Here is a 144179-nt window from a genome sequence, read left to right as displayed (position 1 = left end):
TGGAAGGCTGGGCTGGATTATTTTATGGGTCTGGAGAGGCCGATCTTTGAAGCGAGGGGATGCCCGCGCAAACACTACAAAATCTGGAAGCGTTGGGCCGACTACCGTGGTCTGTCCTTGGACCCCCCGGCGGAGCTGGAGGAAGACATTTGATCGCAGAGACAATCTTGGCCTGAAGACGCAAAGCCCTGGTGGCATTACACCCGCCTGTTTTTATTTTCTTCTTTTTTGTTCTCTATGTTGCTTTCTATACACGTGTGGTAGGGAGGGTTGGGGGGGGGTGTTTAGAGCGGGAGGGGGGTAGTGTTGCGGGTTAGGGTAGGGTGCGGGGGAATTTCTATACTGAGCCTATTCTGAGTCTGCTCTATCACTTGCTGCCTATGTAATTACTATATTGATATTGTGGTGGTGTTTTTGGTGTATGGAGATGCCACATTCGTGATGATCATTTGCTCAATAAAATTGGTTGTGAAAAAAAAAAAAGGAACCGTTAGTCAATCATTAAACAGCCGACGCGTTTCGTCCGGTGGCGGACATCATCAGGGCTGTTGAAAATAAATAAAAAAAAAGAGAAATACATTACAGAATCATAATAACGTACTCTGTATTTACACTATTAAGAATACCTCTATAATGCTTTTAACATTACAAATCTAATGATTATTCATTACACCTGCCTTCCCGCTATTAGAATTTGAAGATTTTGAATCAGGTAAGAGGGAGTAAATGAGGAGATTACAGTTTTATTTATCTTTTCGAATAGCCTTTTAGAACGGGAAGTGACAAGGGTACTTTTTCTGTTTTTCTTTTGACAGAACAGGATTGGATGCGCTGGAATTGTTTGGATCAGGTGAGGATAGCATGATAATGTTGGAGAGCATTTGTAGGAATCGGTGGGATTACAAGCACGTCTTTTGACTAAAGATTTTGTATGCATGCTTTTTTTCAGAAACGTAAGAGTGGAATTCTTGAAGTACTAATTGTGATGTTAAGCTATGTATGGAATTACGGAAAGTAGAGTGGTAAGCAGTTCGTCGTGGTTGTTACACGGTGGGATATAAAATGAGTCAGGACGTTGAGTGTGCAGTATTGGATGATCTATAGACCTTTTTTTATTTTTCTAGAGAACTGAACAGAGGCCACATAACGTGGAAAGGGAAGTTGAGGTCTGACTACTGATTGAATTATACATATAGGTGAGAATACCTTTATTAACTTTGAAACTGGCAGGTACTTACATCCCCATTTGATGGAGTTGAAGGGATACAGACATGTTCATAATAGAGATTATACTGAACTGTGTACATAAGGGAAGAACATCTCTTCACAATATTAACCTTTTTAATGGTTTATTGATTCTCATATGACAGATTTTGAGGCATTTAGACTTGTCCTTAAACAGGGAAAATTTCTGGTTAGAGGGATTTTGGAATCTTACCACTTTACAATAGGGGTTTTTGAGACCTAATATGAGAAATATTTGTATTTATTATGCATAGTAATTTGACGTTTTCATTTTCAGATTGTCAATTGCTGTCAGAGATATTTTTGATAAACACTGTGAAGGAGAAAATCTGTTTCTGTGAATAGTCATTACTGAGAGGTAGGCATGTTACTTTTGGGATTCTTTGTGAGTTCTGTAACTGTGAACGCATTGGTCTGTTCGTTAAAGTATACATTGTTCAACATGAGATTGTGAATTAGGCAGGTGTAAGTGAATAATCATTAGATTTGTAATGTTAAAAGCATTATAGGGGTATTCTTAATAGTGTAAATACAGAGTACGTTATTATGGTTATGTAATGTATTTCTCTTTTTTTCGATTTATTTTCAACAGCCCTGATGATGTCCGCCACCGGACGAAACGCGTCGGCTGTTTAATGATTGACTAACGGTTGCTTTTTGATTTGCTAAAAACATTGGAATTGAATGAAGAATCCGTCGTCATCTTTTGTTGGATATATGAATAAAGAAAAACTTTGGGAATCAACAACGTTGACCCTGTGATACTTTTGTGAAGTTGAAGTCGCTCCCTCAAGTCATTGGAGGTTACATTGGACAGTTTGGGATCTTCAAACGGTGGATCCATTTGAGGTGTTGAGCGGACTGTGGACCAAGAAGGGAATATTCACTTTGAACTTATCGAGAAATTTGGTTTATTTTCTGTGCTTTAGTGCTCTCCCCTCACCGTTGTTCTTGTGATTAGTATATTTCAACAAGAATGAGTACTCGCGCACTGCAGCAATGGCGGTTTGCAGCAAATGTCAAAACCCTGTCCGAATAGCAAAGAGCTCAGGGTGACTTTCCACATGGATACCTCTTACCGGAGATGAGGCAGTTGTCTGTCCACAATACCAACAGGAACGAAGGCAGAAATCCTCCGGCACCACAGGAACGAGATGTATGCAAAGACAAATCGTTGGCGGAAAGATTTTACACGTGTGGAAGTCCTGTTGACTGGCAACCCGTCGCCAGTGTAAAGAAGTGCAAACGCAGGAATGAAGATTTCAAGTGTTTATTTGGTTGTCAACAAGACAGAAGAAAACGATCTGTCTTCAAGTAAAACTCCTTTCAACTGTCCCCCAAACCCTGGCACCACAACGTTCCTTCCATTCTCTTCAGGTACAGAAATTCCAGACGTCCAGAGAATGGAAGGAGAACCCAACATCACCTGGGGAGGTGGTGTGATGAACGGAATGCCCGCATAGCACTGCCTGCTAATATGAGTCCTAATACTTTGTTTTAGGGGACCCCCAACCCTGGCTCATAACCTTGGCCTCAGCGCTTATGCCACCCTTATGACTGAGCTGCCCAATCCCAAGGACAAACAAACAGGGCAGTGATAATTCATTCTTCACCAGCTCACTGCAGGTGCTCCCCTGCTATTGCCAGCCACCCAGCATCCCCATCTCAGGTTGCACATGCCCAAAGTGTACTTGGGTGCCACGTCTACAGTTTCAAAGCTCCACAGCATAGGAGTCGGAACAACATCTCTTTCTCCTTTTTGAATACCTCACAATGTCCTCCATCCCTGCCTTGGAGCCTTTCACAGTCACTGGGCCCCCATGGTCGCAGGCCACCCGCTGGAAAGCTTGGGTGGAACACCCAGAGAAGTTCTTTGAGGTAGTGAAGATCAATGCTGACAGGAAATGAGCCATTCTTCTCCACCTGGGTGGAGCTGCAGTTCAAAACCTGCTGTCGAAGCTGGGTCCCTTGCAATTACACCATTCTAAAGAATGCCATCGCAGGGCATTTTGAGCCCTACGCCAATCCTGATTATGAATGCTTTTGTCTCTTCAAGCACAGTGAAAACTAGACAAGTCCGTTGATGTGTTCTTCAACCTGACTGAAGGGGTTTCCTGATGAAGGGGATCAAAATTGAAAGCACAGTTCATGCCAGGGTGCTTTTACTCCAAACTCCAGGAGAGAATCCTACAGGAGCTCAACATGTCCATGCGGGACATCCTAAATCTTGGGCTCTCCAAAGATCTCTCCAAGCCTGTTCTGCCTCTATGGATCTGAACCAACCTGCACCCATCAAAAAGGAAACGGTGAATGCACTTCGTAAAGAGACCCGTAAATCAAAGTCGAAGTCTGCCAAGTAGAAGAAACCTGGCCGCACATGTGTGTGATGCGCGCCTCCTAGCCCCACTCAGGCTATTGCCCTGCCAAAGGGACATCCTGCAGTTCTTGTAGCAAGCTCAACCACTTCTCTAAGGTGTGTTGTTCCTCTTTGAATTGATGTTCACTGCCCCCAAAGAAGCCAGTCAGTGCTGTTGAATTGCACCCAGCTACACTGACAGAAAGCGATATGGAAGATGATGATGTTACTCAAACTGTCCACGTAGTGAGGGCGATCAACGCGCTCCAACCCACACACCGGGAGGCCCTTAAATGTATCATCAGCATGCACAGTCAACCGGTCTCTGCCTTTATAGAAACCAGCACCTCTATAAACGTGTTGGCCCCAGAAGTGTACAGTAACCTGGATGACCTTCCTACTGTGTGCCGCGCTAGAGTACAAGTGTATCCTTCGGTGGCCGATCACCATTGCAGCTTGAAGGCGTGTGCCAGGCTGACCTCACCAATGACTCCACCTGTCAACGAGCCACAGTATATGTGTCCTGTGAAGGGACTGGATTCCTCCTCATCTGTCAGACAGCCCAATAACTCAATTTGGTACAATTCACTTTCAGCGTATGTATGAAGCTGGGTTTCTTTTGCAGTAACACCCCCCACCCACTTTTTGCCAGACTACTGATGCACTTTGACTTGATATGCCCTGGGTCCCTGCCAATCAGGTTCCCAGGGTCTGTGTTCTTTCCCAAAAACTGCACCTTGTAACCCCAATTGGCACCTTTCTGACCACATGTCAGTCCCTTGTAAAAGGTACCATGGGTACCAAGGGCTCTGTGGCCAGGGAAGGCCTCTAAGGGCTGCAGCACTTATTGTGCCACCCTTAGAAGCCCTGTTCCTTTACACACACACACACTCCATTGCAGGCTATGTGTTTTGGTGCAGAACAAAGTGAAGAGTCGACATAGCAAACATCCCTATGTTATGAAAATGAGGTACGGAAAATCCTATGTGTCATGCCTACAACCCACTGCCCTGGCATAGTCAGTCACCCTTCTAGCTCGGTGCACTATACCAGTGGTGAGGATGAAGGTGCATGAACCCTGTACTCCAACCGTGTCTAAGCCATTTCTTAGATATTGTAAGTGCAGTACTGCCACTAAGAGTATATGGTGCTGGGAGTTTGTCATTACAAACTCCACAGCACCATAATGGCTTTACTGAAAACTGGGAAGTTTGGTATCAAACTTCTCAGCACATTAAACCCACTCTGATGCCTGTGTGGGATTTAATGAAAAATGCACTCAGAGGGCGTCTTAGAGATGCCCCCTAAAAAATGACCAGCATCTGGGGGTTCCCTGACTGGTACACACCAGCCTGCCACCACGAGACATGTTTCTGGACCCCTGGGGTTGGAGTCTTCCCTCCCTGAGCCCAGTAACAAAATCTTTCCTGGGCAGAGGTGTTCACACCTCCCATCGGCTAGGAAGAGCCATCTGTGGTAGGGGAGCTTCAAAGGCCTTACAACCTTTGTAATGCAACCCCCAGCCTCACCTGCTATCAGGAGCAGGCCCCCTCAGGATTTGGGGATTTTGCTCACTCCCCCACATGGGCTGAGCCTGCAGCTAAAAACTAAAACTGAAAATCCTGATTGAAAACTACAGGGCACCCAATGCCAAAACAGCACCCTGCACCCAGCCACCCCTGTGCCGCCCCTGCGCCGCTGCAGGTGTACTTTGTGTGCTAAACCGGGCCCCCCTTTGCCCTGAGCCTAACACCAGGAGCTTTGCTCTCACTACCTTGTGGCCTGCTCATGAGCAGCCACCAACTGGAGGCCCCCATTGTATAACATTAAGCCTCACCATTCTGCACCCGGCCACCCTAGTGCCACTAAGGGTGCTTTGAGAGTGCCTCCTCGACCCTGGGGGAACCCTTGTTCTAACCCCAGAAACTCAACTGCAAAGACAGAGTACTTACCTGTAAACAGATAACTTAATTTCACTTGATATGAATATGTTGACTGTTTTTCCTTGAAAAATGTTCCAAGTGTGGAGTTGATTTGTATGAAAACCTAAAAAACTACTACTGTACAAAACAGATTTTACTTACCTTTTCTCTACAAAATTTCCCAGTGTGATATCAAGGCATATCACACTCAGTAGAAAAAGCTTAAAAAATGGATTCGAGGCACAAAAGAGGCTAATGTTGAGCTACTTGTAGAAAGGTGTGAGAGAGACCTAAAACCACCCAGCAACCTGCAGAATGTAAATGAGATGACAGATCACTACATAACCTCAGTCGGGAACATCGTCAATTACGCCATGTCACTAAAACTGAAAAGAGTCACGGAGAAGGTAAAAAATCCATGGTTTAATGAATTGTTGAATGAAGACAGGCGCAAATTGAGAATGGCCGAAAGAAAATGGAGACAACACCCATCATCCCCGAAGCTGAAAGCCCTCAGAAAAATCAGAAACCAATATAACAAAAAGAACATCAATTCAAAAAGGGAATATATAAGATCCGAACTGGACAATGCTAAAAACAGACCACGGAAACTCTTTGAGATCCTAAAGCTCCAATCAAATAAATTAGCCAAAACCGCACATGAGAACTCAAAAACACCTCTAAGCTGCGAGGAATTCTCGACATTTTTCACGGAGAAGGCCAAAGTGCTGGAATTGGAGCTCACAAGCGCAGCGGCGAACCTTCCCATCCAACCATTGACTACGTACGATTCCGACTCGACAATAGAGCGTAGCAAGACATAAAACAAAGCATACTGGGACACTTTCGAATTATATGACCAGGAGAAGGTCGCCAAAACGCTCTCGGAAATCAAGCCTAACAACCACTGTCACGACCCCCTACCTGCGAAGTGCTGGAGAGAAATCAACCATATTGTGGTCCCAATCTGGACCAAAATAATAAATGCATCATTATCACAAGGGATCCTCCCTGACTGTCTAAAAATAGGGCAAGTTGTTCCCATAATCAAAAAACCTACTGCAGATGCAACAGATCCAAATAACTTTCGCCCAGTGACCAACATCCCTTTACTGGCCAAACTAATTGAGAAATGCGTGCAGTGCCAATTGAGCCAACACATCACCAAGTTCTCCCTACTAGAAGAATGCCAATCAGGATTCAGATCAGGGCATAGCACGGAAACAGCGATCCTCCATATTGTTGATGATGCGTTACAGGCCCTAGACCAAAATCAAGCATGCCTACTAATTCTCCTGGACCTGTCATCGGCATTTGACACAGTAAATCACGAAGCATTACTGACCAGGCTGCAAGACAGGATGGGACTGGCGGGAAATGTTCTGAAATGGTTCGAGTCTTTCCTACGAAACAGAACACAACGATTCTTGGTCAACCAATCAATTTCACCTATATGCCCTAACTCAATTGGAGTTCCACAAGGATCTACATTATCACCTGACCTGTTTAACTTGTATGTCGAACCTCTTACAGAAATTCTCCAAAACTCACCGATATCCTACCACATGTATGCGGATGACACGCAGATATACATAAAGATCGCCTCCCTTGGAGACATTGAGCAAATGAATGAGACTTTAAAAATGGCATTGCAATGGTTATCTACCAATCATTTGAAGCTAAATGCCCACAAAACAGAGTTCCTACTAATCTCACCAACAAGGAGCCAGGCAGAAATAAAGGAATGGACCAAGTTAGTGACGGCGCTAAACTGCACCCCAACCCTAGTCTACTAGTACATGTATCACCCATAAAGCGCTCCACTACAACACGCCAACACGCCAAGATACCTAGCCAAGAAAATTGAGCTATCAGGAGGTAACAGACCAGCTAGGAGTGCGAAGGAGTTGCTGTTGAGGCCAGCCTTTTTCCGAAAGAAAAAAACCTATGACAGAGCGTTCTCAGGAGCCGCCCCCAAAATCTGGAACTCACTCCCTCCAAGCATTAGGAAGATTCAGAATATTGCAAAATGTAAGCAGGAAGTGAAGAGCTTCATGATGAGTAAATTCCCTACATAGACTTATTTGATCACAACTACGAGCAAGTACTGCCCTACTACTGAACATTTGAGACGATATGAGACCGGCGACTCTACTGAGATTAAGCTTTATACAAAATGCTACCTCATGTAAATGTGAATTTATATATTTATCTCACTTCCTAAAGCCATATAATCTTCTACCTCTTACCTGTCTGCGTAAATAGAATATGATATAAGTTAAGCCTTAACCTACCTCTTAATGCATAATGCACATTCGGAAAGGATATATATCTATATGGACCCAAAGCCTTGTAATCATCTACCTCATATATGTGTGTTGTTATTAATGTGACTATATTGTTAATCTGTAACCTGCTCGTTATGTGAAGCGCTCTGATACCCTCTGGTCTTGTTTGCGCTATACAAAACTTTATAATAAATAAATAAATAAATAAAATAAACAGTAATTTCAACATATTGACTTACTTGTGTTTCATATTGACTTACCTGTGTTTCCATTGCATTTGAACTGGCATCTAATTGCAAAACATTGTATAAGATTTTGCAAAACATTTATTTAACTTAACTGTGCCAGGCTTGGCTTGGTTCTAGAACTAAAATAACTTAAAAAATGTTTTATACTAACAAAATTGGTCTGAGTTCAGTCTTTAAGTGTGTGACATATTTTGCTGAGTGAGTGAATGCTCAACACTACCCTCTGATAAGGCCTTATTGCTCGCCCACACTACCACAAATTGGGAGTAAAGTGCTATCTACTTTTACCTCTGCCTACCTTTGGGGTTCCCCTGGACTCTGTGCACACTAAACCTCGTTTTGGTAAAGTATATACAGAGTCAGCTTCCTACAGCGTACATGCAATGGCCTTGACCAGCTACTAACTGACTTCATTCCCCTCTTTAATTTAATGGCATTGGCTGCCTGGAAGGACGAACACTCCACATGTACATTGACGACACAGTAGCTCCAATGGCACTCTGCACAGCACAATTGCTTTCCGCCTCCGCCTTGAGGTGGAAAAAGAACTGAAACTGTTAAAAAAGGAAGGCATCATCAAGAAAGGGAGAGGCCACCTCATGGGTCTCCCCAACGTGATAATGAAACAAGCATTTACAATGCAATAGTCTCGGCATTATTAAAGGTAAAGCTATTGGCATTGCTCATGATATTTTTCTTCATTTTTTAAAACATAAATAAATGGTATTGTTATTTACAATGGCAATAGGTGAGCATCAGAGAGTAGTAGAGAGTATTTGCGGACACAAAGCCACACACACAGACAGAGCCGCACACACACACACAGACAGAGCTGCGCACACACACACAGAGTCACACACACACACACAGACAGAGCCACGCACACACGCACAGACAGAGCCGCACACACACATACATAGATAGAGCCATGCACACACACACACACACAGAGAGCCACGCACACACATAGACAGAGCCAAGAACACACACAGACAGAGCCACGCACACACACAGACAGAGCCACGCACACACACAGACAGAGCCACGTACACACACACAGACAGAGCCATGCACACACACACACAGAGCCACGCACACACACACACAGAGCCACGCACACACACAGACAGAGCCACACACACACACACAGATTGCCACGCACACACACAGACAGAGCCACGCACACACACAGACAGAGCCACTCACACACACAGACAAAGCCACGCACACACACAGACAGAGCCACTCACACACAGGCACAAAAAAAACGGGATGACAATCAGGGAATAGAGGCACAGAAAAACCGGGGGAACAGAGGCACAGAAAAACCGGGGGAACAGAGGCACAGAAAAACCGGGATGACAAGCCGGGAACAGGAGTAAGAAGCAGACTAGAGAGCTTCATGGAAGAAGTAAGACAAAGGCAGTGGGCACACCAGGAGTAAGATGCAGACTAGAGAGCTCTCTACTAACTGACAGCACAAGGCTGATTATTGCATCTTTTCTGTACTTCATCTGCTTTTCAAGTTTGAAAGCTAGCATATTTTTGTATGATCCTATAGTGACTACCAAACCTCAAACAACGAGAGCTTCAGATTAGTCCATGGTATGCATGTAACATCACCTAAGACACTCTGGTCTAAGAAAAACTATACTCAAATGCCACAGAGGCCTGACTGCCAGTCGAGAATCCTTCAATAGTGGCACATGACATTTTCTGGACCTTGTCGTCATTATAATTGACCTACTCTTTTTTTACTCGAGGACATACCTTCCGGGAAGGATATACTATTCTGTTCCTTATTGGTCTCAGAAACACAAGAATATCTTACAGGAAAAAACGTATTATATCAAACTACCATAACTGGAAATGTAAATTTCACATCACCCTGAATGAAAATGGGACAGCGGATATCCAATCTTCAGATTTGCACCTCCTTATCTTCACCCGATTGATACCCTGAAGGCCCTAAAAGCTTACACAATGGCTAGAACAATTGACACTGATACTGTATCTACCATCCTGACTGCTCATGGTGCCACAAGCTCACCTCCCTCCACACCCCCATTTCCCATTTCTCAGCCACACTCATGGAGTGAGACCAGAGGCAATAATGGTAGCATCAAGGGCCAAACCCACAGTCCTCCACGAACCCACATCTACCTTTTGGTGGTGTTTGTGTCAACAAAAGTCCAGGTCCAATTGCAGTGCACCAAAAAATGCAGCACGCAAACGTAATCTACACAGATTACTCAACTCTCATAGGAAATAAATACTTGACTTGACTGCTCCCGGGAAACCGGACACATTTGCTCTGCTCTTTACTGCAGCTGTTCTTACTTCTTCAGATAACCACATTATTTCATGAGTCTTGGACACCAGTTAGTGTCATTCAGGAACAATCTATTCAACCTTATGAATCAGTGTACATTAATCTTAAATCAGTATTATGGGTCGCTATTCTCGCAGTTGTCTTTTAAATGCTCACATTCTCAACTGCCTCTCGTTCTCTAACTCTTATTTTTTGTCTGTCACATTCTTTCTATCCCTCAGTTAACCATTGCCAGCCTATCTGGCACACTCGTTTCTTTTTTGCTCTATCTCTTTCGTCCTCTTTACCCATCTATCCTTGACTTTCACAAGTTATTTTTTCTCTCTCTCCAACCAGTCACCCCCCTCCCTTTCTGTCTCCCCCCTTTGCCCACCCCCTTGTTCTCTTTCCCTCTTTGTCGATATTTGTTATGCATATCATAATCTACAGCGAAATCTCCTGGTAAACAAGAGGAATCTGTTATTCTTGGAACCTGCTATACTTGGAAACTTCCCAACAATTCTGGCTGGGCAAGCATTCTGAATGAATATTGATTATCTTTTATTGGCATGAGGTCTTCAGCAGATACACTTCCCTGCCACAAGAAGACAATCCTCCACCCATGTTAACAGCAACCTTTTGGCTACAGTTAATGCATATCTTTGGAAAGGCGTGATATAACTCAAAAAAGCAACTGGTGCATAGTACCTGAAAACAGCGATCTAGTACCACCAAAATAATGATACAATTAGTGCTGTGTTACTATTAAAGTATATTCCACGGGTAAACAAACATAAGGGAAGGGACAAAATAAAAACTAATGCTCACTTTCTGAGGCAAGTAAAGGGCCTCTTTCCGGTCCTCCATCACTAACCATCACCATACAAGAGTCACTCTGGAAGGTTCTTTTGTATGATGACATCTGCTCGGGTGTTGAGACATACTGTATCATTCACCTGATGGAGACTTTAACATTAAGGTCGCATTTTCGGCGAGGCTGTAAATTTGGAATAGCACCTTTTCCTGGTGCGTACGACATTCGGGAAAGTCGGGGGCACTTACCCAGCTGAAGTGCAGACTGCAGGAAGCACATGAAAAGTGAAAACAGTAAGGCCTTCATGATAGCTGTTTCATAAATTAGTTCCCATAAATACAGAAATGTATGTTCACTAGACCGGCTTCAGGACTAGTCCCGGCTAAACCACCTCTGCAGCCACCCGCCTTGCCTCGCTTTTGAAGGTTTATGGGAATCTTTGGGAAGATGTGGCCTCTTGGTGATAAGAAAATATCCTGTCACATGGGGTCTGCCAAACAACAGGAATTCACGAGTCAAGCGGTGCTTACGGCGCTGATTTTACGGAGGAGGAAACACTGTCCTCTGAAGTTAGGGACAATCGGGGATGGCGGCAGACAGCTCGGGCCTGCCTTCTGCAGGTCTGTGTTATAGGGCAGCGGGAACAGATACCAGATAGCGTACTTGCTGAGCTCGCACAGTACTTAAAACACGAAAACGGCAAATGACATGAATCCTGCCGGCTCAAAAGACAATGGACACTTATTGTATCCGCACCAGGATTTTGATGTAAGCCCCGTCCTTTTCAGACTGGGGCTTAAAAAAAAACTAAGCGGATTGATGCAAAGGCCGGATGCGGTCGGGCAGAAATGGCTGCCGCAAAGCTCCGAAATTTTCCGAATCGGTGCGTGTTTTTTGGTGAGTGACGAATGACGTCACAAATAGAAAGAACCTAAAAAACACGCCCCTGAATCAGAAAAAGACGGGGCTTAAAGGGAGTGACGCCCCTCTCCTCCAATGGCTGGCCAGCATATACGAGGCCAGCCAATGGAGAAGAGGGTCGGGTTCAAGCCCCCTAACCTAAAAACATTAAATCTTCGGACCGAACTGCGCAAGCGCAGCCTACGGTCCTCGACCTAAAAACCTAAGCAGCAGATATGAGAATACCCAATATGGCAATCAAACTGGAGCGCCATCAAACACCGACCATTGATGATATTATAGGTGAACTTTTAGGGTCAAAATGTTTTTTTCAAAATGGATCTTGGATCCGGTTATCACCAGATACCATTGCACTCAGACTCATGTCCAATCACCAGGTTCCCCACGCATGCTGTCCTCTGGAAATATACATGTCTGAACTTCGGGATCTCGAGCACAGCCGAGGTCTTTCAGCACATCATCAAGGAGGTTTTGCATGGCCTCCGAGGAGTACTAAATGTGATTAATGGCATGCTGGGACTTGCTTCAACCGTTGAAGAACACCTCACTCGCCTCAAAGCTGTGTTCACCAGGCACACAGAACGCGACCTAACCCTTCTGACCAAGGGATCGACACCGACAAAGTGAGAGACATTCAGAATGTACCGGCCCCCTCCCCGGTGACAGATATCCACAGTTTTCTTGGTATGGTCACATACTGCAAACGCTTCATGCGGAATCTCTCTGACATCACTGGGCCACTCACCGAAAATCCATCAACCCGTGGGTCTGGGGTGAAGAGGAAGAAGAAGTATTCAAACAAACCACAGCTGCTCTATCCGCTGACACAACACTGGCATATTTTGATCACAAGTAAGACACCCAATTGGTTCTGGATGACATCCCCATTAGGCTAGGAGCTGTGCTAGCCCAGCGTCACAAGTGTGGTGAGTAGGCGCCCATCACTTACGCCAGTTGGACACGCACGCCAACTGAGCAGTGCTACTCCCAGATCAAGCAAGAGGTAATCACTATCCTGTGGAGATGATGGCACTTCTATATCTACTTATTTGGGCACCCCTTCACCGTGATCATGGATCACAAGCCCCTGAGTCCTCTATTCTGAGGGATCCGCATCCAAGCCCCTGCCATGAATAGAGAAGTGGATACTGCAACTACAGAAGTTCATTTTCAAGTGAAGTACTCGCCAGGCACTCGCCATCCTGTGGATTTACTGTACCACCATGCATGCCGCACCACACCATTGGAGTCAGCAGTAGCCCTGGAAACTGATGAGTATGTTCGCCCATTGGAAGAGCATTTCAGACCATTTCCCATGCAGCTGAAGAAGTAGTTGAAGCCACTAGACAGGACGAGTGTTTACAACTTGCTATCCAGGCAACCCTGTCAGGGGATTGGCAACCCCTTTAATGTCCAGCACCATACCGCACCGCAGAAGCAAAGTCAACACTGCTATCACTGCATAACATTCACTGATGAAGGCTGCCTGATGAGAGGTTTCGTAGGAAACTGGAGAACGTCCCACAGGTTTACCGCAAGATGGGTAGGAAATGGAGTAGTAAACTGAAATGCGTTTTGCAATACCTAGCAATACCATCAATATGCTTCTATTAGTTGTCAAAACATAGAATACAAAATATACGCTCAAACTTATACTTATTATACCACCAAAAATTGTAAATGTAATTGTATTCATGCACACAGACCATCAAATGTAAAAAAAACAAATCGGAGAATAATGTTTTAGAAAAATATATATATATATTTGTCAAGTTATTCATAAAGGGTACATTGTCAAACACAATTATAACAAATCATTAAAAAACATACATATTGCATGTTATTACATTTATTAAAAAAAAATTTAAAAAAAGGAAGCAACACATAAGCATTCAGGTTAAAAAGTTCAAAAGAACAGGGGTCGACGCGGCGTTTCGGTTACAGTGAGATAGACAACCTTCTTCAGGACCAAGTTCTAGAAAGAAACATATAATTACTCATCATATCAAACCCAGTTTTTTACAGAATCATTTTCTAAAACAACAAATTTTCTTCCGCTATAACATTTGACAACAGGTGCTGTTATTGTACATAGCGATTGCTAAAACAGGTGGTTTAGTAAGGTATTGCTAAAGTGCATAGCGCATTTGTACTATTACCATTTCGTGGGTCACTATGTTAATTATCATAGTGATATAGAAAATCTATTGTGTGGGTCGGATTGCCCACTCTAAAATTACTATACATGGGTGGAATTAATGGAAGTGTCTAAGTACTTATATAGGACACTTGCTGGTGGGTTGCCGTTATGCAAAGCGATAGATTTTAAGATTGTTCTACCCACATCAGAAATTACCTTGATGGTTCAAGTAACCTCCAAATAAATCCAGGAGGGCACTTTGGCGGTTGTATAATCCGGTATAGGTACTGAAAATAGTTCCTCTTGTAGTTCTATATTTCCTCACGATATCTGTAAATAGCAGTAAGGTTGTGTTTTGAATTTGAGCTATATGTATATAGAAACTAAAAGTGGAAAAAGGTTATAATTGTAAATAGAAGAAAACTACCTTAAGATTTTATGGGGATAAATCTTATTCTGGTAGTAGGAGCCACCGATAAATATTTCTTGTATTGCTGAAAAATGAAAGCTCCTATTAGTTTATTGCAAATAGGGAGTGATAGCCATTGGTCTACTGGTCTACTTAAATAAATTGACCACATGTTTGTACTTACCCAGGTGTAAATTACTGGCAGTAGTATGTGATGCACTTGCTTTTCACTATGCTGATGTAGCAGCTATTTAACATTCAATTCGTGGTGGGCATTGTCCTGTCACTGGTTCTTTGGAAAAAGGATAAGATAAATATCTGTTTTAGGATTCCAACCTAGGTTCATATTTGAAAAACAGCCTTATCCAATAAAATTAGATAGTCAGACCTCAGGTGTCTAGCTGTATCAGTAATGCGTTGTTGATAATCTGATTTCACTATATAGCAGGAGTTTATAGTTGTATTATCTATTTGGCGCCTAGAGCATTAACTACAAGTATCTGCCTGGAGAATGCGGTCTTACACTATTTATTCATCTTGCCACTGTGTGTTTTAAGGCAAAACGAAACAAGCCCCCTGTGATGCTGGATGTCTTCCAACATTATACAACATATGTTTTAAATTGTTGTAGTGTTATTTAGTAAATAAAGAATTTGTCAAGTTACAACAATTATGGGACAAAATACTGGGTAACTAGTCCACCTCTTGGCTATGCTGAGACATATTGCTTATAAAGAGTAATTTAGATTTGGATTAGCGCCGTTTAACAGTAAGGGTCTAATTACCCCGAGCGTTTCCAAAGGAGGATTTTAACATAAAGGGAAACGTCTTCTTACCTGGAGCGTTTAATTCGGCCTCCCTGCTCCCACTACCGTCGTCGTTGATCTTCTCTTTACCGTGTAAGCGAAAGTATCTTCGCTGGCAGAGGGAATCCCTATTTATGTTAAGGGCAATCTCATTGGGCGGTAAGGATTAACCGTCCTGGTTGGTCGACGGGATGTCACGTGGCGTGACGTATTTGAGTCGTATGTTTACCTTTTAGGACGCTGTATGTGGCGGTGCTGTAAAATCGGGATCGTCTCTCGATTGCATCTGAGTATTGACATAGTGTGTGACGAATATGCTTAACATAAATAAATTAATGCAGTTAGAGAAATATTAGAATTTTATCCCGCCACAATTAAAATTAAATTGTGAAAAATTGGCTCAGTACATTACGCGTGTCCATTAATTGACATACTATACCGCGATTTGGAAATATCGGATATTTTTTATTACTAATGCTGAACATTGTGGAGCAAATGTGTTCAGATATCATAGACTCGAGGTAAGAATTAACCGTCCTGATTGGTCGGCGGGCTGTCACGTGACCTCGCCTGATGTGTTGGCCTCGTTTGTTTACCTTTTAAGACACTGTATGGAACGGTACTGTAAAGTCGGACTCAGCTCTCGATTGCGTTTGAATATTGACCTAGTGTGTGAAGAATGTACTTAACATCAATAAATTAATGCAGTGAGGAAAATAGAGTCACACCATGATTAAAATTGAATAGTGAAGAATTGGCTCAGTACAATTCGCGTATCCATTGGTTGACATACTATTATGCGGTTTGGAAATATCAGATATTTATTATTATTAATATTATACGTTATGAAACAAATATGCTCAAGTATCATAGCCACGAGTTACTCGAATGGACAAGAGTTTTACGATACAAACATCTCCACTTTGGAGAGTATAATTCGTTGTGCCGTACGGTTTTAGATAAGGGCAAACCTAATCGTTCATGAACATGAAAAAAATTTATTTTGACAATAAGTAGGGGAAAGTGTACACGGAACAATGATATTAATAGATGGTAAATGGCAAAAATTGGTATTAATAGAAGGTAAATGGCAAAAATTGGTATTACCTTGATAACTTATTAACTGCGTCTAGGAAGGGCATATTTAAAAGTAAGAGTGAGCCACATTAGGAGAAGATCATCAAGAACACAAACGGACTATTGAGCGTAGAATTATTTACCAAACCAACCGACAAAAACACAATGCTCCACCACAAAAGTAATCACCCACCCAGTCAGGTCAATAATATACCGTTTGGACAATTCTTGAGACTCAAGAGAAATTGTACAACATCTCAAGATTTTGAAAAACACGCCAACATCCTTAAAACAAAATTTTTAGAACGAGGTTACCCCAAACGCCTAATCAGACATTCATATAAACGCGCCAAATATTATAACAGGGAAAAAAATTTTCAACCAAAGGAAAAGAATGAGCAAACAAATCAACCTATCATCTTTGTAACAAATTACAACCCGATTAGTAATAAACTTAAGAACATAATTAATAGGAATTGGCATCTTGTGACAGATAAACATAACAATAAACTCCCTAAACCAATGTTTTCCTATAGAAGGAACAGAACCATTAAAAACAGCCTGGTTCACACCTATAGGGAACCCAAAGCAACCAAACAACCATGTATTGATAATGCCCCGATGCCAACGGGTACTTTTCCCTGTTCAGGCTGTATCAATTGTAAAAATATAATCCGCGGGAATATAATTACAATAAAAAACACTGTTCTTAGACCAACGAGCTTTATGAATTGCAGAACGACCAGTGTTATTTACCTAATAAGTTGTCCCTGCGATTTAATTTACATCGGAGAAACCTCAAGAGAAGTTCGTACCAGGCTAAATGAGCATAGATCTGCCTTGCGTACGAACAAGACAGGTGCCCCCCTAACAGAACACTGGAAATCAGCTAAACATGAAATAAAAGATCTGCGATGGTGTTGCCTGGAACATGTTACTCTTGGCACCAGAGGTGGTAACCTCACTCAAAAGAGGAAAAGACGAGAGCAATTTTTTATGTCTAGGTGTAACAGTGTCCGTGCCGGCCTCAACAGTAGAGAAGACTGGGAAAAAATAATATAAGAATTCAACAATCCAGCAATATTAATAGATCTCTTTAGTTTTCTTGATAGGATTTTCCTATCTATAATGATCACTGTATCTTGTCAGACCTGCCTTTTTGATATGTGGATAATAGAAAAATTCTCTTCTCCTAATGTGGCTCACTCTTACTTTTAAATATGCCCTTCCTAGACGCAGTTAATAAGTTATCAAGGTAATACCAATTTTTGCCATTTACCTTCTATTAATACCAATTTTTGCCATTTACCATCTATTAATATCATTGTTCCGTGTACACTTTCCCCTACTTATTGTCAAAATAAATTTTTTTCATGTTCATGAACGATTAGGTTTGCCCTTATCTAAAACCGTACGACACAACGAATTATACTCTCCAAAGTGGAGATGTTTGTATTGTAAAACTCTTGTTCCATTCGAGTAACTCGTGGCTATGATACTTGAGCATATTTGTTTCATAACGTATAATATTAATAATAATAAATATCTGATATTTCCAAACCGCATAATAGTATGTCAACCAATGGATACGCGAATTGTACTGAGCCAATTCTTCACTATTCAATTTTAATCATGGTGTGACTCTATTTTCCTCACTGCATTAATTTATTGATGTTAAGTACATTCTTCACACACTAGGTCAATATTCAAACGCAATCGAGAGCTGAGTCCGACTTTACAGTACCGTTCCATACAGTGTCTTAAAAGGTAAACAAACGAGGCCAACACATCAGGCGAGGTCACGTGACAGCCCGCCGACCAATCAGGACGGTTAATTCTTACCTCGAGTCTATGATATCTGAACACATTTGCTCCACAATGTTCAGCATTAGTAATAAAAAATATCCGATATTTCCAAATCGCGGTATAGTATGTCAATTAATGGACACGCGTAATGTACTGAGCCAATTTTTCACAATTTAATTTTAATTGTGGCGGGATAAAATTCTAATATTTCTCTAACTGCATTAATTTATTTATGTTAAGCATATTCGTCACACACTATGTCAATACTCAGATGCAATCGAGAGACGATCCCGATTTTACAGCACCGCCACATACAGCGTCCTAAAAGGTAAACATACGACGCAAATACGTCACGCCACGTGACATCCCGTCGACCAACCAGGACGGTTAATCCTTACCGCCCAATGAGATTGCCCTTAACATAAATAGGGATTCCCTCTGCCAGCGAAGATACTTTCGCTTACACGGTAAAGAGAAGATCAACGACGACGGTAGTGGGAGCAGGGAGGCCGAATTAAACGCTCCAGGTAAGATGATCTAGCCCAAATGCCTGCAACCCGTTTCCCTTTATGTTAAAATCCTCCTTTGGAAACGCTCGGGGTAATTAGACCCTTACTGTTAAACGGCGCTAATCCAAATCTAAATTACTCTTTATAAGCAATATGTCTCAGCATAGCCAAGAGGTGGACTAGTTACCCAGTATTTTGTCCCATAATTGTTGTAACTTGACAAATTCTTTATTTACTAAATAACACTACAACAATTTAAAACATATGTTGTATAATGTTGGAAGACATCCAGCATCACAGGGGGCTTGTTTCGTTTTGCCTTAAAACACACAGTGGCAAGATGAATAAATAGTGTAAGACCGCATTCTCCAGGCAGATACTTGTAGTTAATGCTCTAGGCGCCAAATAGATAATACAACTATAAACTCCTGCTATATAGTGAAATCAGATTATCAACAACGCATTACTGATACAGCTAGACACCTGAGGTCTGACTATCTAATTTTATTGGATAAGGCTGTTTTTCAAATATGAACCTAGGTTGGAATCCTAAAACAGATATTTATCTTATCCTTTTTCCAAAGAACCAGTGGCAGGACAATGCCCACCACGAATTGAATGTTAAATAGCTGCTACATCAGCATAGTGAAAAGCAAGTGCATCACATACTACTGCCAGTAATTTACACCTGGGTAAGTACAAACATGTGGTCAATTTATTTAAGTAGACCAGTAGACCAATGGCTATCACTCCCTATTTGCAATAAACTAATAGGAGCTTTCATTTTTCAGCAATACAAGAAATATTTATCGGTGGCTCCTACTACCAGAATAAGATTTATCCCCATAAAATCTTAAGGTAGTTTTCTTCTATTTACAATTATAACCTTTTTCCACTTTTAGTTTCTATATACATATAGCTCAAATTCAAAACACAACCTTACTGCTATTTACAGATATCGTGAGGAAATATAGAACTACAAGAGGAACTATTTTCAGTACCTATACCGGATTATACAACCGCCAAAGTGCCCTCCTGGATTTATTTGGAGGTTACTTGAACCATCAAGGTAATTTCTGATGTGGGTAGAACAATCTTAAAATCTATCGCTTTGCATAACGGCAACCCACCAGCAAGTGTCCTATATAAGTACTTAGACACTTCCATTAATTCCACCCATGTATAGTAATTTTAGAGTGGGCAATCCGACCCACACAATAGATTTTCTATATCACTATGATTATTAACATAGTGACCCACGAAATGGTAATAGTACAAATGCGCTATGCACTTTAGCAATACCTTACTAAACCACCTGTTTTAGCAATCGCTATGTACAATAACAGCACCTGTTGTCAAATGTTATAGCGGAAGAAAATTTGTTGTTTTAGAAAATGATTCTGTAAAAAACTGGGTTTGATATGATGAGTAATTATATGTTTCTTTCTAGAACTTGGTCCTGAAGAAGGTTGTCTATCTCACTGTAACCGAAACGCCGCGTCGACCCCTGTTCTTTTGAACTTTTTAACCTGAATGCTTATGTGTTGCTTCCTTTTTAAAAAATTTTTTTTAATAAATGTAATAACATGCAATATGTATGTTTTTTAATGATTTGTTATAATTGTGTTTGACAATGTACCCTTTATGAATAACTTGACAAATATATATATATATTTTTCTAAAACATTATTCTCCGATTTGTTTTTTTTACATTTGATGGTCTGTGTGCATGAATACAATTACATTTACAATTTTTGGTGGTATAATAAGTATAAGTTCGAGCGTATATTTTGTATTCTATGTTCTGACAACTAATAGAAGCATATTGATGGTATTGCTAGGTATTGCAAAACGCATTTCAGTTTACTACTCCATTTCCTACCCATCTTGCGGTAAACCTGTGGGACGTTCTCCAGTTTCCTACGCTACCTCCCCTGTCCCAAATTTGACAGTTAAGGGGGCCTCCTTTACTTTATTGATTATTGCCTGATGAGAGGCCCACAGCTAGTGCCCCCCGACAGCCTATGACAATGGTCTGCACTTATAGCTCATGGGGCGCACTTAGGCATTGTCAAGTCAAAGAACAGGCTGCAGAGCAGGGTCCGGTTTCCAGGTCAAGACCTTAAAAGTGGAAGAGGTCGTACGGCAATGTCAAGCCTGCCAGGCCACCAGCCAACCCGATCCCTCTGCTCCTGTCATCACGGAGGAAGGTCCGACCGCTCCTTGGCAGCGTGTCAGTGCAGACTTCAGGAGACTCCCTGATGACTCTCACATGCTTATTGTTGTGGATGACTATTCCAGGTATCTTGAAAAGAAGATTGTTTCAACTACAGCTGCCTCATAAGTCATCCCTAAAATGGAGACGCTCATGGCCACCCATGGTTTGTTTGGTGAGCTCCGCACAGGTAACAGTCTCCCCCTGCAGTGGCTGTGACTGAGCTGAATACCTTCAGTCCAGAGCCACCTTTGTATTACGTCCCGGTGGCCCCAGGCAAATGGAGAGGTAGAGGGCCTAGTGAATACCCTAACAAAGGTAATTCGCATTGCAGTGGCTGAGAACACCAACACTGAGTGATCCATATATTCCTACAGGAATACCGTCTCACACCACACTGTAATACTGGCATCGCCCCAAGTAAGCTGTGCTTCGGGCAGACATTAACAGATACTATTCCCCATCATCCTGCATGAGCAAATCAACCAAATTCTCCCAAATCGCTCTGAGTCCACACAAGCTCACAACAATCCGTACGCTTCACGAAAACTGCATGTCAAACGAACCACCTTTCAACTTGGAGAAAAAGTCCTAGTGAGAGACCTCCATCTGGGGGGCAAGTTCCGCCTACCCTACGAGATGGACCCTTGGACTGTCACCGAGATCAAGGGCACTATGGTGAGTGCCCTGAGCGGAGCAGAAGTATGTCTCAGTTTTAAAGGGCCTCTCCATCTCCAGTGTCAGGACTGTATGAGAATGATCCACTGGAGGGAGGATCAGCGGATGGCAGGACCAACACTGAGGAAGAGTTTGGTTGTGCCCCTTGAGAATGTGTCAGTCCACCAAGTTCACCTCTGCCTCCACTGACCACTTCTTCCCCAAGTATTGTCCCGGCCTCTGGTGTGCCATGCCAAACAGCATTAAGTATTCTGGACACAGGGAGTTACTCTCCGGCGGCCTCCGCCCGGATTGGTAGAGGTTGACATCACCTGCGGCCCAACCCTGAGCCATCCCAGCGGTATGCTGAATTGCTGACTGATTGATGTGGTACAGACCCTTGACTTTGGACGGTGAACAGTTCTGATAGCCCCAATGAATATTATTTTGTTGATATTATTAATGACACAATGTTTACACTATTTGATAACTGTATTTTCAAGTCCATGGTAAAGGAGGAATGTAGTGTTGCGATGTTCTAGACAAAACAATGAGGAGTGCCCGAGGGATGGGATTTTGGGATTCCACCCAGAGGGCGTAATTGTTGTTGGTTTGTTTCAACACTTGCATCAAACTGAAAATAAATAGACAGTGATAAACTGGTGTGGTCAGATTGGAGACCACGAGCAGATAACCTCTGTGTGTGTCTTCGTTGATTAAAGTTGTTGCGCTTCTGCTCCACTACACTGGCCTTCTGGCATTACCTAATTGCTATGTAGGCCAGTGGCTCAGCACACCTTACAACTGCTGCATGCTGCTATAGCCTGTGGCCCTCCAGTCCAGATGGCTAAAGAACAAACAGCTCACGTAGTGAAGCGCTGACTGGGCAAGTTAAAATAGATGGGAAATAAATTATTTTATATTAATGTTATAAAACCTTCAGTTGATAAATACAATCATTAAATTGCGTCCTAGTCTACGCAGTGGTGGATAGTGACTTCTGTATTGTACTGCTACAAGGTCCATTTGCTACTGAAAGCACTAGAATATGCACGTTGAATTATAATTGTATCACGCACAGTATAACATAGGCTGCAGCAAAATGCAGTGGGGGTCGGCACGGATCGGAGGTGGCAGGGGTCGTTAGGGAAGAGTCAGTCAGTCAGTCAGTAAGAAAACTTTATTTGGTTAGTTACAACCATAAAAGTGTACCTTATACATAAAATTACTATTAAAACATAGCCTAGGTCATATTAAAAACATGGTTTAATACATATCATAAAATACACATTTCCTTCATACAAGATACAAATGTCCACCTACGAATCATTTGGTCGGGCAGTTCTTTCATCTCCCTCCCAATCCTTCCAAGTATTTTTATTCTGTACACCTGAGGAACACCCTGGCCTTATTCATAAATTTCCCAATAGCACAAGCAATATCTAGATTCGTCATTTCAACAAGAAGGCTAACAGCTTGTATCCTATTTCTAATCATATATTTTTTAAATATCGGACATAAAAACTCTTTCCGTAAGTCTAAAAACTTCATACAATCTACTAAAATATGAACAATATCGCAATGATTACCTAACGCACAAGTACAGGTACCATTGCTATTCAACATAACATTTTTTATCTCAGTATTCCCATAGCAGGGGTTTATCCCTATTTGCACTTTTAGTACCTCCCGTCTTAAGTGAAAGCTCGGCAATCTATCTAGATAGGGTTACTGATTGTTAGATTCCCAAGCCAAAGTCAAATGTGACACCAAAACTTTCCGCAAGAGGTACTCTCTATCATTTGTGCGGGAAGTCTTAGCTCCCAGTGTTCTTAATTCTTTCTTACTATGCTTGGGTGACTTAGTTGTGGACATAATTTTAAACCCAATTCTCCATATGCTTCACTTAGTGCAGCTCTTGTCTGTTTCGCCCAGGACAGTTCACTTGTGACAGTTTCACTTTTACACCACTGGGAAATTTTTTGGTGCTCTTCAGACCCTAGGCGCTGCCAAAAGCGGATTAATGCCATACAGGCAGTTACCGCCCAAGAGGTAATTCCCAACTCAAGTCTTGCAGCTTGTAACATAGAGGATTTTGGCAATGAGAATAAATTTTTTAGAATATTTCCTTCTTCTTTATCCCAGCCTTGTTTCTCACTTAAGTAAAGCACTTCTGCCCCGTACAAAAATTGGGGGGGGGGGGGGCAACATTGCTAAATAGGCTTTTATGACCAGCCTATCTGAGTTTTCACCATAAACCCTGTTAAATCTCTTTAGTCCCTTCACCGAGGCAGATGCCCTCATTTTAAGTGCCTCCAGATGGGTATACCATTTGAGGTTACTCATAAACCAGATTCCTAGGTATCTATATTCATTCACCCTCTCAAGCAAATTTGTACCTAGACGCCAAGAGAACCAGGATTTATTCTTACCGAAGCATAACATTTTGGTCTTCTCCATGTTCACTATTAACTTTTTATTTAGGCAATATTCATTGAACATGTTTAGTTTTCTCTGGAGACCTATCTGCGTCAGGTCCATAATCACTAAATCGTCTGCATATAGAAGACACGAGACATGATTACCACCCACTTTTGGGCTAGCCCCTTTTACTTCTCTTAGTTTTGCTGGTAAGTTGGCCAAAAACAGGGGAAAAAGCAGAGGGGCAAGTACGCACCCCTGCCTCAAGCCATTTCCGATCTGGATTCTCCCAGATAGTCTACCCTCCTCGTCCAAGATTAACTGGGCCCAGTTTTCCATGTGTAAGGCTTTTATAATCGCCGGTGAACAACCTTTACAACGAAACTTTTACAACGCACTACCATTACAACGCGGTCATTACAACGCAAACCATTACAACGCATTGCGCTGGGGGGCGCTCTAGGATAGGGAATAAGTTTAATTTACTATCCAACACCTTCCCTAGTGTCCACGGGGACTGGTGTTGGAATAGTAAATTAAACTTTTCACTATCCAGCACCCCAAAGCGCTATGCGTTGTAATGGATTGCGATGTAAAAACCGCGTTGTAAAGGCAGGCGTTGTAATAGCCTGCGTTGTAACGTCATACATCCATAATCACCAGTAGATCTCCATTTAGATTGTATCCTTCCAGAGTTGACCATAGCTGTTCCCTGCTCACAAGATCGAAAGCCGCGCGGAAGTCCACAAAACAGCAGAATAAATTGCCCCTCTGTTCTATCGACTTCCGCGCGATGGCCCAAAGAGAAAAACAGTGGTCCACCGTTGAGTGCCCTTCTTTGAACTCCCCCTGTTCTGGGGGTACTATCTGGTTATCCTCTGCCCAGTCCTTTAGTAGGCCTAGAATTACTTTTGAGAATACCTTTTCCCCAATGTCGAGGAGATTTATTAGGCGGTAATTTGGGGAATTTACATCTCCTTTTTTGTGTATAGGTCTAATAATAGCCCCTTTCCAACTTTCTGGTATTAATCCTGTCTTTAGTATCCCGTGAAACATATTTGAGAAGAACTCAGCCCACCAGTCTGGATTCGTTTTTATAATAATTGCTGGTAGGTTGTCTGGGCCGGCAGCTCGAGTTAAGTTTAGACCAGATACTACTCTCCTAATATGACCTGGGGTGAAATGTACTAGTATATCCTCCCTAACTTCAGGCCAGCATGTCGGTATTAATTCCCCTTTACTAGGCCATTTGCCTTATAGTACCTCCAGATAGGCTGCCCACTTATCCTCTGGAACGGAGCACTGCAGGGATCCCACAACTTCCCCCGTGCATTCTTCAATCAATTTCCAGAATCCTTTGACATTTTTTTCTTCAATGGCCTCGAGTAAGTTAACCCAACATCTTTCCTTTAAGGACCTTTTTTTTTCTCTAATTATTGACTTGTATTTTAACCTTGCTTTCTTTAATTCTAGTGATGATATGTCATTATAGCTACGCCTAAGAGCTCTTTCATGCTTCTTAATAGCGGCCTTAGCATTCCGACATTCATCATCAAACCAGGGTTTATTGGCTGGAGGTGCGCTGGCTTTACTTTTTCGCCCACGGTAGGGAAGAGGATGTAAAAAAAAATTTTTTTTAAATAAGTGGGGGTCGGCACGGATCGGAGGTGGCAGAGGTCGGTAGGAAAGTGGATGTAAAAAAATTCATTTTTTAAATAAAGAAAAACCTAACTTCTTGCCGCAATTCCCCTCCATAGTCTTTCGCTCCAGCCGGAACAGGAAGCACACTTAGGCTCCCCATAGCCAATAGCAACGCTGCAGTGTTGTGTTTGGTCTGAGCGCAGTGGTGTGCTCAGACAGGCAGCGGGAACCTAGGCATGTTCTCCACCCAGGCTGTAACATGCAAAGTTTGCATAAATGTTTGGCCGGCCGAGACGGCCAGCCAAACATTCATGTACATTATTTACAGTATGCCCACCACTCCTTCCCGTGCTCTGAGAGTAGAGTAGCCCAGCCCCGCATAGACGTCTCAGCAGGAAGAAATAAATTGATAATAACCTCGAATTATTATCATTTTATTTTTCCATTATGTCACTGCTAAAAAGCATAGAGCGACGCTGCCACTGGCAAAATGTGCAGAGATTTAGTGTTCCTTATAAAGCAAGGGTTAACCTTCCATTTCAGGCAATTTCAAAATATTGTTAGAGCTTCTCAGGAGTCAAAATGGTGTAATTTTTTTATATTTAGTTCGTTTCCGTGCACCTTATTGCTTACATTTATTCGCGAGAAAGTGTCACACATTTGGCTGTTCAATGTCACACTTCCGTGCACTGAAACCAAGGAAATGTCACACATACGCAATCTGAAAACTTGTCAGTTATGTAAGATGAAAACAACCCCCAATTCAATCTTCCATCGGCGCGGGGCGTTCGTTCCTTAGTTTACTTTAACGGCGACAGGACGTCGCCGCGGCACCGGATGCTCAAAATATCCGGTGGCTTGTCCGTCTTTAGTTTCGCACTGTCCCCTCACAAGCATGGCGCCTGACCTGGCAAAAATACGGCTGAATGGGCTACGTGTCACGTGACCCTTGGAGGCGGGGTTAAAGTAGTGGCAGCGCTGACGTGTACGGCAGGATAGTCCTGATGACAAGATCTTCCTGCGCATGCGCGAGTCTACCGGCTCAGTGTCCGGGTCTGAGGGAGCTGTCATAACAGCTGAGATCATCACTGGGGCTGGGGACCGGAAGTAGTGTTGACGAGGTCCCCCAAGGAGCGTTTAGGAGGGAACACTAACTCAGTCATGAGACCAAGGATGGGGCGCGGCAGGAGTCAGGGGATTAGGGGCCGGGGAGAGGACAGGCGGTCGCTGTCAAGGATCTGAGCTTGTTGTTGTGCTGTCTGTGGAGTACGTGGCCACCGGTGCACTCTACCGGGGCGATAACAGTGAAGGGGCTCCGGGGCAGCATTGGGCGCACCGAGAGTTGCTGTACTGGGGCAGCATATGGTGTACTGAGAGTTGCTGTACTGGGGCAGCATAGGGTGTACTGAGAGTTGCTGTACTGGGGCAGCATTGGTACTGGGGCAGCATAGGGTGTACTGAGAGTTGCTGTACTGGAGTATGTGTGTGCCACTGTACTGGTGAGACCGTGCCAGCTCTGGGTTGCCTCTTTTCCTAATCTGGGGGTGACTGCCTGTGTTTGTAAGTACTTTTTACTCCTGTGAATGTTAACTGTGCTTTTGATAGGCTGTGGTAAGCTGACCTTTATGGTAGGAGGCCTTACTGGAGTTACAACTTGCCCCAGTATTGTAGCTTGAGAGCTGCTGCACATATTTTCTGGGGTAATATATACCATAAACCTTCGCCTTGGTGGGAAGTGACTGATTAGGTGATTGTGACCCATTACCTGTGAGATTTTGCAGCTGCACTAGGGTGAATAGTGCGAGTGGACATCTAAAACAGGTTGACTGCTGCCTGAAATGGCAGCAGTTTTGTCCAGATACACCTCTGCCCGTGTCCAGATTGCTTGGCCGTTTGGTATTCAGTAAATCAGTTTTGGAAGGTTCACTAGCTCATCATCTGCTGGTAGCCCCTTCTGTAAATGTAGCAGTACTCGTGGAAGAACAGTTTATTTTCTGGTCCTGTGACAGGAAGCAGTGGCCAAGAAGACATAATGGGGCGCCGCAGCCATCCAGATTTTTACCGGGCTCCTTTCCCTTTGTACACCATTCAGATAGACCCCGAAAGTGGCCTGGTTATCACAGCCGGCGGAGGAGGAGCTGCTCGGACAGGTGTAAAGAATGGAGTGGTAAGTGAGCCTGGTACATCTGAGGGCTGTGGTAAAAGGGGAAGTGAAGCTAGATCCAGCATGCCTGTCTGACGAGTAGAACGCATTGCTGTGGAATAACAATTGTGTATTCTGGTCTTAGTGTTAATGTGTTGGTTGGTATATTGATTCCTGTGTTGGTAACTATGTATGCGAAGTAGTACACATGTTCTCTTTCGTCATGATAATTCTCCCTGCTTTCAAGTTCACCACTGCATGCCCAAGTTGAAGCCTGCAGTTACGCAAACTGTGTAAGAACAAACTCTTTCAAAGTTTGTTCCATATTTAAAGCCTTAGTTTGGTGAGTTTTTGATTCTTTTAGAGCTGTGTAGTCTGTTTTAAAGAGCACGTTTGAAAACTTAAATGTTTTTTTCTACTCCTTCCGTAAGTTAACCAAGAGCTATCCTGCCGAAATGGCCTGCAGTGGTCTTGCCTTGGAAACAGTCATGCAGACCAGTTATGCGTCACCAGGGCTTACGTTGCCATGTGGTATCTCTCCACTTACAGCACAGAAAGTCCTATAATTGGCCACTGAAACAGTCTGGCTGTGCACAAATTGAGTAGTTGTTAAATTATGTGAAATTAAGAGTTGTAACAGAACATTACGCCTATGTAGTTACATTTTTTTGGTTGACAAATTTGCTCACAGTGTGGTTGATGTTTCTGGGCATTTAAGAGTCGGGAAAGCTGCACAATGTGGTGAACATGCAGAAACTCACAATTTTTGGGAGTATTCACAAATAGATTCCCATCCTGTAGGAGAGTTACCCTGTTAAGAACAGGTGGTCATTTGTTTTCAAGATGGGAACGGGAATCAAAACCTTTAAAATTGATGAGAGAGTAGTGGAAGCTGTTTTTTCACTGAAAATGTGTCATGTGCGTGGCTCGTCTATATAGTGTTAGTGCATTACAGGCCTTGATGCTTTTTAACATAGTCCGTATTTGTAAATTGAAATCCATATTAAGTGGGTTCCCTTAGACTAAGTACACCATGCCTTTAAAACAATACCTCAAAAGAAATGTATTTGTCTTGTTTTATTTTGTGTAAGCTGACAGAACGTTTTGCGTACATAAAATTCCTACGTGTTTTCTTCTGCGTTGCTCCTGTTGAAGGGGAGTGTTCCTTTGTCCATTTTTGTAGCATTTTAGCCTGATTGATGAATTCTAAGCTTGCAGCCAGCCCTGTGAAAAAGATCCCTTTGACATGGGAAAACCTTCCTTTTAAATATAAATAAGTCCCCACTATGCAGACCTTGTAGCCCATTAGGGAGGGCACATGGTATTTAAAAGTGGGACATGGAGACATTTTGTGTTACAATGTCCCTGCAGTGACACACCCCCATAAGCTATTTTCACAGTATAAGGCACTGACTGGCCTATGAGAAAACAAGAGTAGAGATTAACATATTAATTCTGCTTTATGAGGTTCGTGGCTAGTTAGAAACACCATTCAACCACTATTTTTAATATGTATTAACATTCCAATTTAATGATAAAGTTAGATTTTTAATGCCTTAACCGCAGCGGTTTTTCCGCCGCGGTGCGGGCGTTCTAAAGGGTGGGCGGGGCGCCGTTGGCCGACAGCAGCACCATCAAGATAGTGCTGGCCGACGGGAGCATGGAAGGGGTTAATGCATATTAAAAATATTTGGCAAAAGTAAATTGTAGAAAGTTACCATTTCCTTGCCAGAAGCACATGAGGGCTAATGTACATCAGTTCTCTAGCACCTGCCCAGTCAGTACTTTACCTTAATCATGTGTGGAAACTGATCATAGAGCAGAAGCGGTGGCCTGGGTGTGGTGGGCGTGTTTCTCTTCCACTTGGGCGAAGGCCATTTAGGATGAACATAGGAACATCATTAACTTTTAAGGCCTGACCTTTCACAAGTAAATGTAAGGTGAGACCTTGGTAAGGAAAACCTTTGTTCTTCAGCCAGGCTGGTCCAACCCCCATGAGAGGAAGCTACCCCGGGCCGTCTCGTGTGACAATAAAGGAGGGATCTACTCATTACCCTGAGCACACCTAAGAGTGGGCACAAAGGGTCTTGACAAGAGAGAAGGGTTTTCCCTGTCTTTAATTTTAGGAGCCAGGTGCACTGTAAGATTGTTTACATTAGGTAAACAGGAACTGCTGAAGAAGTTGGTAAGGGTGCTCATGGGAACTTTTACCCCATTTGTTAGAGAGAAGCTAGATATCTACCCACCCACTAGTTTGTGCCAACCATAAATGTGGCATCACCAAGGCACCCTCTCCACAGAAAGTAAATTATTAATTGGGGTGGATAGCCTAGGTTCAGGGTGGTTGTACATATTGGGGTGGATAGCCTAGGTTCGGGGTGGTTGTACATATACAGGCCAGGGGTGGACAGGTGTCTTGGAAGGAAGAATGAAGGTACACAGCCAAGCACCATGTTCGGCGGGGGGAGGGGTGCCGAGAACGCACAACCGGAGCCCTCACTTGGCCAGGCGGAATGCAGGGGTCTCGGGCTGCGCAAGGTCCTATGTTGTATAAGCTGTTCCATGGATCAATGAGTTGAATGGAGAAACAACAATATTGCTAAACTTGAGTTCAGTGGTTTTCCCAGCTCAGACTCTGGTCAGTGGAATAAGTAACTATGAGCTGCTTCTGTTAGGTTTGCTATGTCAATGGTTATTCAAAAGGTAAGTGGATGGGAGCAGCTTACCCATATCACAGACAGGTCACTTGTATGGTTCAAACCCATCCCCTCGTGGAAACTGCTTAAAATAAATAAATGAAAACTGTACAATTCATACCCTAAGAAACTCGCGTTAAATGACCGGAACTCTCCATTCATGGCCTGCCTATCTACCAAATGAAAGTTTCTGGAGACTCAGAAACACTGCCATATGTCTCCTCTGTGACCTGGGCAAAACCCGTCTCTGTACCCATCATCACCGAAACCTCCACTTATTTACAGGGTCACCTTTTGAAACTCTCACACATTTAATCTCCTTGCAGGCCTAAAAAGAGACGGACACTATTCATTGTCAGGATGACACTCTGGTATTCAGAAAACAATGCATGTTTTTCTATCCTAATCCCACCACTCTTTGGCACATCATCCTCTCTTTCTCCCGCTAGGGCTTAGAAGTAATTGTTATGCAGTGTGCACTCTAGAAATATGTATGATCACTTTTCCAAGCTGTTTAGATACAGAGTTCAGTACAAACAAATGTCTCTAATGTTCAAAACCATACTTGGTACGTAGATCTGCTTGTGACCTTTTTAGGGACTGGCATGCTTGCTATTCGCCACCTGTAGAACATACTTAAAAAAAAAAAAGTCACCTCAAGTTGTTTTGGTCCTTAGAACTCCCTAAACACCACGCATGTGCAGTTCCCTACCTGGCTGGCTTATGCAGCCCCTCAAAATTGTCAGAATGCATCAGAACGCCGCTCCTTCCCCTCGTGCCTGCTGCAACCTCCACTTCCCATCCTGCCCCACTATCTTCACACTGAAATGTGGCCCCCAATGGAAGTGCGTACATTTTGGAACAGTACTCTATGCGTTCTGTTTAATCTCGTCAGGCGTGATGCTCTGGCACCAGGGACCACAAAATTCTTAATGTAACCCTCCCTTTTGCTTATTCCCACATAACACGTGGTTCGTCCGTGTAGCTTATTGGGGCTTCCAACTCTGCACATGCAAATTAATATTAAACGAGAAAATCAGCAAACCGGCGTGGCGTAGTCCAACTCACCCACCCGTTTTATTACAAAAACGCCACAAACAATTGTATTAGAAGTATGGAGCGCAAAATATTGGGCTTATATTCGGGCTGTGAATACCCCTTTTCTTAGCGCAATTGGCTCCATGGGATGGGAGTTACCTTAAGACAGCTGTGAGGCATTGCTGCTTAGCCGCTAGCAACCCATGATTCTCAATACAAGCCTTTTCCTGACCTGCTAACGGGGCTTCTGTCGTGAGGGTGCAGACACTACGAGAATTGGCTTTGCCGTTGAAAGGAAGGGGGAGGTTTTTAAATTTGCATTTCCAAGGCCCTCCCTTCTTTGTCTGTGGAAGGGTCTTTATAGCTATATTACTGCTCTTCTGGCGGGAAGAATGGGGTGAGGCCTGGGAGGGGGTATGGGGTGACAGAGGCGAAGACCTCATTTGCTGTCACATTACCAAGGATTAATGCAAGCCTATGGGAACAAAGGGCAGTGTTTTAGCCGATTTGTACGTGAGGGAGCGGTAAGCGTCGATGAAGAGAATGGGAGAGAAGTAAGGTGGAACTAAACGTAAATAAATAAACAACGTCGGGTAAGGGCAAGAAGCTGCCAAATGTGGAAATGCAAGCAGCAAAGGAAACAAGAGCTGCCGGGAAACTGAAAGTACGGCCGAGCCATGAATAATTAGGGGAGGAGTAGCCGCACAGCACACGCTGGTAGAAGCCCTTTGATGTGCTGTGCGGCGGTGAAAAAATGCAATTAGGAGGGACTGAGGGAGGCTGATGCGCGTGCTTGTTTGGTCACGTGATTCACGTGAACTCAAAGAAAACCGCACGAACGAAACCCTTGGTTTCACGAGTTTTTTGTGCACTTGAATTCTCGCTCCGCTCAATGCGCTTGCGCGCATTGATAGGTCGCGAGACCTAAAAACCAATGGTAAAATGCTGTTACCTTCCTATTTATTTTTTACACAGTTATATTTACAGGCAAATAACCATGTCCCAACATTCCAAAAATCCAACTGGGTTTTCAGAATAACCACCAAAACCTACTCTGCTTCAAATTTCTTTAGTTCAATCAATCAGGATTTATAAAGTGCAGCTACTCAACCGATAGGGTATCCAGGCGCTAATGTACATTTTTCTCATGCATATTTCTCCTAGCCTGAAAATCTGAATACATTTCCTGTTTGTGTAGATGATCAGTATCTTGAAAAGTGAACTTTGCATTATTTCCTTGAAAATGCTGCTAACCTATTTAATTAAAGTTATGACTGGAAAACGTTACTTATTTTTCTAATAGAAAGACACACTCACACAGGCATACACATTTCATTGATGTGATCCTTTCCCCATTATTTGAATAAATATTGTATAACTTTATTATGTTTAGTTCTGTTCTATGGTTTATTTCTTATTTGTAGTGTTATCATTCAGCTGTTGTTCAGTTCACAGCTTATACATTGATATTTCTACGTGTACAAATCAGAAAACTATTATTATAAATCTTAAAGCTTGTTTTCACATCTCTTCTTTTGAGACCTTACTTTCTCTTCTCCGTGTAGGCTGAATAATTCCGCAGTCAGCCCTCACAAAAAGCTTTCATTTAAAAATTTCTATAAATCACGGTCACATTTTTTTAAAACTCATTACCTGTCCGTTTAGGATACTGATTTATCCATTCCACTGCAGTCCTTAACAAGAATGACGCTCATTGCAGTCATTCAGAAAATGTAGAGATATAGGGCCCTTTGTATTGCCTTAGTGATAAATTGAGCCTGAAGGAAAAGATTGCTGAATGTGATATTAGTGAAAAACAAATTCATCATGCGTATCTGCAGACCATCCCTCTAGCCTGTCTAAATCAACCAACTTGGATATTTTGTTTCACAGGTCTCTTGCAAATAGTTTGAAATGTGTGCCATTTCCAATGAATCTTCCTTATAAGGAGAGGCTTTTGACCAGACTGCCCCAGATTTTCCTTTAATATATGTAGTCCCCTAAACTGGTGGCCATTCTTGTATTAGTCTTACTGTGCTTTGAGCGCACCCTAATTTTCAGGTTGGCTAAACTGTCTCTATGATGAGAGCTTCGTTGTCTGTTGTAACCTGTTCTTGCGAGGTTGGGTTCCTTCTTTATGATAGAGCAGGCGTAACCAACGAGTAGCTCTCTTGAAGTAACTCTCAAAGGTGAAGCCAAGCACAGTACTTTATTCAGAGGTTCTGTGCATATTAAAGAAGGCAGTACTAATCAGCTCTTGAACCTTAGAGTGACAGCCATCCAAACTAAAGGTAGGGGCTCATAACACTCTAACACAGACTATCAGCCAGTTGGGTATACTGCATGACCATCTGTTGCCACTCTTCATCTTGCCAAGTCACAAGGAGGGTAGCCATGCAGTAGGACCTACTCTTTCGTTCACACCTTGTGTGTGAACAGTGAGAAGCGAAAGAATGCCAGCAGTAGTTTGCATTGTAAGCTGTGCTGATTTACTGAAGTGTGGGGCTGCAGGAACCAGGGTGGAAAAGTTAGTTGGATGCATGATTAGATCAAAAGCTGAGGCAAGGAAGGTATGGATCCAGAACAGAGGCAATTAAGAGCCTCATGTGCATTCGTCTATTTATGCATGTGTGCACATTATGTATATCTGTGATATTGTGTAGCTCTCTAATAAATAGTGTCACTCCCTGGAAGGTGTACCTGGTGCCTAGGAGCACAGAAAGTATATGCTACCCTCATCACAACATGTTCATCTTTGGCTCACTTGTGTACGCTCATGGCATAATGTGGCAGTGGTACACTAATTGCTATCCATAAGATATTTTGGGCATTCTTGATCTAGTTATGGCATTCCAGCAGCCAACACTGACATATTTAAAGCATTACTCAACTACTTTTAACTATCCTTGACGTAATGGTGGCTGCCCCTCAGGTAATAATGACCATGATTAACATATCGTTTACATCCTGGCCATTGTGGTGTCTAGCCTTGTCATAGCGATGATTCTGATGTACTGGTGGACATCATTGGCATTTTAAAGGCATCTTTGGTGCTCTGGTGGGCATCAATGGCCTATGAGCATTTTACCTGGTATTTGAAGCAAAACATGTCCATGTGAGGTATTTGTACATGGGCATGTATGAAGGTGATGTTTGGGGACTGTGCATGTCCTAGAAATGAAAACGAACATTTTGAAGGCAAAAATGACCCCCCCCCCCCCCCCCCCCAATTTTTTTCTGAAAAATTGTATCTGGTAACAATAAATGTTTTAAGAGTACTGATGGGAGACAAGGTTGCAATTCCACACTACATTTAAAGTTGATAATTGAATGATAACTCAAGCTCAGTTGGGGAGATTTATGTCCTTTTTACCTGATGTCACATGATGCTCTGGGTGGCATTTAATTCTTCAGATGGACGCATTTAATATTGATAATCCTTTTCCTGGCATTTCTGCTGGTAACCTCGTCTGAGATGCTTGGGTGGTAACTATTTAAACTCCTGCTAAGGGTGGTCTTAGTGTAAAGTTAATATATGTGGTCACTATTCTAAATTGATAACATTTGGTAGTAGCTCGGGAGGACTTTCCTTGGGTTCAAATAGTCATTGCTGCAAAAAACATTGAAGACCCCTGAGGTAGAGCCACATTGAAAATTGTGTTTGTACTCTGATCAAGCCTTCTTTGAGACAGACCAAGAACAGGCTACTGTAATTTGTGGGGTTGCCTCGGTTTTTATGGTGTCTTCTCTTTCTCCTCAGCACTTCCTGCGTTTGGAGCAGATTAATGGCAAACTTAGTGCCTCCCTTCTCCACTCGCATGACACAGAGACTCGGGCTCCCATGAACATGTCACTGGCTGATAATGTCATGGCAGTAGGACAGGACGCCAGCTGTCACCTCCTCAAGTTCACGATTCAGAAGGCGGAGGAGAAAAAAGTTCAAAACGGGCCAGAAAAGGCTGGTAAGACTGATTTTATCTTTTGATTTGCAACTCTCCGAATTGGAAGCTGTCAACAGTATCGAGTCTTATTATAAAAAATTCTTTGAATATGAGAAGTCGTCAAATGGATCTTATTTTCCAAATCGTTAATGTCAATGATTTCTTTGTTTTGCTGACTCTTGCTGTCCATTGTCACGAGAATGTCTCAGGTCAAATTAGAGCCCATTTAATCTGCAGCTACGATACCCATACTTCTGACTTGATCACCAGTGTTGTTTTCTTTTTTTTGTCACAGTTTGCACCATCACACTGTGTGTTTGCCCTTTTTCAGATTCGGGAAACTAACTGTCATTTCCACCCTTTTAAGTTATGTTCCACACTGTGCGTGAATTCCAAAGCCCTTTTAAGTGAGATCTATGTTATGTGCAACACTGATGCACATCAAAACTTTGCTTTGGCCTTCAGAGTGGTAATTTTCAAACAATAAAATGTTAACTTTCATAGGTATAGGGACTTCAAAGCCTCGACACAAAAACATACACTGAGAAGTGTATGTGTTTTTGTTTTGCTTTGTTCATCTAGGAAAGGCGTCCGCCAAAAGGCACCCATTTTTAGGTCTCGCCTGGCGTTAACTGCGCGCATGTGCTGCTCTCGCCATGGCGAGGGCCTTTTGGAAACAATACGGATTCCAAGCGTGCACGCAGTGGGACAGAAGATGTGCACACGGGGACTGGATGCTTTACTGGCGGTGTGACACTCTGGGGACTTTTTTTTTTGTGCGCGGCTCCTGACGGCGGACTCGGCAAAAACGTACGTTTTTATGCATCAGGACTCGGCTTCAAAGGTAAGCTTTTGATGTGTCTGGGCTGAGGCTTGGTTGCGCGTGAGATGTGCGGTCAGCGGCATGCACCTATTTGTATCGGCCCAGTAGTGACCGCGTGCTCTGTGCAGTGTATGCGTTACACGGACCGGGAGATACCACCTAGCAGGATGTTGCACCTCTTCGCAGTTAGTCGCTGCTGCTGCATTAACTGAAGCGCTTCTCCTTGGCTTCGGAAGAGGCCTTACAAAGGAAGGTAGCCCCTGTAGAGGGGCTGTAGCGGCCTGGGCAAAAAGCAGGCCTTGCAGATGTGGAAGCGGGCGGGGGGGTTGCAGCAGTCTCTAGGTGTGGTGTAGGGCGTGCAGCTGTCCCTAGGTGTAGTGCATAGGGTGCTGCGTCCCTAGGTATGGTGTAGGGGGTGCTGCGTCCCTAGGTGTGGTGCAGGGAGTGCTGCAGTCCCTAGGTGTGGTGCACAACAGGCCATTCCATCACTGTCGCACCCAGCTATATATACACAACAACCAACATACACCTAAAACCGGCCATGACTATTGGCTTTATCAATAATCGTTAGGTGTTTAGGATAAAGCATTGTACAAGAGTAACATGCCACACTGGGGAAAAAAAAGAACCATCATCCTAAAAAAAAAAGCTAATATTTTTAGGGAATGCAAAATTAAATAAAACAAGTGAAATATTTACTAAATCACCGACGTCGATTACATTAACAGTTTTTGCATTAATTGTTCATAAATCGATCAGTGTTTTTACTGGTTAGGGACAGGACAATGGTATAGGGGCCAATAGGGACTTTTTCAATGTTTATTTTTAATTTCTACCGATCTGGAGTCCTGGATAGAACTGGCCCATTTAAAGCCCTGCTACTCTCTATGCCTGTCTGTAGGGAAACAGCCATAGGTGGTGATAGCATTCAGCATAACAAAGTCCATTATTTACCAATATACAAATGCGATTAATTGACTCACTCCTCTCTCCCAACAATCCCCTCTCCATGTGTGTTTTTTGGTTTTATTTTGATTTATAAAAATAAGGCAGGAAGGGAATCCTAATACTCTTCCATGTATCTCTGATGCTGTCTTGCTCCCAGCATTACATTGCAACTGCCTGAGAATCTAGCTCGGCAAGAGACATGGGGATGGCTTCTCCCAGTGCTGTCTACAGACATTAACCACTGCTACACTACAAGGTATTTCTAGCGCACTCTTCTTTCTCTTACACCATGCAGCAGCAATTGAACTCTAAAGTGCTTTAAATAATTTTACAAATCTGCGTGAACTACACTCCAGGTAGGCCGATTGTTGCTCCACCCACTTCCCCCGTTACTCTCTCCCACATCCCACTATACACGCTCTACTCCCAATACCACCATCCTCTCTCCCCCCCCCCTCCCTCCACACCTCTCTCCTCTCTATACTTCCTACTCATACAAACTACCTTTCTTTACCTCCTTACACTGCATTACTTCAACTCTCACCTCCCCCTGCCACCCCCCAAATTGTAAAGGGTGTGAATGTCTGATTGTGTAGTCGCACACGTTAATTTTGGGTGATGCTGTCTGCGATGTACATTGTGTGGCCTTGGACTGTGCACACATTGTGAATGGTGCTGCCAGTGCTCTGGTTGCATGGTGCTGCTGGCCCACGTTGTGGAGTGTGTTCACTGCCTCAGATTGCAGGAGTGCTCAAGTTGTGTGGTGCTGGAGGTGCACACATGTTTGCGTGACACTGACCCTGTCATCAATAAGGCCGCACCGGAAGCCTTGCAGGACAGCTGTCCGTTACAAATTGTCTGCCACACGTGTTGCAGGTGCACAGCAGCAGTGCGACCGCCTTCAAAAATAAGCATTTGCAATGCAATAGGTCTCGCATTTACACAAGTTTCTGCTATTAGCATTGTAAATGACAATGACTTTTATTTATGTTTAAAAAAACAAAAATAAAAGGCATTGTCGTTTGCAATGTCAGTAGCTCAAACTAGCGTAAATGCGAGACCTATTGCATTACATAGACAAGCAATGTCATATGGAGAATTTTCAGGAAAAAGCCGTGGCCCGATGTAGCATTCAGTAAACAAACTTTCCCAAAACTAGGCAACAGGCAAGCCCAAATTTAAATATACTTTGGCAAAATTCACCATAAATTAAACAGGCAATACGGACACTCTTTAGGAGGTGACTGATTCAACCCTTACATGCATTATCACTTAAATGTGATGGAAATCATTCAAATATCCAGTGATCCTATAGTTGGCATATAATATGCGTCGGCTCTCGAAAGCATGCTCTTGATGCAAACTATCCTGGAATCTGTACATTCAAGAAAAAAGTCACGTCTCAAAACCTGAAATTTCTTTGAACAGATAGCGAGTATCATCACCAACTAGTAGCACGTTTGATGTCTCTTTTAAACCTGTTAGTGACAGAAGGCCGGAAGAATTTGGACTCCAATTAAAGTAAAAATTTTACATCTAAAAGTAAAGATATTGACCAGCGTAGTTTTACTTTATGTTCAAACAACATTTCAAAGGACATTCCTAAATAGAACTAAATTTTGATTCCCCATTTCTAAGAATTTCTCCACTTTAAGTTAAAAAACGTGAACAGGTAAAACGCATAGCTTATAAAGCTGTACAATCAGACAATCCACTTTTAGATACTCGAAACACTTGTCAAGGAAAACTGGGCCTTGTTTTTCAAAGCTCAAAACATTCCAGCTTGGATCACAAAAACAAGAGCCGCAGAAACCGGCTTAGTTAGCCAAATCTCTTTAGACGAAACTGTGCATAGGAAAATCAAATTAGAAGCCACAGAGTGGCATACATCTAGCAGGATTGGGAGGCTCTCCCCTTTAACGGGCAAATGACATGCTATTTTGAAGAAGCTATGGCGGTGCAGCAATATGGGTAGTCGCAAGGATAGTGATGGGCATCCCCCTGATCTTACTTTAAATATATATTTATGGGCTAAATCAGTGAGTTTGCATACTTGAAAGGGCAGTGACTTGCTATTATTCACAATAACAATGTGCAAAACATGGCGGTCTCACTGCGGGGACGTTCCGTCTATGTCTAAATCACAAGCTGGCTTGGAGTGATAATGCTTATTTGTCCAAGAGTATTTCCTGGTTTACAACCTCGTGTTATGCCATCTTTTTTCTGTATAGTGCTTTTTGCCACCGTAAGAAACCCTGAAAGCACTGAGGGAGAAGAAAGGATTACAGAGGAACATGTTTTTGAAAAAGTTGCGCGCGTGAGAGAGAGGGGGACTGGGAGGTGAGCCCGGGAGTGATGTGTGTACGTGCAGTCTGCTCATTTTCAAGCACTGCACTCGTGGTGCGCCCCTGCTTGCTCCCGCAAGGTGGATGCTGCCACAAGCACAAGTGTGTGCTTTAAAATAAGAAGAGCGATGGCTAAAGGCCCTCCTATGCAGCGAATGCGCGCTGCGTAGGCGAGACCTCGAAATGCACTAGGTTCTCGCCTTTCATTAAGTTAAAGCCATTTGCTTTGCTATACAATACCATTAACAAAACAAATGGGTTTAACTTAATCAATAGCTAGACCTGTTGCATTTTCTTTTTAAAATTTTTGAAAACCTTTATTTGTGCAATCATAAAAGTACAAATACGGGCCCACAACCCTCAGGCCGGCAACGAATACTGTTTAAGCACCAGTGCATGCAATACGGCGACGCAATAGCACATCAACATCAATAAGCGAGCATTCAACAGTTACACTGTAAAGCACGTGCTACCACGTCTCAGGAGCATTGAAGGTTAATTTTAAAAGTTTTCTGTAGCAACCATTAAAGTCCAACTGTTCCATTTCAAGTGAAAAGAGAAACTATAAACTAAGAAAGCAGGGTCCATGTAGGCGTGATATAACAGTAGCGACAGAGTCACACATAGATCAGCAACCCAAATGTCAAATCCCCCCAGGCGGCATGGCGGCCCATAAAGTGTGCAACAAGGTATCAGAGTCAACATCCTAACAAGTGTCTACCGCCACCCGCCCACCAGCAACACCGACACGGACCCAAGGTTGAAAAGAAAAGAGGAAATAAAATAAGGAAGAAAAACAAGGCACCATAGAAACAGAAAAAAGAACTAAAAACCCATCCCCAACCCCCACCCTACACGCATGCAGAGGCTATGGCCTAACCCCCCCCCCCCCCCCCCCCCAGCAGTGTGTCTGTCGCCCAATAAACCTGAAATATAGAAGAAGAAAGTGAAAGAAGAAAAAAAGGTAATATCATAACGCCTAAGATATAGGGAGCAAGAAAAGAGTAGCCTAATCTAAGACTCCCAGAAAACACGTCGGGAGGAGGTCAGTTCCACATACTCCCGGACACCACCGGCCCCATAAGCATCTTCCACCCCAAGTATCATCAGCACAACAGAAATAGCAAACAGTACTGCAGATGGGGAGAGTTATTTCTAAATGTGCAAGCAAATCAGACAAAAAGCAGTCCCAACCTAGTCCCCGCCCGTCAGTGCGTCCATTCCACTAAAGAAATCGCCTAGCCCTGGCCTGATCTCGGATGTCCCCACGTACCCATCCCTCATGAAAAGCCACCACCTTCGGAGAGAAAGAGAAAACCCGCCCCAATGAGAACAAAGAGGCAAAATGGCCGCACTTGGTAAGGAAGAGATGTCCAAGGACAAGATGGACGTTGCCAGTCCCAAACAGAGCCAACACATAAAAGGAGCTGCATTTTCAAAGCAGTAATACTGTGCAGTGTAGAAGATATCAATGTCTCTATTGAATAGGCACAGTCAAACAGGATAGTCAGGTATTGCAGCAGCGGCTCCATGGACGCCGTGGGCGAGGTTGTGTGCTGCACCAGGGAGAGAGACATTGTAGCAGCGCTAGGGCGAACGGACCGCAGCCCACACTCTGTATCATCGCCAAGCAGCTTTTCCGTCACACACTCCCGCGGCAACAATGTTTCACAGCCAGGGATCAGCGGATGCTGATCAACATAGCAAGGAGAGCGGACTGGCAAAGTATAGCCCGATCTAATCGCAAATCCGTCCAGCTTCTCTCCCAACAGTCTCGAGCTCTCACGCCACTCGTCTTTCAGTTGAGTAAGAGCAATAATAACAGAAGCGCGGGTTAATGGCGGCTGATCATCCATTACCTCCGTGGTACGTGGCGCAGTAGACAGGTCCACTTCCCATTCGGGTACGAGCTGGGCACACCGGGCAGGAGCCGAGGCGCCGTCCGCCATTACTGCTGAGGAGCCAGCCATCATGTCCCTGCCGTCAGGGACAACAAAGGATTACAGGCGAGGTCAGCGCTATGGTGCGACTAGCAATCCCCTCGGGACAGGACAAGTCCGCGATCGTGAACGGCATATAGCGATGAGTCCCTCTCCGCCCGGCCCAGGCAGAGGCGAGGCAAGGAAAGAGCCCCGGCAGCCGGAGCACCTCCGACACTGGAGGAAACAAAGCGCGGCTCACCTTCAGCGTCCCGCAGATGAAAGCGGTAAATTAGTCTCCCAGCTGGCCAGCACTACCCTCCACAACAGCGCCCGGTGCAAACGACCGCAGATCCCATCGATCAACACAGGATGTCAGCGCCGCTCCAGCACGATCGGCCCCCGCAGCTGAAGCAGTCACAGGCGGCGCGCTGTATCGCAGGTCCCGGGTCCAGGGCTAGGGTAGGCGTCGGCAGACATCTCGACGAAACCTCAGGTTAGCAGACAGGTAGGGACACCGGAGGAACACCAACAGCACCAGAAAACTTTCCTAAACATCCCGCTGGTACGCAACAACAGGATAGTGGACAGGACAGCTGTGCGGGACACAAAGGCTCGGGGAGCCGGGAGACTACACGTCCGTCTCCGCGGCCATCTTGGCTCCTCCCCGAGACCTGTTGCATTTTCAATGCTTGTTTTTGAATTCAGTGCTCTTGTGCTGTACTTCCAACAGTGGACATGGTTACAGGTGAATGGCATGCACATTAAGTTATTAAAGTGAAAGTTGCAAAACTGTTGTTCCTTACGACATAATGTTAAATAAAAAGCATGTATCTTTCTGCAATTTACCACGCCCTCTACTGTAGACAACTCATTAGCATCTGGAAAAAGATAGATACTTCAGTTTGTAACCAGACTTGGGGAAAAAAAAAGGACTAGTGAAGTATTTTGTGTTGTTTGCACATTATAGACTTGCTGTAAGAGGCATCTCTACATTGTCAATAAAAGCATATTATATTTTGTGTGATCATTCCAAAATCCAATTCTTCCATATCGCCTAAACCTCTCTGAATGAAGGTGCAACCATTGAATTTTATCGGGTAGCTATAGTGTCATATCATGTCTAACTTCAGAATGCTGTTGGGTGGCCAGTTGTCTGTGTAGTGGAGCACACACTTCTAGGTGGTTGGTATTTCCCTATCAGCTTCTAAAGTTAAGGGTGGCCTGTCTCCTATACAATTTGTGTCACAGAAGCAATCTGTAAATACTCATTCTTATACACGAAGTCCTTTAAGGACGCACATAGACGGTACATCATGATCCCTTGCAGTTGACCCTGACTTCTTGGCTATGGCCCATTTACAGATCTATCATCAGATGCCCTCAAAGCTGCTGTGTTGTCAATTGCCTTCGACCATCCTTCTTAACAAAAGTGCAGGGACTGTGTTGTGACGAAGGGCTGACCTGGGAGTTAGTACAGAAAAAAAAACGTGGCATCTGTACTAGGACTATCCGAACAGGCCAGATAAAGGGGATTTCTTTAGTATTGTTGCAGTCTACGTTTAGTATCAGTCTTGGCTCCATTTAATGTTATATCTCTAACCTCCATTTAATGAAAAAAGTCCATAACAACGGCTGTAGATTGTGAACCACCAAAACTGTCTGAAAAGCACTGTTTTTTGTGACTAGTACAAACATTTAAATTTTTCTTTACTTAGTTCTTGATATAGTTCGATCCTTTCCACAGAAAGGTTGTTGTAGTGCTTTAAAGAGACAGTGGGGATAATTGTAATGCAATTTGATGAAGTGATACTTCAAACATAGTTCCTCATTCAATGTGCCCCTGGGATTCCGATGAGGCTCGTTGCCAGCAGTTTCAGTATTAAAGGTGTCATCCTAAATCTACAGATCCTGTGCATTTCAACCGGGACATTTACAGCCAGATTCATCATCGGCATGTTTTGCGAGTCTGTAATAGCGATTTATAAGGAATCGCTATTACAGACTCGCAAAACTGGATTCATGTAGGAATCGCAATATTTATTGCGATTCCTACAGCTTCCTTATTTGCGATTAGCTAATTGCTAATCGCAAATAAGGAATAACTCCCCATTCATTCCTATGGGCCTAAAGGCCCATAGGAATGAATGGGAAGACATATCAATGTGCGAATCGCTATTAGCGATTCGCATTTTGATTTTGCGATTTCAAGGGTGCAGGGGTGCCCAATGGACACCCTGTTGCACCCCTGAAATGTACATGTAGCCTGATGTTTCGCACACACATGTCCAAAGGACATGTGTGTGTGTGTGTGTGTGTGTAACATACCAGTTAGAAAAATGCACTTTAGTGCATTTTTCTAAGTTTTCGCTATTTACCACGAAGTTGCAGCCAGGAACACAAGAATATAAATATATGCATGGCTTCCTAGGCTTTCCACTTGAAATTAAATGTCAGTACCAGATCCATTACTGCAGCGCTTCTATTCAAATATTTATATATTTGTGTGCAAGTACTTTCCTATACCATAAATCTCAAATTTAGGGCAGTTAATTTAATATAACCTGCACAAACCATCCATATTACAAATTTTATAATGTAATGTACATTATATGAAAGGAATGCAGATTGTCAAATCCTAGCGTGCTACTGTTCACATGGGCAGCATATTTACCCAGGGTAACACAAAAAATCAGTGTGTAAATTACCATGTATAGCTTACCGCCACTGTCGTAAAAGTGCAGTTCCTTCACCACAAAACCACTGCCTTAATGATTATGGGGTTATTCCTCCAGTGGCTGGGGCAGGAGAGTGGTTGGAATGCTGAAGTGATGCCTTTCACCCGGGGCTAAATAGGGCCCTTTGTAGTAGCACATTACATATACTAGCCTAATCAAATACTCATTAAATTGTTGCTATATTCTATAGTAAAATTATTATTACATCAAGATTGTTTAAAATAGGTGCTGCTGCCTTTCATCAATGAGATTCTGCCATGCTCAAGCTTATTCACCAACTTACGCACTCAGCACTAGAGTTGCTCCAATGATACTTCAGTTAGGAGGTACAGCAGAAATGCTGAGAGCCGAACCTAAAGGAATTAAGAGGAAAGAAAGTATTTTGAGACATAGTTAAAGTACTTAAGAACATGTTTGTAAAGTAAGCTTGGCCTGTGAAACATTGTGCTTTTTTCGAAGCTTTTTGTATTTGCAATTTACTGGATTTGTATTGGAGTAGATCACTTTTACAGTCAGACTCATCCATTTCTCGTCAGATACGTAAGACCAGATCCGCTAAGCAGGCCTCAGAGGCCAATTTATACATTTCTTTATCCTTCGCAAGACTTTATCTGCGTATCCACAAAGGTCACTTGGAGATTGTCTTTCACACTGGAGAACATAATGTTTCCTACCTTTATTGTAAGTACTGTTCTTGTGTCTCCAAACTTCATGTCCTACCTCTCAAGGCCGTGGTCACTAAATGTACATAAAATGATATAGAAGAGACATATTAGTGGAGATTAAGTCATCAAGCTTCTGACCAGGGACAAAATGCATTTAGTTTTGCTTATTACTCGTAAAAAAACAGCTTTTCTTGGCACTTCTTTTTCCCAAGATACCACAAAAAGTGTCTGCTGTTACTCATTATTTCACATCAAACATCTATATGTTTATCTACAGATAATATAACATTTCCTAGCTTTCATAATGGAAAGTTTTAGTTCTATTAAGGACACAGAGAGGATTATACAATCTTTTCTTTGCTTTAATAAACAGCAGTCATGTAAAAAACATTAATAAACCAGAAGTCCCATGAAAATTAGGGATCAAGTTAATTGGAGTTCAACAAAGGTCAATTAATCAGGATAGCACAATTCCATCATAGTCCCACAACAGTGTCCTTTCTTCCTCGTTCTTCAAGCGATCAAAAGCCGGACTCAATCATTACTTCTGCTTGCTCGAATCATTTCCTGTAAAAGAGGACCGCGTTGAGAATGCATTTTGAAATGCATTAGCCATTAGACTTAATAACATAAACTACTTGCCTTGAAGGCAGTACAAAGCATTCGGATAAAAGTTTATTGACATTGGAATTCACATAAAATTGAAAAGAGTAACTCTCATTATGAAGCATCACATATAACTGTGGGGAATACAGTTGTTACACACCCCACTTGGAAAGAAGGAGAATCCTCGCCTCTGTGTCCTTAATAGAACTGAAACTTTCCATTACGAAAGCTAGGAAATATTATATTCTATGTCCGGTCTGGAGGCGAGGATTATAAAAGTTCAAAGCTTATCCACCACTAAGGATGCCATGCTATGAAGCGGATTAAAATAAAAACTCTTGAAAACCGAGTCTGACGACCAGCCTGCAGCGTTCATAATTTTCTGTAATCGAGCTCCCAAGGAGAAGGCTTTAGATGCCGTAGCTCCTCTGGTGGAATGGGTCTGAGTGTTGATGCCTGCCTCTTGCATGACCCATCTAGCGATGGCAGGGGATGAAACTGCCTTTTGCGGCTTTGTGAGCGCAATAAGAAGTTGCCACTCTCCATGGGGACGGAGATCCTCAGTCATTGCCTCATAAGACTTAATACATCTAACCATGCATAACTTGGGGGAAAATGTGGGAATGCCAGGTATGAGATCACCCTGGAATTATTCTTAGTTCTTCTTGAAACATGAAAAGTCACTCCCTCTGGGGTAAACATCGATCAGTGATGTAAAAGCCCTGACGTCTACAAGAGACCAGACAGAGGAGGGACACGAGCTTAGCGGATAACTGCTTCCTAGACAAGTATTTGTCACGCAGGTACGAGAGGAAAAGATTGAGAAGCACATTCACGTCCCAAAGGACTGAATACCTTGGTTCTGGGAGGTTAGAGAGACACTTTCGTGTCAATGGGGTTCACCTACAGAAAGTTCATCAATGGGGGAGATGACCAGTGGAAATTACAGATCATGTTAATCGTTCTCTAAGCCATGCCCTCCGATGCAAGAGAGGCCAGGAAGTTCTGGTCATTGACATTGGTGGCCCCCATGGAATCTAAGTGATGTTGACAACACCAACCCAACCCTCTGGACCAAGCTGATCGATATCTTTTTGTCCTATTGTTTGCCCATGCTTTGGAGAGAAGGTCTGCAGGCTGGAGCGAAAGACCTCGGACATGTCATCAGCCCCGGTAATCCTCCATGCCATGAGCCGCAGAGAACCCTCCAGGCCTAGATGGTGGGGGTTGCTGGAGGGATCTCGGAGGAGAGTCGGAAACAGGGGTAGGAAAATCCTAAGAAAGTTACATCAGAACTGGAAACTATACTTGAGACCTCCACAGAGTTATTACCACTACCTCTGTTAGCCATTGCCGAACTTTAGTGGCCATTCTCATTATTCTTGAGATAGGGGGAAAGGCACAGCTCTTCTCCCACTCCCTACTTTGCATGAATGCATCCGCTGCCTGAGCCGAGGGGTCCAGTCTTCAGCTGAAGTACATGGCAACTTGGTGTTCCAGTCTGGATGCAGAGAGGTCCACTGAGAAGGGTCCCATCAGCAGTTCAGTTCCTGAAAGACCGAGGGATCCAGCTTCCAGAGCCTGAGGTCTCTCAGATACCGGACTGCTAGTCCTCCACCTGACTGTCCGCATCCGGAAAATGTACTGCTGTGTCTGAGAACCAATTGCCCAGATAGTACTGCCAGAAGCACCTGGCCACATCTGATAGGGTTTGGGATTGTGTCCCCCACCAAGGTGGTTGATGTACCTGACTACTGCTACATTGTCCATCTTGAGGAGGACATTAAATTGTATTCATTCCTTTGTCCAACATTTGACAGTTAATGAGCCTGCCATCAGCTCTAAGCAATTGATGTGAAGAGGACTCTCTAGTTCTGACCATCTTCCTCCTGTGGAAAGTTCCCCACATCGCACCCCAGCCCGCTCTGCTGGTGTCTGATTGTCTGTTTGTGAGCCGAGAATGACGCAGCTGTTCCATGCTTCCATATGGACCAACCACCATTGAAGTTCTGCTTTAGTTTGTCTTACAGATGTACGCACTCTGAATATGTCAGGCCTTACTGTAAATGAGAGATCTTTAGTCGTTGAAGGGCGCCGGTAAATATGACTTGAATGGATGAAGAGAAAAGAAGGACTACTGTTGCCACCTGATAGAGTGATTGTGATTGGTTTCAGTAGGGTGCGAATCAATTCGTGTCGGATCTTCGCAATCTTTAGAGAGTAGAAACTTAGTGTCGCTTGGACCAAGTCCACCACAAACCTTAGACCGACTATGGATTGTGTTGGAGATAACACTATGATTTTTTTTGTTGATGAGAAAACCCAGAGATTGCAGGAGGGGAAACTTCCATCTGGGGATTAGTCCATACGACTCCTGGATCCTGGTTTATCAACAGTAGATCGTCCAGGTAGATGATCAGGTGAACCCCTCTTGCCCCTAGGTGTTACACCAATTGGTCTGAGGATCTTGGGGAAACACCAGGCAGCCAAGGAGGGATTGAGCTGGATGGTAGTCAATTTGTAAGTGCTGTGGAGCCATTGAAACTGGAGGAAGCATCAGTTAGGGGGAAATATGTGCACCGTACGGTGCGCATTCTTTAAGTCTATATATATATATATATATATATATATGCAGAGCAAATTCTGTTCGTCGGTTGAGACCACAGACAGGAAGGACCACCATACAACTTCATGAGAGTTAAAACGGGCTTTTATTATCCATTTTTTGCAGTTTCAGCAGGCATGACGCGTTTCGGGCAGGGACTGCCCTTGATCACATATATATATATTTTTTTCAAGTTTTATATAGCGCTAGCTTGACCCGTAGGTGTCAGAGCGCATTACATACACACAGTAAAACAGCAGAAGGACAATACATTACCTAGTAGGCCGGCAGTATGAAGCAAACCAGACAAAAATACAGCATGGGAATAAATATGTAGTGCAGCGGAGGGGGAGAGAGCAAAAAGAAAGGGCAAGAAAAACATAGTCGGTCATTCACTATCCTTAAAAGTCCAGCTAGAGGGGAGACAACTTGGATAAAGAAGACTAGGGTAGTTGACGTTGGCCATGAAAGTATTTGTTTAGGAGATGGAGTTTCAGGTCCCTTTTGAAACGGGAGAAGGAGGGTTTGCATCTGAGGACTCCAGGGAGAGCGTTCCATATCCTGGGTGCGTCGCCAGAGAACGATCAGTATTGTTTTTTGTTTTTTTTTCACTTTCGGAGGAATAAGGAGTGAGTTGGAGCTTCTTAGTGTTCTGGATTGGCCTGCTCTAATCAGTTTGTTGTTTAAGTAGTTGGAGGCAGGAGAGGGAAGGGTGTTGTGTGTGATGCAGGCCAATTTATAGATACATCTCCCTTCCATGGGAAGCCAATTGAGGCAGTTGAGGGCTGGAGTGATGTGTTCAAATCTTTTAACTCCAGATACGAGTCGAGCGGACATGTTCAGCACTGCTCTTAGAGGGGCTAGGTGAGCCTTCAGAGTCCCTGTAAGGATGGCGTTCCCGTAGTCGAATTTGGAGAGAACTACGGATTGGACTACTGTCTTGAGGTCATCATGGGGTAGAAAAGGTTTTTGTTTTTGAGTTATTTTAGAGAGAAAAGAGCCTTTTTGCAGGGTTTTTGATGTGGGCCTCCATTGATAAGTTCTTGTCAAGAGTGAAGCCTAGAGACTTAACTGAGACGGATAGGGTATTTATTTATTTATCACATTTTTAAAGCGCACTGTTACCAGACTGTGTTCTGGCGCTGACTGACCGCTCCTAGCTTGAGCTGAAACTTATTGTCTGAAGAGCCATTTTTTCAAAGCCCTCCGAAAGGACATCAGATCCAGAGCCAATCTGAGGACCTTTGGCAGGGCGTTCCAGGCTTTCGCTGCTCCCAGGGAGAAACTCCCCCCTACACCCCCCCCCCCCCCCCCCCCCCCCCACGGGCTTTCCTGATTCTTGGGACCACAATCATCCCCTGGTCGGCTGATCTAAGTGATCTTGCTGGTATGTACCAGTGGAAAAGCTGTGCCATGCATTAAGGGCCTACTCCTTTGAGTGCCTTAAATACTACACAGAGCGCTTTAAATGTTATTCTTTTGCGCACAGGTAGCCAGCGTAAATTCACCAGATCCTGGGCAACCGAGGCAAATTTCGGTGTGCCCGTGATCAGGCGGGCCGCTGCATTCTGCAGGATTTGAAGTTTGTTAAGCAGCCCTTGTTGAGCATTAAGCAGCAAACTGTTGCAGTAATCCAGGCGTGACATGATCAGACCAGTCACCACTGTCTTCCTGCATTCATCTGGGAGGAGAGGCAGGACTTTGCGCACTGTTTTCAGAGCGTAGTGGGTTGCGGAGGACAACGCATTTATTTGAGGTCTGAATGACAGTGTATCGTCCATCAGGATCCCAAGGTTTTTGACCTTAGCAACTGGGGAGGGAGGAGCACCCATTTCCTCCGGCCACCACCTTGGGGTACAGAAATTCTCTCTGGCCCCAAACAGGAGAACTTCCGTCTTCGATGAGTTCAGCTTTAGGCAGTTCCCTGCCACCCAGCTGCTGACCGCCCGCATACAGCCTTTAAACCTGTTGGCCGTGCCTTCCTCTCCCCCGGGTAGCAATGAGACCACAATCTGCGTATCATCCGCATATGATGTTAATTTAAAGCCAAATGATCTAATGACAGGGGCCAGAGTGGAAACGTATATGTTAAAAAGAGTTGGACTCAGGGATGACCCCTGAGGGACTCCACAGGGGAGCACAAACGGGTCCGACTCGAAGTCTCCCAAGGCCACCACCTGGCTCCTGCAGAAAGGAAAGCCTGCAATATCTTGAGAGCTTTACCCTGAATCCCACAGGCCTCTAAACGGTCCACCAATAACCTGTGGTGGACCGTATCAAAGGCAGCAGAGAGGTCCAATAGGATCAAGGCGGCTCTCCCTCCTGCATCCATCACTGATCTAATGTCTTCTGTCGACTTGATCTGGGCCGATTCTGTGCTGTGGCCCGCCCGAATACCATGTTGCGATGGATCCAGATGTTGCCCCGCCCCCAAAAAAGTACTCAACTGAGTATTCATTATTCCCTCTATGATCTTAGCGGGCAAAGGGAGCCTGGCAATAGGGCGATAGTTCTTCAAATCAAAGGGGGAAGTTTAGGGCAACCAGCTTCTTGAGCCACTCTTGGATTGGGCGATCGTTACTTTTTGGAGAGAATAGGATTAGTTCCGTTTTGTCTGGGTTGAGCTTTAAGTGGTTAACGTAGAACCAAGTTTGGATCTCGGTTATTGTGGTATTGAGGAGTTGGATGTCGCTGGGAGACTTGATCCTTACATAGATTTGGGTGTCGTCCGCGTAAAGGTGGTAGTTCACTCCGGCTTTTTTCAATATGATTGTGAGGGGCTCCATGAAGAGATTGAAGAGGGACGGGGAGAGGATCGAGCCTTGCGGGACCCCAAGTGTAACTTTAGTTAGTTTTGAGAGACCGGAGTTAATTTTAATTCGTTGCGAGCGGTGTTGAAGGAAGGAGGTGAACCATTTTAGTACTGTGCCATCGATGCCGGACCGTTTCGACAGGGTCTCCAAAAGGGCTGGATGGTTTACTGTGTTGAATGTCGCAGATAGGTCAATAACGGTGAGTAGGCAGGCATCTCCTTCGTCTAGGGCCCTGTGAATGTTGTCGGCGACGTTGTGCATAACTGTTTCTGTGCTACAGCCTTTTCTGAGACCAGATTGAAAGGCATCAAGGAGGTTGAACTCATTAATGCGATTATTGAGTTGAAGTAGAACACATTTCTCTAATGTCATTGGGAAGGAATAGATCTTGGAGACTTCTTGAAGTGGCGGTAAACCAGCGATTTGTTGAATTATTTGAGATCGATCTCTGGGCGTTTCCAATCATAGTGTTTGTCCACCAAAAAAAAAGGTTGCTTAGGGAGCTGTGAGGATGCAGGGTTGTCTGGAAAATGGCCTCTTTGGCTAGAAGGTCCTGGATTTCCACCTCTACCAAAAAGAAAGGAAAAAGAAGGGGTTGCTGAAGCCTAAACTGCACGGGGGAGGCATACAAATTGTGTACAGAACCTTCCCCACAATTTTACATGCTAAAATAGAATTACACTCATCGTGATAGATGCGCTGCTGGTGTCCATCTCTGGAGCCCCGGTCTCTGGGATAGCCGTGGGTGGGATAGAATCACCCAAAGCGGGATAGATCTTGGAACTGTCCTCATCTAGATGCCGTGCCTCAAAAAGAGGCCTGTTTCTGTCCGTGGCCGGTGAGCCCCCTTTTTCGTGGGCGAAAAAATATTTTAGGACTGGGCCTTTTCCAAAAAATTAAATGTTGCAACAAATTTGCTGAGCTCCTTGATGAAGGGCTCACCAAATGAGCCGCCCTGTACCAAAGGACCCGCTCCATAGGTGGCTACACCCCCAAATTTGGGGCCAATCTTGATTAAGATGGACCTTCTCCTCTCTGTGGATAGGGCGCCGGTGGCATTGTCAAAAAGAACATTATTGCCCTCTGCGCCCATCCAGAGATCACTTCAGGGGGATGCGTGAGCTGGAGGCCTTGGGATCCTCCTCCATATCGAGAATTTTAGTTAATGGGCCTTCTACATCTAAACGTTTGTCCTGACAGGACCGCCAGGATCAATATATGCCTTTAATTGGATTGCGCATATACTGAGAGAGCAGTCACCACGTATGGGCCACTTTATGTGCCAAGGAAGGGCAGAGGCACTCCACCTTAAGGCCGTACTAGACTTCTTTGTCCAAGGCCTTTTTCAGCTTTTCAGCTAGATAGGTGGCTACCTTCTCTGTCGGAACGCAATCAGGAGATCTTGAATGGAAGAGGTTAGTCATGATTGAGTAGATCCGAATCAGGACCCATAATGGTCTATCGCTGTCAGGCGGCACCGGGCTTAGTGAGGACGCCAGACGCCAGTGCTTGTCAGGCTATATCTACCTCTCAGACTGGAGCTTCATCCCCATCAGGTGAATGGGGGGCTGGATAGGGGGGAATCTAGGTCAGGGACCGGGATGGGGGGCGGTTTCTGGGAACTGCTGGGTCCAAGGATCTATGGTCCGAGATGACACGCTTAAGACAGGAAAAGCCATCCACATCTTTGCTAGTGCGCTTCGTACCAGCATGTTGGGGCATCTCTGGTCCACCCATAAGCTTTGGGGAGGGTTGGGGGGAACCCCCGGTCGACGGGTCTAAGATCCTGCGCTGTCAGTGTCATATGCTTGTTCTCAAGCGTTGCCATGGCCTCAAGACAGCCCAGTGGATTGAGGAGCCCAGGATATCACAGAAGTCATAGTCTGTGGGGAGGTAAGTAATTGCCTCCTCAGTGTAGGAGTCTTGGATCTCTTGCATTGTAGGGGCGTAATGTGGTCTGGATAGTACCAGAAAACAATTGGGGCCTGAGAGGTGCCAATTAGTGAGGGGCACCGGCGGCCCTTTATGTTCTCAAGGTGAAATCAAGCAGGGAAATTAGTTTGGCCCACCTGAAGCTGTGTGCTTGACTGAGTAATATATAAGTACTAGTGTAATAATAATGGTAATAAGGCCCTGGTGGGGTGCCCCAGAAACAAATCAAGTAGCGATTTTTGTACCCTGGTTAATGTCTTCCTAGAACAGATTCACCACAAAAGCCTTGAAAAGGCCGACACCGAGCATAACAAGCTGTGATTTAAGAGGTCAATGACCTCAGTACTGACCTGTGGGATGTAAAGCGCACAACTAGCGTGAAACAATAAAAAACTATGCCACCTGTCGATGGAATACAGGCCCCTAGGATCTTCAAACATTCCAGGCCTGAGGGGCTCACGGGGAAGACACCAGCCGTGGGACTGATCCAATCGGAATCCTGTGAGGAATGCGATCTAATTGGTGGCCATGTTAACCCCAAGAGACGTATGGGTGCCACCCAGCGGTTGGAGGACCGCATTCCACAGCCCCAAACCGTCTTGTAAGTAGGCCTGGGTGGTAAATTCCGTTCCGCTTGCGGAATTTGGGTAATTTCGTGTTCCGCAGAGAACACGGAATTGCCAAAAATTGTGAGGCTTTGCTGAATTTTTTGCTTGTTCGCACTTTCAAAATGCATGTTTGCAAGATATTTACCCCAGAGCACGCAAACAGCGTTCGTGAACAGGAAAAAAGCATTGCGAACAGGGGAACAAGCAAGTCTGCGTGTTCCCGGAACTCTGCCTGCTCGCCGTCATTGTTTACCGTTTCGCGGAGCTTTGCGTAGCACAACTACGCAAGTTCTGCCCATTCCTACTTGTTAGATGGAAAGCACCGCGTAGAAGCAAGCGCGCTTTCGCGAGCAGAAATAATGACCCTGTGAAAGGAATAAACGTGAAAGGCAAAAATCACTGCAATTGGTAAAATAAATAAAGAATAAGTGGTTCAGAGCCTGCACTTATCTTTTGACTGTGAGGAGCAGCGAAGTAAGAGGAAGAAAGGACACTGTTGTGGGACTATGATGGCCGTGTGATATCCTGATTGGTTGAACTTTGTTGAACTCCATTAAACATGATCCCTAATGTTTATGGGACTTGTGGTTTATTAATGTTTTTTTTACATGGCTGCTGTTTATTAAGGTGAGGGAAAGATAGCATAATCCTCACCTTTGCTCCTGACCTAGAATTATTCTGAATTGCAAGGCTGTTTCAGGAGAGGAGGAAAGCAATTGTAAATTAAACTGGGATAATGAGTTGGTAAATAGCATCTATAGTCCTATATTTTCTTATAAAGTTCACAGTACTCCTTACGGAGAGTTTGTGTGCTTTACAAGGTTCCAGCAGCACTGCTGCTTTCTAGTTGATGACTTGGCACTCCTTATTTTATTGCTACCACTCTTCTCAGGAGATAAAAAGAAGTTGCATTCCTGCAACCTGTCAACAGCGAGGATGGCAGCAAAAGTGAGAGGCTCTTGCTCTCTCTCAGTTCGATTCACATTTCCTGGTTGTCAACAATAAGGGCTTGGAACCAGCCTCCTCATTAGTCGAGCCAGGTCTAACATTTCTGTTACTGTCTGTGGAGCAAGGACCAAGCTCTGATTGATTCAATTTGATCAGTGCCCGTCCACTGCTCCTGATGTGATAGAAAGTACTATTTGTTCGGTTTACTATTAGGGCCCTGCAGACAGAAGGTATGTGACTAGAAAAAACGTGCCCAACAGGACAAGCAAAATTGCAACCATTTATTTCCAATAGTTAAGTTTCTTTTATTTTGCCAAGTCTTCTTTTCTCACTTTGCACTCATGTTTTCTTTTGTTTGTGCCAGTGGGCGATGTTCTCAAAAGTTGAGGATTATTTTATTGCACACAACATTGTTTCTTTATGTGTAATTTCTGAAATAATGCTTTAACACATAATAGTGCAGGAGATGCCAATCCTTCCCACTCCAATCGGCCCGCTCTTATCCACACCAATCCACTCCACCCCAGTCCGCACCACTCAATTCAATCCACCCCAAGACCAACCCCCCCCCCCACTCTAATTCAAACCACTAACCTCAGTCCAATCCACCACACTCCAATCCTCCCAACCCAGTCCAATATGACCTAGTCCAAAAAATCCACCTCATTCCAATCCACCCAATCCAATTGTGATCGAAACACTAACATGGACAAAAGGCTCATTTATCTACACCACAGCATGGTGCTGCACTCTCCAGGGACCCTATAACCTTGTATCCAAACAGCTCTCACCTTCCACTTCTTGATCACCTCCCAGGGGCAACCCCTGCCTACTTGATATTTGTGACTTTTGAACATCCTTACAACATTGACCATTACGCCCAAAACAATATCATCACAAACCACATAGGTCAAATTGCTCCAGAATCATCCAGTTGGGCTCACAGGATCTCATCTGCCACCAGCGAGCGAGTTTTGTCTCACTGGGGTCCACCCTACTTCTACTGAACATCAACCTACATTTGGAACCACTCTGAAGCTTCCTCCCCAACCGTGCCACCAAAATGCGGACAATGCACATATGAACCGGAAACTTTTCAAACACACTAACCGCCCTAAGGAATATTTTTCCACCATCCAATGATATTAAGTGCCTAATTAAATCTATATCCAGTGTAGACCGAATGTATCTTCATCATCAATTATATCGGACCACTCCAAATCTGGTTTTCTGGTGAGAAAGAGGAAGGATTATTTCTACAACTGATAACAAGCCAAGTGATTTTGTGCTTGCCATTAGTAAGTTTATGATTTCTCCCTGAGCCATGTAGAGAGTGTTTTCCATGTTGCTTCATTTCTCATCCAAGTACTCAGGAAATTGGACCTTATCCCCCCTGTTTGACTTTGTTCAGTACGTGGATTGTCTGTATCCCTTTTGTAGGTGCTTTATAAGTGGCAGATTATGATTATGAGCCACTTGCATCTGCATTGGTGCCCCAATACCCATGATTTCAAACTTGTCTTTAAATCGTGCTGCATCATACACAAAGCAGTATCTAACAGTTCAATCTCCACCCAGCCTCCAGTATCTCTTGTAGCCAAAACACCAACAGACTAGTAGGGAAGAAGTGCTGAAAAGAAAGAAGTCCAAGACATGCTTTCTGTAGTCACATGCTAAAGATATGGACGAGCAGCCCCCTCAATTCAGGGCCACGGTTTTGTTTCTTCAGTTCAGAACAAAACTAAAGTCTCACTCTTTCGAAGATCATTTATTGAGCATCACTACTGGTTTCCCAGCTCCCACGTGCACTATTCAGAGGAGGTTTACTCTCCACCAGCTATCGAGCATCTTATTCACAAACTCGTTTTTTCTCTTCTTTGAGTTGTACAGCGTTTTCGTTATCACTAGCTAAGTTTGCACTATGTAAAAACCATAGAAATAGTAAACCTTTTGCAAATCTCCAGCAACTTTCATCAGCTTGGTTGGTGAATGGCAAGTCATTCAAGATCCATCACTCCTAATGTACAAATGATGCCTTCGGTTTTGTGATTTGTCCTTGCCTGTTTCTTGGAGAACAATATACACAGCTCTTGCAAATTCTCATTGCAAGGGTATTATGTTTTTCTTTTCTGTGAATTTGACGAGCAATATTATTTATCCCTTGCTATCCTTGACCAGTCTGCTTGCTCCCTTACAGCCTACCTTTATTGTGTGCAAAGGTGCACAATAGGCTAAGTTTATATGTCCTTGGTGGTTGTGAACATGTATGGTACTGTGTGCTGGTTGACAAGATGGCAGAAGAATACAGTATGTAATTAAGACAACATTATGTGGCCGCACCAGGATTGCATCACCTCAACAGTGGAAAGAGATTACTACCTACACGTCAAATCAAACAGTTGTATTTCAAAGTTGTATTTTTTTCCTACTAACCACTTGGAAACAAATTTCTGTTTGCAGGAGGAAAAGAGAAGGGGGCCCGGAAGAGAAAACCATCAAATAGCACTGCCAAAGATGGTGGAGGAGACACAAAGAATGAGACTGCTGAGGTGACCGTGGAGGACTTGCAGGTGGTGCAGACTGATTTCAGCCCTGATTCCCTGCAGAAGTCTGTGTGTTTCAGCCCGGACCGTTCCTTGATTGTCACCGGAGGAGTGGATGGCTTCGTTCGAGTCTGGGAGGTAACTGTTTAGTTGTTACTGATGACATTTTATAGGCTTAGAATTATTTATGGCTCTAGGTGCACTGTGTTATGTAATTCATATAAATGAAATGAGGGAATAGAGCTTTTTCTGCAATAAGAAGCCCTGTCCACCCTCACTGTCCTCCTTTAGTTTCAGCAAGTGCCAGGCTGTCATGGCACATTGCTTTTTATGTTGCTGCTGTGTAATGCTTGGTTCCAGTTATTTGGCGTGTTTCAAACCTTGTACTTTGTATTATGCTATACTGTGAGCGGCTGAAAAGACTGTTTAGCCATTATTGGATTTTCTCTGGTATTCATAAATGGCAAAGTATCTGTCATATCGGAATCTCATAACACATTTTGAAAATGATTTGAATGATAACACAACTGATCATTACTGGTTTTATCTTTCCATAAGCGCACAGTACCCCTTGCAGCTTATCTATGTTCTGTATACGGTTTACGAAAGCACTGCTGGTATCCCACTGACAAAGAGGCTCTTGTTTGGTCACCTGAAGAGGATGATAAATGCCTAGTGGATGGAGCAGCACATTTTTAATGTTGCCAATTGCACCAGTTCCGTCATAGTAAAGTACTTTTCTCAGAAGATACCATCTAGGAAAATTATTTGAAGTCGAAGAGGTAAATCTTGCCACTGAAAAATGACACTATCCACTCATTCTCAGCAGGGCCAGCTAGACCGTTTGTGTTTTTTCCTTCTACTGTGCAAGTATTTCTGAACGCAGCAGGCTTCTTCCTAGATTATTTTTGAATTTGTATTGAAGTAAGGAAGTATTTGTCGTACCACTGTCCGTCACAGTTTTCAGCATTTTCTTGGAAAGTAGTTGACCTTTTTTTTGGTGGTTTTCTGTTGAGGTGTCTCTTGCCTTTATGCTGCCAAGACACCATGCTAGCTCCCTTTGACAAGCGACCCTTCTTGGTCTGTCATGCAATACCATGCTGGGGTCTAGATGATGTGAGGGTTCCGAAAAAGTATTTATGGGCTAACCTCACACCCATTGGTGTGACGAGATGCGCCCAGATTTAATGCCTTGCTTAGTTCCCTATGTCATCCCCTGGTTCCGTGCCACCTCCTTTCAATGTTGCATTGAGGGTATTAGAAGCAGTTCGGCTCTCTTGCCACCAAGATCTTGCTCGATGTCCTGTTCTTCTGTACCACTCTGGGTAATGCAATCGTTACTCCAGTATTGGAACTTTCATAGATTCACATGCCTGAATCATTCCTCACACATCAGGGATTGGTATTCAGATTTCCATAATGGTCCGATTTCACCTAAATCCCTCTCTTATTTCTACCCTGAAGCCTTAATGCGCCCCAAACAACATCAGCTCAAGCCCCTTTTTGGTAATCTTACCTTCCAAGAACATAGAAAACCATTTTACCATAGCTGTCCATCAAGAAATGGAAGTAGGGAAAATACCTTGCCATTTTAGAGTCTCTATCATAACACAGGTAACCCATGGAATACTAAATATCCCTTGACGCCCGCTTACACTTCAGCGGGATATGGTCAATTATTTCCACCTCAAATTCCTCCATGGAATTTCCCCTGTTATAACCAATATGAGCCACTCTATGGCTTGGATGACATAGAATGACTTAATCCAAAGAAAGTGGCCTATCAACCTAGGGAGATTTTACCTGCCACTTTATCTAACGATACTTTGATAAAGCCTTCTATGACTAATAGTACCCCAGACCTACAAATAGAAAACACGATAGAAGGAGGGGATATAGCAGAAACATCAACGACACAGATAGACAGCCTTTTTGGTGTTCTTTCTTGGTCTATCAGGGGAGGGTATAGTAAACCTACTGAAACATTAGAGATTCTTTGTTGGAACCTGGCAGGTATTAATTCTAAAATCATACTACCAACTTGGATGGAGGTGGTAAATCAATACCCTGTTTTGTGTTTCCAAGAGACTTGGGCGCTGACACCTACACATTTACTGGGCTATCAGACTTTCCACTCACCTGCATTACCCAGTAACCAGGGTAGACATAGAGGGGGTCTCTGCACCTATATAAGTGTCACAATAGGACATAAGATTGTCAAAAAGATATTAAGGACATCTTACCAAATAATTGCCATGGATGTTGGCTCCTCTATGACACTGCTGATAATTAACTTTTATAATAATATGGCCCCAGAACCATTGGAAAATGTATTGGAAGAGTTGCACCGCTCCGTGGTCACAAAGAACTACGTGGCGGCGAGTGTGTGACAATTTTTATGGGTGATTTTAATTGCTACATTTGCCCAAATGCCATGAAGGGCATGTGTGACATCTCTATAGAAATGGATTCTAGTATTACTAATCACACCCCTAACCATCATTTTATACATTCAAACTCAGGGGACTTACTAAATAATTTTCTAGCCTCTTTTAATTTAGAATTTGCTAATAATTTAACCCTCCCGCCTAGACCTTTTGAACCCACTTTCCATGGCAGAGGTATAAATTTGACTATTGATTTTATTCTTTTTTCACAGATGTATGCCCCTTTAATATCCTCGTGGAACACTTTGGATTATTTATATGGGGATCATTATCCTTTAGCCTTATCTATCGTGTTGCCCTCTCCAGTTTCTATGCATACCAACAATCCCAAAACCAATTATGAGTTACCTATTGTTATGGGTTCTCAAAACGGATATACCATCAAATGGGAGAAAATCAATCCTAGTAGACTGTTGAAGGACTTATTGATGATGATGAGGTGGGAGGAGATACATATCTGCCTCTCCTTAAATGAACTGCCCCACTCTGTCCGAGATGCCTTCTTGAGTATACAGTTCAGCCTCAGAAAATTGCTTACACGACAGTTTAAGGCGGGGCCCATCCCTTCCAAAGTCTGGTTTGATAAACATTGCTCTATAGCTTTAAAGACATTAAAGAATCTGTTGCACAAAACTCCAAAACCAATCATGGAGATTCGGCAAGCCAGACTTAGTTATCGTATGGCTATTAAAAATAGAAAAAAAGTATTGAAGGAGGAAGCATGGCAAAAATTGGTGTCAACCAGTGAAAATCGAGATCTCTCGGCCTTCTGGAAATTTATAAATACCCCGCTCCCTTGGGTAAAGATGCCGGAGAGAAATATTGACCTTGCAATTGATGGTGAAACGTGGGCTGCTTATTTTCAAAATCTATATAGTCAACCCACATCAACGACATTAGAACCAAAGGCCTCCTCATCTTCAGACCTCCTTGATGTAACGCATTCTAACATTGTCTTCAGGTGGGAAGAGGTGGAGATGGCGATAAGGGAGAGTCCAGCTGGCAAAGCACCAGGGCCGGATGCCATCCCCACAGATGTTTTCAAAGCAGAAATATCTTTTTGGGCACCAATATTGACATCCGCCTTGAACGCCGCAACTATGTCGGGCCACTTCCCTTCTTGGGACGAGGCCGTAGTGATACCCATCTTCAAAAAGGGTGATAGGCCTATAGCAAGATGGAGAATGCCTATCTCCCTCCTTGATTCCCTAATGAAGATTGCAGGCCGCATTATTTTGAAACGTCTTGAAGTATGGGCAGCGGAGAAGAACATACTTTCAACACTCCAGTATGGCTTCAGATCAGGGAGAGGGACAGTAGAACAAACTCTGAACCTACATCTTATTATGTCGAAATACGTTGACACCAAAAATGGAAACCTGTATGTTACTTATGTGGACTTAAGCTCTGCTTTTGATTGTGTAAACCATGAACAACTTTGGGACATTTTGGAACTTTTGGGAGTAGACCCATCAATACTCATCTTTATAAAGAATTTGTATAGAAACGCAGGAGCTAGAGTTAGATACGGCCCAAAAGGAGAGTGCTCGCCAAGATTCTCCATAAATAGAGGGGTTAGGCAGGGATGTATATTAGCCCCAATGCTTTTCTCCCTCTACATAGATGCAATAGGAGATCATTTAAAAAACTTTGAATGCGATTATCCCAAGGTGGCAGGGCAATCAATCCCTATCTTGCTCTATGCCGATGACGCGGCTATACTTTCACAAACTAGAGTGGGTTTACAAAAAGCAGTCACGGCATTCAGGGATTTCATGTACGATAAAGGCCTGACAGTCAACATTAAGAAAACCTACTCAATGGTCTGTAATAAAAAGAGAAACAAAAGATCATGCCCCATTCATATTGAGGAGCAAAGAGTAGAGACAGTGGACAATTTCACATATTTGGGCATTTCTGTAAATCGACATACATCTTGGAAGTCGGCAGTTAAAATGAGAACTTGCCCTTGTTAGAGCTGTCGGTGGGCTCAGAGACTTTGCCGGAAGAATAGGTGGGAGGCCTGTTAAACAGCTAATTATTTTATATAAAACAAAATGTATTTCAACAGCTATCTATGGGGCCGGCCTTTGGGGCATCGAAAAGAACATTACCTCTATCCAAATTGAGGAAAACAAATTCCTAAGGTATTTATTGGCAACACCTAAATCAACTTCCGTATACATGATGCATATTGAGTTAGATTTATCATTTATTTCTGATTTTAATTAAAGTGGAACCCCCACTTTTGTGGCATAAAATCTGGACCACTACTGAAACCGACTTAAATCGCGAAGTGATACTGGACATTCTCAAACAGGAGGGGGTAAGACATAAGAAATGGCTGGTCTATATTAAAAACTATTTTGTGGAAATTGGCCACCCAGAGTATTTTTCTGATCCATTGACCCTGGACTCTATATCTAGAAAAAGCTTAAGAAAAACTCTATTGGATCACTTGGAGTCTAAAAGATGGAACCATCAAAAACAAAATACAACTCTCCAGGCGTACCAAAGGGTGACGCAGCACAAGGGCCTCCAAGCATACCTGTCTACAGATTTTTCTTGTTATGCTAGAATGCTTCTTGCCAGATTTAGACTGGGCTCTTTTTTTCGTCTTATAACTTTTCCAGTAAGAAGTGATTGGTCTCGAAATCTGTGTTTTTGTCCATGTGATGATACCTCTGTGCAATCAAATATCCATACCATCTTATTTTGTACTTATTATGCAATTCCCAGGAAAACATTATTAAAACCCCTACTAAAGAGATGGGGCCTGAGGTCTTGCAAGGACGCATATGAGCGCTTACAGATGCTAGAGTATAAAGAAGTTATAGGTATCATGGAACAGTATTTGAAGTTGTTGATCAAATTTAGGAAATCTCTGCAAGGCCCTACCTAAATATGCTGTTTTTTAGATTTCTTCTTCTTCTTTTTTAATTAACTTTTAATTATGCTAAGATTGGTTCTCCTGATCTCGCTTTTTAAATGGTAATGATTTCTCCGATACACTTTTCCATTTCTATTTTACTTATTTTAATGAATTGATCAAATTGTTTGTTTTATATTATTTCTGTGACTGTATGCTTGTATGATATTGTATGAAATATCGAATAAAGCTTATTTGAACATTTGAATTTGTATTGAAGTAAGGAAGTATTTGTCGTACCACTGTCCGTCACAGTTTTCAGCATTTTCTTGGAAAGTAGTTGACCTTTTTTTTTGTGGTTTTCTGTTGAGGTGTCTCTTGGCTTTATGCTGCCAAGACACCATGCTAGCTCCCTTTGACAGCGACCCTTCTTGGTCTGTCATGCAATACCATGTTGGGGTCTAGATGATGTGAGGGTTCCGAAAAAGTATTTATGGGCTAACCTCACACCCATTGGTGTGACGAGATGCGCCCAGATTTAATGCCTTGCTTAGTTCCCTATGTCATCCCCTGGTTCCGTGCCACCTCCTTTCAATGTTGCATTGAGGGTATTAGAAGCAGTTCGGCTCTCTTGCCACCAAGATCTTGCTCGATGTCCTGTTCTTCTGTACCACTCGGGGTAATGCAATCGTTACTCCAGTATTGGAACTTTCATAGATTCACATGCCTGAATCATTCCCCGTCGTCGAGACGGGAGTCTCCGGTATATAAAAAAGCAGTGCTTAGTAGTGTAGCAAACTGAAAAGAGGCCTAGGCCCATTTCCCTTTTGCAACCCATAGCCTTTGTTATGTAAAAAAGGCCCGAACTTATCCCAGAACCAATCAGAGCTCCTCACCCCCTAAAACACTCCTGAGAGAACCTTCTGCCCCTCAGATTTTTCTACCGCACGTTGTGCTAGGGAGTCTCCTTTGAGCTCTGCTCAAACTCTTTACTTCTACAGTATTTTGACTTGGATTTTTAGGTTTCTACATCAACCATGTCTGAGAAAGAGAAAAAAGGATTATTTAGAGCTTGTTCAACCTGCTCCAAGAAGAGGTTATTTACAGATGACCCTTACAAGGACTGCATCTACTGTCTCAATCCAGATCATAAGGCAGCAGATTGTAAGGTATGTCGTACCTTTTCAAATAAGACATTGAGAGATCGTGAGGGAAGACTACTGATCTGGCTTCAGAAAGTCAAAGCCAGGAAGGAAATCCTCTCGTGAGAGTGAGGAGGAATCTGTGGTGTCTAAGATCTCAGAAGAAAAGTAGATCTCCTCAGACACATTCCTCAGGGGAAAGACCTGAGAAGGCCCCAAAAAAGACCACTGTGCGTCGACGGCGGCGTCGACGAGGACTGGGTCGACGATGGAAGTGTTGACGGCGACGTCGACGAGGACAGCGTCGACTGTCACTACAACGTCGACGGTAGCGTCGACGACGGCGATGGGAATCTCGTCGACGGGCTCGTCGACGATGGAAAAAACACAAGAAAAAAGGTTGGTGCCTTGGAAAAAACCTATTACACCGGAGGTTACATCTCCAAGCAAGGTCTCCCCATTGCTACCGTCTCACTTACTGGAAGAGGAAGATTCGGAGGAAGATTCGGTGTATGGTATTGCCAGTAGCCCTTCGCAATTAGAGGTCAAGTACCAGGAAGACGATTCGGAGGAAGAATATGGGGGTTATCAAAAGCAACCCCAGGAACAACACCGATATCGACAACAACGAGAAGAGATGACCAGTGTCCCATCCTCTTTGTTGAGGGATCTCCAAGGAATGTTGGAGGATTATAGAAGAAGATACCCAGCCACTCCAGTCGCTCCACAGGCCGTAGAGGCGGCTCCACGTCCACGCTCGGTTCCAGGGACTCCGATTCGTAGGAGGGAAATTGTGCCGGAACCTACTGTTAGGTCCCCACCACCGACAACACACCATGATACCTCGGATGAGGAACAGGAAGATGGTGAAATTGCGGACACAAGTGCAGAATGGCATGACTATATCGCCCCATCACCTGCACTCCTCCGCAGAGACCAGTGGGCTCTCCACCGGAGGACATTGGTGGATTTCATAATTTGAGGGAGAGAGCCACTAAGAGGTTTGCACTGACCATGACAGAAGAAAAAACTGAATGTTTTCTATATGACTTTAAAGATTTGTATCGGAGATCTGTACGATCTTTGCCTATAGTGTCTCATATCTGGAAGGAAGGATTGAAGGTCATGGAGACGCCAGCGACGGTAACACCAGTTCTGGCCAGACTGGATAAAAAGTATAAAGCACCGGTCGATGCTCCATCTTGCCTTGTGGGTCATCCCAAAACGGATTCTGTTATCACGCAGGCGGCACAACAGAAATCCAGGAACCCATCTGCTCCGATTGCAACACCTCCAGACAAGGAGGGCAGAAGGTTGGATAACGCAGGGAAGCATTTTTCTTTAATGTCTGCTCTGCTGGTAAGAGCCGCTAATGCCCTGGCTATATTGGGGAGGTATGACAGGCAGATGTGGTGCGACCTGTCTCCATATGTTAACCTGGTGCCAGATCCAGAGAAGCAGGAGGCAAAGAAAATTCTCATGGAAGGAGAGAGGACTTCGGCTGAAGTCATAGACTGCGCTATGGATATAGCGACCACAGCATTTAGATCCTTGGGAGGAGCGGCGGTCCTGCGCAGGCAAGGTTGGCTACGAGCAACAGCATTTAGGCCGGAGGTGCAGAACAAAATCTTAGACCTCCCTTTCAATGAAGAAGAATTATTTGGAAAACCTATAGATGACACGCTGGAAAGTATCAAGAAGGATACTGATACAGCAAAGTCTCTGGGAACTCTGCAGTACAGGAAAACCCCTTTTCGTGGCTCCAGGGGCAGAGGACAGTCCTCGTATAGAGGAGGATACCAACAGGGGAGATATTCGTCTTCTTATCAGTCCTCATCACAGCCGTACCGTCAGCAATATAACCAGCGTCAGTCAGGAGGATACACAAAATCAACTCCTAGAGGACGTGGTGGCCGAGGAAAGGACAACACCCGTAGGCAATGACAACCTCCATCTTCCGGCTCTGTCAGATGCTCCCCTGGGTGGAAAGATTGCTCACTATCTACACAATTGGCGGAAAATAACAAAGGACCAATGGGTCCTCAAAATAGTTCAATTCGGTCACACCCTAGAATTTATTCAGACACCCCCTTGTACGCCACCGATGCACAAGAGAGCCAATCATCTGCATCAACTCCGGCAGGAGGTTCGGACAATGCTCCGAAAGGGAACAATAGAACCGGTACCGAAATCCCAGGAAAATAGGGGGTTTTACTCCCGTTTTCTTCTCATCAAGAAAAACAAGCTCCTGTGGCGCCCCATCCTGGATCTCAGATCCTTAAACACCTATCTCAAGAAACAATCTTTCAGGATGGTATCTCTACAGGACATCCTTCTGTTGTTAAACCCAGGGGATCATATGACCACATTGGACCTATAAGACGCGTATTTCCACGTGCCGATACATCCTGCACACAGGCAGTACCTTCGGTTCTGGGTAGCCGGAAGACATTACCAATTCAAGGTACTGCCATTCGGTTTGAAGTCGGCGCCAAGGGTTTTCACAAAATGCCTGGCTCCAGTGGCGGCTGTGTTGAGGAAGCAAAGACATCAAATATTTCCTTACCTCGACGACTGGTTAGTCATAGCAACATCAAAGACACAAGCCAGAGCATCAACGCAAGCTTGCATAGACTTATTCGCCGATTTAGGATTGACTTTAAACGAGAGAAAGTCAAACCTCCACCCAGCAAGAGTGATCACATTTCTGGGAGCAATATTGGACACTGAATGCAACAAAGCGTTTCCTTCCGAGGAAAGACGACTGAGGATTGTGTCCCTCTTCCAAGACTTGAGAAAAAGAAAGTCTCTTTCAGTTCGCAGGTACAAATCCTTGCTGGGTACAATGTCCTCTTGTATTCCACTGATACCTTGCTGCAGGCTAAGAATGAGACCATGGCAGGAACAGATCGATCTCCAATGGCGTCAGGCGGAGGGATCCTTCGACGATATAATAAAGGTGACACCAGTGATGCGACAGGCAGCAGAGTGGTGGACGCAAAAGGCAAATGTGTCTCAAGGACTGTCGTTTCTAACAAGTGCAGCTCCGCTAGTGGTAACAACAGATGCATCATTAGAAGGATGGGGAGCTTTCCTTCAGGACCTTCAGGTCAGCGGCCGTTGGAAAGCAGAGGAGCAGCAATTACATATAAATCTGCTGGAGCTCAGGGCGATCCGTTTGGCATTACTGGCTTTTCTGCCAAGGATAAAAGGTGCGCCGGTGGTAGTAAGAACAGACAACACCACGGCGATGCATTATGTAAACAAGCAAGGGGGAACAAGATCTCTCTCTCCCTGGCTCAGGAAGCCCAGGAGATTTGGGAATGGGCTATTCAGCAGGAAATATCATTGACCGCAGAACACCTCCCGGGGGATCAAAACATCAAAGCGGATACTCTCAGCAGGCTAAAATCGTCCTGCCACGAATGGGAGCTAAACCAGGAAATCCTGGACAGCGTCTTTCGGAGATGGGGAACACCGTTGGTGGACCTCTTCGCTACAAGGGAAAACAGAAAATGCCAGTACTTCGCAAGCTGGCTTCCCCAGAGGGTATCTTGGGGGGAATGCGTTTTCCATGGCATGGTCCGGCGCCTTTGCCTACGGTTTCCCCCAATTCCTCTTCTCCCCCACTTCCTCTTCTCCCCCGCGTACTGGTGAAGATCAAGAAAGAGCCGTGCAGACTGATCCTAGTAGCCCCGTGGTAGTCCAGACAACACTGGTTCACGGAACTGCTGCTACTGTCGGAGGACCGTCCAATTCGGTTGCGCATGAGTCCATCGCTTCTGACAATGTCCAAGGGGCAGGTGCGCCATCCGGACCCGAAATCCTTGCGATTAGCAGCTTTTCTCCTGAACACTGTGAGTTTAGCCATCTGAACATCTCACAAGAATGTAAGGACATCCTGTCCAAGTCCAGAGCGGAGAGTACCGACAGAACCTACAGGATGAAATGGAAGAGGTTCTGTCTGTGGTGTAAGAGACATGCTGTTCATCCTCTTACTGCTGCGCCTCATCAGATTATACCGTACATTCAGCAGTTAGCAAAGTCAGGATTAGCACACGCCTCCATCAAGGTGCATTTGGCTGCGTTATCCCGCTACAGGAGGTCATCGCCAGGCCCATCTTTATGGTCCTCAAGGATTATCAAGCAAATCATGAAAGGAATATTCAGAGTCTTTCCACCAGTAAAGCCTCCACCACCATTATGGAATCTGAATATTGTACTCTCTCAATTGATGAAGCCACCATTTGAACCGATACACAGGGCAGACCTGAAGTTCTTGTCCTGGAAAGTGGCTCTTCTCATTGCGTTGACTTCAGCGAGAAGAGTAGGTGAACTACAGGCGCTCACGATTCAGGAGCCTTTCTTGCAATTTCAAGAGGATAAAATGATTCTCAGGACAAACCCGAAGTTCATTCCAAAGGTGCCAACTGATTTTCATTTGAACAAACCATTGGTGCTGAAGCGTTTCTTTCCGCATCCATCAACAGCGGCAGAAAGAGTATTACACTCTCTGGACGTTCAGAGATGTATGAAATTTTACTTGAAAGAAACTAAGGCGTTTCGCAGGCCTTCCCAGTTGTTTGTCGCCTTCAGCGCACCCAGGAAAGGTTTCCCGCTGTCAAAGAGGAGAATTGCCAGATGGATTTCCAGTGCAATTGTCTACTGTCATCAAGCTGCTGGAAAGCCTTTGAATGCACGAGTCCGTGCTCATTCCATGAGGGCAGTGGCCACATCCACTGCATTATTTGGAGGAGTGCCACACACCTTCACCAGGCACTACTGCTTGGAGGCAGCCGCAGAATCTGATGCGGCGGTGGGAGAGGCGGTACTGCGGAATATCATCCAGTAACGGTGAGCCTTTCTTGCATCCCTCCATCCATAAGTTCTCTTGTTTACAAAGTCACATTTTATATAAGTATGTATATTTATATATGAGATTATGCTTCATTTGCTAATGGTATTGCATGAGTATGTGATTTATCAGAAAAATGTGCTTTGTTTTTTCACTGCTCGCTATTCTGATTCAGGCATGTGAATCTATGAAAGTTCCAATACTGGAGTAAAAAAACAAGTTACTTACCTGTAACTTTAGTTCTCCAGTATTGGAATCTTTCATAGATTCACATGCACCCACCCTCCTCCCCTGAGAGGCTCACCTCGGATTTAGCACAAGAAGTGTATTATTGCACAAGTGCGCGAAAAATCTGAGGGGCAGAAGGTTCTCTCAGGAGTGTTCTAGAGGATGAGGAGCTCTGATTGGTTCAGGGATAAGTTTGGGCCTTTTTTACATAACAAAGGCTATGGGTTGCAAAAGGGAAATGGACCTAGGCCTCTTTTCAGTTTGCTACACTACTAAGCACTGCTTTTTTATATACCGTAGACTCCCGTCTCGACGACAGGGAATGATTCAGGCATGTGAATCTATGAAAGATTCCAATACTGGAGAACTAAAGTTACAGGTAAGTAACTTGTTTTCTTGTGTTACATTGAGGACACATTGCATAAAGTTGAGCATCAGGTCCTGGAAAAGGATCAGAACTTTTCACATCTCTGGTGCTTACTATGTCCTCTGCTGAATTGTAGAAATTGATCCCTAGTTTAAAGGCTGATCTAGCACCTTCCCAGTTGTATATGCGGAGTCTAGCATGCTAGAAACAATGTAGCCACCTAAATATGTGCCAGTGACTCCTTTCTTTGCAACGTTTTAAAACATAAGTCTCCAACGAATAGCCCAGGAGCTACTAGTAGCTCACCAGCACCCTTAAAGTAGCTCTCAGAGGTGTAGCCATGCCTAGTACCTCATTCAGAGGTTCTATGTATCAAAAAGAAGGCAACTGTACTCAGTTTAGCAACCTTAGAGTGACCGCCGATCAAACCAATGAACGCTCAAACAGTGTCTGCTTTTGGGGTCTGCCACTTGACTGTGCCTCCACTCTCTCCATCTAGCTGAGACACAAGGAAGTGGTCTTTTATAGGCCTTACTCTATCAGTCACACCATGTGTGACCAAAGGCCTGCGAACAGAGAATGTCAGTGGAGCCCCAGAAGTAACCAGTTCTGACCAAAAAAGTGTTGCACTGCAGGAGCCATGGAGAAAATGTGTTTGTTGGTTGCATGATCCGCCCAAGAGCTGAGTCAAGCAGGGTATGGATCCAAAGATGAGACCATTAAGAGCCTTGTGCATCTTTATATGTGTGTGTATGCATGTGTGCAGTTTTATGTGTGTCTGTGATGTTGGGTATTTCCCTAATAAACACTGTTTTTTTCTTGGAAGCTGTGCCTGGTGTCCAGGACCACCAAATGCAGATGCTACACCCATCATATGAAGTTCATCTCTGGCACAGTTGCGGCTGTTAATAGCACAATAGTGACAATGGCATAATTGCATCCTTGACAGTGTGAACACTCTTGATCGGGTTGTGGCATACTGGCACTCATTGACCTTTTAATATTGATACAGGCCTACTGTTATCCATCCTTAATATAGATGTGGCCACCCCTCACATAATAATGGCCATGACTGGTATATGGGCTGCATGCAGGCAAATATGGTGTCCCTCCTTAGCACAGTGGTAGCTCGGGTATAAGGCGGGAATCATTGGCATATTACATGCATCCTTGATGTTAGTGAGTATCCATGGCCTGTGATTGGAATACCTGGACATTTGAAACAGAAATTGTCAGTGAAAGGCATTTGTACATGTGAGCGCTTGGTGAAAATGACAAGCTAATATTTGGGAACTGCGTAGTTCCTAAAAATGAAAACATATTTTGAAAGCAAAAATAATCTTTTTTTCAGGACGGGGTTTTTTTCTGGAAAGTTGCATTTGTCTGCCCAAAATGAAAAGCAGTATTTGAAAAATGTATTTTCAGAAACTGATGAGCACATTACAAGTTAGCGTTGATTGATTATTCAAGCTGATTTGGGAAGAGTCATGTCCACACGTGATGACAACATAACATGTATTTGTATATGCATGTTCACCAAAGGGTATGTTGGTGCTAAGTAATGGATTTTTATTGTTACCCAACGCAAAGGAACTCATTTTATCGACCCCAGATGGAAGAAAGGCTGATTGGACCCAATGGGATAGGAACCTGTAACCGAATACAGGCCCCTACAGTGGACACATTAGTCCACTAAGCCAACAGACCTGGCTTATCTGGCTGTTAATAGTCAGCTGCAGGCATTTAATATTGCTAAGCTTTTTTCCTGGCATTTGTATTGGTAACCTCGCTGAAATGGTTGGGTGGTCACTACTGAAATCCTGCTTAGGGTGGTCATATTGTAATGTTGACATATGTGGTCACTATTTTACTGTGATAAAATTTGCTAGGAGCTCAGGAAGAGTATCCTTGATCAGAAGCAGCTCTCACTAAAGAAAAGGTTGGAGACTTTTATTTTAACACAAACCCACAAAACACTTGGGCATTTCAGTTTGGAACAGATGTACCAGATACTGTAGTAAGAGAGACCCTCTGAGAGGCATCTGAAAGAAAAATGCCCCACAAAGGAGTATCCTAGGATATAACATTACATATTCCACAGAGCATATTTCTTTAATTTCTTTCTATTTTTGGTAAAGCGCAAACCGTAAAGTCATCATTTAATTATGGAATGCAATGGAAACAGAACATCATCAATGATTCAACAACACTCCTAGTAGAAGGCATTGAATGATTTAATTCATATAATATTATGATCTCAGCAGGCACTAATCCGCGCGGCAACTAGTGAATAAGAAGAAATAAAGCAGAAAAAGTTTACTGATAGTAGTGAACATAATAAAAACAGAAATTAAGCTTGAGGAAAGAAACATGGGGATATTACAAGGAGTGACATAACGTTTAAAGAGGGTAAAGGATAGGATTATGAGAAAGAGTTGGAAGTTGGGAGATATTAGGGGTGAGACCACAAGTAGAGAAGAGGCAGTTGGGAGGAGTTGAGTTGTTGTATAGTGTTGGAAGGGCAGGAATGAGGACTGTTAAAAGCTCAAGATGTTTGAGGAGAGGTAGATGTGGGACAGAGTTGAGTAGCGCTTTGACTCCCGCAACGATCCAAGACAGTAAAATAACCTGTCAGGGGTTCCACAGGATCAAAAACATTTGTTCCTGCTGTTTGTTAGAGTTTTTCAAGGACAACAATACTTATTGCTCCAAACTGACCTCCATGGTCGCGGTACCAGGATTTGCTCAAGTTACCCACCTGACCACAAAGGAGGTTTTGATGCAGACGGATATTCTCTCCCAAGATTTCAGAAGAGTTTCTTTATTCAATCCTGCCTTCATTGTGCTTAACAACTCGGGTCCTGAGTACCTACTGCTTGGCCACCTGATACTCCCAGATACATCCATGACCATTCTGTAGTGCACTGCACACCTTGCCATCCAGTGGAAGAGGCTCTGCATCTGTTCTATCTGGAGGTGGACCTTAGAACCCATATTGTCTTATCTTTTAGCTTTGGGTACATCTGCACCTATTAAAGTACAGCTGGCTGCCAAAATGTTATTACCAGACAACTGTGTTTACTCAACCCAAATGATTAAACATTTCCTGGAAAGTCTGAAAAACGTCTTTGCATTAGTTAGGAGCCCCTCCATTCCTAGATTTTATTATTGTCCTTTCAAAATTGATGGGGTCTCCCTTTGAACATAGGCAGAGGATCTCCAGTACATTTCATGCACAATGGTTTACTTATATCCTCGGCATGAAAGAGGAGTGGCTCTATACACTGTGGAATTGCATGTTCTCAACCCATACTAGTATAATGCCCTTGATTTTAAAAAACAAAAAAAAGCCCCAAATATGTGGAAGTAGAAACTTCGATGTGATGTTGCACATGTGTATAAATCTAGGCACCAATATTAAATACAATTGTTGTACATATAGTAACATTTGTGGAATAGTTGCCAATGTGTCTCTCAAGAGTATCTGGGTTCTTTTCTGCAGAGGTGAGAGGATAGCAAAGATACTGGGAAGGGCACTTCTGATAAGGCTTGACAGTTGGCCTATGGTGCCTTAAAACTGGGGCTTCCTTTCATTGCATTTCATTTCACCTCCATCCCAGCACAGTGACAGTTGGGTACAACAGGGTTATCTGCAGTGATTACTAGGTGGAATGTATTATTGTAACCACATTGCTATTTGCTGAACAGAGATTTCTCAAAGATTCAGATCATAGTTAAGTGACTCCTTTTTTGTGCACATAACCAAGAAGACTGAATGTGTTGTAAATGACTGACCTATATTCCACTGAGGTGCATTAGTGGTGTTTATCTGGAGTGTAACTATGCACTGCATAATCTGCATTTTTTGTGTCTTGTATTGGTCCAAGAGGGCACACTCCATGCCACAATTTTGGGATAACAAATGGAAACGTTGAGGTGTTGTGGATTTCTATTAGCTGCTCAGTTAGAAAAAAAGGTTTATGGAGCTGTGGTGATGAAACATCCAAAGTGATGGGAATTAGAAAAAGAGAAAATGTCTTGGACCTACTGGGTGACTCTTTCATTGACAGTGTTTAGCCCTTTTTAGGTCTCACGCGCATGCACCGCATAGTAGACCTTTAGCCGTCGTTCAGCTGTTTTTCGAAGCACATACTCTTGTTTGTGGCGGCATACACCTTGCGGGAGTACGCAGCTGCACGCCACAAGCACGAGTATGTACTTCGAAAAACAGACTGCACGTGAACCACTTGCTGGCTCACCTCCTGCTCCCCCTCTTACAATTAAGCACTGCGTTACTCCTGTCTCCCTCCATTAGCCATCCTCTTTCCTTACTCCTTTCCATCTTCTTTTCTCCTCCTTCCTTTATACTGCCTCAGGCCCTCGCCTTCCCTGTCACTTCCTTCCGTTCACCACAGCGCCCCCTCTCTCCACCTCGCTTCTGGTCTCCTTTCCGCAGGCAATTTACATATTTTCCTGCAGGATCGTCACCGCTTTGCCTGATGATGGCAAGAGCGGCGCGTGCCATTTAAAATACATCTTTTATGAGGACCCCCCACCGAAAGCCTGGAAATTTCCCATTAACATGCCATTGATTTTCTTCTTAATATATTAAGCAGCCGCACTGGCACAGGCAGGTATTGGCAGCTAAGTGAAATGGTTTGTACCGGATGATGGCGGGAGACGAAGGCATGAAAGTGGCAGTGAGCCCCGTATTAGCACGTTCCACTCAGCGGCGAGAGTGTCTTAGAACAAAGCATTGCAAAGCCAACACACATTCCATCGGTAGATACACACACACACACACACAATTAAACACATACCAAACGCATATGAACTCACAAAAGAAATTATGGAGCTTCTACTGGTCACCTTACAGTATCTTGCTGCGCCTTTCTTCACAGCTTAACATTCTAACAAAAATGAATGTCTGTTCTCATGTGACATAACTGGTGCTATGTAAAGCGCTCTGATATCCGATTCAGGTCAAGTTCGCGCTATATAAAATTCTGCAAAAAAAACAAACCCATTTCATGAGGTCACATTTCCTTTATGTTATCTTGATAAATAACTGCCACGTGTAGTGTGTGCTGTACAAACGGAGCAAAAGACACACAATTGATGGACGGAATGCAGAACAAATCAAAACCTTTACTGTTCTTGTTGCATAGAACCTTGTGTTACCTGCCGGTCAAAAGGTAAGGTCATTGTAATATAGCTTAGCGAGTTATGACCCTGCAGCAAGGACCTGCCTGCAAACAAGAAGGCATATATTTAGAGCCTAGCTGTTATTTACTAAATCCTTTCTTATTTTAAGGATGCTAAAAAAGGCTACTTTGGGTAGTAATAAACACTTATCAGTAAGTGCCATATATATAGTTATTAGTGAGATAACTAATGGACTTCTGTGGAGGTGGAGCGAGAAGGCTGGGGGAGGGCGGCGTCTCAGTCTCGCAGTGTTTTGAAGCATTTCTAGGTGAGACCTATAAAAAGCTTTGTGAAGCGTGTGCATGCTTTTCCAAAATATCAAAAATGCTTGCAAAGCAAACAGACACGTTTTGGGATGCATGATTAAAATAGTTCGTTTTTCATTAATTTAAGTAATTATAAAAAGTTACAATGCACTGTAAAATGAGAACGGATCAGCGTGCTTTCCTGCTATATTGAAAGTGGCCTGTGTTTGCTACTTTCCCCTCCTGTGTAGAGAGGAGAGATACAAAGAGATTCTCTCTACAAATTACTCTTAAAAAATAAGGTCGTCTGGAGAAACCATGTTTTGGAGCAGACGGCCCTTCCTTGGAGATGAGAAATTAAAATATCTGGTAGTGGTTTGTGGAGGAAAAAGAAGCACTTAAAGTGAAAGCCGCACCACTCACAAATAATTAAAGTTGTGATATTTGTGCTTTCGTGGATCATTCGCCTCCATTTTGTGAGATGCAGCCTTCCTCTGCCGCAGATTGCAGTGAGCAGAGTCCAGGAAGTGGTAAGGAGACCGACTAGTGCTGTCTCTTCCCCAAAACAAAAGTTGTTAAAGAAACTATTTTCCCATTCTGTGATTACTGTCTTTACCTGTGGTTGTTACAGTTTAAAATTGTAGTTTTAACCTGCCTGTGAGTGCATATTTTATCACTTGTTTTGTGTTTTAAACTTGTGGTTTTCGCTGCCCATGATTGCTTCCATTTCACGTGTTAAATTGTGGGATTTGCAGTCCAAACTCTGTAGTTTATCCCTCTCATTCCTGGTGACAATTCCTTTTCCCCTCCAACTTGTGCGAAGACCTGAATGTTAAAACAGTGCACCCCCAGCCACCATTTGTGTTCAGAAGCCAGTGACTCAGCCCCCCCTCCCCACAGCAACGGGGATATTCTACATTAGAGGTTGCTTCTGTGAGCTGTTTAAAATGTGTTTACTAGGGAGTGTGCACTTCGTTTTTTGGCCAGGAGGGGGGAGTAAAGTTCTATTCAAACAGTATTGTTAGATTTCAAGTTAGTAAGGCCTTTACCTGCAGAAGTCCAAAGTGTGTATTGAGCCTGTTTGTTTCCTAGGAGATTCTGAATAGGAGAAACAGCTCCCCAACTTCCTGGCCAGCAAACCTTGTCTGAGGTCGCTAGGAGGGTAGGGTGGGACTAGGGCTAGGGTTAGACCTTTAATTGGAAGTAGCGGTTAGGGCTTCTGGTGTGATTGGTTGCTGGACTAGTTGTGGGACTAAAAGTAGGGTTAGGCTTTCTATTGGAAGTAGGGACTAGGGCTTCCTGTACCATTGGTTGCTTGGACTTGGGTTGAGACTACTGGTAGGGCTAGGGCCTCTATTGGACGTAGAGTTCTGGATTTTTTAACTGATTGGGTGCTTGGACTAGGGCTATGATTGGCTGTAAGGTCCTGGTCTACTATTGGTTCTAGATTTTAGGGCTAGTATTGTGATTGGATAGTGTTAGGGCGAGGGGTCCCATTGGCTGAAGTGGTCACCGGATTGCCAGTGCTATAAAAGACCAGGGTTAGGGCATCTCAACTGAGGGCAGAGAGGACAATGGCAGCTGCCTATTTGAGCCTGTTAAGGGCGGAGAGGACAAGGGCAGCTGCCTGTTTGAGACTATTCGAAACTGACCAGGGCCAGGGCCAAAAATGCTGCCCATTTTCCCATTTAGCAATACCCAGCCCACAATATCCACATCTACAAACTTAAGGTACTTATCGATCTATATATTTATCACTTTATTCTAATTTAGCATTTCCAATACACTACCCTTTCTCTCAGCCTATTTTATTTATTCATAAAGTTTTATATAGCGCAAACCATGCATCTATCAATGTATCCTCTACATCCACTCACATGTATCCCAAACTCCATACCACTATTATGATCCTCAAAATAACCCTTTCTTGACTCTCTCCTACTCTATCCCTCCTTACATCATCTGACACCTCTTTCCACTATACCTATCCCCCAAAACAAACCTTTCTAAACTCTTCCCTCTGACTCCTCCCCTCCAGAACTCCTCTTTACTCATCCAAAAGCCTCCTCCTACTGCTAAGACCAAAAACCCTTCACTCTTTTATCCCTCCACTATCCTTTTCAATAAAAACTAACAGACTAATATGTTCACTTCTCAAATTCAATATTCAACTATATTAATTCACCACTAATCCTTTATGGGTTCCGGAGTGGCGTGCTTCAACACCCCATCAGGGGTAACAAGTGCTATAAGAATGCAAATCTTTCTTCCCCTTTTATCCCTCCACTATCCTTCTCACTCCAAATAACTGACTAATATCCACCACTGAGATTACTTTCATATTTCACTATACTAATTCACCACTAATCATTTATGGGCCTTCGAAGTAGCGTGCTTTATCACCCCATCATGGGTAACAAGCGCTAAATAAATACAAACCATTTTTCCTCCTCTATCCTCCAGACTATCAACCCAAATCCAAATAACCTATCCACCACTTAAAATGTACTTGCATGTTTCACTATACTAATTCAACACTAATCCTCTATGTGTCCGGAGTAGCGTGCTACTCGCTGAAAAAGCGCTTTGACGCCTCGTATGGGGTAGTAAGCGCTATATAAATGCAATTACAATACAATACATAGTCCTGATTGGTTACCTACGTAATGTATACAGTATTGCAGCTAGGCTAATACTAAATGTTGCTCAAGGCCTGTGTAATGCTACCAAGTTAGCATTAGTCTCTGAGATAGTGCTTGAAGACTGTCAATGTAACCGTGTAATGTTCTGTTACGTTTAGCTGAGTTAGAATGAGCCTATAAAAATGCACATGTATTGAATTATTTTGTGTATCTTTATTTCCTTGTTTGTTACATATTGACATAGTTATAATTAAGGATATAAACTAGTTACTTTCATGTTTTTGAATTTCAATACTAGTATTTTAGTATGGGTAAATTTGTGCTACCAAGAACTTCTGAAAAAGCACACTGTGTCTTTTGACTGAAAACCATATGGCTGCACCAAGTGGATTCCATTGGAACAGGAAAGCGATTGTATGTTTCCTTTTCCATAGAACTTGAATTGGAACATTGGAATGTTGGGAGCTCCAGTGAAAACAATGGAGTGCTCCGGGCTTATAATGGCTGGTAGAAGCCCGGGGCTCCAACATTCCAATATTTCTTTGTTCACAGCTCTGGCTGTGAACAAAGGCTTCAGGGAGCCTGAGGGGATTCCAATCCCCTCGCGCTCCCATAAGGCTTTGTTCTTTTTAGTTAGAACATTCTGCCCTCTAGTGACAGAATGTTCTAATAGCCTTATAGCCCTTCGTAGATGGGCTATACCGCTATTAAAGTCCCTCTCCCTTGTTAAAGGCCCTCTCTTTCGGCTCTGGGCCTTTAACGCTGGAGAGGGCCTTTAATAGCCGGTATAGCCCTCTACGGCGGGCTATAAGGCTATATTAACCTTGTGAGTTCATGAATACTTGAAGCAAATGGCTGTGTGATCTCTGTGCCTAGTATTCTTTTTCAGCTTCTCACTTTGTGTTTTTCCATTCAGTATCCCAGTATGAAGAAAATGATGGATTTCAAAGCTCATAATGGGGAAATTGAAGATCTTGCTGTAGATCCAGAAAATAAGGTACAACCGCTTTAATGACTACTCCACAGTTCCCATAAAACAGAGGTCTTCAAACTGGGGAGCGGACCACCCTGGGGGGCCGTAAGTTATCTCAGTGGTGGCGCTAGTCTCTGGCCAAGAGAAGCATCGTGCTTTTGTTTTAAGTGTTAAAAACATGAGCGGCAGTAAGCCACTTTGTAATGGGCCATCACTAACCATTTTTGTCATTATATTCTGACAGGAGTATGTGTAAAAAGGGGTAACGGAGCTTAGCTGCATTGTTGAAATATGTTTAGACATATTTAAGCATTGCCAATTTAGTAGAAAAATTGAGAAAAATTGAGGGGGGGGGCACATAGGATTTTTTTATATGTGGAGGTGGGGGGTGCAGCATTCAAACGTTTGAAGACCACTGCCGTAAACGTACAAGTACTTGATGGAAATCCCCTAAAGCGACAGGTTACTGCAACACTCGCTGTTCTTGGTTGCAGAACTTGGTTTCTCCATGATGGCATGTTCTTTTCACATTCACATTCATAGCTAATATAATATACCTGCTTAAGTTAAGTTAAAATGGAGGCATTACCAAGTTTTTAAATAAACAACCCTTATGGTGATGGTTGTAAAGTCAACCTTATAGACCAGCTATCCAAGAGTTAGCGTGGACAGAACAGTCTTAGGCTAAAAGACTCTTGAGGGCGTGTAAAGCCAGCTGTTTTACCATATGTAACCCCTTGAATACCAAATGAAAGGACACCAAACAGGATATATATATAATATATATATGTATTTATTTACTAACACACTCCTCTGAACTCTTTATGAGGTCAGAGGCAAAAGCACATAACAAGTTACTCTCAGAAATTCTTTAAATAGCACAATGTACAATCTGAAAGAGACACGTTAGTGATAGATTCCTTACCTTAGAATATCCCCAGGCGTCAGACTGGATCCGGAAACTTTTGCGTAGCAATACCCCTGCGCGCCGGTAGGCGTCGTCTGCGGCTCCGCGTCCGTCGTCGGCGTCGTGAGCGCCGGGATGACGTCGTCGGAGTACTTAGACGGCGCCCATGCGCGCTGACGTCAGTTCTTCTTTTTTCCGCGCCAGCTAGCGCAGATCCGGAAGAAGCTCTACCCCCAGTCACTTTTTGACTGAAAAATTTTGATCCTTTTTGATCTTCTCTTAGTCGACTGTCTCGACTATCGGTGCCAGGGATGCCCGGGTTCAAGCCTTGTTCGAAGTGCGGCCAACTCATGTCGGTCACGGACCCCCATCGCCGGTGCCTGAAGTGCTTAGGCCTCGACCACGACGATCGAACCTGCGCCGACTGCCGGGCCCTGACGTCGAAGGCTAGGCGGGAGCGGTCCCGCAAGCGTCTCGAGCTGAGGCACTCGGCCCCGCGCCAGGTCCCGGTCCCGGTCCCACGGGAGGTCGAGGGACAGGTCGCGAGGTCGGAGTCATCGACGTTCCGGAAGTGGACACCGATCGTCTGGTTCCAAGTCCTCAGGTAAGAGGCATGAGAGGTCGGAGCGACACCATCGGTCCTCCGACCCGCCCCGACGCTCGCTCGATGCAGCCGGGGACTCGGGCGACACCGCCCACGCGGCTCCGCGGGAGTCGCAAGCGTCGCCGCCTGCCCCACACCTTCGGGTCCCTGGGCACGGCGCGTCGCAGGAGGAGGTCGAGAGGTACCTCATGGCCATGAGGGCCCTCCCTCCTCAGTCGGTTCCCGTGGCGCCTTCGGGCCGATCGGCTCCGTCTGGAGGTCCTTCCGGGTCGGGCGCTTCGGCCCCGGCGCCGCGCGACCTCGCTGGATCCGGCTCCGGATCTGGGACCTCGCCGGTCGACCTTACGACCTCGCCGGCGCCGTCCCTTCAGGTGTCGTCCTCGGCAGCCGATGTGGTTGCCGCCCCCAATGTTTCCTACGATCCTACTCAGGAGTCGGAGGGGCGCCGCTGGGCGCCGATTCCGTCGGCCTTTGGAGACTTCTATCTCCACGAGGAGGCCCTGGCTGTTAATCCTGGTCTCCAGGAGCCAGGTGACGAGGAGCAATGGGAGGGGTCCGAGGACCCTCTGGCACGTGATTGCCAGTCACATCAGGACTGGACATATGAGCTTGGGGAGGCCAGTGGTATTGACACCTCGCCAGACACTGGATTTACGTCGCCCCCGACTGTGGCTTCGGAGGCGGGTTCTGCTTACTGCGTAGTGTTGACGAAGGCAGCTAAGGCCTTAAACCTTCAGCTCCCCGTCGCGGCCGTGAGGACTAATCTCCTCACTGAGGTCCTCAAACAGCAGTCCGGCTCCGCGGAGCCCCTCCTGCCGTTCAATGAGGCCTTGTGTGACGTTCTTCTGGGCACTTGGTCCAAGCCCGCCACAGGCCCCCCTGTGGACAGGAACGTGGCCAGACGCTACCGCCCGGCACCGGGCGACCCATGCTTTTTGTCCACCCATCCCACCCCCGAGAGCCTGGTCATCCAGGCCTCTAACTCCCAAACCGCATTCCCGTCGGCCCCGCCCGACAGGGAATCCAAGAGATATGAGCAGTTCGGGAAGAAGGTCTTCTCGTCTGTGAGCCTAGGGCTACGGTCTGTGAACACCAACTGTCTCTTGGGCCGCTACACCCACACTCTGTGGGACACGGTTGCGGAGGTGCTGCCACAATGCCCTCAGGAGGTCAGGGCTAAACTCAGCCAAACCCTTGCGGACGGCCGAGATGCGGCACGCTTTTCTATCCGGTGTGGGCTGGATACCACGGACTGACTGGGCAGGGCGATGGCAACGATGGTGGCGGTTCGACGCCACGCCTGGTTGAGGTCCGCCAACTTCTCGGCCGATGTCCAGGCCACCCTCCTGGACATGCCGTTTGATGGCCGTCGCCTCTTCGGCGACAAGGCAGACCATGCGCTGGAACGTTTCAAGGACACCAGGGCCACGGCCAAGTCCTTGGGCCTTACGGCCCCACGCCAGCAATCGGTGCCTTTCGCTCCTTTCGTGGCCACGGAAGGGGCGCCCCACCACGGACCGTCAGCCACGCACCGCAGAATGTTCAGCAACGCGGTGGCGGACGTGGGAACCGCCGTGGCGGTGGTCGGGGCCAGCAGCGAGGCCAGTCCACACCTCCCTCAGCAGCCCCCGCCTCAAAACCTTCCTAGTCCGAGTATTCAGGCCCATGTGACGCCAGTGGGAGGCAGGGTTCGCCATCACCTCTCCCACTGGCATACAGTCACTTCGGACAGGTGGGTGCTGCAAATTGTCCGAAGGGGTTTCTCCCTCCCCTTCGAGTCTTCCCCTCCATCCATGCCACCTCAGTACCACCGTGTGTCGGGGGATCACTTGCAACTTCTGCAAGAGGAGGTTTCGGCCCTCTTGGCCAAGAGGGCCATCGAGCACGTTCCTGGGCCAGAAGTAGGACGTGGTTGTTACTCCCACTACTTTCTGGTACCCAAGAAGGGCAAAGGGGGCCTACGCCCTATCTTGGATCTGCGGAACGTCAACGGCTTCCTCCGGACGGAGAAGTTCAAGATACTCACTTTGGCTCAGGTCCTGGCTGCCCTGGACCCAGGAGACTGGATGGTAGCGTTGGACTTGCAGGACGCCTATTTCCACATCCCCGTCCTGCCGGCCCACCGGCGTTACCTACGGTTCATGGTAGGCCAAGAGCACTTTCAGTTTACCGTGCTCCCCTTCGGCCTTGCCAGCGCCCCATGGGTGTTCACGAAGGTGATGGCGGTGGTCGCAGCCCATCTGCGCAGGCAGGGGGTATCAGTCTTCCCCTACCTCGACGACTGGTTGTTGAAGGCGGGCTCGCCCCAGACAGTCGTCAGCCACCTCCAGACTACGGCCGACCTCCTGCACTTGCTGGGGTTCTCCATCAATGTGCCGAAGTCACACCTGTGTCCCTCTCAAAAGCTCCTCTTCATCGGAGCGGTTCTCGACTCGGCGCAGTTTCGGGTTTACCCACCCGAACAGCGGGTTCGGGATATTCAGGCTCTGATTCCTGTCTTCAGGCCGTTATCCCGGGTCTCGGTCAGGTTGACGCTGCGGCTTCTGGGGCTGATGGCCTCCTGCATCCTTCTGGTGCGTCACGCCAGGTGGCGGATGCGGGCTCTGCAGTGGGACCTGAAGTTTCATTGGGCCCAGCATCAGGGCAACCTGTCCGATCATGTCCTGATCTCGGAGGGCACTGCAAAGCAACTGCAGTGGTGGCTCACGGACTGCGACTGGGTCAGTGGCAGACCCCTCTCCCTACCCCAGCCGGAGCACGTAGTTGTGACGGACGCGTCCCTCCAGGGCTGGGGAGGCCACATGGGAGAGGCGGAGATCAGAGGCCTCTGGTCTCCGGCGGAGTCCCGGCTCCACATCAACCTTCTGGAGCTGCGGGCGATTCGTCTTGCACTGAAGGCATTCCTCCCCTCTGTCAGGGGGAGCGTAGTGCAAGTGTTCACCGACAACACCACCGCCATGTGGTACTGCAACAAACAGGGCGGTGTGGGGTCGTGGACCCTCTGCCAGGAGGCTCTGCGCCTCTGGCAGTGGCTGGAACATCAGGGCGTGACCCTGGTGGTTCAACACCTGGCAGGCTCTCTGAATGCCAGGGCGGACGAACTCAGCCGCCGGTGCATGATGGATCACGAATGGCGTCTGAACTCGGACGTGGCGCAAGGTCTCTTTCGACAGTGGGGAGAGCCTTGGTTAGATCTATTCGCCACAGAAGAGAACGCGCAATGTCAGCAGTTCTGCGCGTTGGAGTTTCCAAGACGGCACTCGCTCGGAGACGCTTTTCGTCGCGAGTGGAGCTGCGGTCTGTTGTACGCCTTTCCGCCTATACCACTTCTGCCCAGAGTGCTGAAGAAGATCAGGCACGACCGGGCCCAGGTCGTCCTTGTGGCTCCGGACTGGGCACGAAGATACTGGTATCCCGAGCTACTCAGCATGTCAGTCGATCCCCCGATTCGTCTGCCTCTTCGGGAGGACCTTCTGTCGCAGCAGCAGGGGACGGTCCTGCACCCGAACCTGTCCAGTCTCCACCTACAAGCTTGGAGATTGAGCGCCGGCAGTTGAGGCCATTTGACTTGCCTCCCGAAGTCTGTGATATCATTCTGGCAGCCAGGCGTCCCTCCACAAAGTCGGTATACGCCTGCCGGTGGAACAGATTTGTGGCATGGTGCACAGCAAAGGCTGTGGATCCTCTCTCTGCACCCCTTTCGGAAGTGCTGCTCTTTCTTCTTTCCCTTGCCCAGCAGGGCTCTGCTCTGGGCACTCTTAAAGGGTACCTTTCTGCTCTATCAGCCTTCTTGAGGCTACCAGATCAGCCTTCTTTATTCAAGTCCCCTATTGTGAGTAGATTTCTGAAGGGCATCACGCACATGTTCCCTCCTGTTCCCTTCGTGATGCCCCAGTGGGACTTGAATCTGGTTCTCACCTATCTGATGTGTGCTCCCTTTGAGCCGCTTCATAACTGCCCTCTTCGTCTCCTTACTCTAAAGACGGCCTTCCTGGTTGCCATCACCTCTGCCAGGAGGGTGAGTGAGCTCCAGGCTCTTTCTTCTTCTCCACCTTTCCTGTCTGTTCATCCTGATAAGGTGGTGTTACGTACACGACCTTCCTTTCTGCCCAAGGTTGTCACGGCCTTCCACATCGGGCAGTCCATCACTTTGCCCACCTTCTTTCCGCCTCCGCATCCCTCGAAAGAGGAGGAGAGGCTCCACCGTCTGGATCCAAAACGTGCGCTCTCCTACTACCTAGATCGCACACGCCAATTCCGGGTGGATGACCAACTCTTCGTTGGTTACGTGGGCGCGAAGAAGGGAAAGGCTGTGCACAAGAGGACCATCTCTAGGTGGATCATCTTGTGTATCCAAGCATGTTACTCCATGGCGAGGAAGGAGCCCCCGGCTGGATTGCGGGCTCACTCCACTCTGGCCACGGCAACGACAACTGCCCTGGGCCGCGGTGTCCCCCTGCAGGACATTTGCCAGGCAGCTACGTGGGCCTCGCTGCACACGTTCTCAAGACACTACTGCCTGGACAGTCAAGTCCGGAGGGATGGCTTCTGTGGCCGTTCCGTCCTCCAGGACTTTCTGGTGTGATATTGGTTCGCAGACCCACCACCGGGGTTGGTATTGCTGGGGTATCTATTCTAAGGTAAGGAATCTATCACTAACGTGTCTCTTTCAGATGCACAAGTTACTACTTGTGTAACGATATATCTGTAAGAGACATTAGTTAGTGATAGATTCCTTACTGCCCACCCATCCTCCCCGTTCTGCGAACCGATATCTAGGGTTAAGGTCATCCCCTTTCAGGGCCCTAGTTTCATGGCACCAGTGTTAGTTCTATCATGGCTCTGCGTATCTGGCGCGGAAAAGCTGTGTTATCAGAACTGACGTCAGCGCGCATGGGCGCCGTCTAAGTACTCCGACGTCATCCCGGCGCTCACGACGCCGACGACGGACGCGGAGCCGCAGACGACGCCTACCGGCGCGCAGGGGTATTGCTACGCAAAAGTTTCCGGATCCAGTCTGACGCCTGGGGATATTCTAAGGTAAGGAATCTATCACTAACTAATGTCTCTTACAGATATATCGTTACACAAGTAGTAACTTGTGCGTTAGGCCCTAGGGGCGCGTAAAACCATATACTAAGTAAGTTGTATAAGAACCACGACTTGGGAAAGGAGAAGGCTTAGGGCCTAGGGAATCGCTGGGGCTACACTATCTGACCCTTAGGGTAGGAGTAGGAGGCCCACAGGCGGCCCGTGCAGTGTCAGTACACTCACACGAGAGTCAATAGAAAGTCAATGGGCACTTAAAAGGTAAGTAAATGGAGATTTAGGACACATCCAGTCTATCTAGGAAGATACAACGAGCAAAACTAGATACTAGGGTAGTCAATCCCTACAGGAGCACCGAAGTACTTGCGTTACCTCACCCCCCTGCCTATTAAAAAGTCCCCTGAAACCTCCCCTTCATTGTTTATCCTAACGCGAGCTTTCAAGTCACTGTGCAGGTGGGCCAAGAAATATACAAGTGCTTTATCCAACCAATAATTTAAAAGAACAACCCATAATCGAGAGCGGTTAACAAAATCAAAAGCAGAACTTAAATCCATAAAACCCAAATACAATGGGAATTTTTTTGGCTATAGTGTATTTGCCCATTATTTGGTTTAAATTCAGACATTGCTCCACAATCCCCACATTACTTCTAAAACCCAACTGACACAGGTGTAAAATCTTATTGTCCTCCCCCCAGGCCCTGATCTTATTAAAAATGACTCTTCCTAGAATCTTCTAGGTGTTATCAATTAAAGATATAGGATGGTAACAACTAGGATTGAGTCTGTCACCCTTCTTAAGGATGGGGACAATAATACTATTAGACCAGGTTTCCGGGGCAGGGGTGTGGGACAAGTTGTTAAAAACATTACACAATAGAGGTGACCAAAATTCAGGCTCTGATTTAATTTGATTGATGGATAATCCATCAGGACCGGGTGCTTTGTTACCTGCACTTTGATTTATAGCGTCTTCCACCTCCATTATCGTGAAAGTGCCATGACTGGGTAGATGATGTCAGCTGATGCGCAAGGCGCAGCATAAATATTTGAGAAATGATCTTCCCGCATTTTACCTGTTATATTACAATTGATAGGGGTAATGTTTGATCCTATAGACCTCAGATTTGACCTCGCCCCAAAACCCGTCAGCATCTTTAAGTGCGGCTGTGCGGGCAAGGGATTCCCACTGGTCCTTTAGTAGCTCTACAGCCCGAGTTTTTGTGGCACGTTTATAGTGTGTCCTCAGTAGTCTTACCAGGGGCTGGTCCCGTGGTTCTGCTGAAAGTGCCTTCCGTAGTTCCCGGTTTGCTTTGGAACAGGAGCTATCAAACCACCTAGGATCTTGGTTAGGACGTGTGACTGGTTTGGAAATCTCCTTTTTAAAAGCCACACATAGCCATGCAAAAGCTTCAATGATTTCAGGACCTTGGTGTTTGCTGGATAAACAGATTTCAACCAATTGAGGGTACTTGTTAATAATGCGTGCTAAAAGCCCCTTGTTGTCTATCCCCTTCCAGATTACTCGGAGTTCGTCAGTTGATGCCGCCAGGTTAGTTGCCCCTATTTCCTGTCGCTTATCCACTCTTTTAATAGATTTAAAAATTGTCCGAATTGGATTATGATCGCTATATACAGTGCTAGGGACGTCAGCCTTTATTAAACAGTCCACAAGTAGAGAGGATATAAATACATAGTCAATTGTGGAGGAACAGCCACGCCCTATGTATGTGGCCAACGGGCCTTCGCCCGTGATGCGACTGGCTATCTCCATAACATTGACTAGGTCACGAGTGGCTAGGTGGTTCAGTAGTTCCTCCCCTCTTTTACCGGGTAACACCCGACCAAAAGGGGCAGCTGAGTTGGCGTTTCCCTTGTGAATGTGGACATTGAAGTCACCTCCCAAGATGATTCCATCTAATTTACTGTAGGTTTGTCCATCCACAATTTTATCAATAAAATCAAACAGCCTTATAAAGTTATTATTCGGTTGTGATATAAAATCATTATTATAAAAATTTATTAAACACAACTTTATCCTACTGGAGTAGATAATAGCCTGGAAATTCTCATCATTGGTCTCCAGAGTTTTGGTTTTTCCTCCTGCGGTGATCTTTGACTATATGGATAAGCCTCCACTAGGGCGTCCCGCGGCCGGGCATGGTACAATGTAGTTATGGCAAGTATAGCCTTCAAGAAGCAGACTACTAGTGCACCATGTTTCCTGGAACATTAGGATGTCGAAATTATTGATCCATTCAATCCAGTCTATGGATTCCATTTTTGCTTTGAGACCGGCAATGTTCCAGCTTAGTATGGTTAACCTATCGGTAGGGGTAACGACAGGGGTAACAAAATCAGTTGTTGTATTTAATTCCCGTAGCGATGCTACCTCCACACAAGCCTTGGGAACAGTAATGGTGGTGCTTGGCTTATTGTTACCCTGAGGGCCGTTGTCATTGGTCATGGGCCTTTCTATGACATCTGGGGAGCCCGTTGATGGTCAACCCTGGCTCTCTATGTCAGATAGGGCACTAAACCTGTTAGATAATGGGTAAATTGGTGTAGATGGATTGGATGATCTCTGTGGAGGTCTGTATAAATATCCCAGGTATAGAGGGGTCACAGCGGTTGAAGGACTAAAGTGGATATTATTGCTATTTAATATATATTTTACGGTTGAGGGATGCCTGAAATTCATGACAATACAATCTCCATTGATGTTCTTAGGTAAGGGACCAACCCAACCTACCCGTCGTACTGTCAGGATTTCGCTAGAAATCTGCATCCCAACACCTTTATGCCTGGACAGCCTATCAATGCACTTATTTTTCAGCTGAACCCAAGACTCTCTTTGATCCTCTTTCAAGGGGGGAACTCCTGCTAAGATTAAGACATACGGGCAGGCTTCAAGGTGCAGATGAAGGACTGGCCCTAGTTGTTTTTTGGGCCGTGTGACGTTGGTTGACCCGTTGTCAGAAACAACATTTTCTGGTTTCCACGGTTTCACAGAGGCCGGTTGAGGGGTCCCCCGTTGGAGCTCCCGCCACCCCACCAGTGGAACAGGGCTGCCTATCTGCTACATGCGACACGGTCTGAGGTGGTTTGTCCGCAATGGGACCCCGTATGGGCAAAAGCTGGTCTTTCCCTGTATCACTATCCCTGGTTACACTCTTAGTACCTGAAGTACCACAGGTGGGCCTTTCCCCCATAATGCCCCTATTGACAGCCTCCATATCTTTCAGGAATCTGTCTCCCCTTAACTGATCAATACTAATAGCACCTTTCCTTTTTACATCTTCCTTTTTCACCAGGCTTTCTAATCTGTTCAGTCTTTTAAAAATCATATTAAACTATTTGTCCATTTGACTTTTCATTTGTTTAAAAATTGAATTAACTATGGTTTCAATAAAGTTCCCATTTAGTTTATCATGTGAAACACTTCCCGTTGTTGGCTCAGTCTGTGTGCAGGCAGAGTTTTGCTCTCTTCTTGTAGAGGCAGCAACGGTATTGCTGTTAACTAAGGGTACAATCTCCGTGTCAGGTCCCCCACTGGGTGTGGTTTTCCCACAGGACCACATGCTCTGTGGAGTTTGTTGCCCTTTGTTGCGGGGTGGTTGTTTCCTCTTATTTGGTGTTGGTTTAGTGGGACCTCTCTTCCTTTTCTCTTCAACAGTCTTATCACTAGGAGCCGAGGTGGGAATGACAGTAAGGGCCGTGGGATCTTGCTGTGAGTCAGTGATGGTAATTGTATTACAGTCCATTGGTAAGACAGCGGATGAAATGGCCGGCAAGGTATCAGTCATACAAACTGGCTGGGGTTCTGGGGGTTCGAAGTACGAACTTGACAATCCCATAGACATTCTTCTTTCTGTATTGGCTATCTCTGTGGAGACTAGGTTAAAAGCATTTTCCAGCATACTTTCTATAGAGGCAGGTATAACAGAGGGAGCTTTAGTAGACTGGGCTGTGGTGTTAATATTGCGTTTTCCCCTGTTTGTTAAATTTTAGGCTCACCTTTGTAGCAGCTTAGAGGGGTGGCCTGCCCGACCGCTGTCACCCCTGACTGCCACAGACGGCACGCCCTTTGTCCGGGCTTTGCCAGTCTTAATGCACCTCCGGTCGCGTTGGGCGCGTCACTCCTGCTGCGCCGGACCAGGTGGTGCTGGGACTTGTAGTGTGCCCAGCGCGGTTGCCCTGCAGCCGTTTCCCTCACGGCGCGGGGCTGGGCTGGTGGAAGAGATGCCATTGACCTCACGGCAGGGGATGTGGAAATGCAGGAAAGTTGCGCCGTTCCCCTCACGGAGGTGAGTGACTCTGCTGCTCTGCTCCCCTTATTCATTTGCCTGCTCGAGTGTCCCTGTCCAGCCTGTTGGCTCTGAAATGCCTTTCTATTTTGTTCTTTTGCAATTAACACACCATTCGATCTGAATGAATGCATCCACGTACCACTGCTTTCACCTCCAATCAGTACTATGTATGAGCTTCCATCTGGAAGGTCTTTATCAAGCAATGTTTGAAATTCCCACAGATAGTGTCTGTAGGACATGACTTCCAGTGCTGTGTGTGGAAAAAGGATCAGCTCGTAACCGCTCTTCAATGGAACGAGAACCTTCCTGCAATTCCAGACAAAGCCTACCGGTACCAAGCATGCAGGTAATCATCTTGCATTTAATATCAAGCTGAGTTTGACCTAATTTACCATTTCACTGCCATAGTGAATGCCCATTGTAATCGATTGGCCATAATGATGCACGTTGTAACATTAGCCAGGATTGTGTTACGGGCCTCATTGCGCCTGAGACAGTGCCTGGCTTCGAAGCTTTTGTTTTGATAGGCAAACAAATGTCTTTCATATTCGAAATAACAAATGCAAATACTTACCTGACATGTATGTTAATTGCTCTATCAACGAATACAAAGACACATTTCTCTGCTGTTGTGCTGATTTTTCATTTTTTTAAGAACCTGTAGGAAGTTTGGTTTATGGTCTAATGTAAAATTTGGTATAGTAAGCATGTTTTAAAGTTTTTCAAATAGAGCATGATTCCCACCTCTGTCTTATTCCATCTTCAGACACTTACCATCTTTGTGCAGGCCACATATTTACTGTTGACATCCACTATTAGCTTTATAATCCATTGGTTGACCGTCTTGATCCACAGCTGCTGATCACTGTCTCTTGTATTCATCATTAGTCGTTGGGTGAGCCTTACGCGCCTGTTCTTCATAAGCTTCTTTTTACAGTTTGAGCAATCTGTATTAACGCCCTATGAAGAACTGTCATGTAATAAGTAATGCGTTACACGGGTCTCCACTTGCGAACACATAATAGAACCGCTTTAAATGGTGTTACAACAATATCTGTTGATTCATTATTTTTAATTTCACTTTGTTAATCCACGTTTTTCTATTTCTCTTCAATGTGATACAACATGGATTATTATTTCTAGGTTTTCAAAAGTAATAGGAAAATGTGTTACAGCAAAAGTGCTATGTGTTATAAGGCCTACTTAAAAACCACCAATACACAGCATTTTATGAACACCGAAAGTAATTCAGAACAGGTGGATCAACAGCAATTTTCCAGATACGAAATAGCAAGGTTCCTCTGTTGCAGACTACCTGCGTTGAATGGACATTGATCTGGAGAGTGCTCTGGAGGCCACAGCCAATAATTGCTTATGATAAATTAATGTTTTCAGTTCCAGACTAACTCTAATCTTCAAGTGTGCTAAAGTTGCATGCTCACCATAGTTGTGTAATTAACAGTCCTGTTCCTTTTCATGCAATAGTAACGAGAATTGAAATGTCCTTGCATGGTAACGGCATGTCGAACGAGAGCTACAGGGGAAACTATGAGTATCTTCAGCTAGTTACTGCAACTCCAATCTATTGACTGGAATCAATATTAGTGCCCTTTGTTCCCAAAAGAGCCTGAAAATAAGTCTCGAAGTCATCTAGTTACTTAAGATTTTTATCAAGCCATTGATTTAGCCTTTGAGGAGAAGGATGAATATTTGCAGAGTCATGAGCGGATATGTCTGCTGCATTCAACACCATTGACCTGGGTTGGTGTTTGGCTGGATGCACTGAGCTGGGGTTCAAGATCGTGACCTCAAGTGGGTTGCTTCCATCTTTGCTAGCGTTATACAGTGGGTGGCTGCGCTACCATTTCCCTTACCAGTATATGCTATTCCATACAGAGCTCCCGGGAGTTGAACTCGGTTATTTTACATGTTAATTTAAGGCTGTTATCTTGCCTAATCGACTCGCTACTTATTCTTATTGACACCCAGTGGGTCCTCCATATAGGTGCATCTGCTTTCCTCTGTGGCTGTTGCCAACATGTAGATGATTTTCAATAGACAGAACTTGAATCTACTTTTTTCCTTAGCAAATTGGGATTTTTGACGGCTTGCATTTCTAGTGGGTAGTCCTAAGCCAGTAGCACCAGTAAGGAATGGTCACAGCTCAGTTGGACCGTGTTACCCCATATCCATGCAGTATCAAAGCTGCCTCTCTCCTTTCTGCAGGCTTGCTTGTTGGTAACCCAGGCTTCGCTACTGTAATGGGTTGCTCTGGGTTGCCACATGTAGATAAAGGCTGAGTATAGCTTTTTATAGACTAGTCAAAACCTGTGATTCTCCTTTATAACACAGTTTGTTTAATCTCTTTTACCCATACTAACCCCTTCAATTAAAAGATTGTTTAACAACAATCTGTTTTTTAAAACCCAGATTTTGCTGAAATCCAATGACATCTCAGAGGGGAAGGGGTGCTTTGCTCACATGTTTGTACAGTGGCCTATTTTGGGACTAGAAGTCATGCCAAATAAACAGTGTCAACCGAGAAGTTTGTTTGGTCTATCTCGATAAAGAGCATTGCTGCAGTTCAGTGTTGATCTGTCAAGCACTTGAATCATGGGCGCAATGTGGATATTAGGTATTTGAAAGAGAAATTATCTATGAAAGTCTGCGATAGAACAAACAGCACTTAGCAGCATAGTTTCTAAAGGAAGTGTGTTTTACTGTTGTGTGCTCTCCATCACAATGTATAACCTCTAGAATAACTCCCACCAGTTAGGAGGATCTTTGGAGCACTTTTGATTAATGTTTATTAAAATAAGAAGTTATTTATTTTCGGTGGCAGAGAACTCCACTGTGATAGTAGTGAACTGCTGCTCAAACATCTAGAAATAGTGACCTCCAAGAGTTCCTGTACCAAGTCACTCACTAAAGTTTCTGACTCGCATCCTAAGGAAGGCGATACCATTCAATCTTTCCTGACCTTTTGGGGGTGAGGAATGGCTGGGTGCAGAATGATACTGTGGTGGTTGCTGAGAAGTCACCTTTCCTTGCTAACCACCAAGAATCGACCGGAATGACCCTTAACAAAAGTAACATTGTAGATAAAAAGCTTAAGTGCGGCTTCATTAAATACACTATTTGGGAAATCTGTTTAATCAGAATTGATTTCTAGCTCATTTGCTTTCCTTGAATAAAATGAAGCCTGCTGATGCGTGCTATGAATCAGTGACTGGGGTGAATTGATATACATCTGTGCACCACCACACATTTGAGATAGGCACATGCTGCAGAGATGCAGGGATGAGGTAACATAGCTGACCAGTAAATAAGCATGAAATAAGGGCATGTAGACCTCTGATAAGGGCATCACAGTGAATGATTCATAACACTTGAGAGAAAACATCCAGCATCCTTCTGCGAACGGTCGCTGGAAAAAACAAGCAATCCAGGCAGGAGCATGGATGCCAGCCTCAACATCTTTAACAGAGTAGATGACCGCAGTGAAAAGCATCCAAGCAAATCCATGGAATCATCGCAGGGTGGTGTCTACAGTCCTAAGAGATGCATCACTTCTTTGTGGCATTGAAATCTTGTTCAGCGTAACTCAAGAACGAAAGCAGAATCAATATTATTTTGATAATTGTTGCGGACCGGACAACTACGTTGAGAACTGCTGGACGATGAGACAAGGAAATTACCTAAGAAGATGTCTAGTTGAAGTCTTCTCAAGAGTTTAAACTGAGCATAGGTGTTCTTTCCTTTACATGAATCACACTGTGCTATTCAAAAACACTTGGGGCCGGATGTACGACCCTTTTTTTTGTAGCTTCAAACGGGAGATCCTCCATTTGTGACCGCAAAATGGCATGTAAAAATGCTATCTTGCAAATTACTGACTCGCAAAATGGTATTTGCGACTCCTGCCATTAGGAAGGGGCATCCCTTCCTTACAGCGAGTCACAATGCAGTTTACCATCTACTTCAAGTAGGTAATAAACCACTTGCAAACGGGAAGGGGTCCCCCTGGGACCCCTTCCCCTTTGTGAGTATGTGAGTGAGAAAATATTTTTAAGAGCAGGTAGTGGTCCCAACTGCCTGCCCCTCCCTTAAAAAAGTTTCATTTTTCTTTTTTTAAATGCATCCCATTTTCCTTTAAGGCAAACGGGCTGCATTCAAAAAGAAAAAAGACTGCTTTATTTAAAAGCAGTCCAGAAACGGTGATCTGCTGACCCCAGCAGGCCACCATCACTGGGAGTGCTAGCTATTCCTAATGGGGTCGCAAATAGAGATAGCCTCATTAATATTCATGAGGCATGCAATTTGCGACCCCATTAGAAATCGCTAACCGTGTCTGAGACACTGTTATACATCCCAGTTTGCAAGTCGCAAATGCGACGCAATTTGAGAGATGCACATTGGCGGGTCGTACATCTGGCCCCAAGTGACCTTCATTCAAAAACCCACCCAAAACATGTATTTATTAGTGTAGTACCATACATTTTGAGTTGTGGCCAAATGAGGGCACTTCATTAAAATGGTATCCGCATCAATGGCTCTTCGACCTGTGTTTCTTCCATGGCTGATCATCAGGAGAATCGCTTATTCAGAAACATTAGAGCTAAATTGCTGCCAATAGTTCTTATTCAGCCTCAGAAAGCAAATATTCTCAAATTGGCGATGGCAGCATAATGGAAAGGCCTGCTTGAATGAATGAATACATTTTTTGACTACTCTGTTACCCACAAATGGGCACAGTTGCACTGAGAGAAGTCCGGCACAGAGGACAAGTGACTGAGAGAACTCTAATCTTCAGTTGTATAGAACAAGCTATGGACCTATTTGGCTTTGTATTAAGCTAATGAAGATGTGTTGTCTCATTGGGACACTAGCATTCCTTTGCTGCAAGCAGTATCCCATGGTTATCATTAAGGTGCAAGAATATTGGTGAGACAGAATTCAAAAAAGCCAAAACGTTCTTCTGACTCTTTCCTAGTTACTAGTACTTCTCCAGCTGTAAAACCTTTTCACTCATTCGCTTTCTGATATGGAAGATTCCTTTCCTCTTCATAGTGAGCTCCTCCCATTGACACTGAATTCCTCCGAGTGTCAGTGGTGGAATATTTGAGATACGCTTTGCCAGTATTACATTGTAATGGACTGGGAGGTGATGTATGGAGTTTGGTGTGGGACCTGCATGTGTCTTTAGCCCCTTCATAACTTTGTTTTACTCCATTTCCTGTTCCTTCATTTAAGGGTACAGAAATATTTACAAAGGGTGAATAATTGTGTGAATGTACCACACCTCTTTCTCCTATTTGTGAGACATATCCCGACTATCTTCCCAATGGTGTGTACTTGAATTGCTGTTTATCGACTAAGAAAATGTAATTGTCTTTTATTTTTCACCCAAAGATTTGGAAAGGTGGAGGATGATAAGGATGCACTCCGCCTCTATACCGTTCAAATTCCATACAAGAGGGAGCGCAAGCCCCCGCCATGCTACATCACCAAGTGGGATGGGAAGAGCTTCTTACCGCTGCTAACACAACCGTGTGGGAAAGAAGTCATTTCATGCCTCTCTGTCAGGTACTAAAAACCTCTGTGCTTTGGTTTTTCTGTGCTGTTCCAACCTTTGGGAACCTGGGTGCTGTTTTATTTAATTAAATTGAACAATACTTTTTGCAAATTCTTTGGTGACGCACAAGTGGGAAACGCACAGGAATGCTATCAGGCTTAGGGAATTTACGTGGAAACGGTTAAGTTTGCAGATGTAAGATTTCCTTCAATGTTTAATACTTAACTCTTGCAGTGACATGGGGTCTGAGAAGTACAAGTGCTTAAGTTTCTGTGTTCCATAGTTTTGCTGCCTTTGCCAGTTTCTCATTTTCTTATATAGCTAATTCATTTTAAAGAAACCTCAAAGGCACAATGTAGGTTCTCCATAACATCTGTGAAAGCCATACTGCTTGGTGGTACATCATGGCTCATGTGTGTGGTTATAATGAAAAAAAAGTGAATAACAGTTATTGGGCTCATTCTACACATCGGCGAATGTGGCACAGCTCTGGCCCACACTGGCCTGGCCTTAGAGAGGATTCAGAAAAACAGTGCAGACTAGACTGACAGTCTTAATTGACTAAAAGTTGGCTCCTAACATCTGTCTCTGGAAAGAAATCCATAATTTGATCCCTGGCATGCACAGGTTGTGCTCCCCATCGAATTGAAGCAAAAAGGTGTCGGTGGAGCTACCCTAGATCTATAATCTGCTTGCTGATGGAGTTAAGATTTTCTTACCCTCAGATAGCAAGAAGCAATACCCTGCATTCTTCTGTTCTGCAAGATAATATTCAAAAGTGCGCTCAGTCTTCCACTAAATCCAGTGCATGTTTCTTCTGGCATCTGAAATTCAGTTCTGTTGATGCAGACCAAGGGTTGGATGGAGTACAGCGTTTTTTTCTGCCTGCAGGTAATTTAGCCTACATATAGGGTATTTGTGTAATCCTGCCTGGAGTTGGTTAGGGCTTGCACCACCGCAGCTCTTATGGACAGCGAATCGAAGAAGATAAATGCTTTTTATGAGTGAAATGACAACAAATAAGATGCTACTGAGAACGAAGAAAAGCTGTGCTTTCTTGCTTAGATTAGCATCCGGTGTGACTCCTAAAGCCTTCATTTTGCTTGATGGTTGGAGGCATTGGTCAGGCAATGGAAGATTTATAAGCCACACATGTGAAGGGGCATCTGGGACAATACGTTGTCTTTTTGCTGTTGAGTTGAAGCGGGCTGGATTTCATCTATCCATTGTGTTCAGGTGACAAGCCTGCATGTTCCCCAAATTGGTCCCAGTATGTAGATTGAATATAATCTGTGTGCCATCAGGAAATGAAATGCCCCTGTTGTGCGTGACATTACATGCATGGCTGATATAAGTATTTAAGGTACATGATGATAATGGGGACCCCGGATCTCTCGGTTTAGCATGGTTACTAGGAGTGCTTAATTGTAAAGTTAAAAAAAGAGTGCCATCGCCCTTATTAGGAAGCCTCTGCAGCATACACCACCCATTGCCCCTGCCAGTACTGCCAATAACAGTACCAACACCACGATCACACATCACACATCACACTCCTTCAACTTCGACTACTCCATACTGCCCAAAGCTATAAGAACTGTGTGGAATAGTCTGAATTTTCATTTTTAATGTATATTGAATTATTAAACACTGCTGTTGTGCTAATCTCAAATTAGAGAGTGACCATGTGGTAGACTGTCATTAGTGTTCTACACAAATGGGGCCGCTCCCAATCGAATGACCTAAAAAGTGCTCTAGTGTGTTATGTGTATTTGAGTGTAGGCATCTCACAAAAAGTTTAGGACTGGCCTCACACAAAACCTAGTTTCATGCTCCATCGGCCATCCTCACCCTCTAAAAACTCGGTTTGATAGAGGCCAAGCATACACCTGACGACAGGGATGCACTTCTAAGCTAAGTGGGGGCCCAGAGTGAGTGATTGAGATTAAAAACCATTACAGTTGCCTCACTTAATTTTGATGAATTAGGTAACTGTATGGTGTCTAAAAACAAGTGAACGGTGAAATGGGGAAGGTTATTAATCCCTCGCCGTAAGGATTTGGGTTGACATGTTTCTGCCTAGTGTCAACAGTGGTACATTGCATTCATCCGGACCTATTGCTATATTTATAATAGGGCTCCACTCTTACCAACACTGTGGTTTAAGAAGTCAAAAGTGGGGTGACCTTTGTCACTCTCCACTACCTGTGGGTCCTCTGTACCCTGTGAAGGAAAAAAGAAAGAAAGCTTACAAGAACACCATCAGGATACTTAGGTCATTCATATAAGAAGAAGGGACCACACTACTCTTTTTAAGTGTGCGTGGTTAATGTGTGTAACACGTGACTGTCATACGTGAACACACACATGATAAAATCAAGGGAAGAGTATTTAACTCCCATATCTTACCCACAGCCTTCACCCTACGTACTCCATGGGAGGAGGGATAAAGGGAATGCCCCTGTAGTCCAACCCTAGAATATTTAAGCAAAAATAGCCATGTTTGAATATCAAGGGGCTTAAAAGACTGTTAAACAAACGTAGTTACGTCTACAATGGATCTAACACTCATTCACACACAATTGCCTTACTTCATCAAGGTGCGCTTTCCGCTGCATCACATACTAGTATCCAGCTCTACTCCCTGGTGATGAATGGGACCGGTAGAGCAAGCGGTATGAGTAGTGTGACTAATTAGTAGGGTAACGTGCAATTATTGCCAATTGTAACCACCTGGATGGTTTCCGGTGTCTGCGTGCTCTAGTGTAAGTCCGATCCAACAAAGCCTGACCTGCGCCCAAGTTGTCGCTCCAGTGCGCCTTTGATATCCGCTGTCCTAAGCGGCGTCTGTGTAAATCGCCTGATGTGTGCCTGGCGGAAAGCGCGCCTGCTGGTCACGTGTGTGGCTCTTGCTAGGACTCGTTTCCTGGGGCTGTGTGTATCCGATGTCTCAACCGGAAGTCAGGCGCGCTCTAAGCCCGTGACTAGGAAAAAGTGCCCAAAGTAAATGCACAGCCTCAATAGTGAAACCCAGTGTCTCCCAGATGAAAAATGGGATCCCTGTTGGTATTGATGTGCGTGTAATGGTGCCTGCTATGGCGCATGATTTTTCTTTACTAGATGAGAGGTTCATTGCTCCTCATCCGTGCAAAAGTTGCAAATAATATAATAAACGGAGTGCCATTTTTATGTGTGGTACGCCGTATCATTTTAACATGGAAATTAATCCCACAAGAGGGAAAAATTTACAAGGAATAACCACCCTAGCTATTGGCAGAATTAACACATGGTCAAAACCTTATGGTGGATGCGAGGAGGTCTGCATAGTCCGGATGTTTATTCCCTTCACTAAAGTTACTCATATTGGTGTTCTACAAGAGCAGTGCAATGTCCGTACTACTGTCAGACAAAAGGAGACTGAACCCAAATGGGGCTTTTTACCGCCCCATTTGTAGCCAGGGGATTTCGTCATTTAATCCGATTTTCCAGGAGCATAAGCGGAACACCCACCGTTGCTCTCTTTCAAACAGCGCTCTCGCCATATCCGGTTTGTCGTTTGTGTTTACTCATGACCTCCAGCACCACCCATCTCAGGTCAGGTTCTTTGTGATTTGCGTCTAGGTAGTGTTAGATTAACTTGGTGTTGAATTTCCTACACCGAATAGTGCTACGGTGTTTGTTTATATGGGTCTTTATTTTCCATGTGGTCATGCCCACATATTTGAGATCACATGGGCATGTTAGTAGATACATAACCCCCTCAGTATTGCAGTTGCTGAAGTCTTTTAGTCGCCATGCGTTGCCTGTACCTATATCCACCTCCTTGGTTGTATATGTCTGTGGGCATGCTACACAGTTCCCACATGGGAAATGTCTGAAGGGTCTTGATTGGTTCCAGAATGTAGTTTGGTCTGTTGTTACTTCTTTTTGTAGCTGTTCCTGGACTAGGTTTTCTCAAAGGCTTGGTCTGGGGCTAGTGTGGATAGACTGTCATTAGTGCCGGTTTTGAAAATTAAGTTCCGGTGCTGTATACCCGAAACCGCCAGCTCAAATTTAAGCACTGGTTACTAGGTACTTGAATTTACCTCACTTGATTGTATATGCCTATTAGGAAGCAGGGATTACAGCACTTTTGTGTACAGACCTGCATACATTTGAACGTGCAGGTACATACACTTGTACTCCTACAACTGAGAAGGACAGAGACTCATACCACATTAGTTGTGCAGTCACACTTCCCTTTCAGAAGCTTGCATATTAACATTGACGTGCTCTGCTTATGGCTGAATGCAGCTGAAAATAGATGTTTGACATGTACAACTTACCCAGTATTAGGGGTATCTTTCATAGAATCACATGCCTGAATCGTTCCCAGTTGTCGGGGTGGGAGTCCCCGGTACATAAAAAGAGTAATGTCATATAGACATACATAGTAATTGGCCAGAGGCCTCGCATTAGTAACATATCCATGTCCTTTTGTAAAAAAGGACCAAACTTTGGCCAAGAGCCAATCGGCTATCACCACCCTCTAGAACCTTCCTGGAAGGAGCCCTAGTCCCTCAAATGTTCTACCGCACGTCATGCTAAGGGAGTCTCTACTGAGCTCTGCTCAGCTTTCCTGTATTTCTGGATTTTTTCCCAAAATTTTCTCTCAATTATTTATTTTTTTTTTTTTTTTGAAAGACCTTTATTAATAGCATAGCCGTTCATTAACATAGACAGATCTTACAGTTCCACATTATATTGGAAAATACAGCTTAAGGACCCGATGGTCTATACTCAGGGAACACTGTACACAGCCAGAATGCCGGCATCCCGGAGGCCCGGCGGCGAGATGTAGTGGAATCAGATCAGCAACTACAAGGCATATCTCCCACTGTAAGCCTTAAATAGCGCAACAGAGCAGTCGGCTGTCTCAAAATGCAAACATAACATTGCGGTCTCATAACAAAATAACGTGAAAGGAAACTACCCCCAAAACTCCCCCAACTCCCCCCCCCCCTGTGTGCTCTCGAGTGTAATCGTGGAATCCTTACCAATCTCCCATTACTAACAATGCTGGGTGTGCCCTACGTGTGTTTCGAACCATCCCCCCACCCGTGCCGCCCCTTACTCTAATTCCCCCCCTGCCCGCCTCCCACGAGGAGTATACATCCACTCCGCCTCCCTCGCTCTTACACTCCAAACATCATTCCTCCCCCCGGGGTGAGGTTCCTGAACCCAAACCACAGTCCATCCCCTGAGCCTGGAGCTCATCAATCTCAGAGGTGTCAGAGCCGCCCTCCTCCCCTTTGTGTAAGTGTTCCTTATAAAGGTCCCAGAAGTTTTTCGGCCTGCTTTTGGGCGGCAGCAATTCGCTGTACAATTCTGTTTGGGTGCAACAGTATTGTAAGTCCCTAAGCCATCTCGCTTTGGTAGGGAGTGGCCCGCGCATCCAGCAAGCAGCGATCACTCTCCTGGCTAACAACAACGCCATGTCCACCAGCCTGCGCAGCGAGGGGGCTAGCGGTTTGGAGAAACCAAGTAGTGCAAGTGCCGGAGATCTCTGCAGCGGCTCCCCCAGAATCCGGTCGAGCTCCGCAAATACCTCCTCCCAGAAGGACCACACCCCAGGGCAGAGCCATGCCAAATGATAGAAATCAGCGACCTGAGCTCGACAGCGTTCGCACTCCGCGGAAGCGCGAAGGCCGTAGCGTTGTAGCTGCTTGGGGGTGTAGTACACCCGCTGTAGGAACTTAAAGTGCACCAGCCGGTGTCTGCCATTTAGAGAAATTCTTCGAGTATTGGAGCAGCAATATCGCCACATAGCGTCGTCTATGGGGACTTGGAGATCATTTTCCCACGCTGCTCTAGCTTTAGAAGATGGTAGTGTCTGATGCGACACCCCTAACTTGTTAACCTGTGAAACCAGTTTAGTAGGCGCTTTGGTTTTAATAATATACGTCAGTTCGGGGATCTCCTCAGGTTCCTCCAGTGTAGGGCCCAGTATCTCCCGGAAAGCTGAGCGGAGCCTGTGGAACTGGAATCTTTGCAACAAGGAGGGGCCCGTTGCAGTGGGGGGGGGAGTTGTTCCCAGGTTTTTAGAGTGCCCTCCAAGAACAAGTCCTCCATTTTCACTATGCCTAGGGCACGCAGAGCCTCTATCACGCCTTTCTCGTTAAGCGGGTCTAGCCAGAGGGCCCAGGCCACTGGCATCAGTGGGGAATACATCAGTTCACAGCCTCGCGCTCTTGCCAGAGCGTGCCAGGCGTGGTTGGTTGCCCTAAGTGAGTCCATCCGCCCAACTGAACGGTCCGTAGGAAGGCAGATCATGGCAGGCAGGGGGAGCGGATCGGCAAACAGCCTCTCTAGAATGAGATGCGGCGTGCGTGCGTCACCGTGGATCCATGAGTGTAGGTGTGTCGCCTGCGCCACTCGATAGTAGCGTTCCAGATCCGGAGCCCCCAATCCCCCCATCTCACATGGGAGAGTCAGAGTCGCCCAGTTGACTCGGGGTTGTTTCCCGCCCCAGGCCAGCCTGATCAAGACCTGCGTGAGCCGCTTGAAGAAAACCCTCGACAGGACCACCGGGATGTTCATGAAGAGGAAGAGGAACCGGGGTAGCACTATCATTTTCATGATGGCGATCCTGCCTAGTAGTGAAAGTGGGAGTCTGATCCAGGCATCCACGTCGTCTGCCAGTTTATTAAATGCGATTCCATAGTTGTCCCGGATCAGGATCTCGGGGTCAGTGTGTAGGCGGATGCCCAAGTATCTGACCGATTCGTCTGTCCACTGCAGAGGATACTCCATGTCAAAGGGGTCAGGGGGAAGGCAATAGACTTGTCCCAATTCACCCGAAGTCCAGAGAGTGAACCGAAGCGGACTACTTCTCTGAGGATCGGGGTTAGATTGGACTCCGGTTCACGGACGTATAGCAAAGTGTCGTCAGCATACGTCGAGATACCTATTTTATAGGTGGGGAAGCTGATACCTTCCAGACTATGGTACTCACGTATGGCACAGGCTAGTGGCTCTGCTACCAGTGCATAGAGTAGGGGCGACAGGGGACATCCCTGTCGCGTTCCTCTACTGATGTGCATCGGCTCTGAAACCCTATCTCCCAGCCGTAGTCGGGCCGAGGGGCGATGGTACAGTGCCCCTATCCTTTGCAAGAACGGTTCTCCCAGGCCCAGTTTTCGCAATACTCTGATCATGAACGGCCATTCGACAGAGTCGAACGCCTTTTCCATGTCCAGGAAAAGCGCCAACGCGCGGTTCTTCTGTTTAACATGTTGTATCGTGCCCAGTACCGTGCGAATGTTATAGGTTAAGTTCCTGCTAGGGACGAATCCAGATTGCTCCGGAGCGACCAGCTCTGGAACCAGTAAAGCCAGCCGACTGGCCAGCACTTTGGCATACAATTTTGCGTCAACGTTCAGTAAGCTGAGCGGTCTGTACGAGCCGCAGAGGTCTGGGGGTTTCCCCGGCTTGGGGATCGTAATCAGCAAAGCTTCCCGCATGGAGAGTGGCATCTCACCATCCTCGCAAATAGTGTCAAAGAGGGTTATTAGGTGTGGGAGTAGAAGATCTTTGAAGGCTTTGTAAAAGCCCACCGTAAGACCGTCGGAGCCCGGAGCACTGCCTGACCTCATGCTCCCCAGGGTCTCTAAAATCTCATCTTCGTGTATTGGGGCCATCAGAAATTCCCTATCCGAATTCTTGAGGAATGGCATGGAGATGTGTTCTAGGTAGTCGTCAATTTCGTTTTCCGCACCCTCTGCTTTGGAACGATAGAGTTCCGTATAATAGCACCTAAAGGTCTCCAGTATTTGATCCTCCTCTGCAACTCTGTCGCCCTCCGGGGTCTGCAGTTCGTCAATCACCAAGGGTCTCCGGGAGCCCTTGACCATACGAGCTAATAACGCCCCTGGCCTCTCCCCCTCACCATATGCCCGAGCAGTGGCGTACTTGCCCATGAATAGAACTTCTCTGTCCGCTAGCGTGTTATATTCCGACAACAGTTGCGACAGCGCCGAACCATCATCGCTACTAGGAGCCACTAGCCCACGATTCTCCAAGTCTGCTAGTTTTGTTTCTAAGCCGGAAAGGTCTCGCCTAATGGTGCGTAGCACGCTAGAGTGTTTGGACATGGCCATTCCTCTAATGTACACTTTAAAGGCCTCCCAGACCGTAAAGAAATCGTCAACCGAGTTGATATTGGTAGCGAAGTAATGTTCTATATCCTCCGCCATTTTCCCTCGGAATGCGTCGTCCAGTAGTGCAAAGGGGGGGAACCGCCAGGTATAGGGTGGAATCCCCTTCCTGGCAGTGGAAAGGTGAATCAGCACGGGGGAGTGGTCAGAGAGAGTGCGCGGGAGAACCTCACAAGAGCTAATACCACTAAGGACCGGAGGGGAGGCCAGCCAGAAGTCTATCCTCGTATGTATGTTGTGGTAAGCTGAGTAGTGTGTGAATCCTCCCTGCATGGGGTGCTTGTCCCTCCAGACATCCACTAGGTCCAATTTGCTCATCTCTGCCTTCATATAGGCGGCAGATGCGACCGGTCTCCGGGTTGGGCCCGTGGAACGGTCCTTGGCGGGGTCAAACACGAAGTTGAAGTCCCCTCCCCACAACATGTTGGACTGAGCGTGTGGCCTACATTTAGCGGACAGGGTCGTGTAAAATTCCAGATTATCATAATTGGGGCCATAGACATTCACCAACAACAGATCCAGTCCTCTCCCCACACACCTAGCTAGGACATACCTACCCTCCAAGTCCACATGCACCGGGGTCAACTTCAATCTCGAGGAGGGGTTGGCCCAAGTAAGCACCCCTCGGGAGTGTGTGGTGAAACCCGCTGCCACGATACTACCTGCCAACCCCCTGGTTTGCAACATCTTACTGTTGGTAGGCAAGTGTGTTTCCTGCAATAGGGCCAAGTCTACGTGATGCCTGTGTAGATAGTTAAGGACCTTTCTCAGCTTACGGTAATCATTCAATCCACGCAAATTCCAGGTCATTAGTTTGAGCATGTGATGGGCCTGTGTGTGAGCAGACATTACAGTTGTAGACATTGCAGCACATTACAGACCACTGTGGCTTCAGGGGCAGAGAGAGCACAACACTGTAGGGCATCATTACCATTTGTGGCTAGCCAGCCACTCCATACATTGACATTTCCACAGATCCAATCACTCGTAGCAAACTTCGGGCTCTTCAACATTCCAAAACAAAAAATCCCAACCAACCTATCCTTAGTCCCCACCCCCCGGTCCCTCACCCACCCACAGCTGACCACCCCCAACCCGGCCAGACAGGTCCCCACAATAATCCCCAGCAACCCAAAAACCATAGTCCGTTAGGCAGTTCAAAACCCAACTCCCTAGTGAGTATCACAACCAAAAGCACGGGGGCAAAGCGCGCCGAAACTGTACAGAACCACCAACGGTTACAAAATGCACTTCCAGTTCGGTTCCCCAGTTCAGCCCCAAGACCATTCCAGTGCCCATAACGATTTGCGTTCATGGGGAAACAAGGGGGGGGGGGGGTAGGTCCCCTCTCCCCCATCCCCAGCTCCCTCTGATCCCGACCTTGTATTCAAGTGTCATTCCACAGCAGCTCCCCATGCCGTTTTCCCCAGAGCCATTGTAAGGAGGACGCTATACAGTGCCGTCACTCCCCCCCCCCCCCCCCCCCCACCCCCCACAATTCACAGTCCCCAAATATACCGGACTTACTGCCCCCACTGGGGGAGGTGTAGCACATTTACGGCGGGGAGACAAGTCACGTCCTCCGTAAGGAGGGTGCTGTTGTTGCTCCTTACGCTCCCGGGCCCATACCTTCAGGGACTTTTGCAGTTCTTTGGGGTCCGTAAAGAAGTATGATCTCCCACCTGTATTAATTCTTAGCTTGGCAGGGTAAAGCATCGCATAGTCGAGTCCCAGCTCGCGTAGTTGCTTTTTATGTGGTGCAAACTGCCGGCGCTCCTCCTGTACTTTGGCAGTAAAGTCCGGGTATAGGGAAATGTCCATGCCTTCCATCTGCAGCTTACCCTTTTCCCTAGCCAAGCGCAAAGCTATGTCTCAGTCCCGGTAATTCAGGAGCTTCGCAATGATGGGACGGGGAGGTGCGCCAGGCTGTGGTTGAGGGCCCAGCGTGCGGTGCGCACGCTCCACGATGAACATCGGGGAGAAAGCTTCCTCTCCAAGCAGTACTTTCAACAAGTTCTCGACATAGAGCTCCATCTTGCCAGTCCGAGTCGATTCTGCCACCCCCGTTATACGAATGTTCGATCTGCGGGAGCGCGCTTCTAAATCCTCAGCTTTGTCACGGATTACCTGCAGCAGCCTGCCGAATTGCTTCCTATCCTTGTCCCATTCGGTCTGAGCTTCCTCGGCCTCCGTAAGGCGGCGTTCCGCCATATCCAGGCGCTCCGCATGTTTGTCTACTCGCTCCGCCATGCGGTCCATGCGGTATGACAAAGCGTCTATCTTGGAGCCCACTGCCTCAATGCTGTTTTGGATGCCCTTTTCCATAGCAGCCAAGAGTTCTCTAAGCTCTGTAGGAGCCGGGGTTGCCGTCGCTGGCCCTTTAGGGGAGGCCTCCGGAGCTGGCACCTCGGACCCCTTCGGCTTGCGGCGGTCAAATGAGAGCTTCGCCTGGGTAGCATCATTTTTCCCCATGATCCCTCCTTTGTGCAGTGTGGCTCGACTTCGGTGGGGGCCCCTTCTTCCCAGGACAGACAGGGTCGTAGTGGTGATGCACCAGCCGCCTATTTACCGCCACCAGTGGCCTGGCGTGGACTAGAGGAGCGAGCGCGCCAAGATGGCTGTTAGGGGTGCCAGTCAATCCCCTGCGCTTCACTGAGCAGTCTTAGCCCCCCTGCCCTGCCGCAGTCAGTACCTTCTATCAGCTACGCTGAAGCACGGGGGCCTCCGAGCGTTCCCGGGTCTGCCTGTGTCCGTGGCTGTCCCTGAGTCACTGCGCTCCGCGCCGGATTGCTGATGTACCTACGGCGCTTCGCCGCGGGTCTTCTGTGTGGGGGTGTTGATCTGTCCGCTGCGGGTGTCAGGAGAGAGTCGGGGGATGCTCCGGTGGCGAAAAGTCTTCTCGCGCGTCCAAGCGCGGAGCACCCTGTCTCCTCCAATGTCCAGGGGCCGCACGTCGGGTGACGTCGCTCGGCCCGTACCACAGGACAGACCGCGGCTTCAGGCCTGGTCTGCCGCCTCACTGCGTCGCAGATCTCCGCTGTGATTTCTCGGAGGTGAGCGCCCGCCCGAGCCCACTGGACTTCTTAGTCGGGTCCGGTGGCGCCGGAGGGTGTAGGGTCTCCGCTCACGGCAAAACGGGCACTTTCTAGGATATATGAGCAGGATAATATTGGGGCTTAGGCGAGGAGCCGAAAGCTCACACGTCCGCCATCAACGCTGGCTAGCTCCGCCCCCCCTTCTCTCAGAATTATTTCTCTGTGAGGGGTTTTCAGTTCACCATGGCTGATACTCCAAAAAGGGGTCTTTTTAGACCTTGTGCTTCTTGTGGCAAAAATAGGCTTCATGTAGATGACGGGCATGAGGACTGCCTTTATTGTCTCTACCCTGACCACTCTGCAAAGGATTGCAAAGTCTGCCGTACTTTTTCGGCTAAAACTCTCAAGGACAGAGAGCCTGTTGATATGGCTTCAGAGACTGAAAGACCAGGACCAGGCAGTCTCTTCAGGTGAGAGTGAGTGTTCCATCAGGAGTGCACATTCCTCTCCCAAAAGGCCTAGAACGTCATCCCCAGGACCATCTTTGGAGCCACCTCAAAAGAAGACGCCCAAGTCTTCAGAGGTTCGTTCAAAGGCCATGGCTGTGAAGGTTTCTCTTTAGAATCCTACCTCCAAGAAACCTTTCACGACGTCTTCAGCTCTGCCTGTGACGGCGTCGTCAGCAACTATCTCCACGTTGGTGGCGATATCCTTGTCATCTACGTCGACGACCACTACATCCTCGTCGTCGACGGGTAGGTCTGTTCCATCTATTATTGTGATCAAGAAATCGTCGACGACGCCACCGTCGACTAGCGCTTCCAAGTTGACGAAGTCAAAATCGTCGTCGTCGACGATAGTTCCATCGTCGTCGACTAAATCCTCTTCATCGTCGACTAAATCCTCTTCATCGTCGACTAAATCCTCTTCATCATCGACAAAATCCTCTTCATCATCGACAAAATCCTCTTCATCATCGACAAAATCCTCTTCATCGTCGACAAAATCCTCTTCATCGTCGACGATAAAGGCTCCATCGACGTCGACAACTTCGTCGACAAAGCAGTCGACGAAGAAATCGCTGTCGACGACGGCTTCTAGATTGATTGTCGACGTTCCCCCGTCGTCGACGGGCTCGACAACGATAGTCTCCTCCCTTGAAGTATGCGTATACGCACTTCAAGATTACTAAGCGTACTCTGACGCCGGAATTGACCTCTCCGAGCAGAGTCCAGGCACTACCACCTTCTCATCTTCTGGACACTGAAGTCTCTGATGAGGGCTCTATGTTCCAAACAGCAACCAGCCCATCTGAACTGCACGTAAAACTTCATGAAAGTTCAGATTGTGAACACCAAGAACAGGATGAAGTGGAATACCAGGAGGAATATCAGCCTCCTCCTCGTCCTCCTTCACAGCCTATGTTGTGTCTCCCAGCATCCATAGTGACAGATCTGCCCCACCGCCAGTAGTGTCACCTCCACCTAGACCTAGGCCTACACCTCTAGTGCTTCAGACAGATCCTGCTCCTTCACGTCCTCCACCATCCTCAGATGAGGAAGAAGAAGAAGAGCAACAACGAGAGGAAGGGGGAACTCCAGGACACACAGGACGAATGGGATGACTACGTTATTCCATGTCTGGCATCCCCTGTACTACCACAAGCAGATTCGCCCCCAGAAGACATTGGAGGATTCCATAATATCTTAGAAAGGGTGGCGTCGCGTTTTAAAATCCAAATGACCACAGAACAACAGGACTGCTTCCTTTACGATTTTAAGGAACCATTCAAAAAGGCTGTACGGTCCATTCCCATCATTGACTATATTGGGGACCAAGGGTGAAAATAATGCAAAACCCTTCATCTTTGCCTCCAGTTCTGCCCAGACTGGACAAAAAATATAGAGTTCCGGACACGGCTCCAGCTTGCCTTACTGCCCATCCAAAGCCGGACTCGGTCATTACTCAGGCAGCGCAGCGCAAATCAAAAAATCCATCTGCTGCGCTGACTGCGCCGCCAGATAAGGAGGGCAGAAAACTCGACAACATTGGAAAGCGGGTTTCCTCTATGTCAGCACTAACAATGCGTGTGGCAAACTCTTTGGCACTGTTAGGACGCTACAACCGTCAGATGTGGGCCGATATCGCCCCATATTTGGGATCACTGTCAGAAGAACAGAAGGAAGAGGCAAAAAAGATTCTCCTTGAAGGCGAACGTTCAGCCTCGGAGATGATTGATGTTGCGTTGGATATCGCATCCACGGGGTTCTGTCAGCTGGCAGGAGCTGCAGTCCTGAGGCGACAAGGTTGGCTCAAAGCAACATCTTTCCGACTTGAAGTTCAGACTAAAGTATTAGACATGTCGTATGATGGCCAACTTCTGTTTGGACAACACATCGATGAGATGCTTCAAGGTATCAAAAAAGATACTGATACCGCAAAGGCACTGGGTACCCTCCAGTATAAAAATCCTTCCTTTCAGGGCTCCAGAGGAAGAGGTCAATCAACAAGAGGTGACTATCAAGGGTACAAATCCTCGTACAGCTCAAATCAGCAGTACAAACCCCAGTACCAACAGAGACAACAACAAAACCAGTTGTCCTACAACAAGTCTTCCTTTCGTGGTCGAGGAGGAAAGAAGGACACAGCCAGAAGGCAATGGCTTCTCTCTGCCACAGGTCTCCACTTCTTCTCCACCTTGCAAAGTTGGAGGAAGAATTTCATCCTTCCTACACAATTGGCAACAAATTACAACGGATCGGTGGGTCCTCCAACTTGTTCAATTCGGACACTCTCTGGAGTTCGTAGAAACTCCTCCTCAAAATCCTCCACGCCCAATGCTGCACAAGAATCTACATCTGCTACAATTGGAACTCTTACTAATGCTCCAGAAAGGAGCGATGGAAAGAGTCCCCCGAGGTCAAAAGGGCAAGGGATTCTACTCCCGATTCTTCTTAATTCGAAAGAAGGAGAAAAAATTGAGACCTATATTGGACTTAAGAGATCTCAACAAATACCTCAAGAAACAGTCATTCCGTATGGTGTCCATCCAGGAGGTGCTGCAACTCCTCAATGCGAACAACATCATGGTGTCTTTAGACCTTCAAGACGCTTACTTTCATATACCGATCCACAGAAACCACAAGCAATTCCTCAGGTTCGTTGTGGCTGGCAAACACTACCAGTTTCGGGTACTGCCCTTCGGCCTAAATTGCCTGTCTCCAGTAGCAGCGTACCTCCGCCAACACATCACCAGGTCTTCCCGTACTTAGACGACTGGCTTGTCAGGGCACCTACTTTCACAGGCGTGACCAAGTCCTCCAACACCTGTCTTCAACTCTTCAACGACCTGGGACTTGCTCTCAACCAAGAGAAATCTGTCCTTCAGCCTTCTTAGCGCCTCACTTACCTTAGCGCTGTCCTAGATACAGCTCCGAAAAAGGCTTTCCCTTCACAGGAGCGTCAATTCAAGCTGATATTCTTGGCCGCCCGTATTCAGGCCAAAAAGACCATCACGGTGCGCCTGTACAAATCCTTGTTAGGGATGATGACCTCGAACATCCTGTTAGTTCCATACTGCCGCCTTCGTATGCGTCCACTTCAGGAGGCGCTATCCACTCAGTGGATCCAATGTACTGGATCTTTCGACGATGTAATCCGGATAACTCCTTCCATTGTCCAAGCTCTACACTGGTGGCTTCACCCACAGAATCTTATGCAGGGTCTTCCCTTCCTACTTCCAGTTTCGCCACATGTGATAACCACAGATGCGTCCTTAGAAGGATGGGGTGCGTTCCTTCAGGAACTCCAGATCAACAGGCAGTGGTCCCCTGCAGAGAAGCAACTGCACATAAACCTTCTTGAGTTAAGAGCAGTCTACCTTGCGCTCAGAGCTATCTTGCCCCGGATCAAGGATTCTCCAGTACTTGTGAGAACAGACAACACCACCACAATGCACTATCTAAACAAACGGGGGGAACTCGCTCTCTGACGTTGTCTCAAGAATCTCAACCGATTTGGAAATGGCTACTTCGAAACAACATTTCCCTTTGGGCACAGTACGTCCCAGGGACGGACAATGTCCTGGCGGACTCTCTGAGCAGACAACGCTCTGTATGCCACGAGTGGGAGCTGGATCAACAACTTCTCAACTCCATATTCTCCCGATGAGGAAGACCTCACCTGGATCTGTTTGCAACCAAGCACAACGCAAAACGCCAACATTACACAAGCTGGCATCCCCAGAAGGGATCTCTAAGGAATGCATTTTCGATCGCATGGTGCAACGTCTTTGCATATGCATTTCCTCCATTTCCCCTAATTCCCAGGGTCATCCAGAAACTGAAGGCAGAGCATTGCACCCTGATCTTGATAGCCCCAGCGTGGGCGCACCAACACTGGTTAACGGAGCTTCATCTCCTATCACTGGAACCGCCGATCCCATTCAAACCATGCCCAACTCTCCTCACAATGAACCACGGGCAAGTCCAGCATCTGGATGCAGCATCTCTCAAATTATCGGCTTGGCTCCTGAGTTCAGAGAATTCCAGAACTTAGACATTCCTCGGGAATGCAGGGAGGTCTTAGCCCAGGCTCGGGCCGACAGTACCATCAAGACGTATTCCCTGAAATGGAAAAGGTTCTGTATATGGTGTAAAGCAAACAACATACACCCTTTTTCGTCATCACCTGCACAAATTCTGCCTTACCTTCTCCATTTGGGAAACTCAGGATTGGCCCATGCTTCAATAAAAGTTCACCTGGCGGCCAAATCTCGTTTCAGGTGTTCTTCATCTGGTGCTTCCCTCTGGTCCAATAGACTTGTTAAACAATTTTTGAAAGGCCTGTTCAGGACGTTCCCTCCGGTGAGAGCTTTACCACCTACCTGGCAGCTAAACATTGTGCTTGCTCAATTGATGAAACATCCCTTTGAGCCAATACACAGAGCCAACATCAAATACCTTTCCTGGAAAACCGCTCTCTTACTAGCCCTTACGTCGACAAGGCGAGTAAGTGAACTTCAAGCCTTCTCCATTCAAGACCCTTTCCTGCAGTTCAAACAGGACAGAGTGATTCTAAGGACCAACCCTAAATGCATTCCTAAGGTTTCATCTAACTTCCACCTTAATGAACCCATAGTCTTGCGGACTTTCTTCCCAAATCCACTTTCCGCAGTAGAGATGTCTCTCCACTCTCTAGACCTCAAACGTTGTCTAAAGTTCTACATCCACAGAACAATTTCGGAAATCCAACCAACTATTCGTTGCCTTTAGCAGACCCAGAAAAGGTCTTCCATTGACTAAGCAGAGCATTTCACGTTGGATCTCTGCAGCCATTGCTTTCTGCCATCAACAAGCAGGACATCCTCTGCATTCTAAATTCGGGCTCATTCCACTAGAGTGGTCTCAACCTCAGTGGCGCTCTTTGCAGGAGTACCCATCGTTGACGTATGCAGAGCGGCGACATGGAAGATGCCGCATACGTTCACCAGGCACTACTGCTTGGATACTGAACTTATGAAAGATGCAGCAGAGGGACAAGCTGTGCTCCGTCATCTATTTCACTAGAGGTGAGCCTTCTCTCTTTCATCCCACCTTTCTACAGTCTACTTGCACATTTCTCTTTTATATGGTATTTTGGTACTTGTTATATTTCACAATTGATATGTTATTATCGAGTGATTTTACATGTTGTACCATTCGAAATGTGCTGATGATTGCTTACTACTCTGATTCAGGCATGTGAATCTATGAAAGATACCCCTAATACTGGATAAGAAATGCATTACTTACCTGTAACTGCAGTTATCCAGTATTGGTATATTTCATAGATTCACGTGCAACCCACCCACCTCCCTTGGAAGGGCTCACCTTGGTTCTCTCAGTAGGTACTACTTAGCACTGTGCTTACGAAAATCTGAGGGACTAGGGCTCCTTCCAGGAAGGTTCTAGAGGGTCACCACCCTCTATAACTGATTGGCTCTTGGCCAAAGTTTGGTCCTTTTTTTAAAAAAAGGACATGGATATGTTACTAATGAGGGGCCTCTGGCCTATTACTATGTATATGTCTATGTGACATTACTATTTTTATGTACCGGGGACTCCCACCCTGACGACAGGGAATGATTCAGGCATGTGGATCTATGAAAGATACCAAAACTGGATAACTGCAGTTGCAGGTAAGTAACGCATTTCTTCTCCATCAATGTGAGTGATGTTTATCTGGCACCATATGATGTTCATATCTAAGAGTGTTCCTTCCTTCCTAGTGACTCTGGGACATTCCTTGGTTTGGGGACAGTGACAGGATCTGTTGCAATATACATTGCTTTTTCACTTCAGGTATAGTAGCAGTTCTCACATTTCAAATTCAGTTTTTTCTGCTTAGCCCTGCTTCTCCTGTAATGTCATCAGTTACAACCTTTTAAATATGTGTTTGCTGTGCTTCAACCACTGCACAGTCTACCAACAACCCCTTTTTCCGAATCTTGCATGTTTACTCCACAAATTCGGAATGGTTTAAAAAGTAGGTTTTGTTTGCATTGTTTTGTGGATGTGATAGGGTGGGCTCTGACTCTCTCAGGCAGGAGTAGGTCAGGGTAGGACTAGGACAAAAAATAGACCAGGCGTCAAAATAACAGTAGCCCTCATTAGTTAATTAAATGTCTAGAAAAGTGGCACATGTTTGCAAATTGGGGCATTTTTAAACTTTTTATATGTCTTTATAAGGTATGGAAGACTGCATGGATTTGTGCTTGCTGTTGCCAATGTTAATTTTAATATTAGAAAATGAACGGTCAAATCTAGCCCAGATGACCGTAAAAGAAGCCCACAAAGAGCCAAAAATCCGTCCCACACTCTGATCTGCCTTACCAGCCCACCGAGCGCTGCCTGGTTGGCTTTAGGCCAGTTAGACCCATGGAGCATTTGTTCCCTTTATTGACTGTGACATGTATTACATTTCCCTAGACCTACACCACGATTATTGTGGATCCCCAGAAGTTCTCAGTCTGTTGGTCTTTGACATTGCTCCTTCTCGGCAGCAGACCGTTTCAGCAATGTAGAGCTATTTCTTGTTTTTTAAAGGCTATTACATTATTTGATAGTAGTTTGAATGTGAGAGATAGTAAACCAGCAAGAAGCCATTCCGGAAAATCTAAAATGGTGCTTACTTTATAAGTCTAAGGCCATTCAGGTGGAAGTTTAAGACATGGTTTAGTGCTTGCAGCGTGTTTTAACTTGCTTTGTAAGAGAAAGGAATAAAATCATATCTTCAGCTAAATGGATTTTTTTTCCAACTTCCAAAGATCAACGTGTGCCCATTAACAACAACACCCTCATTAGCTATTCTTTCAAAGAAAGCAAGAACTCTTCCTGTGGAAATGTTTTTTACTGAGCATTTGTATACTGTGGAGAATCAAAGAAGTCTTCCCTCCTACAAATGAGTTTTTGACAAATCTTTTGTGATATAAGTAATTTTGTTATTGCTGTGTAGAATGTAGCACTTTTCCCAACAACCAGTGTGATTGTGCCTTCTATTTTGTGTTGCACTGCATCAGGCCTAACTTGAGTTAAGAAAACACAGATGTTTGTTTACACCCAATATCCCTTCGCTGTTTTAACTGGTTTTGCACAGCTTTTTGTCAAGCGACTTTCAAAAGTAATGCAGTTTCGAGTGTTTCTTTTCTTATCTCTAAGATATTTCATCAAAGAACAAAAGTCCCTACTTATTCTTAAGATATCTTACTTGCATTTGTCAATTTTCCTTTCTCTTGTCTTCCTATAGAAGCTGTATTACGTGGAGGAAGCCCATGGCATCGTGGTTACTGACCTTGCCTTCCTGCCCGAAACGCGCAGTGGACGCGTGCTCCGAGGGGACAATGAGGCAGCTCTGCTCAGTGTGGCTGTGGATAGCCGATGTAAACTGCACCTAATAAGCAACAGACGTACGTTCACCCCAAGAGTTTGGTAGACAGTGCTGTCTTGCAGTTTGTGAACATTACCTAGCTGTAATTTCAGTACTCAGTGGGTGAGAGGGATTGTGATTTTGGAGTGAGCAGGGAAATGGATTATTGTGCTTTATAGTTGCGTGGGTTCTTGACCCACAGCCCCCTATAATACAAGACATTGACATTTAACTCCAAAACTGTGGCCTTCAAGCTTAAAGTCAGTTTGTGCTATCTTTATGATCATGTCTAGAAATGTATTAGGAGCTTTTCCTTACACCTGATAAACTGTGGTTTTTGAGGTGTCAACATAAACATCACTAGCAAGAGGATGGTATGCACAATGGTGTGCCTTTTTTATTGGAATTCAAACATTGTTTTGTGCATTCTCTGGCACTAAAAATGCAGCGGTTTAAATGTATGTTGCCAGAACACAATGTTTTCTGGTTACCCTGAATAAGGAGCTATATCTCGTAGTCACTTAATACTGGCAGCGGACCATGTGATTTTCCTGAATTCATATTCACCATAAGTGGTAGACTTGGGGGCAGGGAGCAATAGCAGATCTCTCTGCTGACCCATGTGTTTACAAACGTTAAATACACTCTTAAGAAAGAGGAGTTTATGGTAAGGAAACATGTGCCACGTGTTTCAGAACGTTGCTGTCATTTCTGTGCTCCTCTGACTTGATGGTAAAGGTACGATTGCAAATTATCTAAAAATCACTCGTAAGCAATTCCCTTTCTGTCATTCCCAGTCCAATTGGACTGCTTATACCAGTAGTTAGTTCAATGGAGGTTTCAACAATCTGAGAAGGGCTTAGCTGACCCACAGGGATTTAAACCTGTGAGCTGTAGTTTATAGATCTCTGAACCAAGTGGTGGTGATTGAGGTCCTAGGGAACATTTAAGCCAAGAAGAGGATATCTATGAAAGGAAGAGAACCTGAATGAACACTGCGTTGACTAACATAATTAAAGATTGTTGTAGACCTAGCCGGCAATTGACTTTTTTCTTAGGGCAACAGTTCGCAACTAAAACTTGCCACAGTTTCTGCTGCATATTTAAAGCCTTTTGTCACTTGAAATGCAGATATAAAACCCAGAAAGGTGTGAGAAAGCAACAGTTTCAAATGTGAAAGGAGACTATGTCAAGGGATATACAGCTCTGGATGCTACTTCTAGCCTTGCAGCCAGTCTCAAAAGCAATATGGTGGCAGTTTGTGTTCCACATTTACAGCACAACATTCTTCTGTTGAATTTCAGTTAGTCACTGGATAAGGCAAGATGTCTTAACTCTTACACCCTCAGCCCTTTTCAGTCCAGTTGAGTTGCTATTTTAGAAAGCAGATGCTACCGCACTTTGAGTTTTAGAGCCCAGGTTAGAAGGCTCATCCAGAGGCCACCGTACTTCATATTTGCTACTGCACATTGTGTGCACCTCATCCCCGTAGAATTCTGCTGTCTTTGGATATTTTCTCTCCCCAAAAACATATTGTGTTCAGAAGATGGAATTGGACTACAGATATTTCCTGATCAAATGTATAACTTTTGTTTTTTACGTATTCGCTTCTCAGAATTTTCAAGCTAAATTTAGCTGCAGCAGTGGGATTCTGCATTCCTTTTAACTTTTTTGTCCGGAGCATTTGGTCCAGAAGAGCAATTTCATTTTTTCATTATAGCTCTTTCTTAAGAGAAGAAGTCTCTCTTCAGACCATAATTCTCCTAAGCCTTCTTGATCACCTTCATGAAGATTGTCTTTACTGGTGTTGCCAAAGCCATGTACCTCAATATGACAACACATGGGAGACTGGGATGAAGATCATTGTCTTTGCCATACTGGAGCCTGGGCTTCAGGAGAAAAATCTGTTTGATGCCTCCTGTTTTACTACAGGCAGTAAAAGAAAATTGTTGAGGAATCTAGTCCTGGTGATAAAAGAGCAAAATTGCAAGGAATACCCTGGTGCCCTCTTTTGATAGAATGCCTTTCTCTTCAAATGTCAGTTGGGACAACACATTCTCTAACAAAACACTCAACCTAGTTTAACTTTGTTGCCACATTTGACATGTTTACAGCATCAGCAGCTACATCACTTTTTCACTAAGGTCATATAATCAACTTTAGTGCCAAGAAGAATGCAATCAGCATGCTTGTTGGTTCTCTAGACCTTCCTCATCAGTGACCCATCCATTAGCAAAGGCCACATTGGCCTTAGTCTCTATTAGAGATAGAATCAGCCACCACAGCTCTGTCACTAAGTCCTCCATCCATGACCAACATTGTCAATTGCCAACGTGTCAGACAACTTTAGCAGAGACCAAGAGGCCCTCGTCCACCAAGAAGTTGTCCTTGTTAACTACACACTTTGTCAACCCCAGCTTCGTTGATGACAAGAGTGACACCTACTCAATTTGCCCTGCACTCAGCGATGTCTACTATTCTGATCACCGAAATATCACCTATTAACATCCTGGCAAATGTACTATTTAATATAGTTGATGAAGATGAGTTGGTCATGTAGTGCACTAAATCTGAGCATTTCGATTATGCCCCACTGGATTTTCGCTTAAAACTTGAAGCAAATGTTCACCATTTCTCTCGAGATACTAATCCCAAGGAAGAAGTAAAGGACTTTTAAGAGGAGGGAACTGAGGAAATGCTCTTCAAGCACACACACCAGCAGCATCTTTGTTTTCATATGCATCCAAATTGGCAGTCTATACAGACTTATTAGCTCTATGCCTCCAGTATGTGATCTCTGCCTCGCCACTGCATTTTCAAAGATCCCAGCCACCTTCTACATCACACCCATACAGTACTCCTGTGGACAAAGCAGATGGCTAACAGGATGCAAAGAGAATCTTCCAGCACCTGAGAACATTGCCTGTACCACCTCCTGCACACCGTGAAGAAGCAGTGCTTAATTTTTAATGTTAATGAAAACCCACAGTCTATTAAGTAGACTTCAAGGTTATACTCCTGAATATATTCCTTGCATACCTAATTAGACAGACATAGCTTGACTTAGTCATTCTTTCATCTGCACTGAAGTGCTGGAAGAAGGCAGTGGTGCCTGTGAAAGAAATCATACACTCCGGGAAAGCTCATTGAAGTGTTATACATGTTAAATGGAAAAATAGCAGGCATGCATTAAAAATATTCTTAAGCTCAATTAGCAAGGGACCGTTCTCCGTCGGGGTAATTAATGTTACATTTCTTTACATTTTCATGCTACTATATATATATATATATATATATATATATATATATATATATAAATCAGTGCACTAAACAGAGGATAGAACACGTAATCAAATAGAAACTTCAGATAGACACTAGCGAGTAGGTGCCTGGCTTTTGTGAGAGGAATGTGAAACAGACTTGCATAAAGATACAATAATCTAGTGTAAAACGGCTGACTTTACTAAATCTACAGTTATAGCTTTTTTTATGCCATCTTCAGAACAAAACTTTGCTTACTTGGATATTCAGGCGAAAGGTGAAATGTGCAACATGGCATATCAAGATGGCAGTATATTTTAAATACATTTAAATGTAAAATAATGGTATGGCTCTCTTAATACTGTGAGCAGTAGAAAAACAAATTCACAAATTATATTATTGACAGCTGGGTGTACACAAGCTTTTAGGTGCAATCTGATGGAAAGAACTAAGATGTCAAAGATTAATTCCATGGCACCATTATCATCGTCCCTAACATGTAAGCTGTCCTGTTCTTCTGTTTCCCGAATGTGGCCGGTCGTTGCATTTTTGAAAATGAGCTCTTTGGAACACAACGCAAAGGAGCAAAACATCCTAAGTGAAGGATAGATTGCCTCCGCTGAGGTGATCAGAGTGGTCATTTACATTGGAGGGCGTTGATGCTACAGCCCTTCGAAAGCAAAGATGACTGAAAAGTACCTTGTTCCAAACAGAAGTTCAATGCAATATTCTTAACGTTGCTTACGAGGGACTCCCTCTATTTTGCCAGCATTTTATGGAGTCATTCAAATCAGCAAAGCAGACACTTAAGCATCTCAGTCATTGAGGTAGTTAGGAGTACGTAGGGGATTTTTCTTTCAAGCCTCTAGAACACATTTTTTCTACATATATTATCGGTATCACTAGAACTAGACAATATAGATAACATTCCTTTTGGTAGCTGCGCCAATAGATCGGACAAAAATTGACAATATATGTGGCCTGGTAGCTATAAGCGATGGTCTGCTTAGTGCTAGATCCAGGTTTTATTTAAAAGAGCATGACTCCATTGAGGCATCTGTCCTCATCCTCTCAGTTCCGAGGATGAGCTTATTCATATGCTCCTTAAAGGTCCCATAAAGAAAAGTACCAGTGTGCCAGACAGCCAGAAGCTTCTATTCAAGGTCTTTCATCATTAGGAAGACATAAGGGGGTGGAGGCCTGGGTTGATCTTACAATTAAAGTATCAACACCCAGAGTAATAGGTCATGATGGAAGCCCTCAGAAATCACTTCATTCGTGACCAAAAAGGAATTTCTTGCCCAAGTGATTTCCGGTATGTCTACTATTACCAATTTCTGCACCCAAAACATTGCAAATTCTGAAGAATCTTTGTCAACAGAAAGCATTGCCAAATCCTAGATGCTACTGTTCGGCTTGCTGCACCTCAGGATGTATGGTTGCTATGTCTTACCTTATTGGGATTGCTATTTTCTAAAGAAAAAAAGCTCAACCCAAGGGACTTGACACTTAATTCAGTCACACCCCTTCAGCAAAGAGCATTTCTCTTTGACATTTCCTAGTATTATGTGTCAACACCCTCATTGGAAAGTTTTCTTCACGCACCCAACCACCGAACCAGCGCCCCCCACCACCACCCTCTGCGCCTGGACCCCGGTCAGCGCCGAAGACACCACCCGCATGATGAACACCACCCACTCCGGCTCCCCGACCTACCCCTGTCCACACCACATCTTCAACAAAGCAGACACCATCATCACACCCCATCTCCGGGACATCATTAACTGCTCCCTCGCATCCGCCATCTTCCCGAAAAGCTGGAAACATGCCGAGCTCAGCGCCCTCCTGAAGAAACCCACCGCGGACCCCACAGACCTCAAGAACTTCCGCCCCATCTCTCTCCTGCCTTTTCCTGCCAAAGTCATCGAGAAGACCGTCAACAAACAACTCTCCGCCTTCCTCGAGTCAATCAGATCTCTCGACCCCTCGCAGTCCGGCTTCCGAGCAAACCACAGCACCGAGACTTCCCTCATCGCAGCTACCGACGACATCAGGGCCCTGCTTGACAAAGGGGAAACAGCCGCCCTCATCCTCCTAGACTTATCTGCAGCCTTCGACACCGTATGCCACCGCACCCTAGTACAGCGCCTCAGCAACACCGGAATCCAAGGAACGGCCTTGGAGTGGATCATCTCGTTCCTCGCCGGAAGAGCCCAGAGAGTCCGCCTCCCCCTGTTCCGTTCCGCGGCACTGAAGTCATCTGCGGCGTCCCGCAAGGATCTTCGCTCAGCCCCACCCTCTTCAACGTCTACATGAGCCCCCTTGCAGCCATCGCACGCCAACACAACCTCAACATCATCTCCTACGCTGACGACACCCAGCTGATACTCTCCCCACCACCGCCAGAACCAGCCTCCAGGAAGGATTGAAAGACGTTGCGGAATGGATGAAGCTCAGCCGTCTGAAACTGGACTCAGACAAGACTGAAGTCCTCATCCTGGGACCTTCCCCCTCTGCCTGGGAAGACTCCTGGTGGCCCCTGGCCCTGGGCTCCGCCCCCAAGCCAACGGACCATGCACGCAACCTGGGCTTCATCCTGGACTCCTCGCTCACAATGACCAAACAAGTCAACGCCGTCTCGTCATCCTGTTTCAACACCCTGCGCATGCTCCGTAAGATCTTCCGGTGGATCCCCACCGAAACCAGGAAGACGGTCACCCAGGCCCTAGTCACCAGCCGACTGGACTACGGGAACACCCTCTACGCGGAACCACAGCCAAACTCCAGAAAAGACTCCAGTGCATACAGAAGGCTTCTGCACGACTCATCCTGGACATCCCCCGCCACGACCACATCTCTGCCCGTCTGAGAGACCGGCACTGGCTCCCTGTCAGCAAGAGGATCACGTTCAGGCTTCTCACCCACGCACACAAGGCTCTCCACGACACGGGCCCCAAATACCTCAACAGCCGCCTCACATTCTACACACCCACCCGCCAGCTTCGATCCGCCAGCCTCGCCCTCGCCTCCGTCCAACGAATCCGCAGAACCACCGCCGGAGGAAGATCCCTCTCCTACCTGGCGGTCAACACATGGAACTCCCTCCCCGCCCACCTTCGGCTGACCCAGGACCATCTCTCCTTCAGGAAGCAGCTCAAGACCTGGCTGTTCGAGCAGTAGCGTCTCCCCCTCCTCCCAGCGCCTTGAGACCCTAGCGGGTGAGTAGCGCGCTTTACAAATTTTGCTGATTGATTGATTGGTTAATATGATGGAGAAACCTGTTACCCTCCATTGTGGTTGGACTTTACAGAGTGCTCTTTGGGGTCCTTAACCATTTTTACCCCACTCCACTTATGAGATCCATCCAGCTTGACTTCCAGTGGATCAAATCAAAGAGATCCGGGTTCACCCACGTAGAGTCTTTCACGGAACTATGTTCATGTTTAGGGTAATCGATCTCGCCCGTCAAGCTTTCTAACCCCTATAATAGACCCAAACATCAAAATACTGTAAGACCGTACCCCTCCATGTGCTCCATTAGAAAACAAGGAGACCGAAGGCTACATCTACTGTCGGCAGAAGCGCAGTGCCTGTGTTATTTGCAAATTCAAACACGAGGCTTCCATCTACATAGAACGCTTATCTTAAAGAAACCATGATCTGACCTATTCAATGCAGATTCAATGACCCATAGTTGCATTTCAAGTTCTGCAGGATAGACACCCCAGTGATCAACTTTTTGGAACTGCATCGAACAGGGAAGGCCAGTAGTACACCATCAGAAATGGGCACTGAGTTACCCAAGCAGACTCCTTTGCAGTGTAGTGGTTAAGTATTTATCACTGTACCTTTCCACCATTTTTCCCTCATTCCAGGTGGGCTGGACAAGCCGCCAGATAATATGAAATGATGTGCCTGAGCTCTACAGTGTTGGCGCACAGATCTTCTCTGACTGTCCGTAATCAAGCCATACAAAGTGTACTCATTAACGAAGAATCAAGACTAGGCCTTGATCATGATCCAACACAGTTACACCTGACTGCTTAGCTGAAAGCAGTTATGCACATTATGCATTTACCTCTTGAGTCTGGCACATCTCCGGGTAACATGGATATGTGTTCAGCTGTCAGTTATTTCGTGACTAGCAGCCCGTCCCGACCTTGTGCGGGAACAATCAGGCTTCCCCGACCCCCGCCTGTCCCGACATTGTCCAGCATTTTGGGCCCCCGCCTGCCCCGTCCCCCGCCTGCCCCGACATTGTCCCCCGGAGCCTTAAAAAGGCGACATATGATAGTCACAGCAGTGCATTATAATGTAAAACCGTCTCACTGTATTGCAGCTATTACTCCAGCCTTCGCCTGGAAATTACCATTTCCATGTGTTTAGAGTGGGGATAAACCGAACCAGATTTCCTGGCTTTCCTTTGGGCTGCTTGCTTTCCCCGTCCCCGCTGCCCCGTCCCCCGCCTGCCCCGACCCCCGCCTGCACCGACATTGTCCCCCGGAGCCTTAAAAAGGCGACATATGATAGTTACAGCAGTGCGCTTCGGATGTTTGCTTTCCCCGTCCACATGAAAAGTACCCTGAAAAGAGGGCACATTTAAACACGGCTCCGAGGTTGACAGATCACTTTCGCCTGTGGGGGTCTCTTTGAGCGGGGTTTACCCTTGACGGAGCTCGGCGTGCCGAGATTCTAGCATGGTAACATAATGCCCTCGTGTCAACCTAAACCATTAAAGCTGAAACACTGAAACGCTGGCGCTCTGCAGTTCAACTTCCTGAGCTGTGTTTGAGGTAAAACTAATGAGCGTGATCGTGGTAGTTTGGAGCCTTACATCACCCCGTCCCCCCGCCTGCCCCGACCCCCGCTGCCTTAACTCAGCCGCCGCTCCTCGGTCCACCGCTCCTCGCCGCTCGTCGCGCTCCTCCCCCGTATCATGTCTGCCGCTCCTGGACGCCGCTCCTCCCCGTGCTCCTGACGTCAGGTCGCGGCCGGCGCCACTTCGAGGGGACTACTTTTTTTATAATGTAAATTTTTTAAATATAACGTATTTTTTTAACTTTATATAGCCTATGTCCATCTGCACACCCTGAGGATTACAACGATGTATCGGGTGTGTGGATTGGCGATGTGGTTCCCGAGTTTACCCGTCTCAAAGCCTCAAAGCCTCAAAGTTCTTCCTTTATAATAGTAGTATAGATCAATGCATATTTGACAACTCTTCATGACATTGTTAAATTATGATGCAAAGGGCAGTGTTTTCACAGTATTTACAACATGGATTGTTGGGCACCGTTTGGATACATTATTCTAGGAGCCACTATCTGTAGTTAAAATGTAAGTAACCACAAGACCTGAGTGGGGAAAGACATCTAATATGACACTGTTATCAGGGATTTATCACTGCCTCGAATTTCATTGCTAAATCCTAATTCTGACCAAATGCCAAAATTCCATATTCTCCCCTGATTTTTTTCTACTTAAGGGGTAACAGAGCCCAATTGTTCTGGTCTCAAGCTAGAGGCTCAGGGAACAGTCAGTGTACTGGTGGCAGTCTCAAGGTCAAGTATTCGTGTGTCCTTGCCAGAGAATTTGCCTGATCAGTTCATCGCCCTCTACTGAGATTTCTTTTTATCGGATGTACGACAGCACTCCTTCCTATAAGTAAAGTTCAGCAGGTTGTAGGCATGAGCTGGGATACAATAAAGCGAACTCAGCCTCTCATTCTTTCGATTTCGGTCAAGATGAAGGTCACTTCACTGGAAGAAGAGTAGAACGAACACACAATGAAAACACTTTAATTATTCGCAAATGTGTGTTTACCGCATTGTATCAAGTAGGTATTTGCCTCCAACTGTTTGTATGTAGAATGGATAGATCCTCTTGTGGGAGCTGGAATGTGCCTTCCTCTAATGTTCTCGTTTGTTGCTTTGTGCTTCTTTAAATCCATCTGTAAACTGCATTTCAAGACATAGTACTTTTGCCCCTCTTCTTGGTTATCCTAAATTGTTTTAAATGCTGCAGACCGAGTGTCGACCTTTTATTGATCGAATGCAACAATGTTTGGTCCTTGGAGTGTGCACCCTTCGTTACACTGGAGACAGGGCAGAAAGAAGCGTCACAGGCTCAGGCGGGTGGACGCTAGCCAAAGGCCTTTGTGCAGTGCACGTGGTGTTTTCTTATTCCATATCTTGGGCTTGGAATGTACTCCTTCTGGATACCGATTCTCATAACAGTAAAAAAAAAAAAGCTATTTTTTTTAGTTCTGCGCTGTACAACTACAGATTTCTGTTCCTACTCATTATATATTGTTCCTGGGATGTGATCAAAACCTGGAAACAAACTGTGTCGGGCATGATCCTCCACAAACCCTTTTTTTAAGAGTTGGGGGTCACTTGTTTAACCTACTTACTTGGTAAATATTTTTATTATCAAACCTCCTGAGCCCAGTCACCTCATCCTCACACCATCACTCGAGTACACTCACCTCAGACTTCCCTCATCTAGTCTACAGACTTCCCGCTATTGCCGCCTGTCTGTGTACGTTAAGGCATGCAATGAGGTCGCGTCTGCATTTGTAATCCGTCTTTGTTTGTAATTGTGAGCACTGTGTTTAACATGCGGCGCTTGGAATTGTAATCCTTTTTCGCGCACATTGACACGTACGGCCACCTTCATTAGGCGTCAATGGGGCCCCATGTGAATGTGAAAGGATTGATACGATTGGCAACACTCTGTTTAACGTGCGGCGCTTCCAACCACTGCAGTAGTGTAGTTTGACGTTGATGACAGCACACGTCACGCTCCCCGATGACGGCCACGCCACACCCACTTGTTGATGAAAGTTGTGGGCGAACATTTGTACTTCGAATTTGGTTCATGATGCGATGGTGTGTTTAGTTTGTAATTGTCAGCACTCTGTTTAACGTGCAGCGCTTCCGCCCACTGTAGTGTAGTTTGAGGTCGATGAGAGCGCACACTCCACGCCCCCCAATGACGCCCACGCCACTCCCACCAACTGTCGTTTAGAACGTCCAGAAGGGACTACTTTAGCCCCCTATGTTGTTTTACGTTTCTAATGTATATGGTGCCCAGATGTGTAGCCTATGTCCATCTGCATTCACTCCCCTTTCCAAAGGTGTATTAGGTGTTATGATTGGTGCTGTACTTCCAGAGTTTACCCGCCTCAAAGGTTCACAGTTCTCTCTTTATAATAGTAGTATAGCTATAGGAGGCAGACAAACTTCCAATCTTAGTTCTCTCACTGGCTTATGTACATACTTCTACGTTCACTTTCACCAGTGGCAGAGTCACCCCTGGTGTGCTAATAAAACTTATGGTTTCTCACTCTGAGTACCTAAAGTAGATATACAAAGTAGATATAAAGTTCCTTACTTGCAAAATACATCTACTACTTCTGGTCATGTCAATTGGGTGGTTGAGGGAAATCTGTTGTTACAATAAAGTAGAATTTTATTTTCTAGTAGTGACTCCTTCATGTAACTGCTTAAAGAATAGCCAGGACTAGAAGTCCTGTGAATAGCCCTGTTGTCATCACTTCTCTTATGTAGCCATCTTCCTCCTCAGCCTTGTCATGTTAGTACGAGGCCTAGGGCCAAAACTTAAAGTGGGGCCACCGGGATGTTTTTCCCCCTTTTTGGCCTAGTGCGATAAGCAGCATCTGTTTCTTAGTATTAAATAATATGTACCTCTAGGAAAGAGAAAACCTGGTGTCTGGTATCGTCTAGTAGTCTGGCCACTCAAGCTGCCTCATTCTTGAAAAAGGACCGCTGGCTTACTTAAACATAAAATGTATAAATAAATGTTGCTGATAGAGAGCAGATCCCTGGAAAGAGCAGGGCCTGAGGTGTAATGTCCCACCGAAGCCCCAGATCCCTCCAGAACCTATCTATGTGACTATCCTGGGCCTCCTTAGAAGCGGTAAAGTGTAATGTAGGTAGCTATTCATCCTGCCTTGTCCTACTTCGGGACAGTGTGATCTTTATTGTAGTGTCAAGAAGCCACAAGCAGCTAATCTCTCATCCAAAGGTATTGTTTTGGTAGATAAAATGATAATGCCCTCTTGATGTCCAGAGAATGCACAGGGCGTTTTCTTTGGCACCAGGAAGAAAGTAAAAAAAATAACAGGTTAATTTAAATGAAACTCCATTGGTACTTCTGGGATCCAGTTAAGTTTGACCTCACTATCGCTTGAAGACATGGAAATGAGGGTCTTTAATGGAACACCTCTTTTCTCCAGCGATGACATCGTTTAATAGTGTTGCATGCAAGCCCTTCACCAATTCCCGTCTTAAGGTCCTTGAGAATATATACTGATGCATTGAAAATCTGAAGACTGGTGGCTTTGAAACACCACCTGCTCCAGCAGTTCATATCTTAACGGGTTAGATGGGCTTCTCTTAGTTCTATGTGTGCTAAATTAAACGAAAGCAAAGATACACTTATGGGTAGAGACCGAATACTGTTGATTGTGTGTACTGTTTATGACATAGAAACAAAGTTTTTTAAAAACTCGAGTTCATTTTAACACTATTGTTTAAGTTGTTCAAAGTATCCCCAGCCTTAAAGGGCATAATTTACACATGTGAATCTATGAAAGATTGCATTACTATAGTTTCTGGCAGGTAACCTTATCCACTTTATCTTCTCCTTATCCACTAGAGTATTGTCATTTTCATAAATTCACATTTCCTAGATTCTTCAGTTCTATATTCAGAACAATTGAAGCTGAATGCAGCACGTCCCATTCAGTGGAGAAAGATGGTGGAGGGGCAAGATCTCCTGACCAGCTTGGCTCAGATGAGGGACTGTTCACTTTTTTCTCTTTTGTTCTGTGTGTCAGTGACTTGTCTGCTGAGTATAATGCCTCCACAGGTCTTGATTGAGCTATTCTTTCTCATACTAGGCCACAGCAGCCAATTCTCCGGTTAGAACAGAAGTGATGTTTTTTTATGGTGTGATAAGGGCTAGCTAAATGCCCTACTGCAAATTTTAGCTTTGTGATCCTTCTCTGTTGACCCCACCCTTCTTTCTCACCAGGCAGGAATATAAAAGATTGCTCCATGAGAGGGGGATGATTCTGTAAACGTGTTTGAATGTATAATGATAATGTGATTGATTTAAATATGTTAAAGAATGGTTGTCTGCATCTTGGGAAAAATCTATCAGACCTGAATGTGCTACACCTCAAAATCATTTTCTTTCTTTTCTAGGAATGTTTCCCCTCTGGTTGGTTTTGGTGCTGTGTGCCCTGCTGGTGATCTTCATTATTCTCTTACTGCAGCACTTATTCCCCGGGTTTCTATAGTTCAAGGAGCCTTTAGGAAGAGTTCTGCATCGCGTGCTCTGCACCCAGAATCAGCGGTACTTTCTCCGGAGTCTAGCCGACCATAGCAATGAAGGTATAGAGACAAAACGGATAGAATTCTGTGAGCAGTGGGGCAGAAACGTGTTGCAATGAAAGTTCTGGTGACCTCACATAGAAATGATGTTGTTTAGCCAGACCTGAGCTCATGTTCGCATCGCTGCTGGATCAGTTGAGTTACTGCTTGTTGTCAGGAATCACTTCACTGTATCTTACATTCCTCATGGACACAGCAAGATTTTGTTGCGTATTGCCATTTTGAGGAGTAACGTTCAAAAATAATTGTAGAACACGGACTGAGAAGGAGCCAGACACCAGCTGGTGAAGGACTTGTTCAAACCTGGCATTTGAAGTGGAACGGGACGGGGGACAACAGATATTTCTATTGTCCAAAATGATCATCATCTCCTGTATCAATACACCTCATCATTCCGTGCAGTATTCATGCATCTCTGATCCACCAACTTTCTCCTCAAAAAAGAGTTTAACGCAGTCAGTAGTCTTGATGCTGATGAAGACCTTGCCACCACTATCAGAGGATTTAACACTACTCACCCCCCTGGAGGAAGTAGATCCACCAAGGATGTTGGGCATTGCTTCAGCTTTACTTGACAAGAAAAGTAATATATAGATTTTACATCATACAAGTTTTTAAGTAATCTTTTCAGCAAATAATTTCAGTAATTAATTTTAGATATTTGATCAATAATTTAAAATTGTGCATTTGCTTAAAAAGCTTGAGAGAGACTAAAGAAAGCTTGTTTTTTAGTGACACAACCCAACACTGACTCTTAAGATTTCATTTTACAGGCTATGCAGTGAAATTTCTACTTTTTCTCTGTGAATTTGTACCGAATATTCCTTTAACATTTGTTTCTTGTTGTTTATGGAGCCAAGTCTCACGGATATGTTGGCCATTTTTGCTCTATAGGTACACCTACATTTCTACATCTTCGGGTATCCTTGCTTACATGTTTTGAGAAAACGTGACTTCTTAATACGAATAAGCCTCACACTGCCATGAAATATGTCTGCCTTCACAAATCAAATAGAGTTCGCTTCAAATTCATGGAAATTGAAAACTGTTTAAAACTATGCTTCCTTGTGTCACACTGCCATTTCCTGCTGTTTGAAATACATCTCTACATATTGTAGCATGTGTGTCCAATTGCTGTTCTCTTATTGGGTTTTCTTCCCTGTCTCACCTCCAATTTTTAAAGGTCTGCAGTCAATGTGGGAACCATGTAATGAACATTTCAAACTCGTTTTTATCATTAACTAATATGCAAATCACTGATTTAAAAGTCCAGGTATCAAGAAGCATTAATATAGAGTCTTACAATATTGTCTTAAAATTAAGTTTTTTGTGCCTCTGCTGCTTTAGGGCCTTAATACGTTAAAACAGACCTGTCCCATCCCAGATGTTGTCCTGGGAGAAAGATTTCCCATCTGTTCTCCTATGGAGCCTTCAGATATTTGAAGGTTAAGATACTTTGTATTGCAAAGTGTATTCTCTGCAGATATGTTATCATTTTGCAGCGTTTCCCTAGTTGAGAATAGCCGTAACTGTAATCTGGTGCTTTGAAACTATGCTGTGAGGACGTCTTGCTGGGGTTTTTAGGACTAAGCAGGCGTCAACAGTATTTTGAAAGTCTCACTGACACTGAGATAGTGATGACATCATGGTGAATTTCCCAATGGGAAAGATATCAACTTCTACTGCTATGTTACATGTTTACAATAAACATTCAAAGATAACTGCAAAGTGTAATTTCAGCTTATTATTTGGTATTTACTGTAATGCATATCTATGTAAAGTGTGGCTTCTCTTACATGTGTTTTTTTAATCATACCTCAGCACAAAGTTGAGGAACTAACTCAAAATTGTTACTGAAAAATGGTCAATTGGCACCTGGCACCTGCAATCAGGATTTTAGTAGAGAGGGGATAGTATTTTCTGTCTGGAAATGTTTTCTTTTTCTCCACACAGTTGATGTAGACTCTCTAACAGGTATGCCTTTCTGTTTGTGAAATATTCGTCTTGTGGGAGCTGTAAACCACCATACAGTTTGTGTGATCTGTCTCCCAGACTCTGCAGAGAAATGGCATTTCTGTCAAAATATGCCAAAAAGGTTTGCAAGGCAATACCACTGAAGAGAGTTGGAGTTGCCAGAAAATTGAAGGAGATTGCTGAAGCAGAGTTGTGGCATTCTGGACTTGGCAGGGGAAGGTGCTTCTTCCCCCTTCTCTACTCCTTCTAAAGCCACCACAGGGTAGAATTAAATCTAGGTACAGTGCCAAAAACATCGGTGCTCCTGTCAACAAGTTACTCACCGTTACGAACCGTGTTCCCACTGAAAGCCAGCAAATCCTCGCATAAGACTTCTCAATCATTGACAAAAATGTCTTCATCTTTGAGGCCTCATTTGTTAACGAAGCATTCAGTATTGAGAAGACCAACATTGTAGACATACTTTCCTATTACTTGAAAGTCACACTATTTGGAGGAATTCTGTCCTCCTAGGAATAAGATTCCAATAGCTCGAAATCCAGATCTTCATTCAGAACCCACCCCGGCACCCTTCACTTCCAGAAAGAGAAAAGAGTACTGGATATTGTATTGCTTCAGTTGAAGTCTCTGACTCCAAGGAAAGCAGTTCTGAGAAGGACAGGTCCAGGATACCTACAAATAGGATATTTTGGATCTGAACAAAAAGCACAGGGGGCGCTGACATGCCAAGACATCCTCAGACTGTCAGGTGAGAACGTTCTCCAAGAAGATCACACACTCTGAAACACGATTGACTATCGAGGGTATATACTGGCTATACAAATCACCAGACTTTGGGGCATATTGTCATGCAGTCACTCAGACATTTTCTCAATAGTGATACCTGTAGATTACATTCATACTTTTCATTATGTCTTGACAAGTGATGCAGTAGAGTTAAACCTCTTCATTGAAGCGCTGCAGCAAACACATAAAGATTAATCTTCATAATCTGCTACCTTACTCCCAACGTGTTAACAGGGAGAGTCCGCAATTGCTTGAAACAGAGGCTTAAGGACCACTATCCAGTCAGGCTCTTGAAATCAAGGTAGACTGCTACACTCACAGTCCCACATATTAGAAGGTCGATAGCTGTGGGTGCAGCAGGGGGAGGGGCCTTTTCATATCTGGGGCCCTATCACTGGAATGAACTGTCATATCACATCAGAATGTGCACTGAACATAGAAAATTCAGAAAACTGTTTAAGACGGTGCTGTTTTAACTTACTGTTTTTTTGGTCTTTTTCTTATGCTTGTTTAGCACCTCCTGGGGTGATTGGTTAAATTAACGTAACGTCTGTGATATTTGGAGATTAAGCAGAGTCCATCCATAATTTCCGTCTAATGGAGTTTTATTCTTCTTCAATTTTTTCAATTCAGACTCCACTAGAGATGCAACAATCCTTCCCATAAAAATGTTCAAGATGTGAGAATAAGCCTGATCCCAGAGCTCTACGCCAGCCCGTAACAATCCTGCTTCTGGCACACATACCTGGGAGCCATTGCCACTAACTAGGCCCCTGTGGAAAGTCAACTGCTCTTGGGGAGAAGAATGAGGGGCGACTCGTCCTCAAGAGCGGCTGGGAACCGGTTGACAGACTAGCAGTGTTTCGGAGGGCCGTGGCACACATCGCTTGGCCTGTCGGAGTTGCCGTTGGTGGGCTTACAGGTGGGGGCCTGCATTAAAGTGGAGGCCCGCTTGGAATGGCGCTGACCCTCGTGAGCCTGGAGGATGATGGAGGGGGCCTGGGAAACCTAGGGACCTAGGGAGCCTCTACACCTGGGCCACCGACCCAAGATGTTATGGGGGAACACGCATCAGAGAGGGGACCGGCAGTGGGGAGTGCGGCAGTCCCACCCGTGGACCCACAGTTGTTTGGTGCGACACAGGTGGTAGGGACACGCAGGCTGTTGAAAACTCCCCCTGCAATGCTGAGGGGCTGGCAAGGGATTTCACCCGGCGATCACTGGCAGGAGGCCGGAGGAGACTCTAGCGGCCCGGCACCGATCACTGGGGTTACTTGAGGCCCCTCGCTGCTTGGCACAGGGACCAAAACGAGAAAAGTGAGAGCCCTCCCGCCCCTCAACGCAGCCCTTCTCAACCCCGGGGGAGTTGTGTGGCGCCTTCGATGTGAGCCTGCGAGCTGGATGCTTGGAACGAGTCCCCCAAAGACTTTGCATATCCTTACCAGAGCACATAGTTTGACGCTGAGGTTTGGCACGCCAGCAGAGAAGGCTTTTTTCCCCCTGCTGTAGAGAGCCACCCGGACTCTCCCCTCATTTGTATCATTACACACCCCTTGTGACCGGGCTCGGTCCGAGTGGATAAGTAAACGGGCGGTGATCACGCTTGATCACTTGCTGAGCAGCATGGCAGTGGTGTGAAATGTCCCGGCTGCGCTGTGCTGCTTCAGGCCTACCTTGGCCCCAGCGCTGCCCGCTACACGGGCGACGAGGGAGTGTTGACTTCTCGCTTCCACCCGGGTGTGCTGCCTCGTTCTTGCACCTATAGCTGCTAGCAACATTGCCTGCCCGCCTAGCGGCTCCACCAGATGTTGCCACCGGTCATGAAGAGGCACTCTCAGAGCCGACCTACAGCACTTGCCGGCTGCCTGAGGCCTTTGGAAACGCTGCCTCACAGGTGGCGTGGCTCTCCCTCCTCAACGGCTGCACCATCCCCGGCCTACAACACTGCCTGTAACGACCGTGTGCATGCCTCCTCACCTCCTGATGAAAGTGAAGGTGAGGCAAGAGTTACTTGGGGCTCTCCTACACAGAATTTTTGCGAGGGTCAGCACAGATGCAAAGATCACACTGACTCCTGGAACAGAGGAAAAAACGCAGTTTTCAAAAAAATAAGAACGAGAAACAATTTGTGGTGGGACTGTTTGGCATACCTCCTCTGCCTGTGGCACCTCAAATGTGGGATATTGCCCCAGGGGGTGAAAGGGGAAGTGGAAGGAAGACAGGACACAGGGAAAGGATACCACTCTTTCACATACCCACCCTAGCAAGCGCAGCATTTCAGTGTACAGTGAGCACCCCTCTGCATGCCATCTGAAGCACACCAACTGTCAGAGCCACAACATTCATGGGGGATCCACCACTTCCTCAACCACCAGCGATGGTCCAAGTACCACCCGTGCCATACTCACACGACTGTCCACCCGCTGCCTCCTTTCAACCAGCTAGCTGGCCCCGCAACAGTTGCACCTCGATGGAAACTATAGCTAGGCTGCCTCAATCATTACTTTTGTGGCATGCGAGAAACAGATGAGGCTGTGAAACGATTGTTACTGATGCACTTTGGGGACGATGAGCTATATGAACTCTTTGAGACATTACCCAACACTGGCAAAGACGGTGACTAAGATGCCTAAATAGACACTTGGACCTGCAGAAGAATCCAGTCTCTGAGCGTTTCTAGCTGTGCCAATCCAAACAGACAGACGCAGAGTCCGTAGACGTGTTCTACACCAAGCTGCGGAAGCTTGTGCACATCATTAAGGAATGTAAGTCCCTTTCGCTCTGATGCCAAATACTCCGATAACCAGGGATGCCGTTGGATGAAATTTTGATCCTCACACGTTCACATAAACTCTCCAACAGCTGCGCGGATGAAATGGAAGCGGCCAGGATCAAGAAGGCCAATGCATTACCGGCCACAACGCCAACTTCATTAAAGAGGAAACAGTAGCTGCCATACAATGGTACGCAGGCCCAGCTCAACCACGGAGCTCCCGGGGGATACGACCTGAAAAATGCAGATACTGCGATTAAGACCACGAACCAGCAGACCACTGCCCGGCGAGAGTACCTTGGTTTTGTGTGGTCCTAAGGAAGAGGTCTTGTTTCAGGACATCAAGAAAGCACTTCTGTATCAGACCACGATGGCCTACTTCACCCGCGGAAGAAAACCGAGCTGGTTGTAGACGCCAGCCCGGTGGGGCTGGGAGCTGTCCTCCTGCAGGAGGGGACTTGAGGGGAGAACGTCCTATTGGCCTAAGTGAGCCAGGCACTGTCTGAGACAGGATCCAGGCACGTACAAATGGAACGCGAGGTGCAAGCCATCAGATGCACCTGCCAGCCCTTCCATCTCTACTGCTGCAGTCACCAGCACAGGGTGGTGACGGATCACAAGCCACTCCTGTCGCTGTTCAGTGGATCCATCTCACTTGGCCCCCCAAGAATAGAATGGTGGCCAATACAGCTCAATGCCTACTCGTTTCAGCTGGCCTGCAGGCCCAATGTCAACAACCCAGCTGATTTTCTATTGCGCCACCCGTCAACAAGCACCCCTAGAGAACAGGCCCTAGATAAAGAACGCACTGAATGTTTTTTGTGAACATGTGGGAAGATCACGCCTGTCCGGTGGCCGTCACCCAGGAAGTCCTAAAGAAAGCCCCAGACGATGATTACACGCAACAGAAGGTGAAAGTGTGGCAGTGGATTATTTAAAATCCACTGGTGCAGGGGTCACCCTTCGCCTACGGGTTCTTAACAAGTAAGGAGGAATCGACACTGGAGTGAAGTACAAACCAAAGGTAATTTATTAGCATTCATGAATGGGGGCTCATCCGTCAAGCACCATAGAGATACTCAAGGAAGAAGACCACCAAGCGATGGTTACAAGGATTTTTATAGCAAAAGATTACAAACTAGGTACGCCTAGAGTTAAATAGAGCTTTGGGAAAAACACACAAATGAGGTAACGGTAAGAATCAACAGCCTTGGTGTCCTGTGCAATTGTCGCTTCCTAAGGCTGCACAACAAGATATGCTATCTGAGTAAACTTTACTTGAGGCTTAACCGTTGTCTTTTGCGCTGACTCTGCATGTATACACAGCTTACAATGCCCCAACCTAGATTCTTTACTCATGTTTATACAGATGCGGTGCCAAGGATAGAGCCGGGCTGGAAGTAGGGAAGGGGTGAAAAATGGATAAGGCATAGCTTAATCAAAAAACGAGAGAATCAGATTTTACATTTTAACAAAAGTATACGTGGAGAAAGGACAACGGCACAAATTCCTGGAAGGATCCAAGCTGATTTTCGCAGATGAGCAGACCACACACCACCAGCTCTGGAGAGCAAGACCCAAACTGAGCAAGAGTGGGTCCAGTTTGGTGCTGCGCGGAGAAAGGACCATCATCCCCAAGAGCCTCCAGAGTCGGATGGTCACTCTTGCCCATTAAGGCCACCAACGGCCCGCCAAGACCAAGGCGAGGCTCCAAGCAAAAGTGTGGTTCCCAGGCATGGATGAGCTTGTGGAGAAGAACTCCAGCGCTGCCACACATGCACCATTACCGGATGGGACCCGGCTCCAGCGCTTGTGCTGATGGAAGCCCCGTGCTTCACTCCGTGGGAAAAAGTCAGCGTTCACTTTGGGAGTTTTCCCGATGGGTAAAACACCTTGGTGATCATACACTCATTCTCCAAGTTTCCAGTGATCGAACTCTTACTCTCCACCGCATTTGTCCATGTACGACCCGCGATGGAGAAGACCTTCCCGATGTTTGGTATGCGGCACAAGTAAGGACCTACAATTGATCCCCCTTCCAAGGGCAGGACTTTCCGGACTTTTTGACACAAAAGGCCATTCATCACCAGAGAATCACACCCTAATGGCCGCAGGCAAACAGGGAGGTGGAAAGATTCATGAGGACACTGAATTGAGCTCTCCGAATTGAACCAAGACGTCAAGGTATGTCTTCACCCCGCACTCCATCATGGGGTGTACCCCGGCAGCCCTCCTATTCGGACGGCCGCCCAGGGATGTCATTCCTGAGGACTCAGAGTGGGTGCCACCAAGTCTAGATATGGAAAAAGTATAGCAGAAGCAGTGAACAACCAATGAGAAGGCTTCCCAAGGTCGTAACGCAAGGATCCCTTGTCTATAAGTCAGACCCAGGGTGTAAGTTATGTACACCCTACAAACCGAAGTATGGACAGTGGTGCAGGTGGACAGAACCATGATAAATGCCAGGTGAGGCCGAAATACCGTTCTGAGGAAAGTTGGTTGGTTCAAGGACGTTTTCCCCCAAACACCGCACCTGCAAGCATCCCGAGGTGGGCAGAAAGCAACCTGGAAGATGAGGAATACCCACCTGATGCGGCAGACGGAGCCAATGTGGCGCTCACACCTCAAAGGGCAACTGGAGAGACATCTGGAGGTGTTGAGCCTGGCAGTCAAGTGCAGAAGAATCAGACAACACAGTCCGGAAATACATTGGATGATGCTATCTTGACATACTGTAAGAATTGTCCTGTCCCCAAGCTGAATGTATCCATCGTATCCTGATAGATAATTAACTTATTCCCTGGGTATAGGTCTGACATCATCAGTCAAAATATAGAATAAAAAATATAGAAAAGACACAATATCGAATCATAAATATCGAGAGGACAGAATATATAATAGACATGATATAGTTGGAAATAATATCGACATATAGGTAAGTAATATCGAATGTCATTATATAGAATTTCATTAAAGCGAATGTTTATGTAAGTATACGTGTTAAAAGTATGTAATATTTTTTTGATGTATGTTACAATGTTTTTAGGATAATGAATGTTATGTTAATTTTTGTGTATATTAGTTCTGTAGCGGGTTGTGGGTTTATAGGGGAATAGGGTGGGAAGTAATTCAATTTAAATTAATAATAATTATTAATAATTATTAATGTTATGGTAAATACTTAATATTGGCAATTAAGTTAATTTATTATTTAATATTTAGTTATTAATACACGTTTTAAGTAATTGATAATTATGTAAATTGTGTAAATTTTTATTAATTAGTAATTGATTACATCTTCGTTATTAATTAATGTATTAATATGTTAATTCTGTTCATCTTTTAGGAGTGTTTATAGGGGATTATGGTGTGTATTAAATTAATTGAAAATACATTTTGATTAATATTTATATAATATGTAATCAAAGTTATTTTATACTGTTGTGTTAATTAATTTAGATACCATTGCTATTATTTTTTGTTAGTTGTGATTAGCTAATTTATCAAATGTTAATTAAATTTGTTAATTTATTAATATATTTAGACTATTGGAGGTGACGTTTATAGTGGAAAATAGTGGGAGGTAAATTAAATTTAAATACTTAATTATTTTTTAATTAATTGGAATTACATTGTAGGACCGGGTCTACTAAATTATTCCTCTACGCTATCCAACACTTTCCATACTGTTCCACTCGTAGGAGTGGGAATAGTAATTTTTACCCTCCCGCATTCTAACACGTTCCCTACTGTTTCACTCACTGGAGTGGGAATAGTAATTTTTATCCTCCCGCTATCCCACACTTTCCCTACTGTTCCACTCATTGCAGTGGGAATAGTAATTTTTACCCACACGCTATCCAACACTTTCTCTACTGTTTCACTCACTGGAGTGGGAATAGTAATTTTTATTCTCCCGCTATCCAACACTTTCCCTACTGTTCCACTCATTGAAGTGGGAATAGTCATTTGTACCCACCCGCTATCCAACATATTCTATACTTTTGCACTTTTTGTAGTGTGAATACTATTTTTATTCACTACGCTATGCAAAATTTGTATTATTGTTCCATTTAATGTAGTGTAAAACATTAATTTGCATAAAGAATTATTATTTAAGTTATTGTATATTATTTATTTTTAAATTTATGTGTATTTATATCTATGTAATTATATTTTTAATGTTTTAAATATTTTATCATTAAGAAGATTCATTATTTTTTAATAAGTTTATATATATATATATATATATATATATAATGTGTTAAAAATAATATATTTTTTAACATTACATTCATTTTCTTTACATTTTTCAAGCTTTTTTACATTATTTTAACTATGTTTTATTTAATTGTGTTTGTTATTTAATTACTTTTATATTCGTTTTATTATATTTTTTAAAAAATCAATATTTTAGTTACCTATATTTTTAACAACAATATTTTCTCATTACTTTGGTACTTACCTGTTTGTAGATAGGTATTTGATATTATGTCCCTCTATATTTTAGCTTCTATATTCTGGACCCTCAATATTGTGTCCCTCAATATTTAGTCACTGATCCCATTTTCAATAGAACCTGCCAGAGATAGTGCCATCAGACCGAGTCAAATGCTTGTTCGATATCCAGACACACCAGTGTGCTTTCCTCTGCATCATCTCCAAGAGTCTGTATTATATGAGTGGGTCTGCAAATGAACCCTGGCTGATCCACATGTATCAGCCGATGAAGATAGGGAAGCAGCCTACTCGCCAACACCTGGCTAATGATTTTAAGGTCCACATTTAGCAAAGATATGGGTCTATAGGAGGTCCGGGTCGACGGGTCCTTCCCGGGTTTGGGGATCATCACAATCAATGCTTCACACATTGAAACCGGCAATTCTCCCCTCTCCTCCACCTTTGTAATTACCTCTAACAACCTGGGGGGTTCACCTGCTAACAATACGTTTTTTTAAATTCGGCTGTCACCCCGTCCATACCTGGGGCTCTAGCCGTACTCAACTGGAATATTGCCGTTTTTATTTCCTCCCCTCTAATAGGGCTCTCTATTATTTCCTGATCGTCAGTATCCAGGCTGGGTGTCTCAATATCTATTAGATAAGTTTGAATGGTCTAGGTAGGTGTGGGGTTTGGCTGACTCTGAGTATATTGTATTTAGGTGGGTTGCAAAGTCCTTATTAATCTCCTGCTGTGTATAAACCACTCGTTGCTAGTCATTTCTTATTGACAGGATTTCTGTGGTTGTGGCTCCATGCTGATTAAACGTGCCAGTAGACGGCCCGATTTGCCCCCTTCTATATACCATTTCTTCCTGCTCCTATTCCTATTATGCTTGCCTATGGTATCCCACAGTTCCCCTATCTTTTGTTACTGTGCTGTCCATTTAGTAAGTCCCTAGTTTCTAGAATGGCCAACTGTTGCTCTTGATGCTTCAAATCTTGCTTAAGCACTTTTTTACTCCATTCTCAGTAGACCTACTTGCCCCCCTTAACGCTACTTTCATGGCATCCCATTCCACTGCTTTAGTACTGGCGGTATTCCAGTTTCTATCAAAATACCCTTGCAGTTCCTGTCCAATTGCAGCCTTATACACTGGATCTGTCCGTGATTCGCTATTTACCCTCCATAGTGGGATCTTCGGTTTCGGCCGGCCCATAGTATATGTTATCAATAGTGGGGAGTGATCCAATAAATATCTAGCCAGATATTGTGACCTTTCAATTCTATTCGCTGCCCCTTTCTGTATGAAAAAATAGTCCAATCTGCTATGTGTATTAGTAGCAGGTGTGTGACATAAGTACGCTATTTGGTGGGGGTTGCGATGTCACCAGATATCCACTAAGTTGTAGTTCATTACTGTTAGACGGGGACCGGGAGGGTCGGCCGAGGACAAGGGGAGAGGTCTCCGGTGAGGGCCGTCTCCAGCGATCGTACAGACAAGTAACTTCCCCCCCACAGATGGACACCACACAAGGATAAGTTTAACGTTCTTTATAGGCAATTCTTGAAGTACGGTAGTACGGTACAATAAGATCAGGACACGAGGATCCTCTCAATTCTAGTCTCTTGACAGGAAAAGGGATAGCGGGACAGTCTTTGTTACCAATCTGGTACTGCGATGCGATGATGGTAGCTCACAATCCTCGAGCTCGGCGTTCGAGAAGGACGAGCCGCTGCAGCGCCAGCAGGTCCCGAGGTGGTCGTAGATAGGAACGGGCCGCGGCAGCGCCAGCAGGTCCCGACGAGGACGAAGGTTGCAAGAAGGCCGCGGCAGCGCCAGCAGGTCCAACGAGGATGAAGGTTGCAGAAGGCCGCGGCAGCGCCAGCAGGCAGGACGACAGTTCACAAGGCAGGGCTGCGGCAGCGCCAGCAGTCCGTCAAGGATGAGTTCTTCACGGTGTCTCTCGACTCCAGGATACAACTGCCTTCCTGCTCTGGAGCTGCCCCAGTTATAGGTCTGGCGCCCTTTGACGCCCGGACCCTCGCACTTGGAGGTCGGGAGGTCCGGGATGAGGGAGTCCAGACACCCAGCAGGGGGGTGGAGCCAGCGCCCGGGGAGGCTGGGGGCGATCGGCACCTGGCGGGGGAGAGCCATCGACCCTCCTTTCTCCCATTGACCTGCCAAGTGGTCCGTTCACCTCCTGGGTGGATGGTGGTGCCGGGATGTCGGGGCCTGGCCATGCCCAGGGTTAGGGTCGAGCTGAGGCCACGCGGCCTCGTGGTGCAGTGTCCAAGATGGCGGCCGGGCCGGGCAATGGTGCTGACAGTGGCCCGGGCCAGTGATACAGAGATGTCCGGGAGCAGGAGTCCCGTAGGGGACGGTTTGCGGGTTGCTTCTGTGGGTAGCACCTGGAGAGCCGGTGTCCGGGCCCTGTCATGCGGGTAGGGAGCGAGCCCTTCATGTGGCCTGTCCAACAATTACCATCTGCCACATAGCTGATCTAGTTTTAGGTTTGGCCCCTGGCCTTGGGGGACATTTGTCCAGCATACCACCCAAGACACAGTTATAATCCCCTGCAACAATCAATTCTACATCCGGTGCAAGATTTAGGGGCCCATTAGGATGACGGGCGCACATTGGCCGCTTGTTGTCCCATCGCAGAAAGTGACCGCCCGCCATAAGGGGGTTCTGTGCCTGCAATTAGGATGCGCCCGTCACAGTGGCAGGCGCATCCAGCATTCCTGACATTGTGGCGGGCGGTGCTCTCCGCACCGCCCACCACAATGCCAGGAAGGCATGCTGTGCACTTACATGCACAACATGGCAGGCACCGCGCGGTGCAGCCATGTTGTGCATGGAACTGTTGGGGGTACCATAGGTACCCCCCATGTGCACACCCACGCCCCCGGAGTCCCTGGAGGCCTGCGACGGGCCCCCAGAGCAGACTCTGCATGCATTGTAAAATGCCCATTCTAATATGGCTGGGGTGTCTGATAGACTCCGCCATCATGTAGATCCCTTTTCCGCCCGGTCGCAAGGTTTCCGGGGCGGAAAAGCGGCGGACGTTCTTTCCGTCCGCCGCGGACCCCCGCCAGCCATAATAATATGGCGGGGGGTCATTCCGGCACAGATGGCGAGCGGATGGCCCCTGCCAGGCCGGCGGTTGCTACCGCCGGCCTGACTTGGGCGATCGGCCTGCCATCCTAATGGGGCCCTTAGCTGCTGCATAACTGACCCCAGGAACCCACCATTTTCACTATTCAGGGCAAGTATGTTAATCAGGTACACTTTCCGACAATCCAGTGTTCCACTTTTTCATATCTGCCCAATGGATCTGAGTCGGACCTTTTTTCTTTGAATGGGACCCCGGGTGCCACCCATATTAATGCTCCTCTTGTGTTTCCGGAACAGGAGGTCTCAAAAAACTCACCCCTCTATCTTCGTTGAACATATTTCAGGCAATCCCCCCAGAGGTGCGTTTCTTGAAAGAAGGCTATATCCACTTTGCATAGTTTTAAATATGTAGCCACTCTGATTCTTTTGACCATATTATTTAGCCCCCTAACATTTCATGTTATAAACTTATAGTATTGTCTATCTTCTGCTATAACTGTATTATATTGTGGTATCACTCCTCCGTATCTTGTTGGGAGGAAACCAACTTATCAGCTTGGGCCATCACCCTGTGTATACCTATCAATTGTGTGGGATATCTTCTCTTATCCGGTAGCGTACTGCTTGATAAAATTATACAATCTCTAATAACCCCCCATCCCCAGGCAGTAGCAACAAATCACCCTAGCACAACCTTCGTCTAAGGAGTTGGGACTCCGCTCCATATTTATGTCCTCCCCCACCCTACATCCCTACCCCCAACATTACAATCAACACTTTCACAAAAGGAATGCCAAAGAAAGCCTAAAACCTGAAATACGGCCAATCTGCCTGGCATCATGCCGCCCGACCAACCCTCGGCCTAGGAAGGCAGCTACAGTGCACCACAGTTGGAACATCCTAAACTGTAATGTGGCGGAACTATGACCCAACTCCGGGATTTCAGTTTTAACTCCTAGTCCTTCAGGAATACCCACCTGACTTTTAACCATTATCTCAAACCACAGTCTCATATATCTAGGTCCTGTACTCTCAGTTTCTTTATCCATAATATACTTCAGCCACATCCCCGTAGGCTTTTCACTATACCTCCGAGTTTCTTGTACTAGACAGAGCGGTGAAAACTGGTTATGTGTTGGCACTCCCTCTAACTCGGTCTGTAGGGTGCCATCTGGGCCCACCAAGATACCAGTCCCGTCTCTGGTGCATTCTGGGGTGTAAGTCTTTGTTCTTCTGTGTTGCGATGTTGGGTTTTCAGTCGCAAACTTCGTCGTCCCTGTTTTCACCAATCATGATTATGATCCTGTCCAGCGAGGCCTATTGAGTCCATCCAGTCGGTGGCCTCCTGCGGTGTGGTATAAAAGTAGACTTTCCATTCATGCTGTATCCATAGCCGGGCAGGAAACATCAGACTATACTTAATGTTCAGGTCTCTGAGTCGTCTTTTCACCCCCAGAAAGTCATTCCCAAGATCCTGTACTTTCCTGGTGTAATCCAGGTAGATATGAAGGTCTCGATCCTCAAATTTAGGTGGGCCCAGATGGCACCCTACAGACCGAGTTAGAGGGAGTGCACATATTGCAATATTATATATCTGTCTCTGGAGTTAAATAAACGAGCAATTATGGCTCCGGGAGGAGCTCCTGGTCTTGGTGGGGGGCCATGGGCTCGGTGTGCTCTTTCTATGGCAAATATTTTGAAGAGTGATATTCGGGAGCGCCGCCCCTATCTATTGTTCGTGAAAAAGGTCTGCTGCCAATCCCTCTGCTTTCTACGGTAATCCCAGAAATCTGAGGTTATTTCTTCTGCATCTTCAGCTCGATCCTCCAGGAGGTTAGACTGTTCTTGAAGCGAAGTCACTGTAGTGCGGAGCCGCTGGACTTCCTCTTGCAGCGTACCCAGCTCTCCTTCTGTACTAGTGACTCAATCCAACACTTTCCGCAAGTCTAATCACAAGTGGTTACTATCCATTGCCATAATTCCATTTTTGCCGCGAGCGCTACTCTGGAGTCTATGATGGCGTCCAGAATCTCCATTTTATCTTGCACCATGGTACTGTGATGTAGGGTCCGTTCAGATTCTATTCTATTGTGCTAGAGCGTCGTCTGACCTGGTACAGTGTATTGCATGATTTTGTTGGCCTGCACACCCCTTGCCGATTTATCTTTACCCATGTTCCTGTCAATACAAGGCGGTCTCAGATGTATCCTTGTGCTCTTGATCTTTCCTCCACCCCTGGGCAGGAGCCACCAGGGTCCCCAACAAGGAGATTATAATTATTGACTTTAGTTTGTGGACTTCTCCCTCCTACGAGTTATATGCCTCTCACTAAGTGTCCCTTTCTTTCTTGTCCAGAGTATTAGGGAGTCCAGACCGGCTATGTCTTCCTTAGTCTGCTCTCCAGTACGCCAGCCACCGGGGCCCTCAAGGCACCCAGCGCGTGTTGCCTGGACCAGGCGCTGTACTGATGTCCCGAATGTTCCGGCTTTAGCCTTGGGGGTCCCCCGGTATAGCCGGTCTCACTATTCCTCTCCGGTTTAATGGCATGCATTAATCGCGGCCTCAGGGAACGCCTGGGGTGTATGCCCTTGAACAGGTCCCAAGGGGGTCCCTCACCTAGCTCATCTGGGCCTCTCATATGGGCCTCTGTAAGGGGCTGTCAGTACTTGCAGTCAGCTGGACCCTCATCCACTTAGCCCAGGCTGGTATGTACCGGTGGTTCCAGCTGGTCGCTGCCACCACCGGGGCCTATACCTCTCCAACCTTCGTACTTCCAGGAGCTCCTCTCTCATGCTTCAGGCAGGCACCTGCACCACCCCATGGTCCAAAGGCCTCCCCACAAAGCTACATCTGAAAGAAACAGGTTAGTATTCGATTCCTTACCTTAGAATATCCCCAGGTGTCAGACTGGATCCGGAAATTTTTGCGTAGCAGTACCCTTGCGCGTCAGTATGCGCCGTTCGCGGCTCCGCGTTCGTCGTCTGCGTCGTGGGCACCGTGATGACGTCGTCGGAGTACTTAGACGCCGCCTCCGCGCGCTGACGTCAGTTCTTTTTTCCGCGCCAGCAGCGCAGATCCGGAAAAAGTTGTACCCATAGTCAATTTTTGACTAACTTTTTCGATCCTTTTTGATCATTTTTCAGAGTCTTCGACTCCGATTGGTGCCGGTAGGGATGCCTGGATTTAAACCCTGCGAGGACTGCGACCGACTGATGTCGGTTACCACCACCGGTGCCTGTACTGTCTCGGCTTCGACCACGACGACAAGGTCTGCCCCGACTGCCGAGCCCTGACGTCGAAAGATAGGCGGGAGCGGTCCCGCAAGCGGCTCGAGCCCCGGCAGTCGGCCCTGCGCCGCGAGAGGTCCCGGTCCGGATGGAGGTCGAGGGACCGGTCACGGGGTCGGAGCCATCATAGCTCCGGGAGTCACCAACGGTCTTCGGACTCGAAGTCGTCAGGTAAGCACAAGAAGTCGAGATGTCATTGCTCTTCCGACTCCCCCCGACGCTCGCGCGATGCGGCCGATGGGTTCGGGTGACACCGCCCACGCGGCTCCGTCGTGGGCGTCTTGGCCTGCTTCATACCCTCCGGTCTCTAGGCAGGACGCGACACCGGAGGAGATAGAGCGCTTCCTCATTGCCATGAGGTCGCTCTCTCCTCCGACGGGCTCCGCAGCGCCTTCGGGCCCAGTGGAACCATCTGGGGGCCCCAGCGGGTCGGAGGCTTCGGCCCAGACGCCGGCGGGTGCTTCGGCCCCGAAGCCGCCGCCTTCGGGCCCGGCGCCACAGGGCTCCGCTGGATCCGCTTCCAGATCCAGGTCGTCGCCGGTTGACCTGACGACCTCACTGGCGCCGATTCCTAGGGTGTCGCCTTCGGAGTCGGAACGGCGCCGCTTGGAGAGTTCTACTTCAACAAACTAGCTCCATCCTTTGACAACCCTGATTATCAGGAAATGGGTGATGAGGAGTATTGGGAGGGGTCTGAGGACCCTCTGACACGTGATTGTCAGTCCCAGCAGGACTGGACAGGTGAACTGGGGAATGCCAGTGGTCTGGACACTTCGCCAGACACTGGTTTTGTCTCACCTCCTACCGTGGCTACGTAGGAGAGGGCAACCTACAGTGTGGTGCTGACGCGCGCGGCCAAGGCCTTGGGCCTTGAGCTCCCCGTCGCGGCCGTGAGGACTAACCTCCTCACTGAGGTCCTTAAACCGCAGTCAAGCTCGGCTGAGCCCCTGCTGCCATTTAATGAGGCCTTGACTGACGTTCTTTTGGGCACTTGGTCCAGGCCCACTACAGGTCCACCTGTAGATAGGAACGTGGCCAGACGCCACCGCCCGGCCTCGGGCGACCCTTGTTTCCTGTCCACCCATCCCACCCCCGAGAGCCTGGTCATCCGGGCCTCCAACTCCCAGACCGCATTACCGACGGCTCCGCCCGATCGGGAATCCAAGAGATATGAAAAATACGGCAAGAAGGTATTCTCCTCCCTGAGTTTGGGACTGCGGTCTTCCAACACTGCATGCCTCTTGGGCCTCTACACCCACTCTCTGTGGGACACGGTCGCGGACGTGCTGCTAGAATGCCCGGCGGAGGTCAGGGCTAAACTCACCCAAGCCCTTGCGGTGAGTCGAGATGCAGCACGTTTTTCCATCCGGCGTGGGCTGGATACCACCGACTCACTGGGCAGAGCGATGGCAACGACGGTGGCGATTCGTCGCCACGCCTTGTTGAGGTCCTCCAACTTTTGGGCCGAT

At 45.5% G+C, this 144179-nt stretch overlaps 1 protein-coding gene across 1 annotated transcript; it reads left to right on the top strand.

Annotated features, from left to right (window-relative positions):
• The first annotated feature begins 26795 nt into the window (after positions 1–26795).
• On the top strand, positions 26796–128060 carry PREB (prolactin regulatory element binding). Its single transcript, XM_086928142.1, has 9 exons — positions 26796–27953; positions 35424–35625; positions 57015–57235; positions 78014–78094; positions 89164–89288; positions 94355–94528; positions 112013–112085; positions 113530–113689; positions 126144–128060. Exons 1-9 carry the CDS (start codon positions 27819–27821, stop codon positions 126236–126238), a joined length of 1266 nt encoding a protein of 421 aa, XP_086784268.1. The 5' UTR covers positions 26796–27818; the 3' UTR covers positions 126239–128060.
• Positions 128061–144179: the final 16119 nt, after the last annotated feature.

Source organism: Lissotriton vulgaris, chromosome 6 (genome assembly GCF_964263255.1).
Source record: "Lissotriton vulgaris chromosome 6, aLisVul1.2, whole genome shotgun sequence".
Taxonomy (NCBI): Eukaryota; Metazoa; Chordata; class Amphibia; order Caudata; family Salamandridae; genus Lissotriton; species Lissotriton vulgaris.
The sequence above is the reverse complement of the archived record's forward strand: the minus strand, read 5'-3'. Positions and strand labels throughout refer to the sequence as shown.

Bases quoted from the DNA above. Each gene is read 5' to 3' on its own strand.
- PREB (XM_086928142.1), top strand. From the start codon at position 27,819: ATGGGGCGCCGCAGCCATCCAGATTTTTACCGGGCTCCTTTCCCTTTG. The intron at 57,236-78,013 runs GTAACTGTTTAG...TTTTCCATTCAG, and splicing joins GCTTCGTTCGAGTCTGGGAG to TATCCCAGTATGAAGAAAAT. The intron at 113,690-126,143 runs GTACGTTCACCC...TTTCTTTTCTAG, and splicing joins GCACCTAATAAGCAACAGAC to GAATGTTTCCCCTCTGGTTG.